The sequence below is a fragment of the Bos javanicus genome, chromosome 13, assembly GCF_032452875.1.
Source record: "Bos javanicus breed banteng chromosome 13, ARS-OSU_banteng_1.0, whole genome shotgun sequence".
In the NCBI taxonomy this organism is placed as follows: Eukaryota; Metazoa; Chordata; class Mammalia; order Artiodactyla; family Bovidae; genus Bos; species Bos javanicus.
Genome location: NC_083880.1, coordinates 47,453,838 through 47,568,497, shown reverse-complemented (window position 1 = coordinate 47,568,497; position 114,660 = coordinate 47,453,838). Strand labels below are relative to the sequence as shown.

General features: G+C 42.7%; 3 protein-coding genes, 1 long non-coding RNA gene, 1 other non-coding gene and 1 pseudogene across 13 annotated transcripts; 4 read left to right on the top strand and 2 right to left on the bottom strand.

Moving 5' to 3' along the window:
* Positions 1–26,513: 26,513 nt before the first annotated feature.
* Positions 26,514–27,201, top strand: LOC133259294 (ferritin light chain-like; annotated as a pseudogene).
* A 7,972-nt stretch (positions 27,202–35,173) lies between these two features.
* On the bottom strand, positions 35,174–92,181 carry CDS2 (CDP-diacylglycerol synthase 2). Its single transcript, XM_061436590.1, has 13 exons — positions 91,843–92,181; positions 51,894–52,030; positions 50,520–50,616; positions 49,667–49,764; positions 47,515–47,654; positions 45,659–45,717; positions 44,937–45,019; positions 41,740–41,827; positions 41,175–41,243; positions 40,140–40,292; positions 38,508–38,627; positions 37,961–38,064; positions 35,174–37,719 (listed from the first exon to the last, which is right to left on the bottom strand). The coding sequence occupies exons 1-13, from the start codon at positions 91,897–91,899 to the stop codon at positions 37,587–37,589; spliced, it is 1,338 nt and encodes a 445-aa protein (XP_061292574.1). The 5' UTR covers positions 91,900–92,181; the 3' UTR covers positions 35,174–37,586.
* On the bottom strand, positions 46,027–46,132 carry LOC133260001 (small nucleolar RNA U6-53/MBII-28). The gene has a single exon (XR_009740658.1). It is a non-coding gene; the product is annotated as a small nucleolar RNA U6-53/MBII-28 (small nucleolar RNA).
* Positions 47,653–65,719, top strand: LOC133259296 (uncharacterized). 7 transcript variants are annotated; one of them, XR_009740350.1, is made up of 6 exons: positions 47,653–48,812; positions 54,068–54,217; positions 54,506–59,357; positions 59,812–59,939; positions 61,236–61,373; positions 63,397–65,719. It is a non-coding gene; the product is annotated as an uncharacterized LOC133259296 (long non-coding RNA). The 7 variants fall into 7 exon arrangements; XR_009740353.1 differs by having other exon boundaries at positions 54,068–54,700; positions 55,853–59,357; XR_009740354.1 differs by having other exon boundaries at positions 54,068–57,238; positions 58,392–59,357.
* A 5,162-nt stretch (positions 92,182–97,343) lies between the features above and the next one.
* On the top strand, positions 97,344–102,753 carry PCNA (proliferating cell nuclear antigen). The gene is made up of 6 exons (XM_061436591.1): positions 97,344–97,780; positions 99,308–99,405; positions 99,540–99,607; positions 100,346–100,540; positions 102,136–102,259; positions 102,350–102,753. Exons 1-6 carry the CDS (start codon positions 97,560–97,562, stop codon positions 102,427–102,429), a joined length of 786 nt encoding a protein of 261 aa, XP_061292575.1. The 5' UTR covers positions 97,344–97,559; the 3' UTR covers positions 102,430–102,753.
* A 1,486-nt stretch (positions 102,754–104,239) lies between these two features.
* TMEM230 (transmembrane protein 230) lies at positions 104,240–112,503 on the top strand. Of its 3 annotated transcripts, XM_061436592.1 has the most exons (5): positions 104,240–104,330; positions 106,520–106,633; positions 106,998–107,076; positions 107,961–108,083; positions 111,417–112,503. In XM_061436592.1, exons 2-5 carry the CDS (start codon positions 106,611–106,613, stop codon positions 111,555–111,557), a joined length of 366 nt encoding a protein of 121 aa, XP_061292576.1. In that variant the 5' UTR covers positions 104,240–104,330; positions 106,520–106,610; the 3' UTR covers positions 111,558–112,503. The 3 variants fall into 3 exon arrangements, with proteins under 3 accessions (XP_061292576.1, XP_061292577.1, XP_061292578.1); XM_061436593.1 differs by lacking the exon at positions 106,998–107,076; XM_061436594.1 differs by lacking the exons at positions 104,240–104,330; positions 106,998–107,076 and adding an exon at positions 104,416–104,506.
* The last annotated feature ends 2,157 nt before the right edge of the window (positions 112,504–114,660 follow it).

Sequence of the window (114,660 nt, the reverse complement as noted above, 5' to 3'; positions counted from 1 at the left end):
AAGAATAAAATATCTAGGAATAAATTCACCTAGGGAGACAAAAGAACTGTACACAGAAAATTATAAGACACTAATGAAAGAAATAAAAAGCAACATAAACAGATGGAGAGATAGCCCATGTTCCTGGGTAGGAAGAATCAATATTGTGAAAATCTACACTACAAACAAAATCTCCAGATTCAATGTGATCCCTATCAAATTACCAAAGGCATTTTTCACAGAACTAGAACAAAAAATCTCACAATTCATATGGAAACACAAAAGACCCCAGATAACCAAAGCAGTCATGAGAAAGAATGCAGCTGGAGGAATCAACCTTTCTGACTTCAGGTTATACTACAAAGCTACAATCATCAAGACAATATAGTACTGGCACCAAAACAGAAGTATAGACCAATGGAACAAGATAGAAAACCCAGAAATAAACCCATGCACCTATGGGTACCTTATTTTTGTCAAAGGAGGCAAGAATATACAATGGGGCAAAGACAGCCTCTTCAATAAATGGTGCTGGGAAAATTGGACAGCTACATGTAAAAGAATGAAATTAGAACACTTCCTAAAACCACACACAAGGATCAAATTAAAATGGATTAAAGACCTAAATGGAAGACAAGAAACTACAAAACTCTTAGATGAAAACATAGGCAGAACACTCGATGACATAAATCAAAGCAAGATCCTCTATGACCCACCTCCTAGAGTAATGGAAATAAAAACAAAAGTAAACAAGTCAGTTCAATTCAGTTCAGTCGTTTAGTCATGTCCAACTCTTTGCAACCCCATGGACTGCAGCATGCCAGGCCTCCCTGTCCATCACCAACTCCCGGAGTTTACCCAAACTCATGTCCACTGAGTCAGTGATGCCATCCAACCATCTCACCCTCTGTCGTCCCCTTCTCCTCCTGCCTTCAATTTTCTCCTTCCTTCTCCTCCTGCCTTCAATCAAGTAAACAAGTGGGACCTGATTAAACTTAAAAGCTTTTGCACAGCAAAGGAAACTATAAGCAAGGTGAAAAGACAACCCTCAGAGTGAGAGAAAATAATAGCAAATGAAACAACTAACAAAGAATTAATTCCAAAATATACAAGAAGCTCATACAACTCAATGCCAGAAAAAGAAACAACCCAATCAAAAAGTGGGGAAAAAAGCTAAACAGACATTTCTCCAAAGAAGACATCCAGATGGCTAACAAACACATGAAAAGATGCTCAACATCGCTCATTATTAGAGAAATGCAAATCAAAACTACAATGTGATATCACCTCACTCTGGTTAGAATGGCCATCATCAAAAAGTCTACAAACAGTAAATGCTGGACAGGGTGTGGAGAAAAGGGAATGCTCTTGCACTGTTTGCAGGAGTGTAAATTGGTACAGCCACTATGGAAGATGGTATGGAGATTCATTTAAAAACTAGGAATAAAACCACCATAGAACCCAGCAATCCCACTCCTAGGCACATACCCTGAGGAAACCAAAATTGAAAAAGATAGATGTATCCCATTGTTCATTGCAGCACTATTTACAATAGCTAGAACATGGAAGCAACCTAGATGTCCATAGACAGATGAATGGATAAAGAAGTTGTGGTACATACACACAATGGAATATTACTCAGCCATAAAAAGGAATGCATTTGAATCAGTTCTAATGAGGTGGATGAACCTAGAGCCTTATTAAACAGAGTGAAGTAAGTCAGAGAAAGATAAATAGCATATACTAATGCATATATATGGAATCTAGAAAAATAGTACTGAAGAATTTATTCGCCAGGTAGCATGGAGAAACAAACATAGAGAATAAACTTATGGACATGGAGAGAGGGGAGGAGAGGGTGAGATGTATGGAGAGAATAACATAGAAACTTATGTTACCATATGTAAAATAGATAGCCAATGGGAATTTGCTGTATGTCTCAGGAAACTCAAACAGGGGCTCTGTATCAACCTAGAGGGGTGGGATGGGGAGGGAGATGGGGGGGAGGTTCAAAAGTGAGGGGATATATGTATACCTATGTCAGACTTTATTTTTCTGGGCTCCAAAATCACTGTGGATGGTGACTGCAGCCATTAAATTAAAAGATGCTAACTCCTTGGAAGGAAAGTTATGACTAACCTAGATAGCATATTAAAAAGCAGAGACATTACTTTGCCAACAAAGGTCCGTCTAGTCAAGGCTATGGTTTTTCCTGTGGTCATGTATGGGTGTGAGAGTTGGACTGTGAAGAAAAGTGAACGCCGAAGAATTGATGCTTTTGAACTGTGGTGTTGGAGAAGACTCTTGAGAGTCCCTTGGGCTGCAAGGAGATCCAACCAGTCCATTCTGAAGAAGATCAGCCCTGGGATTTCTTTGGAAGGAATGATGCTAAAGCTGAAACTCCAGTACTTTGGCCCCCTCATGCGAAGAGTTGACTCATTGGAAAAGACTCTGATGCTGGGAGGGATTGGGGGCAGGAGGAGAAGGGGACAACAGAGGAATGAGATAGTTGGATGGCATCACTGACTTGATGGATGTGAGTCTGGGTGAACTCTAGGAGTTGATGACGGACAGGGAGGCCTGGTGTGCTGCGATTCATGGGGTCGCAAAGAGTCGGACACGACTGAGCAACTGAACTGAACTGATGTCTGATTCATGTTGAGGTTTGACAGAAAACAACAAAATTCTGTAAAGCAATTATCCTTTAATTAAAAATAAATTTTTAAAAAATTAAAGCAGAAATCAATGATATAAAAAATAGGAAATTGTTAGAGAAATTCAATATAACCAAAAATTGGTTCTTTCAAAGACTAAAAATACATATATGCCTCAAAAAAAAAAAACATAAATAAGGAGAAGACAGTATGACTTCAACATTGACAGTACAGGAAAATATAGTTGATATCAAATATGGGAGCCCTTGATAATGGCAGCTTTGATATTTGTGACATAATTCATGAGCAATCAAAAAATTCATGATGTAATCATTTGCCATTTTGGAGGTGAAAGCTTCAATCTTGGACAATAGTGACTAGACCTATTGTGACTAGTCAATAGTGACTAGTCAATAATGACTAGCCAATCACATGGCAGTCCATTTCAATGGAGCTTCCTTGCTATTTATTCAACATTGTATAACCAGTTGCTCTTATGAAATAATGAATGACTATATTTCTTAGTCTAAAAAATGTGTATGCCCCTAGAAAAAAGTCAGCAGCTTTTTCAGTGATGGAACCTGGTGCTAATGTTAAAAATTAAGAAATAATGAAAATATTAGTAGGTGAGAAGTTAAGGATCCTTTAAGAAAATGATAGTTCATAGCCAGAGAATAGAAGTTCAGATAAATTAATATAGTGATATGTTTGCTTATTCCAATCCACGGCACAAGTAAATCAAATATAAGTTTTATAGAGAAATAAGAAGTGATTCATAATACTTCCACAAATGCTGCAGCCTGTGGCAAAAAAAAAAAAATTGTATTTTAAGGAAGAAATTACATGCCATAATGCTAGTGATATAATTAGGGATTTCCAAAGGTAAGGCTCTAAATTTTCTTTATCTCAGTTAAACTTTCAATACTTTGGTATTTTGATTAGTTAAACATCTATGTCAATCTAAAGATTTTAGCCATTACTTGACTGAACCTAGAGAAGGAAGATTATTAAAGATTTGGACCCCTGAATTCCATGGACAGGAAATACTTAGATGAATTCCTTCTCATTGATGTTCGACGTTTGAGCTACAATAGCTAACAGAAATTTTCACAAAAGGCTTCAAGCATCATTTCACATTCTTACTCAGACAGTATGCCTGAAGTTCTGCATTTTTATTTTATTTCAGCAAATGGTTATTGTATCATATAGAGACAGCTGTGAACTCTGGGAATTAGTTCTCCTCTTGCTCTGCCACCTCATCATATCATCACCCTCTACCATCTGCAGAGAGTTGTATGAATATCAAGAGAAAGGGAAAACTGAGGGGCCCATAGCTGACTCAGAAAAGTATTACCACCCACAGCTACCCAGTTTTCACTACAGAATTTTTATTTTACAATTAGGCCATCACTTTCCTGATCTCTGAGCTTCATTTAAAGAAGGGATAACCCCATGGTTCTACTCCACAGTTATTCTTATTATAGCATCATAGAAATACACAGTGCTGATATTTCTGGTTCTCACATTACTCCAGCTAAGCCTGACTCCTTTGCTCCAAGCAAGATTTTAGCTAAACTATCTCTTAACCAAATAAAGGCAATTCCAAAGAACGCTCAAACTACTGCACAGTTGTACGCATCTCACACTCAAGTAAAATAATGCTCAAAATTCTCCAAGCCAGGCTTCAGCAATACGAGAACCATGAACTTCTAGATGTTCAAGCTGCTTTTAGAAAAGGCAGAGGAACCAGAGATCAAATTGCCAACATCCACTGGATCATTGAAAAAGCAAGAGAGTTCCAGAAAAACATCTATTTCTGCTTTATTGACTATGCCAAAGCCTTTGACTGTGTGGATCACAATAAACTGTGGAAAATTCTGAAAGAGATGGGAATACCAGACCACCTGACCTGCCTCTTGAGAAACCTATATGCAGATCAGGAAGCAACAGTTAGAACTGGACATGGAACAACAGACTGGTTCCAAATAGGAAAAGGAGTACGTCAAGGCTGTATATTGTCACCCTGCTTATTTAACTTATATGCAGAGTACATCATGAGAAACGCTGGGCTGGAGGAAGCACAAGCTGAAATCAAGATTGCCAGGAGAAATAACAATAACGTCAGATATGCAGATGACAGCACCCTTATGGCAGAAAGCGAAGAAGAATTTAAAGAGCCTCTTGATGAAAGTGAAGGAGGCGAGTGAAAAAGTTGGCTTAAAGCTCAACATTCAGAAAACTAAGATCACAGCATCTGGTCCCATCACTTCATGGCAAATAGATGGGGAAACAGTGGAAACAATGAGAGACTTTATTTTGGGGGGGCTCCAAAATCACTGCAGATGGTGACTGCAGCCATGAAATTAAAAGACACTCCTTGGAAGGAAAGTTATGACCAACCTAGATAGCATATTAAAAAGCAGAGACATTACTTTGCCAACAAAGGTCCGTCTAGTCAAGGCTATGGTTTTTCCAGTAGTCATGTATGGATGTGAGAGTTGGACTACGAAGAAAGCTGAGCACCAAAGAATCAATGCTTTTGAACTGTGGTGTTGGAGAAGACCCTTGAGAGTCCCTTGGACTGCAAGGAGATCCAACCAGTCCATCCTAAAGGAGATCAGTCCTGAGTGTTCATTGGAAGGACTGATGTTGAAGCTGAAACTCTAATACTTTGGCCACCTGATGCAAAGAGCTGACTCATTGGAAAAGACCCTGATGCTGGGAAAAATTGAGGGCAGGAGAAGAAGGGGATGACAGAGGATGAGATGGTTGGATGACAGCACCAACTCAATGGACATGAGTTTGGGTAGACTCCGGCAGTTGGTGTTGGACAGGGAGGCCTGGCATGCTGCGGTTCATGGGCTCGCAAAGAGTTGGACACGACTGAGCGACTGAACTGAACTTATTTCTTAACTTTGGGTTTACAAATCTAGTGAAGTACTTCTGACTGAATCTTGTATTCCCCAATATGGTAGGCTCAATAATGACCCCCTAAATATGTCCACATCCTAATTCCTAAGGCCTGTCAATATGTAATCTTATGGGGAAAGGAACTTTGTGTGATTAAGTTAAGCATCTTGAGACTAGGAGATACATTTGTATTGTCTGGGGGAAGCCCAAAGTAATCATAAGCATCCTTATAAGAGAAAAACAAGGACAAAGTCAGAAAAAAGGAGGTATAACAACAAAAGCAGAGACTGGAACAATGTGCTTTGACGATGGAGGAAGGAGTCAGAAACCAAAGAATGTAGATATCTTGTAAAAGCTGAAAAAGGTAACAAAAGAAACTCGCCCCTAGAGTCTCTAGAAGGAATGCATCCCATTGACACCTTGATTTTAGCCTCACAAACTCTTTTTGGACTTCTGACCTCCAGAACTATGAGAGAATAAATTTGTATTGTTTTAAGCTATTATATTTGTGTTGATTTGTTATAGCAATAATAGGAAACTAATTCACCCAGTTACCAACTCTGTCACCATCTTTAAGGTTGAATGAGTAGCACTTTGGTACTCCCCAAATTGCTTGACTCCAGCTGGGTATTTACTCTCCTGTGTATTACTGCGGACAGCTGTAAGTTGAGGCTGATTTGGAAGGCACATAACAGGTGGTCCAGAAAGGGACAAGTAATACTGCCAGTCAGCGCAGCCTAGGGGTCAAGTTTAGAGAGGGCAATAAAAGCAGGAGGATTAAGCAGAGCCCAGGCGGTCAGACAGCAAACTCCACCCCAAGTAACAGCACTGATGTGCTCAGCTATTCAACAAGTGATGGCTCCATCTCTGTCTTTAATTTGTAGGTCAACAGGGTGGAACTGTTTGCCACAGAAAGAGATCAAAGGCCTATATGAGACTGAAGTCAAAGCAGAACTATTTGAATTCCCTCCCACTGGACACACTTGTCAGAACTTTCAGGCTATAAAAATGTCAGAAAACATGTCAGAAGCCAAGGACTTGCATCTGTAGAACTTCGCAGCATCTGCTCTTATACAATAAATCCAGGATGACTCTTCTTTGGAAATTTAGATATTTCTAAGCTGGAGAGTTCACTCATACCCTCGTCATTACCAACTATCCTCATCACTTTTAAAAGAAAAAAGAAGAGGTGATCAAATTAGGGGAGAGGATAGAAAATAAGAAAGCACCTATATTGCCACCCTCTCTGTTGCCAGGTTCTATGAGACACATTTGATATGTGGAGGCATGTTTAAACCCCAGTGCCATTTTACTCCATAATTTAAAGATGGTTACACCTCCCTGCCCTCGCCCAGCCTAGAAGTCCTTGAGGTAGGAATGAGATCATTGGACAAATTGAAATATGAGTTGTTCTCAAGGCTCCCCTGTGAATAGCTATTAGAATCACAAAGCACCTAACTTCATCCAAGAGTTGTTCAAACAATGTTTGTTTTTAAGAAACAAACTTACTTTTAAGAAATAGATGGAAAGACTTTTCTATGTACAGTCAGTGCTCATTATTCTCAGAGTATATTTGTGAATTCTGCTGCATGCTAAAATATATTTGTAACCCCAAAATCAATATTCATGGCACGTTCATGGTCATTCACAGGCATGCGCGGAGCAGGGGAAATGTGAGTCACCCAGTGTTCACGTTCCCAGCAGAGATCAAAGAAACTGACACCCTCCTTCCTTGTTTCAGCTCTCATAGTGTAAACAAGTATCTTTTTCATGTTCTATGTAGTGCCATGGTTTTTGCATTCTTATGCTTTTGGTATCAGTTTGATACCAAATGACAGCTGAAGGACTTTCAGTGATCTAAGCACAAGATGAAAGAGAAAATATATCTATGAGATAAGCTTTGTTGAGGCATGAATTGCAGTACTGTGCGCCATGAGTGTTTATGAATCAACAATATATCTTAAGCAAAATGTCTTTGAACAGAAACACATGTAAAACAAGGTTATGTATTGATTGGTTGACGAAAATATTGTGACCAGAGGCTTGCAGGAACCTAACCTTATAATTCCCTTAGAGCAATAGTTCAATATTCATCATTTGTGGTAACTTTATGGAACATAACTACTGTGAATAAAGAGAATTGACTGTAACCTTTTAAGTTCATATTTTGTTTGTCACAAGACATAACCTGAAGTATTAGTTGAATAAAATCAGAGCCCAAGGTTTGAGTTGATCAAATTGCCACTTCTTGCAGCATCCCGGAAGCCCCTCCTTCCTACATGTCTGCCACAAATTGAAAGCCCTTGGAAAGAAACGTCTGCGATGAAAACACATACATTTAACCAAAGAACAGTCCACACTTACTGGAGATCACATGTCTAGGAAAGCAGGTTTTTTTCCCCATTAAAAAAAATAAAAAGTTGAACTTGAAAGATACCCCTTATCTGCTCTATTGCATTACAAGAAGAAAACCACACTCTGTCCCCATCTCAGAGTGGAAAGGAGGGTAGCCCTTGGCTAAGACTTTGAGCCTCTTTGTGGCCATTTCAGTGATTTTCAAAGTTGGTTTTTGCAGAGCTGAGGGAACAATTACTAAGAGGTAGTGCTATGTCTTACTCTCAGTGGAGCCATGTACACAGTCTGAAACAGCAGATTGGGACCAAAAAAATGGAGCCAGGGATCGTCCACATAAAACTGTGAAGTTTAATTCACTGAGAAGAGGTGGTCTTGGAAATTATGGAGCATGAAAAAAAATGTTATCCTGCCTCCTTGTGGGTTTTAACTATATCGTTTGTCTTTGACGAGAGAAGGAGAATGGAGAGGGAGAAGGAAAGACGGAGGTGGGGTAAAGAGAGAGAGAGATGCCTTTCTACATGATTCAACAGACACTCACTGGAAATTGTAGAGGATGAAGAGGTGTGCCTGCAAAAAATGCAGATGGGGAGAAGCTCTGGAAGCAAAAGCTCATCCTGGGCTGTGCTGCGGAAACTGCAAAGTCAACAGCCACCTTTCACTGCCCTTCTGGAATCCCCAGGAAATTCTCATGGATGGAGTTCCTTAGCACCAGGGGAGAGGGACAAATCCTGGGTGAGGCAGACCCCTTAGGTAGATAACAGAATTTCTAAAAGAGTGAGTGGGAGTCCCACAATGAACATTAAAAAGAAATTGGTGCCCCCTTTTAAAGCAAGAATGAGATAGGACTGTCTGCTCTCATCCCTTCCATTCAAACTACTAGAAGTCAGTCTAATGAGACAAGAGAAAAAACATTGTAAGGATTAGAAAAGAAGAATACCATTGTGAGTATTTGCAGATAATATACTTGTCTGCAAATAAAACCCAGAATAATCTAGTAAAACCTAATAAACTAATAAGAGAGTACAAAAAGGTAGTAGACTACAAGATGCAGAAACAAAAATCAACAGTGAGCTTGACAAATTCAACTTGACAAACTTTGAATTATACCAAATTCAAACCAAATCATGTATTTTTTCAAGGCACATTTTTGAAGAAGGGACTTAATCCATCAGCCAGCAATATTTATTATAAAGTTATGGTAAAACTGGAAGAGTCAGGTATTCACAGAAGGGATAAACAAATGGGCCAATCAAATAAAATTTAAAGCCCCAGATTTCAGATGCATGTATGTATAGGAATTGGCAAAATCCATTTTCCCCCCAAAATGCGGAAATCAAGGCTAAAGAGATAATTTAATCTCAATTACAGAGAAATAAATTGAGATTTTAAACACTTGGCTTCTTTACGGAAAATCTACACCTCCTATCTACCCTCTACATTTTGTGGAGGTGCTGAAAAGGATTAGGGGATGGGACAGAACAGGGAAATATGCTCTGCTCCCACTTCAGCCTGTGCTAATGCAAAGAGAGAGGCAGCAACATCCAAGGGGGTGAAGGGAGAGTGGTGTTCAGGCACTCCTGGGTCACCAGCAACAAAGATAGCAGAGGTGGAGATGGGAGCCGTGATGACCTGGCTACTGCCAGGTGAATATCTCATAAAAGACTGAAAAGAAACTCCACTGACACAAGACTAGGAAGCTGGGAGCCTGGTCCAAGGATAACTTTTACACAAATCCAGTCGAATATCATATATTACCAATAGAATTCCTCTGTGAGTAACACACTGACAATCTACTTCCTAGGTACATTCTGCAATTGTCTTTTCTGCTTTCAAGAGTCTTTACCCATTTTTTATTTTAATTTTTATTAGAGCATAGTCGATTTACAATGTTGTGTTATTTTCAGGTATACAATAAAGTGTATCAGTTATGCATGTACATATATCCACTCTCTTATTTAAAATTCTTTTCCCATATTGTCCATTACAGAGTACTGAGTAGAGTTCACTGTGCTCTACCGCAGGTTTTTATTAGTTATCTATTTTACATATAGTAGTGTGTATACATCAGTCCCAATCTCCCAATCGTCTTTACCTATCTTTATCACAATAATCCTCTCCTTCCCCATAAGCACTAAAGAGCCAGCCAAAGCTGCATAACTCATGAGCTGTGATTCTGCCATCATGCATTTATCACCAGTTGATTTGTGTCTGTTCTTGCCTGTCCCTGATCTTATTCCTACTCAGGCTTCTCTAATACCATGCGAGTAACCCTAAACCTTCCTGCCTTTATCCATATTACCTGCTCCAGTTTCTCTGGTGGAATTAGCTCTCTATCATGACTATTGCCTGGATCTGGTCTCATGCACAGCTCTGGTTTCCACTCCATTCCGACTGAGCTCTGCTGGATGCAGAAGGATTCCCCAGAGTGAAGATGCAACTTTGTTCCCAATATGAGAGACCGCTGCCTTCTCCTTTCCCAGAGAATGCCTCCTAGGTTTCAGCACCAGCACGGACCGATAACAGTAACCTGTAATTTAGATTCATGTGACCCAGCTCTTCTATTGGGCTTGATTCCTGGGTCCTTCTCCCATATCTTCCAGCTTTATTACACATCCTTTCCCACCTCTAACCTGCACCTCTGATACCCAGAAAACCAAATTAAGATCCTAGATGTCTTTAGTCTTTCTCTATGTGCCAGTTGGAATCTTAGTAGGAAGTGAATTCAACTCAGCTGGTTCAAATGAGAAACCTTTAATAAAGAAAATATTTACAGAGGTGTGGGTGGAGATAAGGGAATCAACAAGGGGTGATGGGGCTCCCAGAAACCAGCAGCAGAGGGTAGCTTTATCACCCTTAGGACTGGAGAGCAAGAGAAGGAAATGATGACACAAGAGCTCAGTGAGAGCTGGAGTCACTGGGAAGGGGCTGCTCCTGGAGGGATGGAGCCACTCAGAGCAAGAAGTAGTATACCCTGACCTCTCTCTCCTGCGCCCTCCAGTCTCAGGCACCTTCCATTGGTCAAACCCAACCAGAAACCAACTGGCATGTGACCCCAAAAACTGTCATGTGTAGAGTCACTCTCTGAGCACAGAGTAGGGCAGAGAAGGGTAGCAAATGCACCTGAGGTGGGCAAACAGTACAAGCAGACCCTTTGTTTCTCATGTCAGACCTTTCATTTCTCCTGCAACCTTGAGTGTTTCAGACATGGGCTCTCCTGGCCTCCTGACAGGGGAGTTTCTCTTAAGCCCTTCACGAGGTATCTACCTGGCAATAGCCAATGTGTTATGGCTCCCACAAAAGTATTCCAACTACTCAGATATGAGTGAGACCCACTCCTGGGCAGGGAATACCTGGTACTTCTCAGAAGCTAGGAGTTACTGGGAATTTATGGAGAGAGGACAATAAAAGCATGTCTCCACCAAGGGAGCTCCCAGTGGAGACACAGGCAGGTGGGATGAATCAAAGGAGAGGAAGGACACAGGACCAAGAAGCTCAAGCCAGGATGCTTTGTTCCAACTGGTGGGCGATAATCCCTCCTCTTCTTCCAGGGTGTGCCCAACAAGTAGCAGAATGGCTCGGGCAATCATGATAGGAAGGGCTGCAGACCATGTAACAATATCCATTCCATGTTCACGTCCTTTGTCCTATTCAGACCAGAGACAGATTCCCAGCCCCAGCTTGGTCACACACAATTATCCTGCCCCAACTGAGTTCTTGTTTCCCTACCTGCATTTCATATTCTGAGTTTCTTCTTTTCCTTCTTCGTAGGTTTATTTATGTCATCCCATCACTTTTTGTTGTCACCTAATCACAATTTCATGTCCTTTGTCAACTTTTAGTGACTTTAAAAAGTATGGTTGCCATAACCACTCTTGCAAAAATTATGGACTGGCTGCCTTATTTAGCAGTAGTTATATCCTACCTTGGAATGGCATCTTGGTTAAAACAGAGAGTACAGGCTTCTATTTTATCTTAACACCGAGAATCGGGACCAAAACCAACACACTCACCACCAGCAGGCACATACATTAGCTCATTTAGCCCTTCAACTCCCCTCTGAGGTGTGACCCACTATTAGTCACTTTAAAGATGAGGTAACTAAGGCTCAGAGAGGTTGATTAATTTGCGCCAGGTCATGCGGCCAGTGAGGATCCTCTCAGTTCTCTGTCTGTCCTTCTGATTGTCTGTGACCTAAGAGTGAGGAATAAAGGCAGCACTTGAAGGAAAACACTTTTCTCTCCTCTTGTTGCAGTTGTTTCTCTGTCTTCCCTTTGGATTCTGTACAGAGCTGCTGTTCATCTTTGCCTTATGCTTCAGAACAAGACAGAATGAATGAATAACCAAGGCAGTTGGGAGCAGCCTCCCAGACAGGATGACCAGATCCCCAGGAAGCTTGAACACTAGGCTGCCATGGCTGAACCTTTACAATCTCAATTCAACAGTCTGCCACTGTGCCTTTGTTATTTCTTGTGAGCCTGCTGTATTTAAGAACATAGAAAAGAATTTTTGTTTAGCCAGGAGGTATGGGAGTGGGGTCATTCTGAAAGAGGAAAACTGAGACAGAAATGGGACAGAGCCTCTAACTGCTCTTCATTCTCCCATTGTCTCTGTCAGGCGTCACTTCCCAACTACAAAACCAGAAAAGCAAGGCTTGTTAAGTCCTGCATTATCTGGGACAGTTGGGGATCTCTCATCCATCCCTCAACATGCACACACACACACACACACACAGAAAGAGAGAGACCCCGAACTTGGTACAGAGTGGGTAAATGCCAAGTATTCCTGCCCTGATTGCACTCTGAAGCTAAATCCACCTTGATACTTTAATTTCTGAATAGGGAAATGTCCAGAGAGGGAAACTGTCCTGTACAAAGTCACAGAACTGTTCACGTGGCAGACTATGGTCTAGAGCCCAGTCTCCTGGTCCCCAAGTAAATTTTTCACATTGCGTTATCCTCACCCGCTCCATGAGGGCTTGATGCAGAGGGTCATCAGTAGGGTCCAGCTAGGCCTTACATATGGGGATGAAGAGAAGATTCATAGGGGAAGAGGTTCCTGAAAACCCGGGAGTTGAATTTCATGGCCTTTCTTGGGTCAAAGAGAACTCTTCCCCAGTAAGGCTGGGAATTACAAATTTACAAATTAAGATACAGGATGCCCGGACTTCCCAAGTGGTACTAGTGGTAAAGAACCTGCCTGCCAATGCGGGAGACATAAGAGATGCAGGTTCAATCCCTGGGCTGGGAATTCCCTTGGAGGAGGGCATGGCAACCCACTTCAGTGATTTTGTCTGTAAAATCCCATGGATAGAGGAGCCTGGTGAGCCACAGTCCAAAGGGATAACAAAGAGTTGGATATGACTGAAGTGACTGAGCACACACAGCAAACACATACAGGATGCCCAGTTAAACTTGAATTTCAGATAAATGATACCTAATGTTTTGGAATAAGTATATCCAAGTATTTCAACTGTATCTGGCAACCCTATTCCCAAGGTTCAGATGAGGGGAAAAACACCATAACTGCCACAGATACTTCCTCATTTCCCTGCAGGTGTTCAGGCCCTCAATGTTCTGACTCTAGCCAATGGAACCTGCCTTGTTTTCTAGAATTATTTCTAGTCTGAGGTAAACATGGCACCAGCAAGCAATTGGGAAAGTTAGGGAGTTAATAGAAAATATAGATCTCAAAATATTTAACCCATACCACTGTATCTTTGCTACCTGAACTTGTCAGAGTGTGAAACATAGAGTTGTCCTACTGAAATATCTACCCCAGAGATGCCCTTCTAAGGACAATGCCAAGCAGACTATCCCAAAGTAGGGAAGTTCTTTACACAAATATCTTGAGTGAATGAATGAGTAAGCCAGGGCCAGACCAGAGTCAGGAAATCTGACCTTTGAACAATAGCACTCCCTTCTTGAGCTGACACCCCAGATCTCTCCCAACCCAGGCCTGAGGCATCTTTCAGAGCTCAATGGAATTTCCTCCTTTTTCAATGGAAAGGCAAGCTCCTGGATGTCCAAGGTCTGGCTCACTCATTTAGGGCCCCCAGGGCCTATCTCAATGCTAGACATAAACTGAGAAGCCAATTAAAAGTTGAATGAATGAATGAATGACTTTTCTGACTACAAAGACCTCAGGAGTCCAAGAAACAGGGATTTGGAGTGTACAATGATAGGAATCCATTGCCACCAATCTTGAATCCATTCATTCATTCAATATTAAATATACTGAGCTTTTTTAGGTCCAAATGGGAAACTGAAAGTGTTATTCACTCAGTTGTGCCCAACACTTTGGGACCCCATGGATTGTAGCCCACCAGGCTAATTTGTCCATGGAATTCTCCCAGTAAGACTATTGGAGTGGGTTGCCATTCCCTTATCCAGGGGATCTTCCCAACCCAGGGATTGAACCTGGGTCTCCCAAATTGCAGGCAGATTCTTTACCATCTGAGCTACCAGTGAAGCTTAATATTCCATTTTCTTTAAAAATTGTTTGGTCCCTACCACTAGAAAACATATCAACCACTTTCAATAATAGCAGTCTCATTTTGATAATGAATCATTGTTTAGCTGCTGAAAAGTCAAGTGCAATCTTGCCCAAGTCAAAACTCCAATCTCATATGCAATTCCAAGTATCAATTCTCCTTGCAGGTTCTACCTAAACTGTGGCTTGAGGCCTTGCAATGAGGATAGGGGATGTGAGCGATTCCACCCTTCCTCTACTTCCTCCCTGTAATGAGACAAAGTCGAAGATATTAGAAAAAATAGGGAGCCTCAATTTACTTAGCTAATGCTATTTGTGATTGTCCCTTGGCTACAGAAGTCTTCCGTACATGGTAGGGTCCCTACCTTGCACCTGGTCAGGTGCACTGGCAGATCCTTTGGAAGTATCCCTACATAAGCCTCCATACTGTATAGTTTTCTGATGTGGGCAATGTGCTCTGTGCATAACCTGCATGCTTCTTCCTTTCTAATTCTTGCCCAACTAGTCTGTCCGAAATCCTTTTCATGCTGTAGTCCCCTTAACCTCTTGAGCAACCTCCTATCAAGACTGCTTAATAGATAATACTAGTTCATAATACTATGAACTAGAGACTGTTCATAGTATCCATTTACCCATCCTTGCTTCTCCAAGTATAGAGTGCTATCTGCCTATTGATGCCTTCATTCCTAGACCTCCCGTCACAGTCAATGCCAGCTAACATTCCACCTTTAGCATGACTTGGTTAGATATGGATTCCAGTATGTTTCACATAAGTCTCTCAGGTTGCAGTTCCCCTAAGAACTCTCACCTCCCTCCTTCCCTGTGGATACACCAAGAACCACAGGAACTTGAAGTCCCTGGTGGTCCAGTGGTTAAGACTCTGTACTTCCATTGCAGGCGGCAAGGGGTTCCATCCCTGGTTGGGGAACTAAGATCCCTCAGGTTGCACAGTGCAGCTAAAAGAATACAAAACAAACAAAAACAAAAAAACATGAAGCCACAGGATTCTGTATCTCAGCAAGCTATCAGCTTTCTGGTGAGAAGCCAAGTGGAAGAATGTGGAATATCCACGAAAAGAAACAAGGAAACACCTAGAAATGAGCAGCAGCCCTTGGCTGAACTCTTCTTTCCCAATGACTCCCGAAAATCACATCAAATGATTTATAAGATAGTCTTATACAGACTGAAGGTAGAAGAAAGTATTGATGGCCACTGAACTTGTTCCAGTGTTTTCTACTAAGTCTGGCATAGGTACGTCTAGCATCTAACTTTGTAATGCAGATAAACACATGTTGCCTCAGCTATTCTGCTGGTGTGTGTGTGCGTGCTCAGTCATGTCCAACTCTTTGCAATCCCATGGACTGTCAGCCACCCAGGCTCCTCTGTCCATGGGGTTTCCCAGGCAAGTATACTGGAGTGGGTTGCCATTTCCCCTTCCAGCAGATCTTACCGACCGAGAGACTGAACCCACATCTCCTGCATTGGCAGGTGGATTCTTTACTGCTGAGCCATCAAGGAAGAACTCATCTATTCTAGTACCTCTTTTTGAGAAGTGAGGGTAACTTTCACCTATTATTCTCATCTTTATGGTTTCACTGAAATCCCATGATATCCAGTAAAGTCCCTTCAACTTCCTGTTAAAATCATTTATTCATTCACTCATCCATCTATCTACTCATTCAGCATATTGTTAGAGTACATTATTGAGTGTAGCAGTGAGACATCTGACTTAAGGAATCTAGATGGAAGATCTCACTGGGAGAGGGCATCTGGATCCAAGATCAAACTGAACCATCAGTACAAAAAAGGACTTTAAGTACTTCCTTGGTGGTCCAGTGGTTAAGAATCTGCCTGCCAATGCAGGGGATACTGGTTTGATCCCTGGTCTGGGAAGATGTCACACGCAACAGGGCAACTAAACTACTGAGCTCATGCATCGCATCTATTGAAGCCCACACACCCTAGAGCCCTTGCTCTGCAACAAGAGAAACCACCACAATGAGAAGCTGACGCACTGCAACTAGAGAGTAGCCCCTGCTTGCTGCAACTAGCGAAAGTCCACATGTAGCAATGAAGACCCGGCACAGCCAAAAATAAATAAATATTTTTTTAAAGGACTTTAGAAACAAAAATGAAACAAAACAATATAATCAATCAGATCAGATCAGATCAGTCGCTCAGTCGTGTCTGACTCTTTGCGAGCCCATGAATCGCAGCACGCCAGGCCTCCCTGTCCATCACCAACTCCCGGAGTTCACTCAGACTCCCGTCCATCGAGTCAGTGATGCCATCCAGCCATCTCATCCTCTGTCATCCCCTTCTCCTCCTGCCTCCAATCCCTCCCAGCATCAGTCTTTTCCAGTGAGTCAACTCTTCGCATAAGGTGGCCAAAGTACTGGAGTTTCAGCTTTAGCATCATTCCTTCCAAAGAAATCCCAGGGCTGATCTCCTTCAGAATGGACTGGTTGGATCTCCTTGCAGTCCAAGGGACTCTCAAGAGTCTTCTCCAACACCACGGTTCAAAAGCATCAGTTCTTCGGCGCTCAGCCTTCTTCACAGTCCAACTCTCACATCCGTACATGACCACAGGAAAAACCATAGCCTTGACTAGACGGACCTTTGTTGGCAAAGTAATGTCTCTGCTTTTGAATATGCTATCTAGGTTGGTCATAACTTTCCTTCCAAGGAGTAAGCGTCTTTTAATTTCATGGCTACAGTCACCATCTGCAGTGATTTTGGAGCCCAGAAAAATAAAGTCTGACACTGTTTCCACTGTTTCCCCATCTATTTCCCATGAAGTGCTGGGACCGGATGCCATGATCTTCGTTTTCTGAATGTTGAGCTTTAAGCCAACTTTGTCACTCTCCACTTTCACTTTCATCCAGAGGCTTTTTAGTTCCTCTTCACTTTCTGCCATAAGGGTGGTATCATCTGTATATCAGGTTATTGATATTTCTCCCAGCAATCTTGATTCCAGCTTGTGTTTCTTCCAGTCCAGCGTTTCTCATGATGTATTCTGCATATAAGTTAAATAAACAGGGTGACAATATACAGCCTTGACGAACTCCTTTTCCTATTTGGAACCAGTCTGTCGTTCCATGTCCAGTTCTAACTGTTGCTTCCTGACCTGCATACAAATTTCTCAAGAGGCAGATCAGGTGGTCTGGTATTCCCATCTCTTTAAGAATTTTCCACAGTTTATTGTGATCCACACAGTCAAAGGCTTTGGCATAGTCAAGAAAGCAGAAGTAGATGTTTTTCTGGAACTCTCTTGCTTTTTCCATGATCCAGAGGATGTTGGCAATTTGATCTCTGGTTCCTCTGCCTTTTCTAAAACCAGCTTGAACACTGGGAAGTTCACGGTTCGCATATTGCTAAAGCCTAGCTTGGAGAATTTTGAGCATTACTTTACTAGCGTGTGAGATGAGTGCAATTGTGCAGTAGTTTGAGCATTCTTTGGCATTGCCTTTCTTTGGGAAATGAAATGAAAACTGACCTTTTCCAGTCCTGTGGCCACTGCTGAGTTTTCCCAATTTGCTGGCATATTGAGTGCAGCACTTTCACAGCATCATCTTTCAGGATTTGAAATAGCTCGACTGGAATTCCATCACCTCCCATTAGCTTTGTTCTTGGTGACATTTTCTAAGGTTTTCACAAAAGTCGATTGGGGTCCTTGGCTGAGAGGAAACTCTGCCTTGGGCCCGCTGGTATAATAAACTGCACTCCACTATCTGCATTGTCCTTCTGAGTGAGTTTGTTTCCCAGAACGCGTGGCTACAACATGTGAAGTGTGGGCTTGGAGAGACAAGGAGTAGTGTCAATTCTTTCTTACTAGTTCCTTTTCTCACTGTAATGACCCTAATGCATTTTCACTGTTTTCTCCATGAAGCGTCCATTCCCTTAAGGTGCCCAAAGTAGGAGTTCAGATTGCAACTTTCCTATTGCAGTATTTCAGGCGACCAAATCATTCATGTCACAGGATATTGAATTACAAAGGGCTTGGTGTTAGCATGGTCTTAATGCTTTCACACACCTTCAGAAGCTGGACAGAGTTTCTAGAAGGCTCCTGTGTTTCCTTCTGCTTTTATTTGTAGAATTGGGTGACTGGCTATTTTGTACCTGATATTATGTGTTGAAGTAGAAGGTATTCTTTAAGGCAACTGACATGACTTTATTATTAGTTCCTCCAAAGTTAACAGCTAAATATTCTCAAAAAGGTCAGGGTGTGTTTGGACAGATAAGGGAAGAAATATGGCAGCTCCTAGAACTAATTACGACTAATCTTCATGTCCACACTGAACACTAATGCTATGTCTTTATTATTTAATATATGCAACAGTTGCCCTAAAGACATACCATGGTTATAAATGATTGCTTTCTAAACTCACTTTTCCTATTTGGTGCTTCTGAAGAAGGAAACAGACAGAGCTGGAGTCCATCTTAGGCCTGTTCATGCTGCTCATGCTCGGCCACCTCTCCAATGGACTCTGAACTCTGCTTATTGGCTATGGAAATTACAATAGAAGGATAAGACCCCCTCTGGACAGGGAAATCTTGAAGATCGCATCCAGGTTACTCCGCGCCTAAGAGAAAACATACTCTAATCACCCCTGCCTCCAGACAGGTCATAAATTCTTTCTGTATCTATTGGAATGTAACAGCAGGCTTATTGATTATTAACTGCTTGAACACATAACACATAAATGATGGGGTTATTGTGATTGTATTTACCCTTCCTTTGTTTTATGTAAGTCTCAAGGAAATTGGGGTGGTGGGTTCGGACACGTACACAGGGGATATAAAAGATTTTCACAAATGCTGGTCAGGGTCCTTGGCTAGGAGGAGACTCTGCCTTGGGCCCACCAGTGTAATAAACTGCACTCCACTATCTGCATTGTCCTTCTGAGTGTTTGTTTCCTGGAACGCATGGCTATAACACTTCCATTAACTGATATGGCAACTTGATGCAAATTAGAAAAAGACACATCCTTCAGACTGGCTGTAGACTCCTTGCAACCAGATGTACCCAGATTGGATACATCTCCTTGCTGAATGTAGGACTAGGTGCTTTAAGCTGTTCTGGGTGTTGGGCCCCATCAGCCTGCAGTCCCTGTGATGTTGACTGGAGAAAGAAACACACCGCAACCTACAAGTTGAGAATTATGTTTTATTTGGCAGACAAAACTGAGGATTTAAGCCTGGGTCACAGCCTCTTGGCTCTGAAAGACTGCTTCAAAGAGGTAAAGGAGGAGCCTTTACATATCCTATAATGGACATACAGGAGTTTTTGCGACAAAAGCCAGGCAGTTGGAATTTGAAAAGATTACTGTTAAAGAAAATCAGATATCTCAAGTGAAGGAAATTAGCACTTTTTTATGCATGAGAAGATGCAAGAGTCTGGGCTCATTGAAATCATTCCTTTGATATGCATCTTGACTATATGGGGCCAGAATACTACTTTTCTCCATCCTGAATTCCCTTGGGGTGCACAGTTGGGGGTGACTGCAGTGGCTGAGAGCTTGGCAGTGGGCAGCCCCTGTCTCCATCCTGAGTTTCCTCCAGAGCTCACTGTCTGGGATGGCTGTAGTGACTTGAGAGTTACAATACCCTTTGTTCACTGATAGGGCAGGCAACATTTTTCATTTCACAGTAGTTTGCAATCTGCTCCATACCTAGCAAACCGAGCCCAAATGAGCAGGTATTGGAACTGTGTCCCACAGGATTAACAGAAGCTCGTGACTAACAGAAATCCTTGAGTTTGTCTCACAGAAAAGCAGATAAGGGAACAGCTTGTTTTTTTAAAAAAACAAAAACAAAAGCCTCTGCTTGTAACCTGTCTTTACTGATTAAGCTCATTTTAGTTTTTCTAGGGGGGTATGGGTTTGGGGGTGTTTTTTGTTTTTGTTTTTTCCTTTAACTAAATAACTGCATACACTCCAAGCTTCACATAGTCTAGGTGATATATCACAAAACTCAACCACCCATAAAGATAATACCTTTGATGTATGGGTTACTTTAGGAACAAAGGGCGTAAGTTGTTTCCCAGAACTTGGAGTCAGTTCCTGATCAGCTCAAGCCAGCTAAGACTGGTTGGGACCATTGACCGTAGAACTGGGCCTGCCCAGGTATCCAATGAATGACCTTTTGATATCAGAGGGCCAAAAACTCCAACCTTAGATCATGCTAAGTGCCTCAATTATTGAATATGCATCCCATGAAGAAGCATGTAGCCCAGATAAGCCTGTGTAGAGCACAGATTATCACCTCTTCGCTGCCTTCAACCACCTTTTCCCACCCTAAGACCACCCTGCTTATCCCATAAATGCTCCAACTCTCTCACTATCAAAGAGGTGAAGCTGAGACTTCTCCAGGCTTGGCTGCCTTACTCTGCTGCAGATCTCAGGATCTAAGGGTTTGCCTTGCTGTGCATCATGAAAAACAACCTGGTTCAGCAACGGTATCAATAAATTAAAGCCAATCAATTATCCTGATACCTTATACAATGAACTCCTGGAAAAGACCTGCCACCCCCAGCCCATATCTTCTGCAGATCTTGCATGGGCTAGGTACAAAGTGACCATTTAAAAGGACAGAATAGTTGGATGAAATATCAGGAATTAATGGAATATTTTGGAGATGGAATTATCATGGAAATTATGTTGCTACTGTTTATAGGCATCTCAAACCATGAAACCACCACACGTGATGGTGGCATCCTTCATGTCAAGCGTGGAAAACTCATCTGCGTGCCCTGCCATGCCTTGGGTCCAGCAACCCATATCTTCCCTAAAAGCTCCTGTAGCGGGCGATGTCTTTTCACCACCCATCTCTCCCTGGCCCTCACCATTCCGATGCATACAATGGCTTCCCAGAGTAAGCAATTGTGACTCCTTGCCTGAGAGCTACTTCTGGCTTCAGGAATGTTCACTGCCCACTAGCACAGCTGGTAGGATGTGATGGAAGATTTGTGCTCCCAGACGCTCTCCTCAGCCAGTGACAAAGCAGGTTGGAGGAACTTCCTCACCTCTTAGTAGTAACAACTCTGATGAAGATGCTTTCCATAATCTCCTAAATTTCTGCAGCGGGATTAAACACTAGGAGCCCCCAGCAGCGACCTGCTCATTAATACACACTTTTCTGTCTCACTTCACTATGCCACTAGAGGTTTGTTCTGAGCTCACTTCCAAAAAACTCGTCTCAGGGTCTGCTTCTGGAGAAAACCCAACCTAAAGCAGCAGCTTAATGGATTCGTTTAGTTGATTCTTCCTTTAAGTCTTCAAGTCTAGTTCTTCAGACTCCAAGGCAGACAGGAAGTAATTTTCACAGAAGAACTTAACATCCACAAATGACATTCATATCAATCCCACTCAGTGGGTGGAATAAGTAGTAGATATTTCAGCAAAACTAATTATGTTGACACCCACCTAATGCCAGAAAAAGAGATGCCGTCAAAACAAAGGTAACAGAAACAAATGCTGCAAAGCAATCAGTCCTGGCTGGTGTAAGCAACTGCCAGATGAGTAAGAGGAGGTCTGACTTCCAAAGTGGGGAGAGGGAAAGGGATGTCTGCACTCTGAAACACCCTCCACCACCTTCACCCAGTTATGGTCCCACTCCCTCAAATTTCTCTCCATTTCCATAACAACTTCTGTCCTAAACTAAATAGTGAGATTCTTACAGAGAAATGATGACACCCTGACCACCTACTATTGGGTCTCACAGCTAAGACTCATTCCTTATTCCTCTTTCCCTCACCATCTTGCATCCAACTTGTCAGCAAACTCCACTAGTCCTACCTCTAAAATCTATAGCAAGGGTCCCATGCCTCTCACTATCCAAGTGAGATAACCCAAGTTATCCCAACCCTCTCAGTAACCCAAGTCCAGGTTGCTATCAGCACTCCCACTTGGATTACTGCATTAGCCTCTTAACCTGACCATGTCTGCCTCAGGAGTCAGTTTTGGTATTTTTTGTCTTTCTAGGAATTTGTCCATTTTATTTATTTAATTTGCTAGCATAAAGTTATTTATAATTTCCTCTTATAGTCCTTTTTATTTCTATAAAGTTGGTAGTTATATTTTCTCTTCATTCCTGATTTTAGGAATCTGGGTCTTCTTTTTCTTGGTCAATCAAGATAAAGTTTTGTCAATTTTGTTGATTTGAGTTTGTTTATTTTCTCCATTGTTATTTTATTCTCTGTTCCACTCATTTCCTCTCTAATCTTTATTATTTCCTTCCTTTTATCTGTTTTAGCTTTAGTTTGCTCTTCTTTTTCTAGTGTCTTAAGGTGGAATCCTTTTTAAATGTAGGCATTTACAATTATAAATTTTCCTCTTTGTTTTTGTTGTTCTAGTTGGCAAGTCATATCCAGTTCTTTGTAACGCCATGGACTGCAGCATGCCAGGCTTCCCTGTCCCTGACCATTTCCCGAAGTCTGCCTAAGTTCATGTCCACTGAATTGGTGATGCCATCCTGTCCAAGCTCACTCTGCTTACCACAAGATAAGTCAATGAATTCAAGATGAGGTATTGGGATTAGGAAGGGACTTTATTCGGGAGCCAGCTGACCAAGGAGATGGCAGGCTAGTGCCTCAAAATAACCATCTTGTTGGGGCCTGGATGTCAGATTCTTTCACAGATCAGAGATGGGGGGAGGTGAGGAAACAAAGTTAAAAAGACCATTTAATTCCTGCAAATATCTCCTAGAATGGCAAGCCTCGGAGGGGAAAGTGTTAGTTTCACATCTTTGTCGTCATCTCATGGTTGGTGAGAAATGGAATGCTGCAGCTGCTTAGTTGCTCCAGTCGTGTTCAACCATATGGACTGTAGCCTGCCAGGCTCCTCTGTTCATGGGTTTCTCCAGGCAGGAGAACTGAAGTGGGTTGGCCATGCCCTCTTCCAGGAGATATTCCTGACTCAGGGATTGAACCTGGGTCTCCTGCATTGCAGGTGGATTCTCTACCACTGAGCCACCAAGGAAGCCCATGAAATGCAATCTCTCCTGTCATATCAACAAACAAAAATGTCACATCTATCTGTGATTCCAGCCTCCCCAAATGTGAATTTCTGGGCCACCTGGTAAGTAGCAGACTAGGGGTGCTGGGCGCTGTGCCATTTGCCACACAAAGAATTACAATCCTTCACAGGTGGTCAGGGTCAAGTTACCTCCCTGAAGCAGGCCAATGTGTATGTTTATAACAACAAGAAGTGTTAAGGTCACACAAGCAGACCCAGTGTAAATTTAAAATTAACCCTTTCCAGTTACAATCCAACCATCTCATCCTCTGTCATCCCCTTCTTCTTCTGCCTTCAATCTTTCCCAGCATCAGGGTCTTTTCCAAAGAGTCAACTGTTTGCATCAGGTGGCCAAAGTATTGGAGCTTCAGCATCAGTCCTTCCATGAGAATTCAGGGTTGATTTCCTTTAGGATTGACTGGTTTGATCTCCTTGCTGTCCAGAGGACTTTCAAGAGTCTTTTCCAGCACCACAGTTCAAAAGCATCAATTCTTCGGCACTCTGCCTTCTTCATGGTTCAGCTCTAACAACCATATGCGACTACCGAAAAGACCATAGCCTTGATTATATGGACCTTTGTTGGCAAAGTGATGTCTTTGCTTTTTAACACACTGTCTAGGTTTGTCATAGCTTTTCTTCCAAGGAGCAAGTGTCTTCTAATTTCATGGCTACAGTCACCATCCACAGTGATTTTAGAGCCCAAGAAGAGGAAATCTGTCACTGCTTCTACCTTTTCCCCTTCTATTTGCCAAGAAGTGATGGGACCAGATAGCATGATCTTAGTTTTTTTAATATTGAGTTTTAAGCCGGCTTTTTCTCTCTCCTCTTTCATCCTCATCAAGAGGCTCTTTAGCTCTAAGTACTGCTTTAGCTTTCCTCGATACATTTTGGTATGCTATGTTTTCATTTTCATTCATCTCAAACTATTTTTTAGTTTCCTTTGTAATTTCGTTTCTAAATAATGCATTGGTTATTTAGGAGTGGTTGTTTAATTTCCACATATTTGTGAACTTCCTAATTTCCACTATATTGTAGTTGTGAAACTGAGTAGGACCTTGTGGGTCTCATGAGCACACTTGACTTCACACCCCAGGATGGTGGCTCTAGGTGAGTGATCACACCATCGTGGTTATCTAGGTCATGAAGATCTTTTTTGTATAGTTCTTGTGTATTCCTATATGTAGGTCAGGAAGCAACAGTTAGAACTGGACATGGAACAACAGACTGGTTCCAAATAGGAAAAGGAGTACATCAAGGCTGTACACTGTCACCCTGCTTATTTAACTTATATGCAGAGTACATCATGAGAAATGCTGGGCTGGAAGAAGCACAAGCTGGAATCAAGATTGCCAGGAGAAATATCAATAACTTCAGATATGCAGATGACACCACCCTTATGGCAGAGAGTGAAGAGGAACTAAAAAGCCTCTTGACGAAAGTGAAAGAGGAGAGTGAAAAAGTTGGCTTAAAGCTCAACATTCAAAAAACGAAGATCACAGCATCCGGTCCCATCACTTCATGGGAAATAGATGGGGAAACAGTGGAAATAGTGTCAGACTTTATTTTTCTGGGCTCCAAAATCACTGCAGATGGTGACTGCAGCCATGAAATTAAAAGACGCTATTCCTTGGAAGGAAAGTTATGACCAACCTAGATAGCATACTCAAAAGCAGAAACATTACTTTGCCAACAAAGGTCCGTCTAGTCAAGGCTATGGTTTTTCCAGTAGTCATGTATGGATGTGAGAGTTGGACTGTGAAGAAAGCTGAGTGCTGAAGAATTGATGCTTTTGGACTGTGGTGTTGGAGAAGACTCTTGAGAGTCCCTTGGACTGCAAGGAGATCCAACCAGTCCTTTCTAAAGATCGGTCCTGGGTGTTTTTTGGAAGGAATGATGCTAAAGCTGAAACTCCAGTACTTTGGCCACCTCATGCCAAGAGTTGACTCATTGGAAAAGACTCTGATGCTGGGAGGGATTGGGGGCAGGAGGAGAAGGGGACAACAGAGGATGAGATGGTTGGATGGCATCACTGACTCTATGGACGTGAGTTTGAGTGAACTCCGGGAGTTGGTGGTGAAGAGGGAGGCCTGGTGTGCTGCAATTCATGGGGTCGCACAGAGTCGGACAAGACTGAGCGGCTGAACTGAACTGAACTGTGTATTCTTGCCACCTTTTCTTAATACCTTCTGTTTCTGTTAGGTCCATACTGTTTCTGTCCTTTATTGTGCCCATCTTTGCATGAAATGTTCATTTGGAATCTCTAATTTTCTTGAAGAGATCTCTAGCCTTTCCCATTCTATTGTTTTCCTCTATTTTTTTGCATTGATCACTTTGGAAAGCTATCTTATCACTCTTTCCTATTCTTTGGAACTCTGCATTCAGATGGATGTATCGTTCCTTCTCTCCTTTGCCTTTCACTTCTCCTCTTTTCTCAGTTATTTGCAAGGCCTTCTCAGACAACCATTTTGCCTTTTTGTATTTCTTCTTCTTGGGGATGGTTTTGATCACCGCCTCTGGAACAGTGTTATGAACCTCCATGCATAGTTCTTCAGGCATTCTATCTATCAGATCTAATCTCTTGAATCTATTTATCACTTCCATTGTATAATCATAAGGGATTTGATTTAGGTCATACCTGAATGGTCTAGTGGTTTTCCCTACTTTCTTCAGTTTAAGTCTGAATTTTACAATATGGAGTTCATGATCTGAGCCACAGTCAGCTCCTGCTCTTGTTTTTCCTGACTGTATAGAGCTTCTCCGTGTTTGGCTGCAAAGAATATAATCCACCTGATTTCAGTATTGACCATCTGGTGATGTCCATGTGTAGAGTTATTTCTTGCGGTCTTGAACTTGGTAACATATCCATTACTGAAAGTGGAGCACTGACATCTTAAAATATTATTGTTCAATTATTTATTTTTCTTTTCAATTCTAAATGTTTTGCTTCCTGTATTTCAGGGCTCTGTTGTTAGGTAAAAAAATATTATTGACTTAAAAAAGTCACAACCAGCAGTGTGCTCAGTGGTCCCTCGGACCTGTTCAACAGTGGTCTCTCAGATTGCTTCAACAGTGCTTGGATGGAATAGACCCAGGGATGCCCCTTGCTCCAGCCTCCAACCACCCTCCAACATTTATTCTAGTTTCAACCTTCAGAATCAGCCACTCTGCTGTCTGTGATCACCAGGATCATCCACAAATTTTTAGCTTAACTCATTACCAATCAATGATGCGCTCCCAGATTTGTCAGAGTTATTCCATCAAGATGGAGGCCTCCATCAACCAGCTGATCCACATGCATCTGTGGGCCTCCTACACTTACCATGGCTTCTATTTCAACCATGAAGATGTGGCTCTGGATGGTGTAGGCCACTTTTTGCAACTGGCCAAGGAGAAGTGCAAGGGCATGGAGCATCTCTTGAAAACGCAAAACCGGCATGGTGGCCACACCCTCTTCCTGGATATGCCAAAGCCATCTTCAGTGGGGTAAAACCCAGGAAGCTATGGAAGCCACCCTTCTCGTGGAGAACCTGAACCAGGCCCTTTTGGATCTGCATGGCCTGGGTTCTGCCCATGCAGACCCCCACATCTGTGACTTCCTGGAGAAGCACTTCCTTATGAGGAAGTGAAACTCATCAAGAAGATTGGTGACCATCTGACCAACCTCCACAAGGTGGCAAGTCCCCAGGCTGGGTTGGGAGACTATCTCTTCAAAAGGCTCACCCTCAAGCACAAATAGGAGACTCTGGAGCCCAGTGGCCTTTGAGGAGCCCCCCTTAATGTCAGGGCTTCTGCCTGAACTTGGCAGCTATATATATATATATATATACACACACACACACACACACACACACACACATATATATATATATGTCACAACCTGAAGTTGAGAGTTCCATTTTATTTGGGAAATTTTAGGAGTTTGAGACCAGAAGACAACATTTCAAGTGACCCTGAGAGAACTGCTCTGAGGAGGCAGGGGCAGAAGTCAGGTTATATAGAAATTTGCAAAAAGGGAGGTAGTCTGAACATCAAAAGTATTTTTATGAATCAAAGAAACTAGATATCTCAAGTGAAGGAATTTAGTATTTTTTTATATACAGGAAGATGCAAGAGTCTGGGCTCACCGAAATCATCCCTTTTATATACATCTCAACTCTCTGGGGCCCGTATCCTGTGTTTTTTTACATCCTGAGTTCCTCAGTGTTCATCGTAGGGAGTGGCTGCAGCCTGATGGCTTCCAGATTGCAGGTATTGTTCTCCGTCCTGGTTGTCCTTGCTGCTGCTGCTACTGCTGCTAAGTCGCTTCAGTCGTGTCCGACTCTGTGCAACCCCATAGACGGCAGCTCACCAGGCTCCCCCGTCCCTGGGATTCTCCAGGCAAGAACACTGGAGTGGGTTGCCATTTCCTTCTCAAAGGCATGAAAGTGAAAAGTGAAAATGAAGTCACTCAGTTGTGTCCTTCTCTTAGCGACCCCATGGACTGCAGCCTACCAGGCTCCTCCGTCCATGGGATTTTCCAGGCAAGAGTACTGGAGGGGGGTGCAATTGCAGATTGCAAATTTATTATCCACAGGGCTCCCTCCCTGGTTCCTCTTCAGGAGGACAATCATGACCTTGGTAGGTAGGGGCAACTAGAGGCAGAAGCCCACGCATCAGTCCATTCTCTGGGGCTTTCCACCCAACTGCCTATCCCCTGAATAACCAAATACAGAAGTCACTCTTGCTTTCCCACCCCCAACTTCCCCTGCAAGAAGTCAAAAAGATAATAATATACTTCCTCCTCTACAACTGCAGCCTCCTTCCAGGAGGTAGCAGGTCTGCTGTCAGAAGGGATTGGAGCTACCTGAAGACAAGCTCCCCCCAGGTCCATATCCTGGCCTGAGAGCTGGATGTCTGAGGAAAGAAAATCTCTTTAAAGAGATGGAGGCAGTGGCCCTAGCTGAAAAGAATTGGATCCTCAAGTCAAGAAAAGGTGGCAGGGGGTTGGGGGCTCAGCTGTGGACCTCAACTCTTCAATGATTTCATCCAGTATCCTGGCTCTTACAGAATAATATCCACACTGTGACCACGCCCCTGGCCTGGACATCCCCAAATGGTTATTTCACAGGCATGTCAGACCTACTGCATCCAAAACCAAAATATTGATCTTCCCTCTGGTCCACCTCACACCCCAATTCTGTCTTCCCACCACAGCCTTCTTCAGCTCAGAAAAACAGTAATTCTATTCTTTAAGTTGCCAAGGTCAACAATGTCACAGCCATCCTTGACTCCCCCTCTACTCTCCCCAGCCATGTAGAATCCTTCAGCACATTCTAAGGATCTGACAATTTCTCACAGCTTCACCGGAGCTCGATACCACCCTCTCTTGCCCAGATTGCTGCTGCTACCTCCTCCCGCCCTTGCCCATCTGAAATCTAGCCTGAGCACGGTAGCCAAGTGACCCTTTGAAAACAAACATCAGATCAAGTCATTCCTTGGCTCTAACTCTCCAACAGCTTTTCATGTTGCTCAGAGTACAAGCCAGTGGCCTTGGCCCTGCGTAATTACGCACACTCATTCCTTGCCACCACTCTCTCCCGACTCACCCTGTTTCATCCACCACTGCTGCTCCTGAGGGCAAAAGTGTCTGCCTTTGTTCTGCACCTGCCTGGGACACCCTCCCCCACCTCCCTCAGGTGTGTGTCCATTTGCCCAAACATCACCGTGGTACAGCAAGGCCTTTCCTGAGGGCCCTGTTTACAACTGCAACCTCTTCTCAGCAGCATTTCCTGTTCCCCTCTCCCAGCTACAGTTTCTCCATCTACACGCCTTTTTCACATGCTTGCCACCTTCTCCAAAATGAGCCCCATGAGAACACTGATTGTGTCAGCTTTATTTTTTGCTGCTTCCCCAAGATCCAGCCAGGGTCTAGCACAGGGAAGGTACCCCACAAATGTTTGCTGAATGCATGGAGGGCATCAAGATCTGGCTGTGGGGGCCCTAGGGTGGCAGGATACCAGATGCAGACAGTTACAAAGGTGCCCAGGAGGTGGATGCTGCCAGCACTAACTCAGGAGTGAGCAGACGGACCTCACAGGCCTGGACGAGCAGAAGACCAGGGACCTCCTTGGCTCTGGCACCACAAGAGCCCATGAGAGCAAGGTAGTAAAGGAAGACTGCTAACGCCGGGGATCTCATCATGGAAACTGGTGGCTTGAAGTCAGCTTTAGTTGGATTTAGGAAAGTAAATGCAGTATCTTTTAAACCTTGAGTGTTGGGAAGCAATTCATTGCAGAAATCCCACCATTTAGGGTCCCTATAGGTGAGAAAGACAGAGGTCCCTGTCCAAAAGGCAAGCAACCCTGTACTACCGGCCCAAGGCATTAGTCCTAGGACTTCAGACCCAGGGCAGCGCTTACCCTCCCACCAGGGCCACTGTGACCAGGAAAGCAGTCTGGGGGTGGACAGCACATAGACATCCCAGGTCAGGTGCTGCTGCTGATGGGACAGTAAGATGAGAGGAGTCAGGCAGCCAAGGGGAGCCAGGGAGGGAGAGACGATGAATCAGGCAGGGGAAATATCATGTACACAGGCTAGAAGACAGAGCAACTGGGACAAAAAGGGTCAGCAGGAGTATGGCTGTGAGAGGTGAGACCTGAGCATGGGTTCAGATGCGGAGGGGGCGGACTCAGCAGCAAGCCTCAGCTAAGGTCACAGGAAGGCACCAAGCAGATCAATCTCACCACACTATTGCGTAAGGATGGAGCAATGTCTTTCTCACCTATAGGGACCCTAAATGGCGGGATTTCTGCAATGAATTGCTTCCCAACACTCAAGGTTTAAAGGAGCAAAGGCGACTAGGCAGCAGGGAGCCAGCTGGCAGTCAGGATGAATCTGAAGAATACTTAGAAGGCAGAATGGGCAGGCCTTGGTCACTGACGAGACCACTCCTAGAACAGAACTGATGGTGGTCAAGTAATACTGGACTGGGCAGGTCCTGGGTTTGGCCATGCGGAGTCCACATGAAGAGATCTCACAGGCCCATGAGGTTAGAGATGTAGACTTGGGAATCGCAGGACTGTGATGACTAGAGCCCTGAGAGTGGGCAAGAACACTCAGGAGAGCATTCAGTGGTGGGGGGAAGAGTCTCTGGCAGAATCTACCATCTCAGGGCAGGACTGGTGGGAGAAGCAATGCCCAGAAAAGCAACTGAGGAGGAGCAGCTGAGGCAGGAAGAGGAAAGGCGGAAAGCTGGAGAGCAAGTGGTGGAGGTCAAGGGCAGAGGATGTCTCTATAAGCAGAGACTGGTTGGCAGCATCCTGGAAAGTGACACTGGCTCCATACAAACAACCCGCATATCTCATAGCAAGTCAGCATCCCCCCATCAGATACCACAAACAATCTAGAATTTAACAGGTGTTTATTTGTGTAGTAGGAAGATCCAGATATGTAAATACGAATACTTTCCAAGGTACAGTTTATCATGATCTGACACTGCAGTGAAAGAGAATCAGTTCAATACTGATTAGACAGTGCACAGAGAAAGGTCAGCTGTGGCAAAAACACAGATTTAGTGAAATGCCAGAGGCAGGGCCAGGACAAAAAAAAAGTGAAAGTGTTCGTCGCTCAGTCGGATCCAACTCTATGCGATCCCATGGACCGTAGCCCACAGGCTTCTCTGTCCATGGAATTCTCCAGGCAAGAATACTGGAGTGGGTAACCACTCCCTTCTCCAGGGGATCTTCTTGACCCAGGGATCAAACCCAGGTCTCATGGACTGCAGGCGGATTCTTTACTGTCTGAGAAACTGCAGTGGGCTTCATTTCATTACAAGGCACTTCCCAGTGGGGCCAGGGAGATCATTGCTATGTTTGGGGAAACCTCATTAAACAGACCTTCAGGGTGAACAGAACTGAGAAAGTACCTGACTCACCCAACACCACTAGGCTTCCCAACAATTTTCAATAGAGGGACATCTTCTAACACTTTTGTCTTCCCCTCCTGTTTTTAGAAAGTATTAAACATCAGTAAAAATTAAAACTTGGTATCATCATCAACTCCAGAAGAGAATCCACAATCCATGAGCACTGAGTCTCCATGGATGGCCTTCTGAGCCCAGTTCCTGGTCCCCACACCCACAAGACGAATAGGGCTGGCCTCTCCTCTACCTGTGCTTTTCTTGCCACCACCCTTGGGGCTTCTCAACAGTGCTCTGGCTGGACAACAACAAACCACTGTACCCTGCCCCTGCCTTTTTTCCTCTTGACTCCAAGTCCTTTGATTATACTGGCCCTGATGCCTGCTCAGCTCTATCCCTTTGTAATCAGCTCCCAGATACCCAGCCATTGTGACACAAGGCAGCCACACAGAGCTGTGTCTGTGGATTTAAATGCAATAGCACACAAAGGACATCCTTATAAGAAGATGTACGTACATTCTCAACCCCCGTCCTATTCTGGCATTCCCTGCACAAAGCCAGCAAAACCAGCACATGAACTTAATGGAGGTGAGAAATGGGTACTCCAGCAGCCAAGGACAGGGACTGCACTATGGGTGACGTCAGCAAAGAATTTCACCAGCTGCTAAACCAACCACAGCCTCTGAGCACTACATAAGGGAAGTGCTCAGGAGGTTTCAAAGAGCTCAGCCCTGTCCGATACCTGGGAGACCACAGCAGAAGCAACTTTAGCCCAAGGCCCAGAGGGTCCCTGCCCCCAGTTTGGAGCCATTTTTTTCTCTACAGATAAAAAGCTGCCTGGGTCTATTTGTCCACAGGTGTCACCACGTTTTCAAAGGCAAAGAGATTTCAGCTGGGAGGGTGGCTTGGGAGGCATACTTTGGGTGCTGAAGTGCTGGTGTTTTAGGACATGTAGATAATTTATGAGAACAGAATGCTGAGATAGGTGAAGTCTAGAATTTCATGGCCAGTGGCTTTCACATCCATTGGCTCTTGAAAACCCTGCCTCTGCTTCCCCTCATACCAAATGCCTATCTGTTGAGGCTCCTTTTTACTTGAGTCATTACGTTACTGGCAGTGTGTTTATTAATAATTGCAATAATAGTGCTTGCAAGTGCCAGGCACAGTGCTAACGATACATTCTTTTTTAATCCAGAAAACACATTTGATTGGGTATTATCTCCATTTTATACACGAGGAAAATGAGGCATCATGACAGGTTAAGTGCAGTGGTTATGAAGATAGACTTTGGGCTCAAATAGCCCGGGGTTTGGGCAGGTTACTAGGTACATTTCCAACTCACTTGGCTCTGATTATAGCACCTCCCTTTCAGGACTGTTGTGAGGATTTTGAGATAATGCATGTAAGCATTTAGCACAGTACCTGGCACATAGTTTTTATTGAATCCTGCTGGTAACCTGAACCCAGAGTTGTGTAACTCTGGAGACTGGTTCTCAGGCACTACACTGCCTTACCCTGTACACAGCCTGACTGTTCAAAGTCTAGACAGTGACCACATTCTCCTTCAGAGAGAAGTAGCCCAACCTTAACACCTGCCTACAGCAGCTGAGTGCTTCCCACTTCATTTAGAAAGCCAGCCTGATGAAACGAGGATGTAGACACGTTCCTGAATTCTCCCTTCCTAGTAGGAATGGTTTGCCTGAGCTCTTGCTCACCTCCTGCTGCCCCTGGTCTGATTTCCATGGGGAAGGAGGCCCTTTCCTCTTGTCCAGTGGTGCCGCCCTCCCTGTGACTTGACTCAGTGTTCTCCTCTGCTCTGCACACAGCTCAGGAACCTGCAGCACTCCTCTGGGCAAGTGGACGCGGTGGGGGCCAAGAGGAGTGGGAGAGAGACCTTCTCTCTAGCAGATGACAATACAGAGGGAAGGCCTACAAGTTTTCACTTATGTCCTTACATATAACAAGCCAGGGGCTTTGTGTTTCTTGCTTTCTTTAGAGTGATAACAGGGTAGATGGCAGGTGGCCACTTGGGGATAGATGATGGGTGTTGTTTCTCTTGGATTCTAGGTTAGCAAAGGATCACAGGGGTGACTCATGAATGGAGACTATGCACTACATTGAACGAAAACTATTTCTTTTTAGTTTTCTGAATGCAGACAGAGGAGTGGGGGAGGATATGTGTGAAGTAGACCATTCTTCATTGAAGAAATGGCATTGACAGGAGGAATCCATGAAGTTCTTGAGCGGATAGAATAATAATGACCTAGAACCACTGGCTTGACTGGACTGTTTCCTGAGCGTTAGTGTGGAATGAAGACCAGGCCCAAGGGCCCATTGTGTTTAAGTGATAGTCTCTCCCTTTCAGTTAATTGATGAAGTAATGATTATGACAGGAAGCAGGAACATGGTTGTGGAGGGATGGTAAGCAGCTGCTGTGATGGACTTGTCCTGGGCCTGCCCTCCCACTCTTCTGGATGCATGCCTGAGAGCCCAGGTGAGTAAGGTCACTGCTGGTCAACCGAAACGGTTAAGGGACAGTGCTGGGAGGAACAGAAAGATGGAACCACCTTCAAACAGAAATAGGCAGTCAGCAGCTGCGACTGCACTCCTTGCTGAGAACGGGCCCATCTTCTGCAGGGAATGAGTGGGTAAGCAGGGTCCAGGACCAAGAGGAGGTAGGCCTGGATGAGCCTTAAATTAGGCTCATTATCCCCACTTGGTCCAAGCTCAGCACCCTGCATAGGTTGTGCCACAAGGCCCCCATCCAACAAGGGGAAACAAGTCAGGAGGTGGGGTGGGTAATCTCTTTAATAAGCAAAAGCAGGGTAACCGCATGGAGCGTGATCAAGGGAAAAGGAAGTTTGTTTTGACGAAGACAAGGGCAGAATAGTGCCCAAGAGTCAAACTCTCTCTTCAGAGCTGATGGTTTTTTCCAGACACTCTTTCAGAGCCCCTGCTGCAGAGAAGCATAGTAGGTTGGCCCATGGTTTGTGGTCTTGTGATGTGTACACAAGTCACCTAGACATCCTCCTCGTAGCCTTTTCTTCCCACCTTGACTGTGAAGAATAGGAACCCTGGGCCTAAGGGAAACTATCCCCTCCACACTCCCCCCTTTCCTCAACACAGTCACAATGCACAAGAAAGGTGGGCACAACTTGAGTAACTCCCAAAGCAAAAGGCAATGGTGCCTAAGATACCACTGACCCAAGAAGAAGTTTCAGGTGTGCCACATCTATTAGAATACTGCAAATCTACTTCCTTGGAAACCAACCTTGGGCAGGCTTCTTATGGAGCAAGACCACTGCTTTCCAGTTTTCTAAGCAAGGACGTTCTTTGCCCTGAGTCAGTCACACACCCCTGACCCCTGGCAATGTCAGGGATGCTCCTGAGCCTGGTAGGGTCTCACTGACAGTCTGAGGATCTGAACTTAAGGATCCATTCGAATCAGTCTCCAGCTAACTCAGCAACTAGTTCACTCAAATCAAAGGGTCTGTTTAGTCTCTCTATTCAACTGTATTTTTGGAATTTCCTTATACAATATAAGTTACAGGATAAAAAGCTCAGTGGGGAAAAAATAAAATACCATAAATTGTTTCAAAGTCTACCTGTGTAAGGTTAAAAATTACATTTTGCCCCTTCTGAAAGAGACATTAGATTTCAAACCTACTAATTTCAAGTTCTCCCCAAGCCTTCAGCTTCCTCATCAGCAAAGTGCTCATGCCTTTCACCTGAGATAACTCAGAAAGCTATTGTGAGAATGCATTGAATTCAAATTGGAAAACAAAACAAAAATCTCTAAATAAGGGCTGCACAAAATCAAGTGGGAAACATAAAACCATACAGGGAAGAAACTGAATTCATGACAAGAGAGGGCATACAATTTGTCACATTTTATTTCTCACACACACAAAAAAATGGATCTAGAGCAAGTTATGCCACTCATTAAGATGTGCACAGCTGTGTGTTACAACAGTCTCTGGAAACTTGTCTGTTCAGTAGAAAGATTTTCAATAAATGGGAGAAAGAAAACCAACGTGCTATATAGACACAAGGTGGTGTCTGTCTCCTGGCTACTTCCTACGAAATTCCCCTATTTCACCAGGAAGTATGTGGGAAATCAGAAGAAAACAAAATCCTAGCTGACCCTCGGGCTCTCTGGATGGCAGCTCTGTTGAGCTTCCAGCTGCCATTTCCTGGAACCCTCATCAGCAGCCATGTCCACAGGTATGTGCCAGGCTCCCTGATCCCAAAGGTGGCCCTATTCAAAGGTGGCTCTCTGCTGCTAGGTCCCAGCTGAGATTTCCTGTCCCCAAGGACCCACCTATCTGCCCACAGTGGGGCACCATGAGACAGATGAAGTGCCATTCTATCTTTGGTTTGGGAAACCAAGTTCATTCTTCATTCAGAAAACTAGATTCATTACTCTACTCCACTCTAAGATTTATTGCAGAGGACAAGCATTTTAAGGAAAAGTATTTAGAAAAGGCCTGCAAGCGCTTAATTTTTGCGTGCCCAGGACATGACTCAATACCTGCAAGCAGTCTCTGATACGTACATCTGCTCAGCCAGAATCATGGAATATGGGAACTAGACGACAACTCAGAAAATGAGAACCCACAGAGTGATGTGTCCTGCCCAGTGTCACATGGCCAGCACTGAAAACACATGCAGGGGGCCTTAGACTTAAAAAAGAAAAGCCATTTACTGAAACGGAAATAAAAGTTCAGAAGAAAGAAGCTGCTGCATGTAGAAGGTCACACAGTGACTGTGAACAGAGACATCAAGAGGGGTCCGGCCTGTGCTGGACACCTCAGTGATTTGGGCTGGCTGCGAGCGTCCACAGATACAGTAAGGTTGCGATAATACAGTAAGGTTGCGATAAACACAAAGAAAAGCAGCGCCAGCCCAAGGTGCTGAAACAAGCTGTTACACCTCCGTTTGGCAATGAGAACCACCATGGCACAGAATAATGAAACACATTTGGGCACCAATCTCTCTCTCCTCTACCCCTTTGCTTATTATCCTGACAAAGAATGTATATTCCAAAAGTCAACCTCACTCTTCTAATTAAAAGGAAAAAAATAAATAAATCACAATTTAAAAAGAAAAAGGTCCCGCTGTAAAATACAAACTACATTTAAACTGGTCACATTATACAAGTGAGCATTTAATCTTCAGAAGCTTCAAACCTCTGGGTTGGGTTTTGCAGAGTTGTAAGCAGGACTTTGTGGTTTCAGTGAAGAAGTCATGGTACAATTGAAATCACTGTAAGAAATAAGTGACTTTTAAAGCACACACACAGATATACACTTGCCTTAAGAGTAATATATATATATATATATTAATATATACAACACAGCAGCTACATGGGTGGTCAGCCAGGTCAAGGGCATGGGTGTGTGAACAAGAAGCCCTCTGCTCCCTGCCTAATGAGGAAGCCTCCAGAAAGGATTCAGCAGCAACAAGTCTATAGCACAAACGTGAACAGCATCATCCCTGAAAAGACCCAGTCAGCCAACTGCCCTACAGGAGCCACTTGAGCCTAAACCCTGTGGGAAAAGACCTAGTTACAGCACCCTACTGCATACACTTGAAATAGAACAGTGTGGCTTTCTTCCAGACTATTATAATTTTTCATGCCTTTTGAAAAAAATTAAAACTGAAACCTTCTTCAGTCTGTGATGAAGTGAGGTGAATCCATATCAAAAAGCAGAGCTCACAGTCCACAGGATTTCATGAACAGAATGCTTATCTGATTAATAAGCCTTCATCCTTCTTCCCTCAGAAGACAACCCTCCTGTAGCTCCAAGGCAGGGATTATTGAGAAGCCCAGGAAAAGCACTCCAGTAGTAAAGACATCCAAGCTGTGTACCTCTTCCCTGCTGGGGGTCAGCTACAAAGACAGTCGGTGGTGGGGGGCCTAAACTAGACAAACATAGATGAATGAGTGTCCACTCTGATCAGGCCCAGAAATGGAAGCCGCAGCTTAGGAGCTAGAAGCACCAAGCAGGCACTCCAGAGCCGGGCAACACTGTCTTCCAGGATGTTAAAAGCTTTGGTTTTAAAAACAAAAATTGACTTCTTTCCAACTCAAAGCTATAGGTTACTGACAACCCAAATCATAAGCATATGGACTGCATACACAGATTCTTTTTTTAAATCCACAAATAGAAACACTGGTTTTAAAAAAAAAAAGTGAGTTGAAGCTTGTCTTTGTCCAGCTGGGCTTGCCTGGGAGCCCTGCCCCTCACTCAGCCCTATTTCTGCTCTCCTGGCCCTGGGTGGCCCCTACTTGTCCTCTGTGGCAGCTGTCAGCATCCCCTTGTCGGTCAGGTGAGACTTGAGCGTGTTGAAGATATGGAGTTGCTGATCTGGCCTCAAGGTCAGGAACTGCTGAACCAGCTTACTTGGGTTTGGGCCCCTGCAAAAGGATGAAGGAACAACACTGAGCAAAGCAGGAGCCAAGCAACATCAAGGGCCTGATTATTTCAGTGGCGGTTCCCTTACTGGATTCTCTACTAATGGAGGGTAGGGGACCTCAGAGAATCCATAACTAACAGCAACTGAAAACTGCATTCATATTTGGGATTTTTTCACTCAAACTGAGAAGCAGATGAAATTCTAAAATCCACTAACTTGGTTCGGATAGAAAGGTACTATACCTGATAAAACTAGCAATATACACGTTGACAAAGGTGGCCATCAGATACTGGCAGTCAAAGCGATCCATGATGCCTCCATGGCCAGGAATGGTATTGGCAAAGTCCTGTTAGAGGAAGGAAAGGATTGGTAAGCCTGGCTTCATCCAAGTCAAAGCCTTGTCTATGGTCACACCTCAGTGTCCACCTACTATAGCTACTGCATGCTATAGCTGAGGGCAACAGTAAGTGAAAAGTATTGATTCAGGTGCTGAAGCTATAGTATACAATCTTATTAAATTATAAAATATCTCTTTTGAAGAAAGATTAACATAAAAGATTATCATAAAACTGAAATCCAACCACGGAATTTTCTTAGAAACAATGTATCTTCCTTTATCCTACTTAAATTCCATGCATGGGTGAAGAGCACACGCTAACAGTCAAGGTTCACAGCCTGGTATTTTGAAGCGGGTGGTAGTTGATGAGGTGAGACAGGAGGAGGAAGGCAGAGATGGTGAAAAGGGGCCTGGCTGGGAGACAACGAGAGGAACAAAAAGGGTTTTCCTACTTTGATTTTAAAGGCTCGTTTGAATCCACTAGCAAAGAACCCTCCGAAGGGGCCGATGAGCGAGGCAAAAGTAGAGAGGGCAATGCTGTGAATCTGGAAGGGGTACATCCGGACTGTTTTCTAAAAAGAACAAATGAAATCAGTTCAGATGCCTGCAAGCCCAGGCTTATTACTTGTTACTATAAAAAAAAAAAAAAAAAAAAGACAAAAAAACCACCTCTTTATGAAACTATATCTCCCCCCTCCCCCAAAATTAGAAAAAAGACTGGTTTAGGAGTTCTGTTTCTGCTAAATCTCTAATACACTGCTTAACAGAGGACATTAACATATTATGCATTCAGTCTACAGCAATATGTTTTGTTTGAAGTATATGAAGAAAATCCAGTCCTACAAGGATACATCATTGAAAAAAGGGATTATTTTAGCACTGTCTTTCCAGATAATTACAGGGATTCTTTTCTGATACTACACCAAAACTTGACAAGTGATAGGTTTCTAAAAGTTGGTGCAATGTGGAATTGAAATTCTATCAATAAGTTTTTTGTACTCTCACATTAAAATCCATTGGTCTGCATTGCACTTTGAATAGATCATTTTATCCATGCATGACTGTGTAACACCATGCACTGGCCATTTCAAAAACACTGGTTTATGAGTTACATAAACCTGCCATATGTAGATACATTTTGCCATACAATGTCAAAATGTCATATGTTAAAATCACCACAGATCCCATCAGAAAAGTCTTTTAAGTATTAAGAAGTTATCAAACTTACGTGGCAGGTATATACTCTCCAAAATTCTAATTTTTACTTGAAAACCAAATTTTATCATTGGTAACAGTTACTGTCAGTTGTTTTCTGGAAGTGACAAATCTCACTTAATTTCTTTTTCAAGAAAAATGTCTGCCAAAAACCTATATGAAAACCTACAGTTTCTCATTTCTTTTCAATTAAAATTTATGTCCCCATAAAAAAGCTGCCAGTACTGCTCAGAATTCAAACAGGCGCACACAAACTCTTCCTTTGGGTAAGCACGGTCCTGCAGCATTCAACAGAAGTATTTTATGTATACTTTCCATTTTGGCACCAGAGTATTAGGAGATGTATAGTCAAGGATCAAGATTTAATAAAGTTAATAATTTTCCTATTTCATCAAAGACACTGTTAAGATAAGCTGGATAGGTCTTCTTGTGAGTGTGTGGCATAATGAATCCGATGACAGTCCAGTTTGGTGCCACTGCCTCCACTCATACAAGGTGTCAGCAGGCTTACCCACCACTGCTTTTGCACCACCATGGCAAATGATGACAAAATGAAAAAGCAAATGATGTCATTATGTTATGAAGAAAACAACTGTGATCTCACAGATACCCTCAAGGCATCTCAGGGTGCCCCAGGAACCAAAAGCACACTTTCAGAACTCTGGTCTTAATAATTTGAGGTAGGAGGAAACATCTCCTCCTGTCCCCACCCTGAACTGACTTAAGCAATTCTCTTCCATCCTGGGGTTTACAGGTTTGGGGAGGGGAGAAGCTAGGTTTTTTGAGGGAAGGCAATGGTGGAGAGGGGGCTCTCTCTCTGTAGTCACTAACCAGCCGAGGATCATTCGCCCCGTGTGAGTGGTACATACCCAGCCAATGATTGATTGGATCACCCCAGGAATGTTGTATTCCTGCAGCCGAAACAGGCCCGAGGGCTCACAGTCCACAGTGAAGCTGTTGGTATCATTGTTGTACTCCACAGGGCAGACAAAACATCTGTACCCAGACATCACATAGGACAGCTGAGGATGAGAACAGACAGACAAAGGAGACAAGTTCCAGCCATCTTGCCTGGGCAGTAGCCACCTGCTTAGGCCATGCTCCTCACAGTACCTAGCACCCTAATTGCAAGCTATGCACTAACTCAGAGGTTCATGTTTCACCGTATGTGTTATTTTACCTGAATTCTGGAAAAAACTGAAAAGGAGACTTACGGGCTACTGAGGCCTCACCTGTACTTGCTCAAACAACCAGGTCCTGAATAAATCCAGGAAAGACCTAAAGGAATCTGAGCAATAACTATAAGAAGTTTTGTCCTATTTGGAGAACCTATGGTTCATTTTTCTCAGGATCTCTTCATTCGAAATTACAAGTGGTGAGGGGAACAGTATAGTGAGAGGGCGACAACCAAGAGGAAAGAAGCAGAAGACCACTAAATAGGCGAGTGAGTCCTGAAGGACAGCTAGACAACTCTGAAAAGGGGAGAGACTGACTTGAAGGTCAGAAGCAGGGAATGGTGCTCTAGAAAGGGGTGGTAAATCACTCACCTCCAGGCAAGGCACACACAGGAGAAAATCTGGGTTAGAATGGCATGTCCCACCTCACCTCTTACTCTCAGACAAAGTAACAAAAGCCTGACCATGAACGCCATCTCCTGAGTGTCACCAGGCCTCGTCAGCATGAGAGGAGTACAAGTTGTGCCTGGCCTCCGCTCCTCTACTGCCAAGACCCTGCTTGAAGCCTGGCAGACAAAGGGCAGCTGATGCTGCCCTGCCATGTTCACGCCCTGCTATAGGGCAAGGCTACCATTCAGCAGGACAGAGTCCTTGGCCTTAGGAGATGGGCTCTGAAGGTGGGTGGGAGGCCTCTACCCAACCCTCACCCAGCTGGGAGCCACTACCTACCAGAAGGCCAAAGACCACAGTAGCAAAGAAGCCCCCAATGAAGCCTTCCCAGGTCTTCTTCGGGGACAGCTGTGGACAGAGAGCAAGTTCTTAACAAAATGCATTTTGATAATTCTGGCTTTGGGAATAATGATTGTTTAAAGTCTTTCTACTATTTAAAAAACCTCATTCAATTAACCACTTCACTTTCTAAAATACCCCATTCTTGGTTTCCTTGTATAGCCTGAGAGCCCTCAGTGTCCTTTCTGTTTCAATTGGTCAAATAATTTAATTATAAAACAGTAAACTAATTAAATGACAACATTCAAATTCAGATCAAAGTCCCAAAAGTATACCTACACAGTCTATAAAATACTTTCTCTATCAGCTCTTTATTTTTTTCTGCATGAGTAATTGTTAAGTCTTCCTTTAGCTTTTCTCTTGAATCTAATTTATTACTAGCCTTTCTCCAGGATGACATGAAGATGTACATGCCATGCAGATCTCTTCTATCTCCCAAGCTGATCTACTTGAAAGCACTACCCTCGCCTCACGGTAATGGTCCATGTTAGGGTGATCCGTTTACCTTGATGAGTGGGGTCCGACCAAAGAAGAAGCCAAACATATAGGCCATGATGTCATTACAGATCACACAAGAAATGGGGACAATGAACCTAGGAAATTAAACCAGAGTAAGAATCAACTCTACCAAGATGATACTGCCAAAGTCCACAAAACAATGCTATTCATAAATTTCAGTACCAAAATAACCACATACTACTTATTACCCATTAAGGAATAAGTTTAAAATAAAAAAAAAAACACCACCAAGTACCTGGCACACAGCAGCATTTGAATGTTTACTGAATGACTACTGAATAAATGGAGGTGGTATTCTATATAAAATGTCATGTTCTTTTTTCATTACAAAGTAATATAAAATTTTTAAGTATACAGAAAAGAAAAAATTAAAAATTGTCCTTCTTTCCCCTATTCCTATCTCCATTCTCCAAAATAACTACTTTTAATCATCTCTGACTCTTCTTCTTCTAGTAGTTACCTCCATTATTCTGTTACATTTATTATCTATTTCATAATTGACTTTTTTTTTTTTTTTTTTACTGTTTATTACTAGCTCTAATGAGCCCAACTTTCCCCCAGGACTACGCAGACAGCAAGACCAAGATTTGATACGTAAGTGCATGTGGCCAGATTTCTCCTCTGCCTCCTTCTGCTAGTGGTCTGATCATCCCTACCACAAAAAAAAGGGGGGACAGTTTCCACACTTGTACCATCTCTCTTCTCCTCACTCTCTATTCTCTGACAATCACTTTTTAAAATTTTTAAAATTTCCTCTATAATTGAACATAATATACATAAATCCTAGCCCCTCAACTCGGAGAAGGCAATGGCACCCCACTCCAGTACTCTTGCCTGGAAAATCCCATGGTCAGAGGAGCCTGGTAGGCTGCAGTCCATGGGGTCGCTAAGAGTCAGACACTACTGAGCAACTTCACTTTCACTTTTCACTTTCATGCATTGGAGAAGGAAATGGCAACCCACTCCACTGTTCTTGCCTGGAGAATCCCAGGGACGGGGGAAACTGGTGGGATGCCATCTATGGGATCGCACAGAGTCTGACACAACTGAAGTGACTTAACAGCAGCCCCTCAACTACAGGCTTTATTTTTCTGACTCCCTGTTTGTTAAGGGAGAGATTTAAAGCACCTATATCCACCCAACCACCTCTATTATTTACTCTGTTGAGGCTTCCAGCACATATTCTCTGCTCTACAACTGTAATCAAGTCTTAAAGGTTCCATCTAAAAACCAATAATAAGAGATTTTAATATGATTCACTCTAGAACAAAGTGGTATGTCTAGCCCTAAAGATGAGAACTTAGCATGAGCCTCTCTTTGGAATTACTTAACAACACTCTGAAAGAGAGGAAGAGTATGCCTTCCCATTGTTTTAAACATAATAATGCCCTCACAGTATGCCATTATCATTGTTTTAAACATGATAATGCCTTAAGCCTCTAAAGAACCTCTTGATGAGGGTGAAGGAAGAGAGTGAAAAAACCGGCTTAAAACTCAATATTAACATTTAGATGAGCTAGTCTTTACATGTTCTAAGCTCTTTATATATTTTTACCAATTTATTCCTCAGGCAGTAGGTATTATAGCATCTTCACTCTGAGAACAGGAAACAAAGGCACGGTCTGGGATCTTAACCACAGTACTTTAGTATCTCTGCTGCTGTTGTCCAGTGGCTAAGTCATGACCAACTCTTTGCGACTGCAACATGCTAGGCTTTCCTGTCCTTCACTATCTCCTGGAGTTTGCTCAAACTCATGTCCATTGAGTCAGTGATGCCATCCAACCATTTCATTCTCTGTCACCCCCTTCTCCTCCTGTCCTCAATCTATCCCAGCATCAGGGTCTTTTCTAATGAGTTGGCTCTTCGCATCAAGTGGCTTCAGCTTCAGCATCATCCTTCCAATGAATACTCAGAGTTAATTTCCTTTAGGAAATCTGGTTTGATCTCCTTGTTGTCCAAGGGACTCTCAAGAGTCTTCTCCAGAACCACAGTTCAAAAGTTATCAATTCTTCAGTGCTCATCCTTCTTTATGGTCCAACTCTCACATCCATACATGACTACTGGAAAAACTATAGCTTTGACTACACAGACCGTTGTTGGTAAAGTGATGTCTCTGCTTTTTAATATGCTGTCTAGGTTTGTCATAGCTTTTCTTCCAAGAAACAAATGTCTTTTAATTTCATGGCTGCAGTCATGGTCTACAGTGATTCTGGAGCCCAAAAAGATAAAGTCTGTCATTGTTTCCATTTTTTCTCCATCTATTTGCCATGAAGTGATGAGACTGGATGCCATGATCTTAGTTTTTTGAATACTGAGTTTTAAGCCAGCTTTTTCACCCTCCTCTTTCACCCTCATCAAGAGGCTTTACACACTAGGATATGTCTTCACATTTTCACTAAAAGCATAGCTTCTTCAGTCAACCTACTGATTTCTATCAATGGTGATAGATTTCTTGCTGAAATCATCGCATTTGCGGAATAAAATATACTAAGTATATTATTCTTTTGACACATTGCCAGATTCTATTTGCTATAGTTTACTTAGAATGGTATAGCTATAATCATGAACAAAAAAAAAAAAATCAGTTTATCATTCTTGTTTCTCCCTGTGTTTTTATCAGCTTTAATACTAGGGTTAGATAAGACTCGCCAAAACTAGAGAAAGCCTGTGTGCAGTCATAAGTAAATAAATAAATACTCAGCTGCTATCACTGGTCATTTTTTCCAGGTGTGGATTCTTACGGACTTTTCAAAGCTCTTTTATAATTACTGATCTGTTCAAGTTTTCTTCTTTGTGACTTTTACTCAGTGTCCTCTTCCCAGGAAATGATTTTTTTCTTCTAGATTTTCATATTCGTTGCCGTACAGTTGCACTGTCCTGGACTCTTTAAATATCCCTATACCTGTTGGTTTAGAACAGTGGTTCTTCAAGTGTAGGTCCTGACCAGCAGCATGAGCATCACCTGGGAATGTACTAGAAATGGAGTTCTCAGGCTTCACCCCATAGCTACTGAGGCAGAAAACCAAAAGTGGGGCCCAGCAATCCGTGTTGTAACTAGGCCTGCAGGGGCCGCTGATGTGCTCAGGTGAGAACTGCCAACTTAGCAACTGGGGTTTCTCAGTCCTATACATAAGAACACTCACAAAATAATAGGAAAAATGCCCCTCACTAACATCACTCACCAGATCATTCCTTCAAATAGGTTGTGGATAACAAGATGTGACTGTGTTACAACAATCAGTAATGTTACATGGGTCCAGCCAAACTGCAAAAGAAGATAAAGGATAAACTTTACCCATCAGTTTACCTTGAAAGGAACTTCAAATAACAGCTAATACCAAACAGAAAATTGTTGAGAAACAGGTAGGAAAGATATCTGCTTCTATATCTGTCTTATTGGAAATGAAAAGCTACAGAACAGACCTCGAGAAGAACTATGTTTCCCAGCTACAGTTCCCAACAAGAGGAGGGTGCATGTGGCCCACTAGTTAGTCCTTTTATGCTCCAAAAAGCCTGGATACTTCTTGTTTTCTTAGTAAGTATTTACAGAGAGATTAGGACGCTCAGAGAGGGGGTGTTTTTAAGTTGAGGGAGCAATACAGCAGGTAGGATATCTATGGTCAATGTCTAAAGCTTCACCTAGAGCCTTACCTAGAGGCCACACTCAGATCCAGACGGGAGACACTGCTTAGGGTATATAACAGTGATTAGGTCTAGGTGGATAAGAAGCCACCAAACTTCACAGGGGATGCCTCTTTCACCCTCCAGGTTTCAGATGCACAAGAACAGACTACATTCCAAAGTTCTGATTTATCACAGAAAGGATGAGAGGCCTGTGGAGTTTCCACAGAATTTCACCTCTATCAAGAGTTTTGACACTGACATATTTTGACACTACCCTTACCATGTAGAACTGCAATCGATAATGCTTCTTGACCAGACTCAGCACAAACATGCAAAATCCTAGTTTGAGAAGGAAGGAAGAGAAAGGGCAAAATGAATCACAATTTATCTTTGTCCTAGTCATTTCCTTTAGCTGTGTCATATGGTCCTTTGCTAATTTCCTGGCAACAGCTAACCAGGGCACAAATCCATTGCCCAAGGGAATAAAACCAGTTGTTCAGATAGGCAGTCAGAAGGGAAAAATGACTACTTCAAGACAATCAAAGGAAGACAATATTTAAAAATTTTACAGATTACACTCAACTTAGGATACTGCTCACCAGCTAGAAATGTTTTGATTCTAGAACAGGGGCTGATAATGGTCAGGCCGGCTGCCAGTATTTTGTTGCTGTTACTAAACTCACGGGCACCCAAAGCAGGGCAACACTGCCCTAGCTGGTAGCTCAGTTATTAGCATGGCAACTCATCATTGAGGTTAGCTGCCTGTTTTTATAAACAAACTTTTATGAGAACACAGCCGTAACTATTTGTTTACATGTTATCCAGGGTTTCTTTTGTGCTACAATAGCAGAACTAAGGAGCTGCAGTAGAGACTCCACAGCCCCCAAAACCTGTAATATTATTTTCTGGACCTTAAGAAACCAATCTCTATCCTAAAGAACAGGTCTGGCAGAATGGGGATCCACATGGTATAAGGCCAAGGTCATCCTTGCATCTCTCTCCTACTGACCCACATGACTAAAACCTCTAGGAAGAAAACGGATTTTACCCACAAGTGTGCTGGGTCCCTCAAAAGTATCCCTGCCCAGAAGAGAGCATTTCACTGTTCTAGACCTCTGGCCTCCCTTTGTGGGACTGCTTCTAGGCTCTGAGGCATGCTTTCTGACTATCCTCAACACATCAGACCTCTCAGCAGTAGACTTCATATTCAGTAGCCAGGTATCATTCAGAGAGCCAAGTATCACTATCAAGTTGATGAAAAAATAGGTCAGATTGAAATTTAGGTCAGAGTCAGAACAAATTTCCCAATGCCTCAAACTGGTTTTCAGGGTAACCATGAAGAACATTAGCATTATTTGAACTCCTGTATAGTCTCAACTGAGTTTAGATTGACGGAGCAGTTTACCGTTTGTCAAATTTCAATATAGTTTATCAAATCCTCATGGTGACTTTGCCATTTTAGCTCTAGGTTACAGGAAAGCTAACTGAGACTCAAAGAGTAAGCTCCTGCCTCTTCTGAAGTCACAGGTCTGTTTAAATCCAAATCAATAAAATTTCTAATATACTGTAGTGTCCCTTTTTTAAAATTAACTTTTATTGGAATATAGTTGATTTACAATGTTGTGTTAGTTTCAGGTGCCCAGCAAAGTGAATCAGTTATACGTGTACATATGTCCACCTTTTAGATCCTTCCCATATACGTCATTACAGAGTTTCCTGTGCTATACAGTAAGTTCTTATTAGTTATCTATTTTATATACAATAGTGTGTTATGTCAATGAAAAGTCCTTTTTAAAATACAAGTTTCTGAATGGTTTTGTTCTGGTCACACTGCAGAATCTCTGCCAACAGAGAGTCAGGACACAACAATGCTGTGGGGTCTTTCAACAGAGGCTGAAACACACGGACAGGTAGCACAAACTACAGTCCCCGCAACCACACAAGCCCCTCAGCCTCATTTCTCTTAGTAAAGAGCTACTACAGCTCATGTAAGGCAGAATCCTTAGTTCTGCTTCCTTGTGTGGTCAGAGTTAAGTCATCAAAACTTTACAGGAACCAAGAAATGCCCCAACTCCAACTCAGCAGATATACAAAAACAAGACATACGCAACAACTGGCAAGCTGCTTAACACATACCTGTTAAATAGAGAGTAAAGGAAATGAATCGGTGGTATTTACTGAGAATCCGCAGAGGCTCCTCTCTCTGGACCAGAGTGAAGAAGTAATCCGTCACTGTTTCGCCATAGAAGAAATAATTTACACATAGCAGAAAGTACCTGTTAAAGAAGACAGATCACTGCCAAAGGGAGCACATGTGGCCCCTCCCTTATAGCAAGGCTGTTAGGACCAGAGCAGCAGTCCACCCAACCCCTAAGAACCCCCAGGCAGCTCACAGCAGGACAAGCAGACCACAGATCCCTGTCCTCTGGTGACCCTGTAGGTGAGATATTTATCTAGAAATTTGTGGCTTTCATTCACTCTCCATTTGTCACAAACTTGGGACCCAGTTTCTGCCCCTTCTATAGCATTGCCAGGTCTAACAACACTCAATCTGTAAGACAATCCCCAGAAAGGTACCTCATCCTGCCTCCTTGGCCTTAATTCCACTCTTCCTGATAGGAACTCTGCATGCCTATCGAAACGAAATTTCTCTGGCTTTCTGTCTGTCTGCTTGGTTCCTTTCTTCTCCCTGCCTGGAACATCCTCTTCACTTACCCACTTTATCATTCATTGCTCAAATACCACTGTCTTCATAAAACCCTGCATGATCGAATGTGGTATCTGCCTCCCCTGCCTTTATTTCTATAGTGCAAAATATTTGCTCTTTTCACTAAGCAATTAATTATGCTTCATCTCAGACTGTCTTCCTCTCTGATGCCCAGGCTCTGACATACAAATCTTTCACCAGCATTAAGTCTTCACTTGTTTATAACCTCTCTCCTCAACTAGAGGGAGCTCCAAAGAGGGAGAAGCCATGGTCCACATACATGTGCGGCTCCACTAGTGTTTCTGAATATGAGAATGAGCAACCCAACTCTAAACACTCAATAACAGACACCAAAGAAAGGGGAGAGCTTATCTTATCTCTTCCATTTTTTTTTAAATTGCGGAAGTTCAAGAACTCCCAAACAAGCTTTGTTTTCTGTTACATGAAAAACACTTCCTTTGAACAGTGACCACAGTCAGGGGTCAAACATCCTGAATATGTTAATAAAATTCATAACATTGCTTTCCAGCTATAGGAGACCCACAAGAGAAACCTACATCTTAACCCAGGGGGAAGGCCCTGGCCCTGTGGCGACTGCAAGGCAGCTTATGCTGCTGGGTGACAAGGAAGCATCTCTGAGAAGGATGTGTCCAGCCCAAATATGAACATGTCAGCTCCCTTGGCCATAACCAAGTTGCTGGGGCCCAAAACACTACTCTCTGGCCTGGTAAGTTATGAAATCAATGCCCAAGACCCAGCACAGCAGAGTGAGAGAAATCTATATCTGCCCTAACTCTTCTCAGGACTACACAATGCTCTGTTCACATGTCACCACCTCAGAAGAGTGTGGTCAATACAGCAAAGGGCTTCAGATCAGGAAGGTGTCTTGGACATCATCTGCACTACAGGTTTTGTTCTGGCTTCAAGGCTTGTCTTTGGCAGTCCAATGGTTAGGACTTGCTCTCACTGGCCAGGCCCAGGTTCAATCCCTAGGCAGGGAACTAAGATCCTACATGCCACATAACACAGCCCCCCCCCAAAAAAAACAACTAAGGACATCCAAGCCCTTTCTCAGGAGGAGAAAGCAGAGCTCCTCTGAGGAGCCCAGACCCCCTGCATTCAGTCTCACTCCTGTCCACTGGCACCCAAGGAACCTCCAAGGAACTAGGACTCCAAAACCACAGGTTGAAAAGCACTGACTAGGTCTCTACTATCTATTTTAAGGATGAGGAAGCCAAGTTCCAGAAACAGCAACACCAGTGTTGACAACTCCCAGATGACTGTTGTTGGATGCTGGGATACCAGAGCACGAAAAATGTACTGATCTAGAAAACGGGGGCCATTGTGCAGTCTAAGGAATCTAAATATTGATGCAAATATGGTCACAGATGCAGCTGGTCTGGATTCTTCTAAGGATTCTTCCAAGCCAGCCATTCAGTCTGGCCTAGGCAATACTTTGGTCTCAAAGGTGCTGTGAAGGTCCATGGCCATCAACCCCTCCCTCCAACCACGACCGTAACTACCTACCACAAAACGTTTGTCCAAACCTGTTAAAGGTCTCTGTGGGGCTAGAGAGCTTACCAACTGAGGGTTCTGAACCAGGGCAGGTCATAGGAGTGGTACACATTGTAGCCAATAGTGATAATCTCATGGAAACACTTAATCTGAACACACATCACCTGCAGGACACAAAAGAATTAAAACACTTGCTAGCTCCTCAGTTCTTGTAATCTGTGGAAACAGAAACCAACAGGTCATAGGCCTTCAAGAAAAACCACTATATTTAAGAACAATGTCAGTCCTCCAGTGATTCTGCTCCCCTCCTTTCTCTCACATCACTCAACAGGGTTGGGAGGCCCTTTATGTCCCACAGAGCAGATCTAATTTCTCACAATAAATATATGCTTCTGAAACTTTGATTAACTTTTTATTGTAGCCTCCCCCAGGACTCAATCTCTTCCACTTTTGACTCTGAATAAAAATACATACTTGAAAAGTCCCAAACTGCTCCACTCAGTCGTCAATTGTATAGTCATTTGATGCTGCCTATGACAATGGGAAGACTCAGAGCAAAGTACTGTGGACTGGAATTTTATATCAGAAGTCCTAAGCTTATGAGGGAGGCCCCAGGAAAACAAGAAACAAAATCAAGAGTCACACAGAATCATAGCCAGGTCCCCAGTTTGACCAAAGAGCTGAAGTACTAAAATCAAATTTTAAAGTGATCTTTAATCACCTACAACTGGCCCATGCCAATAGCCCTCCAGGTGGCTGGTGGAAGGTGAGAAATCATAGTTATTCTAAGGCGGATGTGGTCTGAGCAGCCAGGACCTCAAGTGATTCCCAGAACCAACCCAACACCTGGCACTTAAAATGACTAGACATGCAGGGAAAACTGAAGGTAAAACTAAAACAGCAAGTAAATGGCACTTACAATCATCATTAAAACCATTGGTCCCAAGTAAATGATAATGAAGAAAAATGCAATCATCGCCAAAGTCAGGATGCCTCTCACCCACCAGTTCTTCCATCTAAGACAGAGAGGAAGGGAAGGAGAAAACATGTTAGGAGCCCAAAGGAACTGAAGCACAAACTCAGGGGGGATGGTTCTTTTGGGATAAGAGGGCTCTGAGGTTAGTGCTTTCCAGGAGTATGTCTTTCACCTTGACAGAGGCAGTAGCTGTATGCTGGAAGAAGCAGGTCACCTCACCCATCAGAGCCATCACCTCATCTACACTAAACTCAGCAAGTGCTCAAGGCTTGCATAAAAATACACCCAACTTGTTTTTTAATGAAGCAATCAGGCAAAACTCCCAAGGGAAATGTAATGTCTGCCCGCCTCCCTTACGTATGTATTTAGATGGCTTCTATGGGTGCCTCTGAGAAAAAACTATTAACATTTTCCCTGCAGCAGAATCCTACATTTCTCTGCTCCTGCATCACTATGGTAATAACAATATCAGACACAGTGGTAGTAACAGCTATCACACCTGGCACATATGCACCTGGCACTTCTACAAGGACTTTCACGTGTATTAACTGATTCAACCCTCAACACTACTAGCTTTTACAGATGAGGAAGTGGATGTACACATGATATCCTGTGAAGTGCTTAAGCTGGGAACTGAATTCTGGGAGCCAAAGTGGCTCCAGAACCCATGATCTTAATCACTGCACAATACAGCCTTTCAAAAGGACAAATGTGTGGGAGGCATGCCCAGGCACACTTTTATATAATGTTTTGGAATCTTATAGTTTGCCCACACAGCTGGTATCAGAAGGACCAGAATCTCAAGGGACCAAAATTTTAACCCTGAATTCACCAAAGTTGAGATGTTTCTTAATTCCTACAGGAGAATTTAAGGACTGTCCAAAACAGATGTGTGGGGGAGAAGGAAAACTGAACTCTGAACTAGAAACTTAGGCTCCTCAGTGGAAAGCAGCCTGCCCATTAGTCACAAACCCCAAGGACCATTTATCTTCATGTGCTCTATCAGCGACTACTCCTATGTCCATGAATTCCTGCTCTTTGGATCATACCTCCCAATCAGCCTAGGGTACCCTTCAAGGGCCAGATCCACTCAGGTTGTGCTTGTAGTCACTGGTAAGTACCTGATGACACTCAATAGAGCCTTAAGCAGAGGCAGGGTAGACTATAACCAATGAAAGTGGGCAGGTCTGGGCCTCACACTTTAACAGATGTGGGCTCCTGCTATAAGACAGTGGGCTCTCTAAGGGCTTCAGGTATTCCATGACACTTGCAGACCCAGAGCCCTCAGCAAGCACTTGCATGATTAAGCCAAGCTACCTTGAAGACAAGTTGGAAAGGGCCCTGTTGAGAACCTCTGGCGTATCATCTGCAGAGGGTGGTTGGGTGACAGCTTCCACCCTGCTTTCACTGTCCGATGCAGTCTCTCCATCTGCCTTTGCTTCTGACTCTGACTCCTGCACAGCAGAAAAACAGAAGAGGGAAAGATCAAAAGCGCTGAGTAGGATACTGGGTGTAGACATCCAAAAGGACCCATCTACCTTTGAAAAGGCCTCTCCACCAACACCTAAGTCACACAGGGAGGAGCCCCTGCTCTGCCACAATACCACAGAAAGCTGTGGACTCTTGGAGCCACGGGACAACTAGTGGCTCTGGACAGGCTCTCTCGGGGGAAGCTGAGTGTGCAGGCTACTGCCCCCTGCAACAGAGCTCCTGAAAACCCATGGTGTTACTTCCAGGCTTCCCAAGACCACCACGTGAGGAGGCCAGCCCCAGTCAGGTGCGGAAGCCCTGTGGGACCACTAACTCGAGTCAACACTTCAGCAGGACTGGTGTGCGCCACCGCCCTCTCCCTGCCACCAGGCCTGGGTGTCGGCAAACACTTTGATGTCACTCACTGAGTTGCCACCAGGTCACAGTCACGTAAGGAAATGCCTGGAGGAACTCACCCTGCTCCCCAGCCTGCATGAAGGGACCAGAGCATGCCAGCAAAAGGTCCTCCGTCTAAAGTACCGAGCTTTTATTTCTTAGGGGAATTTAGAATAGATGCTGTGAGAAGAGGTGCAGGAGAAATCAAATCACTTGGAATCAAAGTCATGATACTACACTGTATTTGAGTAGCCCTTCAGAATTCTGAGAGTATTTCCCATACCTGTGAACATTTGAGCAGTTATGGAAGGAAGGAAAGGCAGACAGAAAGATCACTATTTATAAATGAAGAAACAGGGGCTCTGAGAAATTCAATAGTTGGCCCGAAATCTCCTATAACAGGTCTCTGACTTCAATGTGTTCATTCCACTACATTTCCTTTTATTGAAGCATCTCAGAATCCATTTAATTCTTCAGTTAAGTGATTCAGAACAAAACTGGTAATGGCAATAGGATGTTTCACCAAATCATCAAAGATTTCATTACATACACGAACAGACAAAAAGCTGTATCTTTTTTTCAAACTGAACAATTTCCTTAGCGACTTAGCAGCAGCAGCAGCGACTAATAAATATATGAAATTGAGCACCATTTCACACATCTCTTGGCCATTCTGATGTCTTCTTTTGTGAAGCGCTTGTCAAGTCATTGGTCAGTTTTCTACTGGGTTTCCTTGTTTTTTTTATGTGTAGTTGTTTTTTAATATGTTCCAAGTTTAAGTACTTTGTATCACTAACATGTTCCCCCAGTCTCCTCTAAACCCTAACAACCCACCTGAGTCCTTCTCTCACCTACAATCAGACCTTTTCCCTCTCGCTCAGCACTGGCCACAATGGGGAGTTGGTGGGAGATTTTGTAATTGTCTGCTGCCCCAGCTGACCTTAAGGCCCCTAAAGAGAAGATATTCTCATGCCTGGCACACAGATGCTTGCAAATACATGGAAGATGGTGGAGAAAGAGGAATTCTTTCCAGCTATGGTAAAGCAGCTCCACTCTCATAGAGACAGCTGTTTCTACATTAACTTACAACTGAGATAACACCACAAAACAGAAGACTTAACTACTACAGGATTGCTGATACAGAAACAGGGGGCTTTGGTAAAGAACTTAGGGAGTCACTCTGCTGTACAGCAGAAATTAACATAACACTGTAAATCAACTATACTTCAATTTACAAAAACAAAACAAACAAAAAAAACCTCATGGAGGTGTCATCAGTAGCACCTGAGGGAAAGAGCCACAGCTGCTGCTGATGAGGTCAATGCTCCTTCCTCCACCAGGCTGAGCCAGTGGACAAATCACCCAAGTGCTGTACTCCACTTCCTTACCTAATAAAAGGGCACGAGAAAGGACCCTTCTCATCTGTGTAAGGGTTCTCCAGAAAGATATAACCAGACACACACCCAGAGCTGTGTCCTATTCCACTGCCCCACAAGGTTCTGAAATGTAGCAATGCCCCTAAGTGTAACTGGGATTCTCTCTCTCCAGTCACATTTAGTGAAGACGGAGGCATTCAGAACAGATTTCCATGCTCTAGGCTAACATTATCATCCTTTTCCCATCAGTGACCATCAGGGATATGAGGTATCGATGCTGTGGGATTATCTAGATCTGACCTCGAAGGAACTGCAAAATCCAAGTACCAGGGCCCCACAGATGTTCTCCAGGAGTATGCAGAAGCCACAGGGACTGAGATGACAACAGCCGGCGAGAGGGTATGTATGCAGGCGCATATGCTTGCGAGCGCATGCCCAGGCGTGTGTGCAACACACACACAGAAGCTCTAGCACCAGCTATTTTTAACTCATCCATCTTGTTGTCAAGGAAACTCACAAAGGCTGCTCGTTCCCCAAGCTAGGAAGGGCAGGAAGAAACCCGGGCAGAGCCCCTGCAGGGGAGGGGCAGGGAGCTCTGGCTTGGTACTAAGTCTCTGGACCTTGCAGACCCTTTTACAAACGTCAGCCCAAATAACGCCGTATCTGACTCCTCTCCTTCCTTACTAGGAAGAGTGACAGTGAAGAGAGGTATCCTGAAGCAGAAAGCAGTAAAAGGACACAGAGAAGTGTCACAAAGACACAGTGACTGTTGTTATGGTCAAGACATCAGGAGGCCTGGGATGAACAACTAAGACATGAAGTAAACTAAAGAAATGAGCCTGAAGGAGATTAACTTTCCAGTTGTCACCTGCCTTTAAGCAAGTAAGGGCTTCCCTGGTGGCTCAGATGGTAAAGCATCTGTCTGCAATGTGGGAGACCCAGGTTCGATCCCTCAATTGGGAAGATCCCCTAAAGAAGGAAATGGCAACCCACTCCAGTACCCTTGCCTGGAAAATCCCATGGACAGAGGAGCCTGGTAGGCTACAGTCCATGGGGTCACAAAGGGTCGGAGACGACAGCGACTTCACTTTTAAAAGCGAGTAAGTAACGCCAGGGTCCTGGGCCTCAGCCCAGGCCACTGAATAAGCATCCTCAGAGCCCTTAACTGGAGGTCTCCTTGGAGAAGGAGACAAACACCTACACAGATAACCTCTCTCCCATAAGCTGAAACAGTCGAAAAAGGCAGAAGGGCAAATCCCAGTGCAGGAGGAAAGGGCACAACCTGGGAAGGCATGGATCGGATGAGGGAAGTCAGCCAACTCTCGGGGCTCCAGGTGCGGCCGCCAGGAGAGCAGACGAAGGAACAGGAACCTCGGAGAACCTGGAAACCCTGTGCTGTTCTGGCTACTCCCTGTGTGGGGCAGGGCCTTCCACTTGGGCCGCTTAGGCCTCAGTGAGGAGGAGAATGCTGGCAGCAGCTTCTCTCACGGACCCAGGAGGAGTCAAAAACCTGGAGCCCAACCTTTTGCCCAGGAGAAAGTGGCACATGTGAGGACCAAGAATCAGAGATGTCAAGCGTTTCACTGGTTTGCTCCTCCAGGGGATGGAAAGACGTTCTGCAGGAGGCAGAGGCAGCCAGTCAATTCCCAGCTCTGGTGTTCATTACACTCAACACAGGCCTCCCGTCCCTGGTCTTCCCCCTGGGGAAAGCGCCCCCTACATCACATGGTTGCTAGAATGATCAAATGCAACACCAGTGAAAGTCTATTAAAACTATAAAGGGACTGAAGAGCAACAGGGACCTGCTGAATTCCATCCTACCCCCACTCTCCAGTAGGCTGACCATGGCACACAGGACAGGAGCCCAAGAACCTTAAACACTCATCCCAGGCAACCTGGGCACCCTTCCCAAGGAGGGTGGAGTGGAGAAAGAACAGTGCTTATCAGGTCTTGCCGGGGCCTGTGTGCTAATCAATTCTGTGAACTCAGCATCTGCCTGCCTTGCTTCCTCTTTCCTGTCTTCCATTCCAACAGGTGGCCCCAACTCAAAAATGATCCACCTCTCAAAGGTGCCATAAAGATGGAAGTCTGAAACACAGGCAGCAGTACCTACCAACATTTCCTGACATGGGATGTGTACAGCACAATTCACTGAGGCATGGAAGGAAACATCAGAACTTACTTCTATTTACCTCGTTCATCTTTTCTTTCCTGTGCCTGCTTTATGATGAACCTATCAAAACATGTATATAACTGAGGCTGTGCCAGCTGGGGAACATGGTAAAAACATCACATACACATCAGACACAGTGGTGGGTCAGTGACCCTGGGATTCTTGATTCCCACCACACTGAGCAGTGCCTGGAACACAATATGAACTCAAAGATTTATTGGACTAATAAGCTAATTAATTCTTCTTAACCTACCATGGACCACGGTGTCTGGACTGCATTCAGCATATGACAAAATCAGCTCAGATTTCCAGCTCATGTGCCAGGTCTGACAGGCCCCTGCCTCGGCAGCAACCCTTGTAACAGAGCCAGACTAATGCCCACTCTCATCCCCTCTCTGTGCTAGCTGAGGGTCTAAGGATCCAGCTCAGGAGCTCTGGGACCAGCACATGGTAGCAGGGAAAGGCTGCCTTGCTGCTTCAAGCTCACCTCAGCTCCCAGGCACCCCCTCCCCCTCCCTTTCTTTTCAACCAAGGACCCAGATCAGAGGTTGAACAGAGCAGACCCTGTCTCTCAGATTCTATCTCAATCACCGCCCATCCTCCCACAGTCCTGCAGCCATTTCCCAAGTGGGCTGCAGCGCTGGTGTAAACAGGAAACAAGAGCATTGCTTTAAAAGGAGAAGAAAAAATAGTTACCTCTGAGGCCTCCTTCCTTCTGGTTCACTTAGACTCTAAGGTAGAAACACTTTGTGATATGATAGACACATGGAGAGCCTTGGGTACCAAGGGTTCAGATAAGACCTGTCAACATTTTTAGGGGAACTCATGCATAAAAAGCTTCCCCTACCAGCCTTCCAGGTCCCCTCTACCTCCCACAACTGCCCAGACACCAGCGAACCAGGGCTCAGAACAGAAGTCTTTCTTCAAAAGAAGCAAGAGATGGCAGTAAGGGAGGGCCAGGGAGCAGTAATAAGGGGAGGAGGGAGGTCCCTGTGCCCAAGGTCAGGCTTCCTGGCCTGAGAAGGGACCTGGCTTGGCCCAGTATAGCATCTGTATGACTCATTTTCACTGCTATAATCTAGGTAGGAAACCCAGGAGAGAACCCTAGCAGTTTAGAGCATACTAAGTTCTTGCCTGGAGAATCCCATGGACAGAGGAGCCTGGTGGGCTGCTGTCTATGGAGTTGCACAGAGTCGGACACGACTGAAGCGACTTAGCAGCAGTAGCAGCAAGCTGCATTAAAATTGGTAAGTTTCATTTACTGAGTGTCTTCACACCTTACATAAACTATTTTTCCCACTGCTTTAGAAGGAAATTATAAATCTTGTGCTGGAGGAAAATCATCAGGCTGAGCCTAATCTTTCTATTAAGTATCATGCCAGCCATCTTTTTTGTTTTTTTGGATGTGCTGGGTGTCCACTGTAGGGCACAGGGGCTTCTCTGGTTGCAGCACGCTGGCTTAGTTGCTCCACAGCATGTGGGATCTCAGTTCCCCAACCAGTGGTTGAACCTGCGTCCCTTGCACCGGAAGGCAGATTCTTAACTACTGGACCACCAGGGAAGTCCCACCTGCCATCTTCTTAACCAAGCCATGTGGCCAGATACCAGGGCAATCAACTCCCCCACGTACACACACACCTCCAGGAAAGAAATTACCAGAGACAGGTTTATCCCTAATGAGTGTAGGAGACCTCTGTGTCCCTGTCACTGAAAAAAGCCAAGTAAGCTTTCATCTGAGTTCCTACTGCAGGAAAAAAAGTGCATGTGTGTGTGTATGGTGTTTGGAACAGCAAAGAAAATATTTCTAGCTTTTTCTAATGCTCACCTCATCTGACAAATTCAGTGGTCTGAACAAAGGATCAAGGGGGAGGAGCCTGACTCTGAAAGTTTAGAATCATCCCCAAAATGTCCACACTCTGCCTTCAAAAGCCTCATATCAATAATGTGATCCACAGAAAATGCATTCAGTTACTCCAGATGGACTGCTTCCTTAAAGTACCTCCATGGGTAACTGCTATCCACAGCAAAGAGCTCCAGAGACATGACACGGAAAGATGCACGTGCAGAAGGTTCGGCTTTTAAAACCTAACTCTGCCTCTGAACCATTTTACCTCCGGACAATACTATTTCCAAGGAGCCACAGGGCTCTTTGCAGAGAACCTACCACTGCCAGTCTTGGGCGCAGAGAGGGTTCCTGTGGGAAGACAACTGTTCCCAGGAGAGCCACAATGGGAGCAGCCCACATGCTGCCATCCCCATCCTGCCCCCTCCTCAGCACATTGCTCCATTGATCTCCCCTCCCTCCCCTCTGTCCTCCAGCCTTCCCCTCACCCCAGGTCCTCATATTACACCACTTAAGCAGGCTCATCCAAAGAAAGCACTTTTTTCTCCACTTCACAGGCGAACCTTTGGGAAGAGTTTTGAACACTTCATCCCTTTCCCTTGACTGACCTTCATTCCTCAAGCCACACCAAGCCACCTTCATCCCTGGGCATTCCCAGTCCTCTGCTGCCAGCACAGCCTTGCAGCAACTTTTGATGTTATTACTGAGAAATATTCTTCCCTTGGCTTCCAAGCAGCACATTCTCCTGGTTTCCCACCTGCCTATCTAGCCAGGCCTTCTTTAGCCAGTTTCTCCTTGGCAGCTTCCTCTTCTGCAGCTTACCCTTTAATTGAGGGGCTCTGAGAGGTTCCGTGCTGGGTGCTCCTCCTGTTCTACTACACACTCTCCCTGAGTAATCTCTTTCACTCTGATGCCTCCAACAGCTTCTTCTTGAGCTTCAGACCCACATATCCGATCATACTTGATGTCCCCCCTTGGATGTCCCACAGATACCTAAAATCCTCTAGGCGCTCAAAACCAAATTCATTCCGTTTCCCCTGAATACTCAAGTGAAAAGGTGGCCAATCACCCTTCGTGCTTCCTCCCTCGGCTCCTATCACCTAGTCTGTGATCACTGCCTCTGAAACAGACTCTTAAGAGTCCCTTGGACTGCAAGGAGATACAACCAGTCCATCCTAAAGGAAATCAGTCCTGAATATTCACTGGAAGGACTGACACTGAAGCTGAAACTCCAATACTCTGGCCACTTGATGCAAAGAACTGATTCACTTGAAAAGACCGTGATGCTGGGAAAGATTGAAGGCAGGAGGAGAAGGGGACGACAGAGGATGAGATGGTTGGATAGCATCACCAACTCAATGGACATGACTTTGAGTAAGCTCCGGGAGTTGATGATGGACAGGGAGGCCTGGTGTGCTGCAGTCCATGGGGTTGCAAAGAGTCGGACACGACTGAGCAACTGAACTGAATTGAACCCGTTCCCACTGCCTCTGGACCTCCTAAGCCAACACTGTCCCCTCCAGGTAACTGCAACAGCCCAACTGGCCACCTTATCTACAGCCCTGAGTCTATTCCTACCTCCACTCTACACTTCACATTGCACCAGGACGGTCTTTCTGGAAAGAAAACCTGACTGCATCACTCCTTGTCCAGTACTCCTCCTGGAGCTCCCTAGGCTACACAGAGGTGATTCTTCCTCCTCTTGCCATCTAAAGGCTAGATCTCAACTTTTTAAATGATCTACAAGCCCCTTTGGGATCAGAGTCTTGTCTACCCTTCCAGCCTACTGTCTCTCAGCCTTTCTGACCTACAGTCAGTTCCTAGAACAGGCTGTACTTTCTTACCTTAGGCTTTTTGCTCCTTCTGTTCCTTCCTACAACAGTCTATGCAGATTGCCCTCTTTAGAAACTCATCTCTCCTCTGGCCAATTATAATTTACTTCAGATCTTAGCTAATAAATCTCCAAACCTTTCCCAGCTGCCCTGTGTCCCAGTGGCCCCTGTCGTCCCTCAAGAATGCACTCCACACTGTACGGTCTCGTCCTGCAGACACAGTCTCGGTGGGGAAAAGGAGGATATGCTGACTTCCTTCCAACATCTGGCATGGTGCGTACAGAGAAGACACTAAGTCTCATCACATGTGCCTAAGTAGCCCCAGTCAATCATTCAGAGAGGATCCTGGGTTTACTAGATTTGCAGAGCTGGGCAACATGTAGCAATTCAACATCTTCCACACTCTTAAAAGCACCGTATGAGGCATTATAGGGTTACAGTCCATTGTCCCACTGTTGAGCTCCTCTTCTTTCTTAGAACAGAAGCCTTGATTTTTAGCTGGGCTTAGAACCAAGAGTACATTTTCCAATTCTGGTCAATGAGATATTAGCAGAAGTGTTGTGAGCAATTATACCTTTTTTCCTCCATGCCGATTGAATTGTGGAAAGGCTAGTTGGAGCTCCAGCAACCATCTTGGCCTATGAGGTGACAACCATCTATTACCAATGTCTAAGCAACAAGATAAAAGGAGGAGAACATCAGGAAAAACTACCTACAGAGGACAACTATGTAGCAAGAACAAAGTTGTACGGATTCTGGACTGTTTATCACATGAGAAATAAGGGCAATTCTATCTTGCTAAACTACTGTTATTCTGGGTTTTCTGTCATTTGTGGCCAAATAAATAAGTGATACAAGGGATTCAAAAAAAAAACAAAGGTTTGTCTGAGAAAAAGGTCAGAAAAGAAAGAAGCAGCCTTCCTGAATACAAGGCTTTCTAATCCAGACAGACACTATTGGTTTAGGTCCCAACCTCCTCAAAACTGCTACTCCCATACATTAAACCAAGAGTTTGGATGACACAAACAGGTATTATCCTTTCTTCACCTTCCCCCCTAAAGCCTCCCTCTGGAGTAAACACTTCTGTCTACTGAAAGAACAAGCATACAGCTCTAATCCAGTACCAGTCATCGTCAGAAGACATTGTTTAATTCAGGACAGAGACTCCCAGAGCTCCAAAAATCACCTGTTTCTTGGGAGGCTCTGCCCACAGGTCTGTTCTAATGATACCACTTGTTTTCCCCTGTCCTCCAGAGTCAGACACCAAAAATCAGAAGCCCTGCTGGAATCCAGTAGGTCCTCTTATCATCAGTTACCTAGTCAGGCATCTCTATTAGTATTTAAGGGAAAAATGAGTCCATCCTTACTGAGGGAGAAAGTAATTTTAAGTTTCTTCATTATTATAACAAGGCTCATGCAAAGAAGAAAGTTTATCAAATATTACCAAGAGTTAATAAGATGGGAAATAGGTTAATAAAAAATAATAAGAGTTAAGTAACAAACAAAAAGAGTTAATAAGATGAGAAATATATTTGCAATCTTAAAACTGAGCTCAAATGTACTCCCTAGACCTTAGGAAGAAAATGGAACCAGGACGAGCTACTGGATTCCTCATCTGATGAACCCCTAAATCATAAATCAATATCCAGGACTTGCCTCAGTGTCACACATCTCCAACAGTTCCTACTACAAAGATTACTAGACAAAGTAAGTGGTTAAGAATCTGCTTTTGCAATGGAGGGATCACAGATTCCATCCCTGGTCAGGGAACTAAGTTCCCACGTGTCTTGGGGCAACTAAGCCCGTGCGCCACAACTAGGGAGTCTGTGCACCACAATGAAAGATCCTACGTGACACAATTAAGACCCAACAGACAAATAAATATTTTTTTTAAAAAAGGAAAAGTGTGTTTTTCACACCCCTTGTGGCTCAGCTGGTAGAGAATGTGCCTATAATGTGGGAGACCTGGGTTCAATCCCTGGGTTGGGACGATCCCCTGGAGAAGGGAAAGGCTACCCACTGCAGTATTCTGGCCTGGAGAATTCCATGGACTCTATAGTCCATGGGGTCGCAAAGAGTCGGACACAACTGAGCAACTTTCACTTTCACTTTCTGTACAATGGGTACAAAGAAACTGACTATTCTTTTTTGTGTTTGAAAAGTTCCTTTAATACAAAGGTTTAAAAAAAAAAAAAAAAAAGAGTGCCCGAGTCAGCTGAACTGCAAGTGACTTTCAGATACCCCGAACCTCAGCAGAGAAAAACCACTGTGGCCTCAGGGTGATGTCCCAGGCTCTGAGCACAAAAATGAATTTAAAATTTCTGAACATGAAGTAAACAAAACAGCCTCGAAGACACAAAACCAAATGAACGTTCCAGTCTTCATCTTATGGTACCTCTTGGCAATATTAGATCTAGTTGAACACGTCTTTCCTGAAACACTGTTCTCTTGGCTTGCATAATATACACTTTCCAGGTTCTCATTCTACCTGACTGACTGCTCTTAGTTCCTGTGTTATCTTCCCTCTACCTGTCCTCTAAATGTTGGATTGGCTTTAGGCTCAATTCTGGGCCCATGACACTCACTCCCTTAAGTATCACCATCCAGCACCTTGGCTTTAATTACCAATTCCATGGCAACGACTCTGATGATTATATCACCAACCCCAACCTCTCCTCCAGCTCCAGACCCAACTGCTATACTTCCAACTACTTACTGACACCTCCACCAGAAAGTTCTTGCAGACATCTCAAACATATCTAAACAGAACTACTGACATTGCCCACAAAAATCTTAATCCTCAAGTGCCTAGCTAGCCAGTTGATGGCACCACAATCTATATCCAGCATAAGCCAGAAACCTGGGTGCTTTGTGTGCTCAGTCGCTTCAGTTGTGTCCAACTCTTTGCAACCCTGTGGACCACAGCCCACCAGGCTCCTCTGCCCATGAGATTCTCCAGGCAAGAATACTGGAGTGGGTTGTCATCCCTCCTCCAGGGGATCTTCCTGACCCAGGGATCGAACTTGCATCTCTTACGTCTCCTGCATTGGCAGGCAGGTTCTTTACCACTAGCACCACCCAGGAAACCCAGGAGTCACGCTTAATTTGCTTAATTCCTCTCTCATCTTTCCCCAGTTACTGGACATGCAGCTGACTCCCTTCTAAAATCCACTCCCTTCCCCTTGCATGTTGTGTAGTAACCTGTGCAAAATAATTATTTTAATCCCATACCCTTTGCCACAATAACAAGTTCATGAACAGACATTTTAACCCCAGTATAACTCAATGTGAGTGTGGGGAGGCGGGGGCGGTGCATAACTGTTCTGGAGTAAGCACTTGGCCTAAGATGGTACAATCAAATTAGAAATTCTAGAATCCAATTATATGACTGTGGGACAAGACACTTGAGCTCTCTTTCCCCCACAAGCCTGAGGAAAAAGGGAACAGGTGGAGAGGCAGAGCCCCAGATGCTAAGGCACTGGCCTGCATCTTCATGGGAAGTCTTCGGATGATGCCAACACCTGAAAGGCACAGCAGCGTGAGGACAGAGGATGGTTTCAGAGCCAATGAATTGCATGAATTCATTCATTCATACAAAATGTATCTGCAGTACATTTACTTTGATTTGCAGTAAGTCAAACTGCAAATGATTCATAGTCAAAAAACAATTCAGGTTTTGTCGGTTCTATGCCCAAAAATATATCTCAAATCTATCCTTTTATCTTCACAGTCTCTAGGCTCACACCAGGCTTCCCAGGTGGCAGAGTGGTAAAGAAGGTGCCTGCCAAAGCAGGAGACGTGGGTTCGATTCCTGGCTTGGGAAGATCCCCTGGAGGATGAAATGGTAACCAACTCCAATACTCTTGCCTGGGAAATCCCACGGACAGAGGAGCCTGGCGAGCTACAGTCCATAGGGTCGCAAAGAGCTGGACACAACTGAGCAACACTCGTGTACGCAGGCAGGCTCATCCCAGCCCCCATCATCTCTCACCTGCAATGGTCTCCTAATTGCTCCTTTCACCATCCATTCTTCTCACAAATAACCAATGGTATTCCTAAAATATATACCAGTGCATTCAACTTCCCCATTAAAACCTTTAATGACCTCTCACTACCTTAGCTTAACTTCCCAGCCTACCTCTCATATCTCTTTCCTATACCAGTGATTTCCAGGGAGGACAAACTCACAGCCTTTCTGCATCCCTCTATACACTGAACTAATTCCTGACTCAGAGGCGTCACATTAACTCTGGAATGTTCTCATTGCTCAATCAGCCCACCCTACTCAATCTTCATTTAATCTCCCCAAAGAGGGCTTCCCTGACCACCCTACTTAAAAAATGGCCCACCTCCATCTCCATCATTCTCTATCTCCTTAGAATGCTTTCTTTTTAAAAAAAAATTTATTTTTATTTTGGTCACATGGCATGCAGGATCCTAGCTTCTGGACCAGGGATCAAACCTGTACCCCCTGCAGTGGAAGCACAGAGTTTTAACCACTGGACCGCCAAGAAGACCCAGAATGCTTTCTTTTCTTTATAACACTTACTAATGCCTGAAATTTATTACCAATATCAACTTTGCAGGCACTAGGGATATGTACCACTTCAACCCTTAATAAAACATTTTTCCTGAAGTAATATATATTCCTTAAAGATAACTGGAATACACACCTTTAGAATGCCCAAATTATCAAAATGCTGTGATATATTTCACACTAGTCTTCTTCTATAAATACATGTATTGTGGGGGGATAATAGCTGTAATCACACTGAAGACCCAAATTCTGTTTTGCTTCCTAGTCACCTCTGTCATTAATGACTTAAATAAAACCACTGATGGTAGACTGATAAAACATGCAAGTGACACAAAGCTCAGAAAGACAGATAAACACTTAAAAATATCAATGTGGGACTTCCCTGGTAGCCCAGTGGTTAAGAATCCACTTGCCAATGCAGGGGACACAAGTATCAACTGATCCCTGGTCCGGAAAGATCCCACGTGCCATGGGGCAACTAAAGCCCACACACCACAACTACTGAGCCCGAGTGCTCTAGAGCCTATGCTTCGCAACCAGAGACACCACTGCAACGAGAAGCCCACACACCACACCTAGAGAGTAGCTCCTGCTTGCCACAACTACAAAAAAACTGCGTGTAGCACCCAAGTGCCCACGAACTGCAATGAAGACTCACTGCAAACAAAAATAAATGAAAATAACTATTAAAAATTAAGAAATCAATGTGCTAGAAAGATGAGCAAAGTATACAAACGTAAAATTAGCAGTTAACACAAGAGTTTAACCACTAGTCTCTCTTCTGTGGACCTACCTTTCATAACACTAGTTATACCCTCTCCCCCTAGCTACAGCTCTGCATTTCAACCTGCCAACAAGATACCTCCATGTCCAACCAGCATTTCAAAACTCAGTATGTCCAAAATGAATCAACTCCTTTACCACCCACACTAGCTCTTCTGTTTTCCAACAAGAACCTAATCTACCTGAGATGTGCTCCATAGGGAACACTGACCTCATTACCATCTCCAAATCCCCCTCATCAGTACTCAAACTGTATGTTACTAACATTCGAGGGTCTCTCCTTATTCATTCCATTCTCACCCCTGGTATACTTGCTAATGTCTGCATGTCAACACTTCTCTACTACACTGGCCTCCCGATTGATTTCTCCCTTTTCAAACATTTTCCCCAGATTAATCTTCTCTTCATAAAGCACTCCCAGATTAATCTTCATAAAGCACAGCTCTGATTACACCCCTCTTGCACTCATTTTCACCGTCTATTAATGACAAATAGCCTCCCACTTCACGTCCTCCAATATTTGTCCTCTACACCCTGCACAAACCTCATGCTCCAACCAAGCATAGCTACTCAATGACCCTGATGACCTCCCCCCTTGCTCTCTTCTCCCACTTTGCTCCCAGCCATTTTTCCTTCCTGCTCATTCATCAAATCCCATCTCAGGAGCACTAAGACTCCTTAAGGAATGTCATCTTTGATTTCCATCTACAGTAAACAGGAAAAAAAAAAAAAACACGCCTCCTCAAAATAAATTGACTTCCTAGAAATCTGTGAATATTACATGGCAAGAGTAAATATTACCTTATATGGCAAAAGATGTATTAAGGATCTTGAAAGGAGGTGTTTATCCTGATTATCCAGTTAGGCCCTAAGTGGAATCACACGTACCTATAAGAGAGAGGCAGGGACTTGCCTGGTGGTCCAGTGGCTAAGACTCAAGTTCCCAATTCAGGGGGCCTGGGTTCAGCTCCTTTGATCCCATATGCCATGAATAAGACCCAGCACAGCCAAATAAATAAAATAAATATTAAAAAAAAAAATAAGAGAGAAACAGAGGGAGATATGATGCAGAAACAAAAGAGAAGACAACGTGAAGACAGGCTAGAGAGAGAAATGTGGCCACAAGCCAAGAGATGCCAAGAGTCACCCAGAAGCTGGAAAGGGGCCTAGAATGGATTCTCCCCTAGAGCCTCTGAAAGGAATGGTCCTCTGAATGGTATGGTCCTGCCAATTCCTTGATTTCAGCCTTCCAGTCTCCAAAAACTGTGAGAGAATAATTTCCTATTGTTTTAAGCCTCTGGGTTTATGGCAATTTGTTAGAACAGTTCCAGGAAACTAACACCCCACGCTTCTCCCCAGTTTTCTCTTCCAATAAAGTTCCCACAGCACATTATGCATCCCTCCTCCTACTCTTCACTGCACTTTGTAGTTAAGAGGCGCTTTCCATAATCTAATTTAGATTTCAAGCTCATCTAAGGACTGCCCTATTCATCTTTCTTTACCTTGAGTGCTCCTTGCCTAGAATCTGGTAAAAGCTCAATGAGTGTTTTTAAAATCACTAAATTTTAATCAAATTCATAAACCCTTATGTACAAAACCGAGAATAATGGCTACCACCATTGGGGTAGGAAAGATAACTCTAGAACTATAGTTACACAGTTGTAACTGATGACAAAAAAGGACTACATTTTCAGCCCTTCCCAAAGATTAAAATTATTTGGGGAGGGACACCGATAAAACTCAAGTGATAATGAGCTGTATTCTGGACAGCAACGAATGTGTTGCCAAGGAATAAAGAATAAGTTGGCAAAGTGAAACTTTTTAAACTCAAAATGGTTCAATGCTGCCCCAAAGAATGTATAAGTCTGTGTACATGTCCACTCATTTCCCTTGAATAACAGGAAATATTCCAGGCAGAATCAGAACACATCTATCCTTTAAGCCAACTAAACTGCATACTGGAAGGTCCCTTTGAATGCTCAAACTCTGAAATGCTACTTCATATTAAGAAACACCTGCTTTATTCTTCTTTGTAAAATCACTACCACCTGAAATTATTACACATTTGTCTGTCTCCTCCACTAAAACATGAACTCCATGTGGAAGGGACTTTGTTTATTTACTAATACATCCCCCTGGTCTACAATACTGCCTGGTAGAAGGTCCTCTATAAATGTCTCTGTACAAAGGGAGGAAGGGAAGAAAGAAGACAGTTTAAGGAATGACTAAGAAATTATCCACTTCTATAGGTTAAAATGGCAGGCATAAATATCACACTGCAATAGCCAACCACTTTGCACAAAATATCCCCATCTCATCGTATTTACATAGATCTACAGATTCTATGTGGAAGGAATGTGAAATTCTTGAGAATGACATAAGGATGAGCTATCAAACAACAGAACGGAGGTGTGTAGTAAAACTGAGAAGACAATTTTAAGCAGCTGCTTACTGTTTTCCCCTCCACATATTCTTGCAAAAAGAAAATATCTGCCTCCTGCAGCTTTGGCTTCCAGAAGTTGAACTCTCCAAGCTAGTTTCTGCTCTAAGCACAGACAGACAGGTGCATCAACCAAAAAAGAAATTACTCACCACCTTAACAACATAGGCAATAGTGTTGGCCACTCAATCTTCACACTGAACAGTCTGGCTGTCACCTCTACCCAACTCCATCTCAGCTGAGGATTGAGGTTGATGAACAGAATAAACTAACATTTCTGTTACCTGGTATTAAGGAAAAATCTGCTAGTCCTCAGTGAAATTTCTAGATAACAAAATATACCTGTTTCATCAATTTAAAAAATAGCTTTTAAAGTCATTTAAAAGCAAATCTACCCCAAAATGATTATGCACCTCACAACACAGATGCTTAACCTGATAATTATTCTACATGTCTCTTATTAAAAAAAAAAAAAAACTCAACTAAAGTATACTTTAAAGATCTTTTGGGGTTTCAATCATGATCAAGCAACATCTAACCTAGCAGAAAGAAATGAGTTCCCAGGTTCCCAGGAGTTGCACAAAATGAAAGACTTTGATACGCAGAAAGGAGTGGGAACAAGGAAATTATACTAGCAAAAAAGTAGACTGGGAGATTGCCCTGGCGGTCCAGCGGTTAGGACTCTGCACTTCTACCATAGGGGGAACGGGTTCAATCCCTGTTCCAGAACTAAGACCCTGCATGCTACACGCGGTACAGCAAAAAAAAAAAAAGGTAGATTGGTTATTGAAATATTTCTTTCCTTCAGGGAATGGCAGGAGTCAATCAGGCAGATTACCCTAAATAGTGCTGATTAGGTAACTCCTGAGTGAGTGCTCTAAGATTCAGTTTCTGGAAGAGTAACTAAGTCTTGGTTTGGTGATGTGGAGCTTAGAATAAATGACTCCATTTGGGATCTGTTGTCTTGTTTTTAATACCTTAAATCTCCACTGCTCTTCCACCTGTGCAGACCTCAGGAGCTAATGAATGAAGAGAGGCTATCTTCCCCAATAATACAGACCCTGTGCTTTTATGCTCAGGTTAATGTGGTCCACTGGAGAAGGGAATGGCAAACCACTTCAGTATTCTTGCCTTGAGAACCCCATGAACAGTATGAAAAGGCAAAAATATAGGACACTGAAAGATGAACTCCCCAGGTCGGTAGATGCCCAATATGCTACTGGAGAACAGTGAAGAAACAACTCCAGATAGAATGAAGAGAGGGAGCCAAAGCAAAAAAAATACCCAGTTGTGGATGTGACTGGTGATAGAAGTAAAGTCCAATGCTATAAAGAGCAATATTGCATAGGAACCTGGAATGTTAGGTCCATGAATCAAGGAAAATTGGAAGTGGTCAAACAGGAGATGGCAAGAGTGAATGTCGACATTTTAGGAAACAGCAAACTATAATGGATTGGAATGGGTGAATTTAACTCAGATGACCATCATATCTACTACTGTGGGCAAGAATCCCTTAGAAGAAATGGAGTACCAAAGAGTCTGAAATGCAGTATTTGGATGCAATCTCAAAAACGACAGAATGATCTGTTTGTTTCCAAGGCAAACCATTCAATATCACAGTAATCCAAGTCTATGCCCTGATCAGTAACACTGAAGAAGCTGAAAGTGAATGGTTCTATGAAGACCTACAAGACCTTTTAGAACTAACACCCAAAAAAGATGTCCTTTCATTATAGGGGACTGGAATGCAAAAATAGGAAGTTAAGAAACACTTGGAGTAACAGGCAAATTTGGCCTTGGAATACGGAATGAAGCAGGGCAAAGGCTAATAGAGTTTTGCCAAGAGAACGCACTGGTCATAGCAAACACCCTCTTCCAACAACACAAGAGAAGACTCTACACATGGACATCACCAGATGGTCAACACTGAAATGAGATTGACTACATCCTTTGCAACCAAAGATGGAGAAGCTCTATACAATCAGCAAAAACAAGACCGGGAGCTGACTGTGGCTCAGATCATGAACTCCTTATTGCCAAATTCAGACTTAAATTGAAGAAAGTGGGGAAAACCCCTAGACCACTCAGATATGACCTAAATCAAATCCCTTACGATTATACAGTGGAAGTAAGAAATAGATTCAAGGGACTAGATCTGATAGACTGCCTGATGAACTATGGACAGAGGTTCATGACACTGTAAAGCAGACAGGGATTAAGACCATCCCCAAGAAAAATGCAAAAAAGCAAAATGGCTGTCTGAGGAGGCCTTACAAATAGCTGAGAAAAGACGAGACATGAAAAGCAAAGGAGAAAAGGAAAGATATACCCATTTGAATGCAGAGTTCCAAAGAATAGCAAGAAGAGTTAAGAAAGCCTTCCTCAGGACTGGAAAAGGTCGGTTTTCATTCCAATCCCAAAAGGCAATGCCAAAGAATGCTCAAACTACCACACAATTATACTCATCTCACACACTAGCAAATTAATGCTCAAAATTCTCCAAGCCAGGCTTCAACAGTTCGTGAACCGTGAACTTCCAGATGTTCAAGCTGCTTTTAGAAAAGGCAGAGGAACCAGAGATCAAATTGCCAACATCCGCTGGATCATTGAAAAAGCAAGAGAGTTCCAGAAAAACATCTATTTCTGCTTTATTGACTATGCCAAAGCCTTTGACTGTGTGGATCACCACAAACTGTGGAAAATTCTTAAAGAGATGGGAATACTAGACCACCTGACCTGCCTCTTGAGAAATCTGTATGAAGGTCAGGAAGCAACAGTTAGAACTGGACATGGAACAACAGACTGGTTCCAAATAGCAAAAGGAGTACGTCAAGGCTGTATATTGTCACCCTGCTTATTTAACTTATACGCAGAGTACATCATGAGAAACACTGGGCTGGATGAAGCACAAGCCGGAATCAAGATTGCCGGGAGAAATATCAATAACCTCAGATATGCAGATGACACCACCCTTATGGCAGAAAGTGAAGAGGAACTAAAAAGCCTCTTGATGAAAGTGAAAGTGGAGAGTGAAAAAGTTGGCTTAAAGCTCAAGATTCAGAAAACTAAGATCACAGCATCTGGTCCCATCACTTCATGGCAAATAGATGGGGAAACAATGGAAACAGTGTCAGACTATTTTGGGGGGCTCCAAAATCACTGTAGATGGTGACTGAAGCCATGAAATTAAAAGATGCTTACTCCTTGGAAGAAAAGTTATGACCACCCTAGAAATCATATTAAAAAGCAGAGACATTACTTTGCCAACAAAGGTCTATCTAGTCAAGCCTATGGTTTTTCCAGTAGTCATGTATGGATGTGAGAGTTGGACTATAAAGAAAGCTGAGCACAGAAGAATTGATGCTTTTGAACTGTGGTGTTGGAGAAGACTCTTGAGAGTCCCTTGGACTGCAAGGAGATCCAACCAGTCCATCCTAATCAGTCCAGAGTATTCACTGGAAGGACTGATGTTGAAGCTGAAACTCTAATACTTTGGCCACCTGATACGAAGTACTAGCTCGTTTGAAAAGACCCTGATGCTGGGAAAGACTGAAGGCTGGAGAAGAAGGGGATGACAGAGGATGAGATGATTGGATGGCATCACCGACTCAATGGACATGAGTTGGAGTAAACTCTGGGAGTTGGTGATGGACAGGGAGGCCTGGCGTGCTGCAGTCCATTGGGTTGCAAAGAGTCGGACACAACTGAGTAACTGAACTGAACTTGAATCCTAGAGTTTATCCTCCCTATCAATCAGTTCTTGCCTTGAGAGCATTTCCAAGTTGTGTCTCTTCCAGAGAACTCAATCATGGGTGGAGCCTCTATCCAAGGCTCTTAGAGCTGGGCCTGAGCTAAGAATGGACAGAGCCAGTAAATTTTCACAGCCTGAGAGATCCCTCAGGCTCAGTGCCCAATCAAGAACTTTTGGGCATAGACTGTGGACATCAGTCCCAGCTAGTCCAGAGCATTTATTCTGAGAGGTCCCTGGGAGCAACAATCTCTTAATCAGAAAGGCTTGGCCAATGACAAGACAGCTCAGTATTCAGGCCTTACAGGTAGGTATTCTGGAGCCTGAGAAAGACGGGGAAGGGAAGAAATCCATCCACAGGCTTCCTTATGCAGGGAGGAAAATCCAAGTCAGCAAAGTGTTCTGCTGCATAGTGAGAGTGAAGCTGTGTTCAGTCTAAGCCATTTGTCACATCTGCATGCCATTACTGAGACTCAGGCAGGCCACCCTAAAATATGCCACAATGGTATACTAATTATTTTGAAGTAGTTATTTAAGAAACGGCCAATGCAAAAGGGACACTTCAACCCTTTTTTCTGTCTCCCTGAAAGCAAGAAATAAATCTCTCATGTGAAAGGTGTACTCCCTGAATCTGGAGCTTTAAGAGAACACCCTTATATCCAAGAGACAGGGAACTAACCTTGTCACTAATTTACTATGCCAAGGCCAAGCTCCGTTTAGATTCTTCACTAATTGGGCATCTAAAACCTAAGTTTCTTCATCCTGTCAATTCTTCACAAATAGTCTGAAAAGCATAAAGCTACCTGCTGTGGCCACTTTTTAGGTTCCATTCCTATGGGGGCTCCATGTGCTTGAGTTAAAATGCTTCTTTTTCTCCTGTTAATCTGTCCTCCATCAATTTTATTATTAGTGCAGCCATCAGAATTTAAGAGGGGTAGAGGGGCAAATTTCCTCCTTCCCAACAATAATTTTTAGTTTAGCCTTTTTATGCATTTAAACTGTACTTTATCTTCTGTGGCAAGTCCAAATTTTGTGCATCCGAACCACTCAGTTTTACCATTTCTTAACTTTAAAAATTTCAAACACTTTTCAACAAACATTGGGATTGATACTAAGCATATCGTATGTTAATGCAGCATGGTACTTCAATACTAAAAATAAACACTCATCTGCCAATGTTTTCTTTTTGTTCCACAACCCTAATCACCAAGCTCAACAAATTCCTCCTGAAACCAGAGGCCTGGTTCAGACTGCCCAGCCAGTTGCTAAATTTCACAGCTGACTCAGCACCACTCAACCTGCCAATCACTTTAGGTCTACGAACAGCCACGTCCAACAGCAACTAGGAGTTACGACCAAGACATAAAGGAAAGCTGTGCTTTCAGGCTCACCCCAAACACCCATGATGGATCAACCTGCCTTGACTGAGCTCATAAGAACTGCAGAAATCCAAGACAAGGAGCCCAACTCCAAAGATTTCATCTGCTGAGGAGATACCACCTAACCAGGATTTGGACAATTTCCACAGAAGACTGGAGAAGGGAGGAGAATGAAGAAATAGGATGTAGTAGTCAAGAGGGTTCCACAGAGGAGACTGGGGCAGGGCTGGCCTCAGGGTACAAGGGCTCCATGCCTCATAGAGGCTACACCATGGAAGAAAAATGACTGGGGAAACCAAGAGGCTCAGGGGACAGAAGGCTAAGGCAAAGAGAAAGAAACTAACATTTAGCCCTGAACGGTTCAGGCTATAACTTGAATTTTAGGCCTGTTTGCTCATCCCTATAAAATAGGAGCCAAAGCTTCTGATAATCCAGTAAGCACACCTCTAAAAATGTATACAAGTCACCAGCTGGTCACGGCATGACAGGCTGTGTAATAATATCACAGCCCTACTGAGCACCCCACTGCCCCAAATCTGTAGACTATCCTAGTGGCATGTCTGTGAAAAATGGATAATCATTTCCAAAAATCCTTTAAGAACAATTCCACAGTTTAGATCTTTCAACTTCATTACTTAAAAAAAAAAAAAAAACAACTTTATATCAATAAGAAAAATGTGAATATACCAATAGAAAAATCAGCAAAAGAGAAAGACAATTTGCTAAATACAAATAACCTGTATTTGTAAATGACATAAATAAAATGGCCACAAAAAGATATTTTTCTCACATCAGACTGAATGAATAGATAAAAAGAATATTCACTATAGACCAAGGTTGGCAAAAAACAGTATACTCATTCAGTACTCCTGGAAATGTATACCAGTTCCACCTTTCTGAAAGGCAATTTGGAAATATGTACAAGCAGCCTTTAAATGGTTCACATCTCTGATCTAGTCATTCCATATTAAGACACTATCCTAAGTGAATATCCAGAGAGACCCAATTTATGAGGATTTTCATCATAGCATTATTTATAGAAAAAAATAAGCTATATGTCCAACAATAGACGATTCTGCCATTATCTGTTTAACAAAGATAGGAAAGAATGCCAAACAGCCATTTTAAAACCATAGGAAAAAGATTAACAGGACATGATGAAAATGTTAACAACAGTTATATTCTGGGTAGTTTACACAGTTATAGTTTCCTGTCACCTCCACATTTTCCACAAGTATTGCTTCCATAATTTAAAAATTATAGGGCTTCCCTAGTGGGCCACTGGTTAAAAATCTGCCTTGCAGTGCAAGAGACACTGGCTCAATCCCTGGTCCGTGAAGATCCCACGTGCTGCGGAGCAACTAAGCCTGTGTACCGCCACTACTGAAGCCAATGTGCCTTAGAGCCTGAGCTCTGCAACAAGAGAAGCCACCGCAAAGAGAAGCCCACACACATCACAACAAAGAGTAGCCCCTGTTTACAACTAGAGAAAAGCCCATGTACAGCAACAAAGAAACAAAAAACAAAATAACTAAATAAAAACTAAAAGTACAAAATGAATATATCTAAGCCTCTCACTCCTCTGTGCTGACACCTTTACTGCCTTTTCCTAAGCTCTATGGAGGGCACTCAAGGCCTCCCCATTGTACTTTGGGACCCCTGACTCATTCCTGCTCCTGCAGCTCAAATGTACCCCTGTACCAAGGTCCTTCCTCTGCCCCTGACCAGACAGTGCTAAACACCTCAGAATGATGAATGGTCCCTGGGATCACACACAGATGAACACACAAGGCAATAAGAGCATCTCTGAAGCAATCAGAAGAATCAGTCCTAAGATCAGCTTCCACAACCACATTACCTGCGCTGAACATGTCAAAGTCAAGAGATATTAGTGGACAACAAACGCTGGAAATGCTAGGCCAATTTCCCTGAAAAGGAAGGACCCTGAAAAATCTCAAACCATCCTGGCTTTCTATCCCGTTTGATTGCTGGGACACTAAAAATCTGTTTTTTCAATTTCAAGTGGTGGTTCATTCTAGTGTTTTGGATATCATAAGACCAATGAGAAATGTAATGCTGTTGCTGCTGCTAAGTCATTTCAGTCGTGTCAGACTCTGTGCGACCCCGTAGACGGCAGCCCACCAGGCTCCCCCGTCCCTGGGATTCTCCAGGCAAGAACACTGGAGTGGGTTGCCATTTCCTTCTCCAATGCATGAAGTGAAAAGTGAAAGTGAAGTCTCTCAGGCGTGCCCGACTCTTATCGACCCCATGGACTGCAGCCTACCAGGCTCCTCTGCCCATGGGATTTTCCAGGCAAGAGTACTGGAGTGGGTTGCCATTGCATCTTCTCTCAATGAGAAATGTAATAGCCATGTTAGAACACCAAACTAAATAATCAGGATAATTCTTCCCCGAGATCTAGGAAACAAGATATCTAACCAAAGCTCCTAGGGCTCAAGCAGGACCCTACAAAAAGATGAGGTGTCACTTGTCTGATGAAAAGTTCCTAGAAGAGCCTATACCTGTGGAAGAAACGGTTCTTTTGTCAGAAGTTCTCAAAATTGCTATCCCCCTAGGGGCTCCTTTTCCCTAGACCACCATGTGCAAACTGAAAAATCTCTGTACAAAGAAATCCGTGGAACAAACAAGAGTTAGTAATAGCAACTGTTCAAGAGAAACTGGGTGTTTGACTGACGACCTTATGAGAAGATAAAATTTGTGTGCGAATTGCTCTCCCAAAACTACAGGAGGGCACAGACTTGGGCCGAAACACAGCACAGACAGGACCATGGTGGGAGATTCTATTCAACGTAGCCAAAGATCAGCAATGAAGGAAGGAGCTTCTAAAAACACCTTCACCTCAAAGCAGGATGAGACACTATAAACCTGCAACTGAAGGGAAAAGAGAAAGTGTTAAGCCCATGGCAAAAGAAACAGAAAAAAAAAAAAAAAAAGGCCAGAGGCAATGAGAACTTGAGCCAGCCAGTGCCCACATGCAATATAAGACTATTTCTCAATCTCATCCTTTAGTTATTTTTCCACCAAGGACTTCTCATTTTGAACACTCTCTAATATTATTTTGAAGACTGTAATTATTAAAACTGATTTGTTTCTTCAAAGATAATGGCCACATTGCACATCCTTGTTAGGCTCTTCAGGCAACAGGACAGCTGGGTTTCAATGCCAGCCCTGCCAGTAGCCCTGTCCAGCAAGTTACTGTTCCAACATCTAGGAAATACACATTTCTGCTGCAATAGTGGGAAGGGTCTAGGAAATACACATTTCTGCTACAATAGTGGGAAGGGAGTACATGGACAATAACTTCTATCCAAAATCATCTTATTAAAGCCGCACCATTTTCTGGCTATTTCCACCACACAAATTTGTAAGAATTTAAGCGCATCATTTTAAACAAGAATTACTGCTCCATCCTATACAGAGATCAAAAGATACAAATTAGATGATGATGGAAAGGAACTCAGGGCCTGGATTTTCCTCTATTTTTAACAAAGTGGTACTAGACATCCATCTTGGGAGAGTCAAGCATGCAGGGACTTTCCTACATATTATTCCTTTGTTTGCCAAACATTTATGTACTGCACCATCCAAAAGGTGCTCAAGGCCTGTGCCTCAAGAGTTCTCCCACTGAGGAGCAGGCAGCTCTCGGCCGCCTTCTCTCAGCCTCTTCCTTCCCATCCCCAAACTTGCAAAACAGTCCCCCTTTTCCTTGCTGCCTCACCGTCCATGAAATCAGCTGCCTGCCACCACTGGAGGAGACCCTCAGCCATCACCGATCTCTTCTACGCTCTGCCCTCATCTTCCCCCACCTTTTCTTTTTCTTTGCTTAGCAGATCTCCCGCCCATTTTTAATCGGCATTTTCAGGCCTTTTAAGCCTTCAGTGCTTAGAGATCACTAGTTCCCCCAACATCTATTCTCATTTCCCCCCCATTGTAATAGAACCCCAATGCTTAGCCAAATACGTGGCCATTTCCCAGCTTCTCTTACAACCAGAGGAAGACATGTGACAAAGTCTGGCCAATAAGCTGTAAGCAGAAACAGTAAATTTTTCAAGGAAACTGACCATTTTCAAAGAAAACAGTGAGTTTTTCATGGAAACAAAGAAACAGTGAGCATTTTCAAGGAAATGGCCTTACAGAAAAGAAGCAGCCCTCTTCTGCCCTTCTTCCGGCTTTCTGAAATATGGATGCAGTGGTTGGAACTGCAGCAGCCATCCATCCTTTAGTAGAGGCAGAAGTCACACACTCAGGATGGTTGAAGATCAACAGTAGGAAACTGAATCCTTGAGATTATGAAGTTGCTGGTCTACTGACCTCTAACCTTCCTTTATGTAAGGGAAATACATTTCTATTGTGTTCAATCCTCTATCATTTTTGGTTTCAGTCACCTGGAGTTAAACGGAGCAAGGGCTACTTTTTGGCAAAGAAGCCTGAGATTTTGCTATGTTTAAAGAAACAGGTTATAAATATACATTGCTAGTTGTTTTGAAAAGCTATATAAGGGCTAAAAAAATACCACCAAAAGAGCTTAGCAAAATCCATTAAATGGCCAATGTATGTATAAAGATTTACTGTTCAAAAAAACTTAGGTCCCATTACCTTCTGAGATAGCATCTTCTATAAGTTGATTTGGGGGTCATTCTGGGAAAATATAGGGGCAGAAGATAAACCCTGTTTACTTCTTATTCTACTTGACATCTCCAAGGCACCTGACACTGACCTTTTCTTTCTTCTCAAAAACTTGTTCCCTCAGATGCTGGCAGCACACCATTCTCCTTCACTGGCCTCCTACCCTGTCTCGTCTCCTCCACCAGAAAACTCTAACCAAACCTCCCAGGGTCAATCATTAGCTCTCTGTCCTTGCTTGTCAAAAGCAGAAGCCCAGAATTCAGTTTTCACCAGTCAAGAGGAACCATTTTTATTTTCACTACACACAAAAAACAGCAACAAGAACAGTGTTGCAACTACCTGCTTCTAATGTTGTAAGATAAGCTTGGTCTCTCAAAACTACTGAAAAGTGCAGACAGGGCCCACGCCCTTTAACCTCAACATCCCACTGAAATGTCAGTGGGTACCATAAGTAATAAAACCATGACCTTAGACAGAAAAACGAGGGGACAGAGATCATCAGTGGATGAGATTTCAATAAATTTTTGGATGACAAAGTAGACTGAAGAGCTAAGATGGATGGAATTAAATGGGGCGGGGGGTGGGTGGAAACACAACCAAGAATATATATAGAAGAAAGTTTCCAGGAAAAATAGGATCCCTCTGCCCTCTGAAATCCTGGAAGAGCTCTGGACTGAGATCTGATATATGAGATGGTAGATGAGATTCAGGAGGCTGTGCTCCCTAACCACTCAACCCAAAATGAAGTCTTTCAGGCAACAGACTCCATCTAACCACACAGAAGTCAGGCCAATTCCCACTCAGGACAGAGATGAACCAAGACACTGCTGTGTGTCTACCCCATTCTTTCCATGTCAGAATGGGGTTTGTCCTGCCCACCTTCATCCTGTCCCTTTTTCACAACTGTACTTGAAGGGGCAAGAGATGACAGATAATAACTCTTTCATATGTAAGTTGTGAGACCCAGTGAGGAGACCACTGGACATCAAAGTGTGATGTGGACTATCAGCCACACATGACTGGTGACTAGACAGAGCTTTGTGTTGTCTGCCTTGGGAGGAGGCGATGAGTTCTGCAAGCCAGAAGAGAAGCCTGGATCAAGCAATACACACTGCCATCCCTCCCCAGCTAATGTTTTCCTGTAAAGACACATGGGGATTAATACACACTTCATAGAATGCACACGATCCTCAACATGATGTTTCCAATGCTTACAGAGGGAAAAAATGTCCCCAAAATATCTTATGTCCCAAAGATCCATTCAGCATTTTTAACAGGACAATGAATTGGAGAACATTTTTTTTGCAGGGGTGTGGGGTGGGGAGGAGGGAGATGCGCTGAATCTGCATTGATGGGCATGGACTTTCCTCTAGTTGCAGCAAGCAGGGGCTACTCTCTAGTTGCAGTACATGGGCTTCTCACTGTGGTGGCTTCTCTTCTTGTGGAGCACGGGCTCCAGGGTGCAAGGACTCAGCAGCTGCACTGCACAGCTTAGTTGCCCCGTGGCATGTGGCATCTTCCAGCACCAGGATCGACCCCATGTCCCCTGCACTAGTAGGTGGGTTCTTAAGCACAGGGTCACCAGGGAAATTCAAGGGGAGGAATTGTTAAGTTACATTTCAAACAACACTGGGAGAACACCAGAATTTTTAAATAGTATATTAAATTTCTAAAGATGTATGGTCTCCAAAGGTACTTTTGAGAGTCATATTGTCAACACATGCCTTGTGAAGATATTATAATGAGAAGCTTCCTTTTATTTTCTGTGGCCATGCCACAGAGTTTGCAGGATCTTAGTTCCCCAAGCAGGGATTGAACCCAGGCCCTCAGCAGTGAGAATGTGGAGTCCTGACCATTGAACTTCTAGGGAATTCCCAAGAAGCTTCTTTTAAAAAAATGGCCTGACACATATCATATAGCATCATACAAAGAAAAATTTAATATAACTACCAAGAATATAACACAATTTCATTCTGCAGTTTCTCCATCCTAAAGCATGGTCCACCATAGTCCATAGGAAGATGAAAGCCTAACATTTCAGGAAGATTTACAGCAGCACAAAAACAAGATACTTGACTCTGACAATTCACTTGATGTGAACCCCATTGTTAGGATGACCTAATGTATCCTCCAAACTGAGACACTTGAGAGCAAAAAGAGTGTCTCATCCTCTTCATCACCAAACTCATCCACACCTATCAACAGTGACTGCTTCAACCCTTGCCGACCGTCTGAAGTACCCATTTTTCTACTGAGTTGTCTTTTTTATATTCACTTTGTAGGAATTACTTACAGATTCTTAATGAGTCCTCTGTCAGAAGTATTTTTGATAAGTATCTTCTCATTGTCTGTGGCCTTCCTTTCCATTCTCTTTTAATAGCTCAGTTATCAGAATTTCTTAATTTTAATGTAGCTCAATTTGTCAACTGTTTCCTTCATAGTAAGTGCTTTTTCACAGGGACTTTTAGACATTACTAATATTATTCACATCTGAAAAATTAACAATTCCTTTAAATATCCAATATTCAAACTTACCCAATAATTTCACTTTTCTCTTTATAGTTTGATTAAATCAGGATCCAAATAAGATCCAGAAATCATTAATATGTCTTAAGTCTTTTAATTCATAGGTTTAATCCTCCATATATCTATCTCCATTGCTTCCCTCTTCATTTTTTTTTTTTAAGTGGGGGAGGTGGGTCTCCTTGCATTTATTTTCTAAAGTAACCAGGGCACTTATCCAGTGCTGTGTGTCACTGTTCCTCGGATTTCCTGTAAACTAGAAGTTCGGCTAGAGTCTTGAATAGTCTTAGGTATGATTTCTTTGGACAAGATTTCTCCATCAGTAGTACTGCACAATATACTTTTATCAAGAAATACACAATATCTGGTTGTGTGATGGTACTAGCACTGATGGTTATTGCCTCGTTCTATTCAACCCAATGGTTGTGAAAATATTAATATTCTATCACTCCTTTATCAATTATTCTATACAGAGAAACTTCCAGTCAACTATTTGCTTACTCTAAGGTACAGTGCATGCAAGAAAGGCATGATAATGCCTCAGAGCAATACCATGGCCTCAACACAATCACACACAGCCACTAAAAATGATAATGGGTTAAAAAGTTTAGACCCGAACAATGTTTAGGGCATATTCTTCAATTATTTACTTATATTTATTTTTGCTGTGCACAGGAGCTACTCTTCTTGCAGTACACAGCTTCTCATTGCGATGGCTTCTCTTGTTGCAACTCACGGACTCTAGAGCATGGGCTCATCAGTTGTGCTGTACAGGTTTAGTTGCCCCACCACATATAAGAGCTTCCAGGACCACGGATGGACTCATATAAGGTTTTCCCGGACCAGGGATGGAATCTGTGTCCATTGCATGGCAGGAGGATTCTTAACCACTGGACCATAGGAAAGTTCCTAGAGCATATTCTTATAAGTTACAACAATACATTGTAAGTTACATTGTAAGTTACAGTAGTACACATAATGCAGGAATGTGCAATGTGTATAAAAAGAAATATTAACAACAGTTATCTCTAAGAAGAAGGATTAAGGTGATTTCTTTTTTGTGCTTTTACAATGAATATATTTTATTTTCATCTATGTCATAATTAAAAAAAAAAGTTTGAAATACTGTTTACAAAAAACTTTTATAAACCATGACAATGTCGGAAAATGCTCCTGACAGCACAAAAAAAGTAAGGTTATCATCTAGGAGTATCATTTTAGGGTGTCATGTCTTATATTTAAGTCTTTAAGCCATTTTGAGTTTATTTTTGTTTATGGTGTGAGTGTGTGTGTATGTGTGTGTGTGCGCACTTAGTTGCTCAGTTGTGTCTGACTCTTGCGATCCCATAGACCATAGACTGCCAGGCTCCTCCGTTCATGGGATTCTCCAGGCAAGAATACTGGAGTGGATTGCCATTCCCTTCTCCAGGGGATCTTCCCCACCCTGGAATCAAACCCAGGTCTCTTGCATTGCAGGCAGACTCTTTACTGACTGAGCCATGAGGGAAGCCCTGTGGTGTGAGAGAGTGTTCTAATTTTATACCACTTGCTGAAGAGACTGTCTTTTCTCCACTGTAAACCCTTGCCTCTTTTGTTGAAGGTTAACTGACTACAGGTGTGCAGGTTTATTTCTGAGCTCTTGATTCTGTTCCACTGATTTATCCGTCTGTTTTTGTGCTAATCCGTGCTGTTGCATTACAGTGGCTTTGTAGTATTGCCTCAAGTCTGGGATGGTTATGCCTCCAACTTTGTGCTTTTTCTCCAGGATTGCTTCAGCAATTCCAGGTCTTTTATGTTTCCACATAAATTTTATGATTATTTGCGCCTAGTTCTGTGAAAAATGTCATGGGTAATTTGATGGAGAACATAGGCAAAAATTCTGACATAAATCACAGAAATACTTTCTTAAATCAGTCTCCCAAGGTAAAACAAATAAAAGCAAAAATAAACAAGTAAAACTTACAAGTTTCTGCACAGCAAAGAAAACCATAAACAAAAAGACAACCTACAAATTAAAGAAAATATCTGCAAACAATACAACTGACAAGGGCTTAATTTCCAAAATGCTCAGTCTCAAAAAATGGCAATATCAAAAATATCAGCTCGATATCAAAACACAAACAGCTCAATCAAAAAATGGACCGAAGACCTAAATAGACATTTCTCCAAAGAACACAAAGAGATGACCAACAGGCATGTGGAAAAATGCTCGACACTGCTAATTATTAAAGAAAATGAAATCAAACTACAATAAGGTATTACCTCACACCAGTCAGAATGGCCATCATCAAAAAGTCTAAAAACAGTGCAGTTGTTGAAAATCTGTCATGCAATTCACTTCCTTTTCAGGGAACTACGATCTCACATGCCTTGGAGCAACTAGGCCTATGTGCCACAACTAGAGAGTCCTTGCACCAGTGAAAGATCCCACATGACACAGGGATCCTGAGTGCCGCAACCAAGACCTGACGCAGCCAAATAAATAAATAAATCAGTGGCTCATTTTTTTATGTCTAAAAAAACGATACAATGAACTTATTTATAGCAGAAACAGGCTATTTAAAGCAGAAACTATTCTATTTAAAACAGAACAGACTCACAGATATAGAAAATAAACTTATGGTTACCAAAGAGAAGGAGAGAAGAGGGATAAATTAGGAACTGAGGATTAACAGATAAACACTGTTATAACAGATATCAAATCCCTTACGATTATACAATGGAAGTGATAGATTCAAGGGATTAGATTTGATAGAGTGCCTGAAGAACTATGGATGGAGGTTTGTGACACTGTACAGGAGGCAGTGATCATAACCATCCCCAAGAAAAAGAAATGCAAAAAAGCAAAATGGCTGTCTGAGGAGGCCTTACAAATAGCTGAGAAAAGAAGAAAAGTTAAAGGCAAAGGAGAAAAGGAAAGATATACCCATTTGAATGCAGAGTTCCAAAGAACAGCAAGGAGAGATAAGAAAGCCTTCCTCAGTGATCAATGCAAAGAAATAGAGGAGAACAATAGAATGGGGAAGACTAGAGATCTCTTCAAGAAAATTAGAGATACCAAGGGAACATTTCATGCAAAGATGGGTGCAATAAAGGACAGAAATGGTATGGACATAACAGAAGCAGAAGGTATTAAGAAGAGGTGGCAAGAATACACAGAAGAACTATACAAAAAAGATCTTCACAACCCAGATAAGCACGATGGTGTGATCACTCACACTCACCTAGAGCCAGACATCCTGGAACATGAAGCCAAGTGGGCCTTAGGAAGCATCACTACGAACAGAGCTAGTAGAAGTGATGGAATTCTAGCTGAGCTATTTCAAATCCTAAAAGATAATGCTATGAAAGTGCTGCACTCAATATACCAGCAAATTTGGAAAACTCAGCAGTGGCCACAGGACTGGAAAAGGTCAGTTTTCATTCCAATCCCAAAGAAAGGCAATGCCAACGAATGTTCAAACTACCACACAATTGCACTCATCTCACATTCTAGCAAAGTAATACTCAAAATTCTCCAAGCCAGGCTTCAACAGTACATGAACTCTGAACTTCCAGATGTTCAAGCTGGATTTAGAAAAGGCAGAGGAACCAGAGATCAAATTGCCAACATCCAAAAGCGAAGAAGAACTAAAGAACATTTTGATGAAAGTGAAAGAGGAGAGTGAAAAAGTTGGCTTAAAGCTCAACATTCAGAAAACTAAGATCATGGCATCCAGTCCCATCACTTCCTAGATAGCATATTAAAAAGCAGAGACATTACTTTGTCAACAAAGGTCTGTCTAGTCAAGGCTATGGTTTTACCAGTAGTCATGTATGGATGTGAGAGTTGGACTATAAAGCAAGCTGAGCACAGAAGAATTGATGCTTTTGAACCGTAGTGTTGGAGAAGACTCTTGAGTCCCTTGGACTGCAAGGAGATCCAACCAGTCCATCCTAAAGGAAATCAGTCCTGAATATTCATTGGAAGGACTGATGTTGAAGCTGAAACTCCAATACTTTGGCCACCTGATGTGAAGAAATGACTCGTTTGAAAAGACCCTGATGCTGGGAAAGACTGAGGGCAGGAAGAGAAGGGGATGACAGAGGATGAGATGGTTGGATGGTATCACCGACTCAATGGACATGAGTCTGGGTAAATTCTGGGAGTTGGTGATGGACAGGGAGGCCTGGCATGCTGCAGTTCACGGGTCGCAAAGAGTCAGACACGACTAAGCGACTGAACTGGACTGATACAGCACAGGGAACTATATGACCTATCTTGTAATAACCCATAAAGGAAAAGAATCTTAAAAAGTAGATTTTATATATATATATATAAAAAACTGAATCACTCCTGTACACCTAAAACGGACACAACATTATAAATGAACTGCGTGCATGCGAAGTCGCTTCAGTTGTGTCCAACTCTTTGGGATCCCATGGACTGTAGCCCTCCAGGCTCCTCTGTCCATGGGATTCTCCAGGCAAGAATACTGGAGTGGGTTGCTATTTCCTTCTCCATGTCGGCAAAGTAATGTCCCTGCTTTTTAATATGCTGTCTAGCTTTGTCACTGATTTTCTTCCATGGAGCATCTTTTAATTTCATGGCTGCAGTCACCATCCATAGTGATTCTGGAGCCCAAGGAAATAAAGTCTGTCATTGTTTCCATTGTTTCCCCACCTACTTGTCATGAAGTGATGGGACCAGATGCCATGATCTTAGTTTTTTGGAAGTTGAGTTTTAAGCCAGCTTTTTCACTCTCCTCTTTCACTTTCATCAAGAGGCTCTAATTTCTCTTCACTTTCTGCCATAAGGGTGGTGTCATCTATACATATGAGGTTATTGACATTTCTCCCAGCCATCTTGATTCCAACTTGTGGTTCATCCAGCCTGACATTTTGCATGATGTACTCTGCACAGAAGTTAAATAAGCAGGGTGATAATATACAGCCTTGACGTACTCCTTTCCCAATTTTGAACCAATCAGTTGTTCCATGTTCAATTCTAACTGTTGCTTCTTGACCTGCATACAGGTTTCACAGGATGGAGGTAAGGTGGTCTGATATTCCCATGTCTTTAAGAATTCTCCACAGTTTGTTGTGATCTACATAGTCAAAGGCTTTAGCATAGTCAATGAAGCAAAAAGTAGAAGTTTTTCTGGAATTCTCTAGCTTTTTCTATGATCCATCTTCTAAAGCCAGCTAGTACATCCAGAAGTTCTTGGTTCACATACTGTTGAAGCCTAGTTTGAGAAAGAACAGAAGAGAAAGGCAAAGGAGAAAAGGAAAGACAAACCCATATGGATGCAGTTCCAGAGACTAGCAAGGAGCATATTGAGATAAGGGAAGATCTTAAATGGATTTTGAGAAAACAGGACTTCAATAGGTAGAGGTGGAAAGAGGGGTGACAGAAAACAAGCGTATTTCCTAGGGTTGGAAATATCAAGAGGCAAGATGCATGTCACAGAGGCCCCAAGCAGGAAGGGGGTTGGTTAAGAGACAGGGTCATAAAGGACCAAATTTAAGAGATCTGAAAAGAGGGTCAGAATTTTTTCCTTCCCTTTTGTAACTCACAGAGTAGTTTCACAGCTGTTCAAAGGTCAGGAGGACTAGAAGAGACCGAGTAAATCCTGAAGGAAGGTAACTCAATTAGAAGGATTTACAACTAGTTCAGGCATCCTGAACTATCCTAAATACGCAAAAGCAATAGATAAGGAATCCAGGTGTCATCTGATGTGAACACCTGGCCTGGACTACATGAGGGAGCAGAGACACAGGGACTAATGGATTCCCAGCTGGAGCAGAGCAGACAGGAGAAGGAAGGTCAATGTCTAAAAGGAGAAAATCAGATTTGAGACAAAGCAAGTTTGTGCTGCCTGAGGTACACATATGCCTAGGAATTTCCTGCAGATCACTGAACTCACAAGACTGGCAGGACACAGACTGTGGGTAAAGGCTTTGAGAGCCACCCACTGAGGGATTCAGGTCAGCGACACACATCCTCTCAATGTCAGAGACCCACGAGCAGAGAATGCTGCCAGTAAATCTCAAATCGCAAGGGCTCTTTCCAAAACGCAGCCAAGTCTTCACAGAGAAGTCCCGGGGTGGTCCTGGGGTGACTCTAATACAAGAGCTGCTGCCAAAGAGCAACAAATTCAAAGGACAGTTCGGGTCCTTCCACCTTCCAGGGGCTCATGAGCTCTACTTCGGGGCAGGGGTAGGCTGCTGCCGGGAAGGAGAATCAGGGAGGTGGGAGGGAGGTGTTCACAGTGCTACACCATCACCTTTCAATTCTGAGACATGCACACACTGTCTAGTCAAAATAACATAAAGTTTAACCTTCCTTAAAAGGTCACTCTAAATAAATAATAAAAGGTCACTCAACTGAGTGGGCCCTATGCCATCCCCACTGCTGAGGCAAACTTGAGCAGAAGAACAAAGACCAGGCAGTGGCAGTGAACTGCCTAACAGGGGCCAGGTCTGCCCTGGCTGGCGCCGCACCACCGCCCCAACCAGGCAACTACTGCACAGCAGAGCTTGGAAGGCAGGAACTCAACCCAACCCTAGGAACAAATCAGTATTCTTCAAAGGAGAGGCTGGCAAAATTAACAGTCAAGAGTCTCTTTTCCAAACCAGACACAGTCTGTAAAGTGAAAAGCTGTGTTTTATTACCCCCACAGCCTCCAGCTCCAGGCAGGAAGGCTGGGGAGACTGGCACAGCACAGGGAGCGCGTTAAAAAACTGTGTGCAGGAGAGTTGCTTGGCAAGCCCTCTGCAACACTAAGAAGTTCAACACACTCCATCTATGTGGATCTTAGAAAAGATAGCAGAGTGCACAAACCAGAAATAATGATGCACTATTTTTTTCAAACAGTTTAAAAGGTGATTATGTTCACTGTGAAATTAGGAGAGTCATTTCAAAAGCTTCCCAAATACATTCAAAATTATGATTTCTTGAAATCAGTGGAGGAAGAATGGATTATTTGGAGCCAAAAGTGATATAAAATCCTGGACGTTTTCCCCATGAGCACAGACACCAGCCCTCTCTCGGAGTTAGTGAGACTGTATATACCAGACCTTGGGTTCAGTGAACATTCTAAAAGAAAATGTGTAAATACTGAATGACATTGTTTTAGGACAAATAGTTTTAATACTAAGAGCCATCAACCAGAAAGCATTTATTCTCAGTAGCTTCCCATGAAGCTCAGAGTGAGGAGACAACAACTTCTAGGAGTTCCTTTCAAGGATACCCGAGTGGCTGCTCCCAGGGGTGAATTTAAAATATATAAATCACCACTTTCCCAATAACCAGGAAAACAGGACCTAATCAACTTTTTCTATAAAAAAAAGTTTTCTCAGAGTTTCAACGTTCACTCAGGAATACACACACACGTTTATATACGTACATACATACATATATATATATATATTTGGCATTTTGAAAGATTTTGCTATTTTCGTGAAAAAATAGGAGATATTTGGGCTTTTTTTAAATCAAAGTCAACCAAAGCAGAAACTTTTAAAGTTTGTAAATTAAGTCTGTATCCTAAAAGGCAACATTATGCAACATAATGAGTAAAAAGGAATCAGAAAACCTTCATACTATTAACAACTCTGCATCTAACTAGCTGTGTGACATTGAGCAAGTAACAACCTCTCTGGGCTACTCTGCTATAAAATAACTAGCCCTAAAATCCCTTCTAGTTCTAACATCTAGTAAGAGCAATTTAATATTTTTTAAAATGTTAAAGGCTAATGAAATACCACATAAATTTACACCAAACATTTTAAACAAAATGTTTTTTTGAAAAAAACTAATTTTAAGTAGCTGTAAGTTGGAAAATAACTGAGTTTTTAAAATAAAATTATACTGTTTGATCAGCAACTTAAAATACTGGGTCAAATGACAAACTAATCTTTCATCTTTTCTATTTAAGTCTGGGAGCCATAGTTAAGGTTTACTGATTATTCAAAACCTAAATTATTTCTCAGTGTTAAAAAAAAAAAAAAAAGATTGAAAGAATAAAGCATTTCTCCTGCATCTGAAGTAGTCAGAGCTCTGAAAATAAGATTTTATTTCAGTAGTTCACTTTTAAAGTCTAACAGAAAACTATGTTTAATTATTTACCACTATTCTAAAATATGCTATGAAAGTGAAAGTCTTTCAGTCATGTCCAACTCTTTGCAACCCCATGGACTATACAGTCCGTGAAATTCTCCAGGCCAGAATACTGGAATGGGTAGCCTTTCCCTTCTCCAGGAGATATTCCCAACCCAGGGATCGAACCCAGGTCTCCCAAATTGCAGGCAGATTCTTTACCAGCTGAGCCATGAGGGAGGTCTGAAAAAGCTATTGCTGCTGCTAACTCGCTTCAGTCGTGTTCGACTCTGTGCGACCGCATAGACGGCAGCCCATCAGGCTCCCCCGTCCCTGGGATTCTCCAGGCAAGAACACTGGAGTGGGTTGCCATTTCCTTCTCCAATGCATGAAAGTGAAAAGTGAAAATGAAGTGGCTCAGTTGTGTCTGACTCTTATCGACCCCACGGACTGCAGCCTACCAGGCTCCTCGGTCCATAGGATTTTCCAGGCAAGAGTACTGGAGTGGGGTGCCATTGCCTTCTCCGGAAAAAGCTTTTAGGGAAAGACAATTGCATGTAGCAATATTCCTTCTACAGCTCAAGTCTGACTGTGATTCTGACCACTGAAAAATTCAGTAAGAAAATGAACTGAAAAGCTGGGACGTAGAACGCCAAGCTCTGTCTATAAAATTTTCTTTAAAAGGTGATAAATATGAAAAGACTACTCTGAACACTTATAACTTGAAATATTTAATCATCTTCCAAGAGTAGAAGGTGAATATTAGTTTTTCCTGTAAAACTACATTTCAACCAGAAACAATAGCTTAACACAGTACAATGTGACAATTTCTGCTCTACATATGTAACATGCATACTCATTTAATCCACATGAGTATCTTCTGAAGCACATGCTACTTTTTATCACCCCTCATTTTAGAGATGGACAAGCTGAGGCTTTTATGCAAGTTAAGTGATTTGCTCAAAGTTACACAGCTGGTATGGAGTAGGTAAATGGCAACCCACTCCAGTATTCTTGCCTGGAAAGTTCCATTGACAGAGGAGCCTCGCAGGCTACCGTCCATGGGGTGGCAAAGAGTTGGACACGTCCAAGTGACATGGACTGAGTGACATCACACACACACATACACAGCTGCTAAGTGGCACTGTCCAGGCTGATGATAGCTCTAGCTGACTGTTATGCCCCTGCTCTTAAAACCACAATCTTCAGTTAAAATCTAAACTCCCCTTTCTAAATGATGCCTTTATTTCATCTTTATACCGGTTTCACTGATCTAGAAAGAAAGCCTTGAATGAGTAAAGCTCTAGTTTAAACAGCACTCTAGCACCTAAGGACAGTAGTAGAAAACTCCACATCCTTCCTTCTAACCTCCAAAACAAAGTCTCCTGAAATGCCAACCCAATCATAAATTTTAAGATGCCCATGTTTTGGCCCAAGTTCCATTCTCTCCTTTCCTAAGCTCCAATGGAAAAACATGGAACGATGGGAGGAAGATCATTTCCAAACCTTAAATACCAAGTTTCTTGGTTTGGCAACAATACTGTGCTTTGGGACTTTAAAATTATAAGCACGGTTCCCAGAGGAAAAATTTCCTTTATTAGCAACTGGCTTGACAATTCCATCCTAGGATGCTAAATATAATACATTCTGACTTTTATAATAATAAACACATTCCCCAGATTATTTTGAAATGACTGTTTATTTATATTTTGTCACACCAGTTAGGCAACTGTAGCACTTTTTCCTAAATCTTTCAAATTTGTTTCAGTTCTTTTAGTGAACTGACCTGACACTGTTTTCTGAATTGTACTATGAAATAAGAAAGCTGGAATTTTTCCATTTATTTCCCTTAAAAGATACCCTTGTTTTACTATTTTTGATTTCCTTAAATTTTAACCCAAGAATATCAGCAAAGTCAGAATCATGGAAGTAAGTTTTACAAACTATGAAATAAAATAAACCTAATTTTAATACTTTATATACATTCATGTGATGGTTCAGATGGCAGTGAATCCACCTGCAAGGCGGGAGACCTCGGTTTGATCCCTGGGTTTGGAAGATCCCCTGGAGGAGGGCATGGCAACCCACTCCAGTATGCTTGCCTGCAGAATCCCCATGGATAGTCCAGTCTGGCAGGCTACAGTCCACGGGGTTGCAAAGAGTGACTAAGCACAGCATACATTCATCAAAGACAAATAAAGCATTTCACAGTTTTTAAAAGGAATCTTTATTATTAAAAATCCCATGCAAGGTAATCCAGAAATATTGGCAATGGCGCAACTGCCTTGTTCTGAGCTAACGGACTGTTTGTGGAGCAACAAGCATTCAGTGAACCTCAAATGGATCCAAGCAGTTGGATGGGGAGGGTAGAAATTTTGTTTTACCTCATAACCTCATGGTTTTGGGGGCATGTGGGTTTGCTTGTTTTTACCATTAAGTCTAATTCTTACAAGTAGCTTTTTAACATACAGGCCACTAGGTATCACTCTTTCTTTTTTGACTGCTCTTTTCACACCTAAAACCACAAAGTCCCATTAACGTCAAGACTGATCTCTCACCCTATTCAGGGTTATATAGCCTCAAAACATCTGTAACTTCCCAACAGGCAAATGCATGGTGGCAACAGAGCTCTTCCAGGCCAAACTAAGGTATTTAATGGGAAGATTAGAAACTTCAAAGTACCTTGTCTCTGTATGCGACTCCTCAACTTGCAACCAAATTTTTCTCCAAAACATATTCTAGAAATCAAATTCTATTATCTTTCACCCTTCTAGTATAACTGCTGTTGACACCCTGACACCAAATCTTGGCTTTTTCCTTCCTGATAGCTCCCTAACGTTCCTTTCCTCCAGTTTTCTAAAATGGAAAGCTACATAAATGGGTATTGAGGGTCTGGTGTAGGGGCAATAGGGATTGGTGGGAGCAGCTATTCCTCAGTTCAGTCGCTCAGTCGTGTCCGACTCTTTGCGACCCCATGAATCGCAGCACGCCACGCCTCCCTGTCCATCACCAACCTCAGTTCCAGCCAAACATTAATCAGCTGGGAATATGATGGCAGATCTTCCAATGATCCAAAATAGGCAATAAATTCAAGTGGTTGGGAGAAATATTCTGGTTTTTTTAAAGCAATACAGGGACCAAAGAAAACAACTGCAGGTCACCAGTTGGCAACCCGCGAGTCAGACACTCTCTTTCATTCTGGTCCAGGCTCCCTGAGTCCGGTTTACACATCACTGTCATCAATCCACCAAATAACACTGCTCCTGCTCCTGACCACGACAAACTCCAGGCTTGAAATACTACCACGAAGTTTGTGCTGTCACTTAGTGTCCACAGTAACAAGGCCACTCCTCACCTTCCCTACAAAGACCTTTCACTTCAACCAAAGAAGTCTACTCACCTCATCCCTCACCCCCGCAAGATGGCCTCTGTTCTACCCTCCTCTTACCCCAACAAAGCCCACATCTGAAGCAGGAAACAAGTCCATCTTTGGGGAAGATACCTTTCAACACCTAATGACTGCATGACTTCTCTGCTTAAAGCCTACAGATTTAACTTTCGAGAAGGGGTTTAAATCTCCTAACAGGCAAATCTCATGGCCTTGTCTTGATACACCTTCACCCCTCAACAAATAACGGGAGATCGGAGAGGCTAAGTCACTGTCTGAGGAATCTTTGCGGGGTTTCGACGTCTTCACACCCGGGAACGCCTGGGGAGGTGGACTAGAATGGGACCCCCCCGTCCCAATCAGCCCTGAGAGGCAGGCGGACGTGCGCAACCTCCCGCGCTTTCCTTCCTGCGCCGCGGAGATACCAACCCCAGCCGGACCCCAGACCCGTGTCCTCGGGACCTCGACCTGCTGAACCCTGCCGCGAGGTCCGCGGGAACCGGCATCCAAGGACCGTCCGCCCTAGTGAGGCCCGATGCTGCCGGCGGCCGCGCCAGAGTCAAAAGGCGAGACGACCCCTCTCTGCGCGCCCCCCACGGGCTTATGGGGGACGCCGCTTCCGCGGCCGCGCCCACCCGGTGCCGCCGCTACCTTGTCCTCGGGCGGAGCTTCCGGCTCGCGGGCCACCCTCTGCCTCAGCTCCGTCATGCTGGAGACACCAGCGCTTAGTAGCCGCTGCCGCGTAGCGCAGACGCCGGGGCCGGCGCGCGGACTCTGCTCGGCCAGCCCCGAGTTGCCAAAGCAGAGCGCAGCTACGCAGCGCCTTGCTTGCCCCACCGCAGCCCAGCCGCCAGCCCTGGAACTCGGCCCCGCCCGGCTCAGCCGCCGCCCTTTCACCCGGGCGGAGCTTGACCAGCCTTCTCCAGCCTCTGCCTGCTGGCTCCTTTTCTGGTAAAGGCCCGGAGGGAGGGCGCAGGCGCACCATCGCCATCACGGCCCGGGAGATCCACCAATGGCGCGAACCCGTTAGGGAGGCGGGGCGGAGGCGGGGCAAGTGAAAGTAGTGGAGAGGCGTGCGTTATTAGATAGTAGCCTGAGGGGGCGGGAAAAGGCGTGCGTTTTGGAAGGAGACTAGCCAATGGGAACTCGAGGACTGGCGCCCAGGGTCTTAGAGGTTAACAATTTGCCAGGGATAATGGCAACCCACTCCAGTATTCTTGCCTGGAAAATCCCATGGATTTAGGAGCCTGGTAGGCTACAGTCCATGGGGTCGCAAAGAGTCGGACACGACTGAGCGACTTCACTTTTTTTCACTTTCCCCAGTCTCCAGCTTGCCTAGTCAGTACTTTGCCTCACACGGATAAATATCCGCTTATTAGGCCCTGAGCGGAAAGGTCTGGGGAGCCCACCAGTGTAAAAGCAGGAGATTACTGATAAGGAAGTGAGAGTCAAACTTCAGTCTGTATCGTCTGGTTTATTTTATGTGCTGGGCACTGAACTATGTAATCTGTCTCATTTAAACTGCACAACACTTGGAAGTGGATATGATTTTCATTTTACAGTTAGGGTTTTCCACGTTTATTCAGATTTCTTTTCTGCCTTCTGAACTACTGAAAGACCTTTTAGGTGGGGAGGAACGCTGCCTACTTTGTTCACAGCCGGATCCCCTCTGTACCTGACACATCCCAAGTCCCTAATGAATGAGGTTTCTCCTAAAAGAAAATGATTTAGCCAAGGTCTCACGGCCAAAATGTGCCCACTAGGAATTAGAACATAAATCTGTTTGCCTCCAACCCCCGCTGTAACATAATCCCAGCCTTCTTAAATTCATTATTAATATCTGTGTTACTCGGCATTGCTTTCAGCAGTTCCTGTTCGCTGCCTTGTAAGTGATGTAAAACAAGTATAAAATGGGGCCCCTTCCGTTAGCATCTTGTAATTTAACAAGGAGAGAAATTTGCACACATAGGAGATGCGAGTTTGAGTTAGCAATTTTGACCTGAACTGTGAGGTTTGGGGAAAATAGAATTCTGAACAGGATGTTTTATTTTCTTGATTTCTGTGAAACTAGATCCCCAAATGCCTGTAACACTGCTTACAGTCTACAGTAAAGTAGACGTGAGATCCATGTTAAGTCGCTTCAGTCGTATCTCTTTGTGACCCAATGGATTGTAGCCCGCTAGGCTCCTCTGTCCAGGGGATTCTCCAAACAAGAATACTGGAGTAGGTTGCCATGCCCTCCTCCAGGGGATCTTCCTGACCCAGGGATAGAACCCATGTCTCCCTCCTGCATTGCAGGCAGATTCTTTACCCATGAGCCATCAGGGAAGCCCAAAATAGGTGTGGAGGATCAATGAATTCAGGGTATGTTTTGTTCTCTATTAACAACATTGCACAAATACTTGGTTTTGTTTTGTTTTTTGAGAGAAACAGACCACTCCATTCAGGCCATTATTTATTTAGAGAAAGCCTTGCTTTTGTGTTTTGTCTTAATCTTATTTATAAAAGTAAATAACATGCTGATTGTAATTTTTAAACTCTTTTAATCTGTTGGGGACTGTGTGACCACTATTTTGACTGTTAGTGATCACCTCTTGAACTGAAGACTAGACACTTCTTGGATAAATTATTCAAGGTTTATTAGCTATAGGATGTAAAAGGATGTCAACAGAGAGAGCCACAAGTTCATCCTTTAAGACAAGTGGAAGTGTTAGTAACTAGATTCTCACCTTTGGGAAACATGTGAAAGGTCACATCCAAGCAAGCATTACATCAGTCCTCCTGGAAGCTCGGCTGTTTGCTTTGAAACCCAGCCTGAGAACCAGTGCACACAGTTTACGAATGCAAACCATTTTTTCATACATTTACTAAGACCGGACCTTAGACACTGAAAGCCAGAGACCTTTGGTTTTTGTTTAGATACATTGGATTGGGTTTCTCTATTGTGGAAACTTCAAATATATTAACCAACACGTTTTATGCAAGTTTTAAAACTTACGTAGTCATTCCTTATGTTTTCTGGGGTGTTTTTTCCTTTTATGTTTAGAAGTCCACAGCAAGATCTCTTAAATATTTACCAATATATTTTTCTATTTCTTGAGTTTACACGTATTTGAATTTTAATTAACCTGTCGAATTTATTTCAGTAAACAATTAGGAAGAGTCTATAGCGTTATTCTTTCCTCAGTTCAGTTCAGTCGCTCAGTTGTGTCCGGCTCTTTGCGACCCCATGAATCACAGCCTGCTAGGCCTCCCTGTCCATCACCAACTCCCGGAGTTCACTCAGACTCATGTCCATCGAGTCAGTGATGCCATCCAGCCATCTTATCCTCTCTCGTCCCCTTCTCCTCCCACCCCCAATCCCTCCCAGCATCCTAGAAGTTTAATGAATTTTTTATAATTTAATTCATTTTTCTCGCTGTTTGGAATAGCACCTTTACTAGATGTTTAAGTAATCCTCTTAAAATAGAAGTCTCATGTCAAAGCTTCCTTTGATAACTTTCTTTTTCACTTATAGAAGGCTTCCAAAGTGCTATAAGATCTCAGCCCTGCCTGTCTTTTCAACTTCTCTCCCCTTTGTTCAGTGTGTTCCAGACATATCAATCTTTGAGTTCTATTATGTCAATTGTTGTTGTTCAGTCCCTAAGTCGTGTCCAAACCTTTGCGACCCCATGAACCACAGTCCAGCAGGATCCTCTGTGGGCTTTTACACAGAGATTTTTCTATGACATTTTTCCTGGTGAGAATACTGGAGTGGGTGCCATTTCCTTCTCCAGGGGATCTTCCCAGACCAGGGATCAAACTCATTTCTCCTGAACTGGCAGGCTGATTCTTTACCACTCAGCCACTGCTGCCGCTGCTGCTAAGTCGCTTCAGTCGTGTCCAACTCTGTGCGACCCCATAGACAGCAGCCCACTAGGCTCCCCCGTCCCTGGGATTCTCCAGGCAAGAACACTGGAGTGGGTTGCCATTGCCTTCTCCAATGCATGAAAGTGAAAAGTGAAAGGGAAGTAGCTCAGTCGTGCCCCACTCTTAGCAACCCCATGGACTGCAGCCTATCAGGCTCCTCTGTCCATGGGATTTTCCAGGCAAGAGTACTGGAGTGGGTTGCCATTGCCTTCTCCGACTGAGCCACTAGGGAAGCCTATATGTCAATTACATCTCAATAAAGCGGGGGGAAAATATTTATTAAAAAGCTTTCAATTTTTTCACATTTATTTATTTTTGGCTGCACTGGGTCTTCATTGCTTTTCTTGGGCTTTCACTAGTTGCAGCGAGCAGGGGCTACTGTCCATTGCAGGGTATAGGCTTTTCATTGTGATAGCTTCTCTTGTTTTGGAGTATGGGATATAGGGCACTCAGGCTTCAGTAGTTGCAGCTCCCTGGCTCTAGAGCACAGGCTCAATAGTTGTAGTGCATAGACCCTTGTTCCAAGGCATGTCAGGATTAGGATCGAACCCAGAGGTCCTACACCAGTAGGTGACTGCATCACTGAGCCACCAGAGAAGCCCAGTATCACTCTTAAGAATGCTGCATCATTCACAGCCTTGACAACGGTGATATATGGAAAAACAGCAGTTATCAGCAACTGAGAAACTGAATGTTAAAATATATTATGAGTGCTTTTATATATGGTGTGCTTTTACATATATATCATATATATAATATGTGCATCATAGGCACAAGAGTGATATATGATACAAATGTTTTATAAGTCAAAGTTCTATGATAATAACAAAACAGAAAATCTAAACGATAAATCAGGATAGTTGCATATTTTCTTGTGCTACATAAAATAATGGAGCATCTTACAATTGAAGGTATCTTAAATTCAATTAAAGACACAGCTAATAGAAATACTAGAGGGAGAGCATTGAGTAGGGAAAGGCGATTTTTGAAACCATAATGGTTGACAATATTCTAGATTTGATGAAATGCATGAATCTTTTGGCTAAGGAATACAAAAATTCCATGAACAGGATAAATAAAACCAAATCCACACCATACATGGTAGAAAGACTACAGAATTTTATAGACCAAGGTAAAACATTAGAAGCAACTAAAAAGAAATGCTATAAACAAAGGAAAAAAGAAACAAAGGGAGAATATTTATAATAGGGAGATGATTAATATATGAAATGCTTTTAATCAATAAGAAAAAAAGTTTAACAGAAAAAATATAAACATGCAATGGTCAAGAACTGTATGAAAGATATCCAATTTGCACCAGTCTTTTAATATGCAAATTGAAATTTCCACACAAACGAGCACAGATTTAAAAATTAGACTGCCAGTAACTATAGTTAGAAAAATTAGGGGCAAGGAGCATGCTCATAGTCTTGGCTGGAATGTAAACTACAATCTTTTAGAAGTCAACTTAGTTAAACATTTATCAAAAATTTAATGCGTATGCTCCTCTATCCAGCAATACTACTTCAAGGAGTTGCCCGAATTACAAGACATTGGCAATTAGGTTAGGTTACATTTGTAGGATATGATGCCATCTTTTTAAGAGGTGCTGATAAACAAAACATGAACCCGGCATAAAATTAAACATACTTTAGTAAGCACTTTGCTGAATTCTTTATGGCATGAACTCATTATTTTTTTTTTAAGATATATACTTGTAGAGGAAAAAAAACTTAGAAAGTTACATACAATAAATGATATCAATTTGTGTGTAGGTGGCGGAGGAGCTTTAAGAGCTGGTGGTGGGGAGATAACTTTTGTTGTTTTTTTAAATCATAACTACCTCCCTTAAAGCAGCTAAAGAAAAGGTGGCTTTTCTTCCTAAAGAGTCAAACTGATGCGACTGAGCACAGAGCCTCGATTTACGTTTCACTCACGGCTGTAAATTTTGTACCCCTGAAGCGAGAGACTGATGAGGCACCACAGAGTCGCAGCTCATCGACCATTCCCGCCAGTCTAGGACTGATTTTCACACTCAGAAGGACTCCTCTAACGGGTGCCGGAACATAACAAAATGGCCAGGACTCCAGCTTAGGCCTATCTGCTGGGCCAACGAAGCGCTGCGCTCCTGCCCCGCCCCCATGCCCGCATCCTCCAATGGATGTTCCGGGTGGGGCGGGTTTCGTGCAGTGCACGGACGGGATTGGCTTTACAGTCTCTCCGCCCAGGCAGCAGGAGGGCAGCGTGATGACGTATCAACAACGGGCGCGGGGGCGTAGCGCGCGCTACCAGACGCGGCAGTATTAAACGGCTCCAGGCGCGGCTAGCTGTTAGAGGCTTCCTTCGTCTCAGGCGTTCATAGTCGTGTTCCGCCTCTCGCTGTCATCCTCTGAAGCCTAAGCCGGCTACACTTTCCTCAGTCCTTCTACCTGTAGCCGTGTCATTGCGACTCCGCCACCATGTTCGAGGCGCGCCTGGTCCAGGGCTCCATCTTGAAGAAAGTGCTGGAGGCGCTTAAGGATCTCATCAACGAGGCCTGCTGGGACATCAGCTCAAGTGGCGTGAACCTGCAGAGCATGGACTCGTCTCATGTCTCCTTGGTGCAGCTAACCCTTCGCTCCGAGGGCTTCGACACTTACCGCTGCGACCGCAACTTGGCCATGGGCGTGAACCTCACCAGGTGAGCTCCAAAGCCTCGGACATCCGGGCCATGGTCCACTCCTACCTCAGGCTCTTGGCGCGAGCTCCTACGAGCCGGGCCCTCATTGGCTGGCGTGGGCCATCTGCGTCTTCTCATTGGCCTGCTGCGGAGTTGGGGGGCGGGTGGCGGGACCCAGCAGAGCGCGCGGTTTGCAAAGCCCGCGCTGGCTGCCGCGCGAACTGCGAACCGGCAGTTTTCCGCGCCAAAGTCACAAAGCGGGTGGTGGCGGGAAAATGATGGACTTTACGGTGCCAGGAAAAGACTGTTGCAGAACGCTTTGGTCATTAAGTGCAGGCGACTTGGATGAGAAACCTTGGACCTGGTTGACTTAAAGTGCTTTATAGTGTATCCTAGTTCAGTCACCCTATCTAGGGACCAGAGTATTTTTTTTATTACTGCAAAGTTGCGGTGAGCACCCTAAGATCCTGGACTTGAAAATTTTCTCCAGGGCAGTGGCGTTCAACTTTTGAACTACACATGTTTGAATCTTAAAGCTTATGATAAATACCGTGTTATATGATAAACACCCATAGTACATGCAGTGTACTTTAATAGGTTTATTAGATCATTTTTAAAGATAATTGCCCGATAATTTACTTCACCCACCCGAAATTCATAAAATATTGTCCTTTTATTTATCCAGAAGTGAAACTGCTCTTGGTATGTTGTGGGCCTTTTGGGTATCAATACTGCCAGATTGCATTCCAAAGTGTCTGGACCGGTTTGCATATCCCTCGTGCAGTACGTTTTCCAAACTCACCAATCTGACAGATGGCGTACTGGTTACGGGTTTCCCTGGTGGCTCACTTGTAAAGCATCACTTTGCCAATGCAGGAGATGAGGGTTCGATCCCTGGGTGGAGAAGATCCCCTGGAGAAAGAAATGGCAACCCACTCCAGTATTCTTGCCTGGGAAATCTCATGGACAGAGGACCCTGATAGGCTGCAGTCCAGGAGACACCACTTAGGGTCTAAACAACAGCAACTAATGGTTAAAAGTGGTAACTCCTAATTTTATTTTATTTTTTATTTTTTTTCCATGTTCCTTTATATTTTATTTACCATAAACACTAAGAGAATACAGCAAACACTGGAGAAAGGCGTTTTAATAATTTTGATGTAAAGTTTATTAACACTTAAAGTTATGCTTGCTCCCCCCACCCCAATTCAACATGCAGGTATCATTTATTTCCAGATGCAGTGATTGTAGAGCATTACATTCTCTTGAAAGTTTTATAACAGAGTATCCTTGGCCTGTAACTTAAAACAATTTCATAAACTATGTATAATCATGGTATAATAACATCATTCAAAGAGTTCCCCAAATGACTACATTCACACAATATTAATGTTAAAGTCTTGAGTTTTTAAAACATCATTTCAATAAGTCAAACCACAGAAACCCAGGTTCTAGTTTTAAATGTGTTTATGAATTTTAATTCCATTAGAAAACTAACGATCTTGAGAAGATGGTGTTGATTAAAACCCTTTGTCTTCTCTGTTCTAGCATGTCCAAAATACTAAAATGTGCTGGCAATGAAGACATCATTACCTTAAGAGCTGAAGATAACGCGGACACGTTGGCACTAGTATTTGAAGCTCCAAGTAAGTCCACCCTTCTACTGAGTTATGGTAGAGGAAACTAAAATGCAGTGTCAGTATTTCCCAAGTCTGATGATTGTAAAATATACCTCTTAGTTGTAAACTTACATATTTTTCTTCATATTTGCTTTTGGTAGATCAGGAAAAGGTTTCAGACTATGAAATGAAGTTAATGGATTTAGATGTTGAACAGCTTGGAATTCCAGTGAGTATCACAAGTTTCTGATTGAGCATGCTGTACAGTCATGATAGTTACATAACATATATTTATATAATAATTTAAAGCCTACTTCCTAATAGAACTTTTCTATATATCTGCTCATGTATATTCCAGAGTAGGGTATTTAGACTGGCATATTTGTCATTTTATTAAATTATGGTGTTCTGCAGTGGCTCATTGGTTTGAATTCATTGCTGCCAAGGACATATTTGCATTAACCTCTGCATCTTTTAAAAAAATTATTATTATTCCTAGAGTGCTTGGTTTTTATTGAAAGGAGATTTTAAAGCTATTTTAGCAGAAATTCATTATGGTTAGGTTTTATCAACATCGAAAGAAGATGTGTTCAGATGTTTACAATGCCTAACATGCTCTTGTTTTGGAAAGCAAACCTATTTGTGCTGTTACCATTTGAATGCCATATCCTAATGTCTTCTTGATTTAGACTCCTATAGAGTGATTAGATGGAGGCTCTTGTTCCCTGGATAGTGCATTTACTTTTTTAAAAGTTTAAGTTCTAATTGGTTTCTTAGTATGATTATTCTTATACTTTTTTATATCTGCATTTTTTTTAGTAGAATGTTAAGAAATTGCACAATGAGTGATATTTCAGAGTAATCAGAAAATCTTGAATTCTGAGTTCTTGTTTAGATGTTGAATCTTCAAGAAGTGAGGGTCCCAAATCTTTCATTCCCATGACCTTTACATGTCTTTGTTTTATAGGAACAAGAGTATAGCTGTGTAGTAAAGATGCCTTCTGGTGAATTTGCACGTATATGCCGAGATCTCAGTCACATTGGAGATGCTGTTGTAATTTCCTGTGCAAAAGATGGAGTGAAATTTTCTGCAAGTGGAGAACTTGGAAATGGAAATATTAAGTTGTCACAGACAAGTAATGTTGATAAAGAGGAGGAAGCTGTAAGTAGTTTTTAAGTAAACAAAATACTTTGAAGAATTACACCAGGTTATGTCCTAGTCTGCTAAGGCTACTGCAACAAAATACCATAGACTGAGTGGCTTATAAACAACAAAAGTTTATTGAAGCTGGCAGATTTGGTGTCTGTTGAGGGCCTGCTTCTTCATTTAAGAAGACAGCAGCCTCCTTAACCTGGTGAAAGGGGTAGGGGAGTTCTCTGGGGTCTCTAAAAGGCACTAATCCCATTCATGAGGGCTCTGCCTTCCTAACCTAAGCACCTCCCAAAGTCCCCTCCAATAACATCATATTGGAAATTTGGTTTTAATATGAATTTGATGGGGGGTGGACACAAACATTCGGTCCATAGCAAGGTAATTACTAAGATTAAAGAAAGCTCTAAAGAAAAACAGTTTGCATCTTCAAGTAACTGATGTGTGAGAATTGAAAGACACTTTTGAAATCTGCAACTGATCTATAAATGCCATATAACTTAAATTTGTGAGAAGGGAACGCAAATTCATTGCAACCTTTATAAAACTACAGAACAATGAGTTTGTGTATCAGTCCCACACATACTCTATATGATTGGGAGGCTACCCTTGGCTTTCTGGGGGTATTTACTATGTTTTTACCAAATAATTAAGCAATTCAATAAAAGGATCTGGTTGGGGTGAAAATCTAGCTCTTATGTAATCCTTATATATTAACTTTAAAATAAAGAGTCTAAATATATATATATATATGTAATAAATATATATTAGTAACAAAACTCCTGGAGCTAACTCTTTTATTCTAAATTACATCTCATTTCCTTGCCAATCTTGAGTTTTGCTTTTCTCTCAGTAGTTCAGTGGTTAGGACTCCATTCTTTACTGATGAGTCTATGTGTTCAATCCCTGGTCTGGGAACTAAGATCTTGCAAGCTGTGAGGCACAGCCAGAAATTTCAAAAGTTCACATGATGAATATCTTACTATTATTATAGTATAAACATTTTATAACATCTAAGAAAATTTATGTTAAGGAATTTTTCAGTGTTCTGCTTCCCTTGTTATTTCAATTTATTTGAATCAAGATTTTTAATAGGGTCCATACATTACAGTTCATTGGGATGTGCTTCTTAGGTTTCTTTTAATCCATTGTTTCTCCAGTTTCCATTTCCTTCTCTCCATTACAATTTCATTTGTTGAAGAAACTAAGTCATTTGTTATCAAATTTCCCAAAGTCTGGATTTTGCCCACTGAGTTCCTTATGTCAGTTAATATGTTCTTCAAATCCATTTTCTGATAGATACAGCTCTCGGGGCTTGATGATTTTCAAGGTGTTTTGTTTGGAAGTGGGAGAAGGAGAACATTTTATAGGTAATGGTGTGTCCCTCTATAGGAGACATGAGGTATTTGGATATCTTTGTGATTTTTATCAGCCATAATAAATTTCATCTATAATCATTAAGTCCTTAGGGTTTGCAGAATTGTAATATATTAATATATTTTATTCCTTTGTTTATTAGCTGATTATTTTTTAATGTATACTATAAATGAATGGATTGCAGTTTTCTTAATGTTGTTCAGTATAATGACTCTTGTTTTCTCCCTAAGGTTGCCATAGAGATGAATGAACCAGTTCAGCTAACTTTTGCACTGAGGTACCTGAACTTCTTTACAAAAGCCACTCCACTGTCTCCTACAGTAACACTTAGTATGTCTGCAGATGTACCCCTTGGTAAGATAATAAACTTGTTCAGTGTTGGTTTTGTAGGTAGTGTATGTGGTACTTCTCAATAATTAACTATGTTCTCCTGTTTTCTTTCAGTTGTAGAGTATAAAATTGCTGATATGGGACATTTAAAGTACTATTTGGCTCCCAAGATCGAGGATGAAGAAGGATCTTAGACATTCTTAAAATTCAAGAAATGAAACTAAGCTCTTTGAGAACTGCTTCTGAGATGCCAGCACACACTTAAGTCTTTTTTGTCTTTGTACCTCTGAGTACATATGTAGATAATGTTTTCTGTAAATAACTTTTTTTTCTCCATTCTCTACAACTTGTTTAAAGAAAAGTGCAAAGTCAAATCTGGTCTTGTTAACTGAGTAATACTTCTGCCTTACCTAGGAATAATCCTTATAGTTTTTATAAACAAAAGAGTTTTGACTCTAATAAATGTGTTTTAAGTATCGTTTTCAATTTAAATAAAAGTCATTTGAATTTAAGCATCATCACAGGACAGTGCCTTCATTTGGACTACAATGATTGCAAATATCCTAAACAAGTTAAATTCAAGCAGCTCTTTCATGTAACTGCTCTATTTTTTGTCTAAAGTATTCCAAATACAGCAGGTATTTTGGGGTGATTCATTTGCCAAACTTACTTTGGTATTCTGACTTGAGCTCAAGAAATGAAGAGAGAGTAGAACACATAATACTTTATATTAGCAGAAACTAACACTTTACAGAAGCTTAATGTTTGCAAAGTTCAATGGCCTTTATAAGGTCACTTACAGCGTTGTAGGGCAGTGTTTTTTTAGCCTAGGGAGCCTTGTACAGGAGTCTTGGAAGTGTTAGTAGATCTGTGATAGGTCCCAAGAAGTTATGTTTATGCAAAAAGTTTTTCTAGTGTAAGTAGACTTTTGGGAGGGGCAGGGGGACTTATTCCCTTGAAGGATGAAAATGGTTTACATGGGTGTCAGGAGTCAACCAAGAAAGTGAAAAAGGCCCAGCAATAATTGTGCTACAAAGTCACATATTAAATTCTAGTTATCCGTTGGTAGAACTCACTGTATCCAGTACATAAATTACCTTCCTGGTGTGTTAGGGAAGGAGACTGACAGCAGAGGGGCCTGGTGAAGTTTTTGGAGTGAAAAAAATGTTTTATCTACACTGGTGATGTCTCCACTGCATTTGTCAAAAAAAACTAACCCAATTGTACTTTATATGTAAATTATACTTCAATAAAGCTTGACATTTTAAAGAGTTTTATGTATTGCAAAATGTCCCTTGTGGGCAGCCCTCTTAATGGGGCATGGCCTGAAGATGTGCAGGAAACTGAAGCACAAGAATGTAGGGTGCTACTCCAGAGTAGTGGGTGAGGTAGACGGCGGCAGACACCGCTGCGCAGACCCCGGGCAAGGCGGCCTTGCCTGGGCACACGGAGACCTGGCAGCTCCAGCTTTCTGGAGCTTCGTCAGCTCGGCTTCTGCGTTTCGCAGCGCCACTGAGCTCCCTTCACTGCTCAGGGGGCCGGAAAGAAACACGTGGCCGGGTAGCCCTGGGCCTGACTGACCCAGGCGGCGCCGCTACCTAGGAACCCACCGGCCCCGGCGGAAATGGTGGACAGCCAGCCCGGACTGCAGAGCCTTAGGAAACCCCACGGGGCGCGCTCCGCTTGCGCAGCGCTAAGACCCGACGACTTGTGCGGGCCGCTGAAAAGAAAGCGGGCTAGAAACCGAAGAAAGTAAAATGAGAAGGCGTCGCCCCCGTTGACGCCACGTCCGGCCTGCAACCTCCAAAACACACGCCATTTCCGGCGTCTAGCCGGTCGAGGCCGGGTGGCAGTTGGGGGATGTCTCGGGCGCTCCAGCTGCCAACCGTGAGCGAGCTGTCCGCGCTCGGGCCCCGGATAAAGCGTGCGTGCTCGCTGGGCGGGAGCGGAAGCGGAAGCGCTCGCCTCAGGCTTGCGGCGCGGCCCAGACTGCGTTCTCCGCCGGTCAAGGCTGGAGTCCTCCGTGTGGAGCATTCACCCTCCCGGGGCACGGCTGGCCGCTTTCCTGAAAGCAGATATTTCCATCTAAATTCACGTCAGTTCTTATTTCTCTTGTTGGCTGGGTCTGGAAGCGGACAGGGAAGTAGTGTGGAGAGGCGCGTAGTGCGAAGCTGTATGCTAAGTGCTATGCTTTAAAAATTCTTGCAGCATTCAAGTGCTGAAGAAATTTTGGGATTCCGGTGAGGCTGGTAAAAAAAGCCTGTTGGGCAGGTACTCAGAAAACATTGCTTTACATTTTTCCTTTTCCCTCTTTTAGAATTCTTACTCTGCTACCAATAAGCAGTCGTCTGGTGTTTCTCACGCCATGCCTGTTTTTATGTTTTGATGCAGTGTATGAATAGTTACGGAGAAGGCAATGGCATCCCACTCCAGTACTCTTGCCTGAAAAATCCCATGGATGGAGGAGCCTGGTAGGCTGCAGTCCATGGGGTCGCTAAGAGTCGGATACGACTGAGCGACTTCACTTTCACTTTTCACTTTCATGCATTGGAGAAGGAAATGGCAACCCACTCCGGTACTCTTGTCTGGAAAATCCCATGGATGGAGGAGCCTGGTGGGCTGCAGTCCATGGGGTCGCTAAGAGTCGGACACGACTGAGCGACTTCCCTTTCACTTTTCACTTTCATGTATTGGAGAAGGGAATGGCAACCCACTCCAGTGTTCTTGCCTAGAGTCCCGGGGACGGGGGAGCCTGGTGGGGTCGCACAGAGTCGGACACGACTGAAGTGACTTAGCAGTAGCAGTAGCATGAATAGTTAATGACAGTATGTAAACTTTTAAAGACTGATACAAATCACAGGTGATTAAATGCTCTCAAAACCCCCCACTTATTGGTAGTTTGGACTTAAAGTTTTATAGAATTAAATTTAGATTATCGTGTAATAAGGATCACAACACTTAAAAACAGTTTTTGACATAATTTGATCTAACCATTTTTGAAAAGCATATAAGAGCACACTTTTATTTTTTCAGTACTTGATTTCTGCATCATTACAAAATTACTAAAAAGGAACAGGAGCGTTTAGCACCAGTTCCTTTATAATGCTAATTAGGTTGTCTGCAGGCCACTTAAAACAGCTCATTCATTCAGAATTAAGTATATATAAAGCGCTTAGATATGTTTCACTTTTAGAAATCAAGTAACTTGATGATCAAAATAGGTTTACTTGTTTCATTCACATAACTTTGTGATTTTATAGAGGAAAAGTACAGGAATTACAAATGTTTTTCAATTTAATCTTATATACTTTTAAGCTGGTGACGTAATAGCCACGATTTCATTATAGGAGTCAACTTTGACTAGTTTGAACAAAAACCAAGTATTTATTCAGAGTTTTTTTGTTTTGTTTTTGATGTAGCTGAAGAAGTAATTTGGAAAGTGAAATTGCTACTTTCAGTGCTTGGGCTGAAGCAGTGCATTCATGCTCAGTCACTTCAGTTGTGTTAGACTCTTTGCGACCCCATGGACTATAGCCTGCCAGGCTCCTCTGTCCATGAGATTCTCTAGGCAAGAATACTGGAGTGGGTTGCTGTGCCCTCTTCCAGGGGAATCTTAACCAACCTGGGGACTGAACTTGGGTTTCCTCCATTGGACTCTACAGCTGAGCCAACAAGGAAGCCCTCTGGGGTGGAGCAGAGAGACAAGCAAATCAGAGGACACTGGTGTAATACTGGTAGCCAATAACTTATCCAAATTTACAAGAACTTTTACAGATCTTTTGTGTTAAATGGATGATATCCATCAGAGGGAAATAGGCAAAATGCTGATGTGAATGTATTTCATTTCTCACCCTCTCTCCTCTGTCCTAGTCAAGTAAGAGAATCACTTGAGTATATGCTCCTCTTGCTTTTTGTGGAAGCAGGGATGGGGGGACAGGCAGTACTGTAGCAGAATGGTTGAAATGTCAGATGGATTTAAGTGACCACTGTTTCACCTACTCTCTTGTGACTTTGAAAAAATTAGGAGGCAGAAAAACATTAATGGCAAAATAAATATGAAGTCTGGTTCTTGGCAAATGTCTTGATTCTTATTCTACCAGGAGAAACTAGAGTAGAGGCATAATGAGAATGTTTTCATGTCAAAGGAATATCAGGCTCTAAGAACAATGGAGCTTAAATCGCCAAATGCTAGTATAACACGGCAGCCCAGAACTCCAGTATGTATAACAAACACATTATTGTAGCCTGCAGACAATAATACTTTTCTTTGTTTTCATACTGTAGCTGTGTCAGCGTGTTATGATGCCGTCTCGTACCAACCTGGCTACTGGAATTCCCAGTAGCAAAGTGAAATACTCAAGACTCTCTAGTACGGATGATGGCTACATTGACCTTCAGGTAAATGCAGAAAGGACCTGATGAGATTAGCTGGCTCTGTTGATGCTAAGTTAGCAGGGAGACTGATTGTTTTTGATCAGATCCAGGTTTTGCTGATTGTTCCTAGGGTTTAGAGGGAGCAGGAAAGAAACTGCTGAGACTCTCACCCATAGCCTGCAGAAAGAGGGACCTTGGCAGAGCAGTTTCAAACCAATATAAATATTGTCCATTTTGGAGAAATTTTAGTTGTAATGCCAGAGTCTAATAGTTGCAAATTTTATTTCGTTTATCTGGAAGTAATCAGATTATCTTGTTAAGTAGAATTTTTTAAAGACTGTGTTACCAGTTTGTTTACACTTCAGTCAAAACCAGTTCATCTTTTAAGGGAGAAACTCACTGCTAAAGCCAGCAGATTGTGGGAATCTTCCTTCTTTCCTGATGTCATGAGATCCAATTTATTAAAGGTATTCTTTGTGGCAAACAGTAAGTAAAACAGAGAATATTTTTTGAATGTGTGTCCTTCCTGATCATTGTTTATAAAGTACTTAAGGGTGTAGCATCTCTTTTTGGCCGCTTCCCTTTAGACTAGACTATTTTAGGTGGAACTAAGATCAAAGAAGTAGCAGGAACCCCATTCTTTTAAATAAGTATCAGTATAAAGAAATCAATTATTCTTTGTACTTTTGGGACCCACACTTAAAAGAGAGAGTTTTTTGGGTTTTTTTTTTAAAGCAGGTTGGAAAAGCTTCCAGTCAGTTTGGTCACACACAAACATGAGCCAAACCTTAGAAATTTGTCTTTGAATGTTTTAACCTTGAATTGAACTTGTTAATAAGGCAGGTTACTTGCTCGGTGGGTCAGGCAACTAATGCTTCAGAAAAGGTTGTTTTTAAAACCCTTGACCAGATCCCAGCTTAACTTTGAATTCCAGAAATCATTTTTTTCTTCCTTACTTTTCCAGAGCTTGATGTTCACTTTTAATCCCTATAGATTAGTACATTCTTCCATGTGCAAAGGCATGTTTATTAAAAACATGTGTAACATGAAGTGTCTTGTTTTTGTAAGAAAATGATTTTTTTAACAGTACAGTGAGTGGTCTGTGGAATGAGACTAGAACTAGAAAAAATAACATTCTGCTGAGATTTCCTTACTCGAGTTATTGTTAGAGCAATAACTGGAGCTTCCTCTCCTGCAGTCCTTTTCCTTTCTCTCCCAGAGCTGCAGTGGGTGGTAGGACTTTTCAAGACACACTAAGATTGATTTTTCTTATCCTCCCTGCTTTAAAGTATCTGAGTCCTGTATATTCATAATGCTCTTCTTTGTCTTTTTTTGTTTGTTTCTCTTCCAGTTTAAGAAAAGCCCTCCTAAGATCCCATATAAGGCCATTGCGCTTGCTACAGTGCTGTTTTTGATTGGCGCCTTTCTCATTATCATAGGCTCCCTCCTGCTGGCAGGCTATATCAGCAAAGGGGTAAGCTGAGGGGCTTGTGGGATTTCCAGAAGATGTTTAAAATGTCAGCCACTCTGTTGTCTTCTATCTAGTACAGCATATTTCAGCAGAAAGAAGAAAAGGTGGTTTTTGTTTTTGTTTTAAGATTTTGTTCTCAGATAACAAGATGCTTCTTCCTTTGAGCCTCAACAAACTTCTCTCACAGATCCTATGAGGTGGGTATGGCAGGTGGGCAGATTTTCCCTCTGAGATGTGGGCAATTTTCCTACCATCATAGTTTGGAACAGCACAGCTGAGTCTAGCACTGAGGATTCCTGAGTGATAAAGTTTATAACTGGAGTGGGATGCTATTATTGTAACTTTGCAGTGCCACAGACATACAACCGTAGTTAGTGTTTGGGCAGAAGCAGTGAGGATTGTATAGGTCTGGGGCCACTGACCAAGCCAAGACTTTTGGCTCATGGCCCAGATCTTTCTTAAATTGGATTTGGTTGAAGTTCCTGTTGAGCTTCAGTATGATACCTTAGAAACCTAAAGTGGTTTTTGGTGGTTCTTTCTCTTGGATTGTATAGCAGTGGCAGTGTTAGTCTCTCAGTCATGTCCAGCTCTTTGTGACCCCATGGACTGTAGCCCACCAGGCTGTTCTGTCTGTGGATTTCTCCAGGCAAGAATACTGGAGGATATTCTTCTCCAGGTGATTTTCCCAACCCAGAGATTGAACTGGGGTCTCCTTCATTGTAGGCAGATTCTCTACCATCTGAACCACCAGGGAAGCCCAATACAGATGCTTATACACAGCATCTAAACTAATATTGACCATAGTTCACATCTGATCTTCCACACACACCAGACCAGGGGATGATGGTCACATTGCTTTGTATAGGGAACACAGCAAAGAGCTAAAACTCTGGGCATTATCCCTGGAATTAGGAATAGTAGACTGTCCCAATAAAATGGCTGCACATGGCTTTTGAGATGTATATAAATTTACTTTAGCTGTGTCGCAATTTGTCTTTAGCTATTTTAAAAGTATCATGTGGCTACCAGAGGCTTACTTAGTGCTGTCTAAATTTGAACATTGAACTTCAGGACTGTGCCTTCAGTTAACTTTATTAATGACGTAAAAATTGAGAGTGGAGGTGAGATCACAAATAGCACTTCACCTTGTATGATTTATAAAAGACTATAAGTAAGGATAAAGGTGTTAACTAAGAAAATCACTTATTAGATTGTTTTGGTTTTTGGTTTGGTTTGGGGTTTTTTCACTTCTTATTGCAGACATTTCAAACAAAACAGAAGTAGATGAAATAACATAATGAACCCCCAGTATATATCCGCAGTTGAACATCAACAGTTAGTGACCTTTTGTTTCATCTATATCCCCAACTTTTTTTCCTATGTATACTAAAGCAAATACCAGATTTACATTTTGCTGGTAAATTATTAAGCGTGCGTCTTCAGTATGCCTCTCTAACAGTTTTTACACAGATCTAGGGGTATTGTCTTAATACAATTTACCTTGTTTTTCTATTCCCCTTTTTCTTGCGTACTGATAGATTTAGGACTTGCTTAGATTTAGACCTACTGTAGTTTTCTTTTAGAAAGAATATTTCATAGGGATGCTGTGCGTTTGCTATTACACATGGGTTCTCAAAGCCTTTAATAGTTTTCTTGCTTTCTGGCTCAGCATGTTATCCCAGGCCCATCTGTATATTCCCTGTCCCCCAACTTTTAAACAGCCATTTCACTAAGGAGCTCTGGTTTCTTTATGGGAAGTAGATTTAGAGCTCACAAACTGGGCATGAATGATGCCATTACTATTGGTTTTCATTTTTTCTAGGCTTTTTCAGAGACAGAATTAGGAAATAGGTATCCTTTAGAAAACAGGGAAATATTGTATAGACATTGACCTGACCAAAAAGTTCTTCTGGGTTTTTCCAAAACATCTTACAAAAAAACCTAAATGAACTTTTTGGCCAATCTAATATGTCATAATAGCTATAGTATTAGATATTTCCCATGCAAGTTTAAGATTACAGTTTGAAGTTAATTTCTTTGCTTTTAGGTATGTATGTCTATCCCAATGATATTGAAATAATTTCTTCATGCCTTATTTGACATTAAATAGTTTAAAAGTAATAGGAGAAGGAAATGGCAATCCACTCCAGTATTCTTGCCTAGAGAATCCCAGGGACAGAGGAGCCTGGTGGGCTGCCGTCTGTGGGGTCGCACAGAGTCAGACACGACTGATGCGACTTAGTAGCAGCAGCAGCAGCAGTTTAAGAGTAACAGCAATATTAATGCTAAGTAAAAGAAGGCTGAACGCACTGTAAGTTTTCTTAGCAACTCTTTTAATCCTTGGGATATATCTCCTTAGGGATGTACAGTCGAAATCCTGAAAAAAATAAACAGAAAAGTAGAAAATGTAAGAGTGAAAGTGAAGTCGCTCAGTCGTGTCTGACTCTTTGCGACCCCATGGACTGTAGCCCACCAGGCTCCTCCGTCCATGGGATTTTCCAGGCAAGAGTACTGGAGTGGGTTGCCATTTCCTTCTCCAGAGAAAATGTAAAATAAGATAATAGAAATAGCACCAACTATGTCAAATGTGAAAGTTGTAGACCATCATTTTTAATGTTCAAATAATCCCCTTCAAAAGTTCTCTTCCTTTGGTTTTAAGCTTGCATTTATCATCATTGTGTGCCAGCTGGGGCTACTTCCTTTACATGTATCAATCACTTCATTTAATTTCCACTGTAACCATATGAGGTAAATAATCCTCTTTCAGTTTTGAATGAAGCAGCCTGTCAATATCTGTTAAAAGCAGATCTTTATAGATTGTGTTGTGGTGGTTTAGTCGCTCAGTCGTGTCCGACTATTGTGACCCCATGGACAGTAGCCTGCCAGAATCCATGGGATTCTCCAGGCAAGAATACTGGAGTGGGTTGCCATTTCCTTCTCCAGGGGATGTTCCCAACCCAGGAATCAAACCCAGGTCTCCTGCATTGCAGGCAGATTCTTTACCAACTGAGCTACGAGGGAAACCCAGACTGTGTTATAATAAGGGACGAAAAACAAGGCACAGAGTTTGGTATACTCACAACTAAAAACTTTAAAGGAGTAAAAGTTAGCCAAAATATCTGTGGATGAACATGAATAATTTCTTTATAATTTTAGTACTTTGCAATTTTTCAGCAATTGTTAAAGAGACAAAGAGATATAAACATTTTATCTTGGTAGTGTACTTCCCAAAGCTCTGAAAAGTATATGATAACTGATTTATGAATTGGACCCATGACTTTATTTTAAAATTTAGTAACTTGCGTGGTAGTAATGTTTGCTTCCTTCTGCCACCAGGGGGCAGACCGGGCCGTTCCTGTCCTGATCATTGGCATCCTAGTGTTCCTGCCAGGATTTTACCACCTGCGCATCGCCTACTATGCATCCAAAGGCTACCGGGGATACTCCTATGATGACATTCCAGACTTTGATGACTAGCACCCACCCCAGCACTGAAGAAAAGAGTCACAGATGGAACTAAGCCCAGCTTTAAGACATTGAGCAAAAACTATGACTAAGGACTAAGGAGTTCTGCAGTTTGCCAATGTTTAACAAAACAGTGGACAGATTTTATGGGTCCATCCTGAAAGATGTTAACTAAGCTCACAAGTAACTGTCATTTGGGCATTCTCTTATTTTTCATTTTCTGGCCCTGGCAAAAAGCTCCTGACAAAGTTTTTCTGAATGAATATGCATCATGGGAGAGTAGCAATTAATTGTATGGGAAAGTGGGAGGTTATTCTGTAGTGGAAAGTGTTCTGCCACCACCCTTTTTAGAGTTGAGCATTCTTTTAAATAGTCCTCATGGTCAGAATGTTCTTATGGCAAATGGAAGAATGCGCTATGTCAGATTTCTTATTACTAAGTAATTTATTTTGAAAGTAAGTGTCTTCTCCCCATACTCTTTAACTTTGTGTTCCAGTGGAAGACCTTGACACAATCAAATATCAGTGTGGTGCATCTATAATATTTTTTACTTGCTTTCTTATTAACAACAACTAGGAATTTTTTAAACCTCAAAGCAAATTTTCAAGATGTAAACACTCTTCTCTGTACACCAATCCTTGGCCAGCTCTGATCTGGCCTACTGATAGGTTGGCCAGCATATAATTTGGATCATTCTGTCCTGTGTAGATCAAAATGTTCTTATATCATACCATTATGGACTAGACTTTTGGCTGCTTCCTAAGGAAAAAATGTAGACGAATGGTTATTATTTACAGTTTATAATCCCATTGTTGACACCTTGTATTAATGTCATTCTGCTGAAGATTTTAAGAATTGGCCTGGATCTCTAGAGGACTGGACTGCCTTAGCTTGATCTGCCTCCTAGCTTGCAAAAAGTGACTTGTATTCAAAAGAAATTAAAATGTCAAAATCTAAATCCTAGACTTAAAAATTAATTTTAACCTACTTTAGAAAACAGTTTAATGATTATATGTCTTTGATCCCAATCCCCAGGACAGCCTTCAGTTTTAGTTAACTAGCATTGTGCTTAGACTGCTTTCTAGTCATTGTTTTATTCTGAAGTCAGAGCTGTGGTTTTTCCAGTAGTCATGTATGCATGTGAGAGTTGAACTGTAAAGAAAGCTGAGTGCCGAAGAATTGATGCTTTGGAACTGTGGTGTTGGAGAAGACTCTTGAGAATCCCTTGGACTGTGAGGAGATCCAACCAGTCTATCTTAAAGGAAATCAGTCCTGAATATTCATTGGAAGGACTGATGCTGAAGCTGAAACTCCAATACTTTGGCCACCTGATGCGAAGAACCAACTCATTGGAAAAGAACCTGATGCTGGGAAAGATCGAAGGTGGGAGGAGAAGGGGATGACAGAGGATGAGTTGGTTGGGTGGCATCACTGATGTGATGGACATGAGTTTGAGTAGGCTCCAGGAGTTGGTGATGGACAAGGTGGCCTGGCATGCTGCAGTCCATGGGGTCGCAAAGAGTTGGACATGACTGAACAACTGAACTGAATGAATGGATTTGGATGATTATAAGGCTGGAAGTGCCATTGGCTGCGATTTGAAGGGCTGTAGGTGGAGTGGTGTTAATGGGGAAGATGAGTGCAGCTTTGGATGTATTAAATTTAGATGTCTGTTTGACATCCAAGTGGAAATACTGAGTAGGCAATTGAAATTTGGAGTTTGGGAAGGGAGTCAAAACTATAGTTAGAAATTTGGGAGTCAGTATATCTAAGAGGTGTTACACCCTCACAGTGGGCACAAATGGGGGAAAAAAATCTAGTATGAGACTCAGGAAATGAGGGACAGTGAGAGGGTGACCTGAAGCAGCCACCAAGGTTAGGTGCGTTTGGTAATGGGAGAGTAGGCTGGGGAGTATAGTCGTCTAAAATTCTTGGGCTGTGACAGTGAAAATGTGAGGAGATATATAAAGCTTAGTATCCTTGGCAGTGTTTGCAAAGCTAAGAACCAGAAGGTTTTGGCCAAAGTAAATTATTTGGCCGTTTCTTAAGGGTAATGATAGTGCTAATAAGGGGGGGGGGGGAATAAAAATGGAATGGTGGGGGGAGTAAACAGCCAGTTCCCAAGGTTGTCTAGGTAAGTTTCTTGTATCCTGTTCTAGAAATGTTCTAAGCACTATCTGTATCTGTTTTTCAAAAAAAACTGACTCCCATTCTATAGTTCTATAATTTTTTTCCCTACATACTCAGTTTTGTGTCTCTTTCTATATCCCGGAGATGAGCCACGTTTCTTTTTAATGCACATCGTATGTATAGTTTTCCAAGTTGTGCATGTAGTCCTAGGGTCCTAAGAACAGAGACCATAAAAGTCAGATTCCTGGAGTGGTAGTCATATTTTCAATCCCCTGAGGAGTGATCTTTGCTATTGTATTTGAACATTCAGGTTCATAATCTCATACTGTAGTTGGAATTGTTACAGAAGTATTTTCTATTAAGCCAAAATCAGACTTTATGTAACTATGCAATGACAGTAATGGTATATTCTTGTGCTTTATAGAAAATGTATAAACCTCCATAATAATGGTCAGTGTTTCTTGAACACTTTGCCAGATGTTGTGCCAGGCAATTTCATTACATGTTTCTACTTTATTTTAATATTTAGGAAAACCCTGAATTGAGAAAGATTCTTAGATAAAAAGTTAATATTTGAGGCTCACATGTAAGCAAAGTGTGCCCTAGATTTATAAGGATTTTCTTATTGGCAACAGCAGTTATGCCTCTCATTAGTCATTTCCAAGGCTAAAAATCCTCCCCAGTTGTATCAGCTGTTCTGTTAACACATATGATGGCAGTTTTAGGCCCCTTCTCTCTGGATAAGCTTTACCTGGTCAGTGTGCCAGAAGCATATTGGTTGCTTCCTTTCTGCCAAGAATTTTTAGGTGCTGAGTATTATAGGAAAAGATAAGGCTTGGTCAGTGAGGAGCAGAGGTTGGCCAAAATTGTTTTAAAAATGGAAAAGTTCAGCTGAACTTGATTTGGGGTTTTTCTTGAAAAAAAAAAAAATCAATAGATTTTTCTTGCTCAGAGGCAACCAATTGGAGCAAAATAGTAAGTGAAG

Bases quoted from the DNA above. Each gene is read 5' to 3' on its own strand.
- CDS2 (XM_061436590.1), bottom strand. From the start codon at position 91,899: ATGACGGAGCTGAGGCAGAGGGTGGCCCGCGAGCCGGAAGCTCCGCCC. The intron at 47,655-49,666 runs GTAAGCTCTCTA...CTTCTTTAACAG, and splicing joins TGGTTCAGAACCCTCAGTTG to GTACTTTCTGCTATGTGTAA. The intron at 38,065-38,507 runs GTAGGAAAACCC...TTCCTCTAACAG, and splicing joins AACGAGCCTTTAAAATCAAA to GACTTTGCCAATACCATTCC.
- TMEM230 (XM_061436592.1), top strand. From the start codon at position 106,611: ATGATGGCTACATTGACCTTCAG. The intron at 106,634-106,997 runs GTAAATGCAGAA...TCATCTTTTAAG, and splicing joins ATGGCTACATTGACCTTCAG to GGAGAAACTCACTGCTAAAG. The intron at 108,084-111,416 runs GTAAGCTGAGGG...TTCTGCCACCAG, and splicing joins CAGGCTATATCAGCAAAGGG to GGGGCAGACCGGGCCGTTCC.
- PCNA (XM_061436591.1), top strand. From the start codon at position 97,560: ATGTTCGAGGCGCGCCTGGTCCAGGGCTCCATCTTGAAGAAAGTGCTG. The intron at 100,541-102,135 runs GTAAGTAGTTTT...TTTCTCCCTAAG, and splicing joins TTGATAAAGAGGAGGAAGCT to GTTGCCATAGAGATGAATGA. The intron at 102,260-102,349 runs GTAAGATAATAA...GTTTTCTTTCAG, and splicing joins GTCTGCAGATGTACCCCTTG to TTGTAGAGTATAAAATTGCT.